We start from the raw sequence: 113,124 nt of genomic DNA on the forward strand, positions 1-113,124 counted from the left end.
TATCAACTGTTAAAGACAATGGTCAAAAGAGGTAATACACAAAAATTCATTGTCCCATAACTCTAGGAGGAGGTGGTTAAATGTGTTTTTGACAAAATCAAAGATGGATGAAACACAAAATGGCTGATGTGGAGGTTTCATAAGTTCCCAGTTAGGATCCTTAACTTTGATGAAGCACAAGAAATTTAGTTGAAATATCTGCTTTTGTGCCAGAGTAATGGGGATTTAAATGTTTTTTTAATGGTATAGCACCCCCAGGTGGCCAGATTTCATGAAACTTGGTGCATACCCTGTGTTGCTAATACCAACAAAGTGTGCCAAGTTTGATCTGCGTGAAGTTGGCACCCCAAGTATTTAAAAAGTTCGAAATGGTATTACTGTTCGTTTGTGCTACGTTGTGCCGGTTTGTGCCGTAAAAATTTTCGTTTGTGCTGCTATGGTTTTTTAGATATAACAAATTATATTGTATGTGCTGTGACGTCACCCAGCACCCCAAGCGTCTCTGAATTGCTCCAAAATGGTCTCCTTCGTTTGTGCTACGTTTGTGCCGGTTTGTGCCGTAAAAAATTTAGTTTGTGCTGCTATGGATTTGTAGATATAAACAGTGCATCTTTTGGCGATGACGTCACCCAGCACCCCAAGCTTCTCCGAATTGCTCCAAAATGGTCTCGTTCGTTTGTGCTACGTTTGTGCCGGTTTGTGCCGTAAAAAATTTCGTCTGTGCTGCTATGGATTTGTAGATATAAACATTATATTTTTGGGCGATGAGGTCACCCAGCACCCCAACCTTGTCCGAATTGCTCCTAAATGGTCACGTTAGTTTCTGCTACGTTTGTGCTGGTTTGTGCCATGATAATTTTCGTTCGTGCGGTCATGCTTTGGATAAACACTGTACTTCATGGAAAAAATTCTGTGACAACTTCCAGAATGCTGCTTTCTCCATAACGAAGAAAGTGGCTTCTACTGTGCAACGTTTTGCTGGTTGGTGCCCTGAAAAAACGTACAAGTTTTATCCACTCATAAGAAGGAACAACTGATTTTGCACAATGTAGTAGAGTAAAAAGTACGATATTTGACTTTGAAATGTAGTAAAGTGAAAGTAAAAAGTCTCCCCAAATGGAAATACTTTACTAAAGTACAGATATGCAAAAAAGCTAGTTAAGTACAGTAATTAATTACATTTACTTCGTTACTGTCCACCACTGGATATGACTCACTTCCTGTTTTGGTGTCTTCACCATGGAATTTCATTGGATGACAGCTGCCATATCGTTTGCCCTAGCAGAATTCTTTGAATAACTTTTGGTCAGAACCCTCTGTAGATGATACATACCAAATTTAGTGGTGATAGGATCAACGGTCTAGGACAAGTTTGCAAAAGTAGGTTTTTTGAAAAATTCAAAATGGTGGAAAATCCAATATGGCGGACTTTAACGCCAATGGGTGCATTCGAATCATGATGACCCAAGGATTCAGGGGAAAAAAGATCACAATTCTAGGACAAACGGTTCAAAAGTTATAAGCAAAAATGTACCTTGAAGTTTGGTCTGTTGGTGGCGCTACAGAGATGGATGGACTGACCCCAAATTTGATGCCTGGATACTTTGGACTGTCCTCTATCAATGTGCCATATTTCATAAAAATCCACGGGGTTCTATGGTCTGCCATAGACTCCCATGGGAGAAAGTATAATACAGTTTTTTACAATCATTTTCACACGTGTCTCAATACCATGTCCACTTTTTCAAAACATTTAACACATTCACCATATCAGTAGACTATGTGAACTAAACTGTGTATACCTTTGCATCGCTTTGATACAAAATGCATTCAATCACCACTTCTTCCGAAATTCATGAATACCTCTCTCAGTCAATGTTCACCACCAGAAAAATTCTGTACAACTACAGCAAATTTTGCAGACATTTAGATACTCTATTCAAAACAGTTAACTTTCAGTTCAAAACCTAACAAAATTTCAATCACTGTGGATGGAAATATGCTGCATTTTGACAGACAAATGAAACTATATGCTTGAAATAATACAGATTATTCTGATTTTAGCAGAAAGTTTATTCAGTTTTTTTGTTTGCAGCCTTGTTACCATCTATACAAAAGTGGTCATATTTGCATTTAAATGTGTATTTATATAGGCAAAATATAGAAGTAGTTGTCACTGAAGAGATTTTTCCACTATTACTGCTGTATACACTGATGAGCCAAAACATTATGACCACCTGCCTAATATGCAGTTAGTCCTCCATGTACTGCCAAAACAGCACTGACCCACTGAGGCATGGACTCTACAAGATCCCTGAAGGTGTCCTGTGGTATCTGGCACCAAAACATTAGCAGCAGATCCTTTAAGTCTTGTAAGTTGCGAGGTGGAGCCGCTGTGGATCAGACTTGTCGGTCCAGCACATCCCACAGATGCTCAATTGGATTGAGATCTGGAGAATTTGGAGGTCAGGGCAACACATTGAACAATTCCTCATGTTCCTCAAACCATTCCTGAACAATGTGTGCAGTGTGGCAGGGCACATTATCCTGCTGAAAGAGGCCACTGCCATCAGGGAATACCATTCCCATGAAGGGGTGTACCTGGTCTGCAACAATGTTTAGGTAGGTGGCACGTGTCAAATTGACGTCCACATGAATGGCCGGACCCAGGGTTTCCCAGCAGAACATTGCCCTCACACTCCCTCCACCAGCTTGTCGTCTTCCCACAGTGCATCCTGGTGCCATCAGTTACTCAGTTAAATGGTGCACACGTACACGGCCATCCATGTGATCTAAAAGAAAACGGGACTCATCGGACCAGGCGAACTTCTTTCACTGCTCCAAGGTCCAGTTCCGACGCTCGCATGCCCATTGTAGATGCTTTCGACAGTGGACTCTGACCGGTCAGCGGCTACGCAGCCCCATATGCAGCAGGGTGTGATGCACTGTGTGTTGTGACACATTCCTCCCATAATCATCATTAAAATTTTCTGTGACTTGTGCCACAGCAGACCTTCTGTCGGTTCAGACCAGACGGGATAGCCTTTGTTGCCCTCACGCATCGATGAGCCTGGGGCACCCAACACTCTGCAGCCGGTTTGTGGTTTGTCCCTCCTCAGACCACTGTCAGTAGGTACTCACCACTGCTGACCAGGAGCACCCCACAAGCCTTGTCATTTCAGAGATGCTCTGACCCAGTCGTCTGGCTATAACAATTTGGCCCTTGTCAAAGTCGCTCAGGTCTTTACTCCTGCCCATTTCTCCTGCATCCAACATGTTGATTACGAGAACTGATTGTTCGCTTACCATCTAAGCTACACAGACCTTGACATGTGCCCTTGTTTGGAGATGATCAACGTTATTCGGTTCACCTGTGAGTGGTCATAATGTTTTGGCTCATCAGTGTATGTAAGTCATGGGCTATCAGTGAGAGAAAGTGACCCAAGAATGCAACTACAGTAAATTAACCACACTTAATAGTGGTATCTACATTACTGTGACAGGTAAAACAACAGATCAAAAAGTTTGTTCTTGGTGTCATGATAGCTGCTTGGCTTCAAATATTTATGGGGCATGGGGGATTGTAGGGGTGGATAAGATATGCTAAAGATTTTTTTCTAAAGGTTCAAGGCAAGGGAGAATGTTGCAGTAGATGTGAAATTCATAAAAATTTGACTCAAAATACACCATGGATTACGGCTACAGCAGACTTCTAGTGGTAGTATTGTGTAGTTGTTTCACTTACTGCACTAGAAATGAAAAGCAGACTTTTTGTTGTACTATAGTATACCTCAGAAATTGTAGCATAGAGCTATCATGAGACATATTGCAGCATTTCAGATTTATTTGGTATTACAATATGTACGGTAAACTTGTAGTAAACAATGCAGCACTAATCTATGCAAAAACAGAGGATACGGCAACACATAATATATGCATTTTGCAATGCTTCAAGTTGTTTCTGTTCTTTAGTCCATTGTATTTTGAGTGACAAAGTAGTCTTGCTGGGAGAGAGCATTTGCCATAGTTATGGCAGCACGAGTCACTTTTGAATAAATTATGAAGTGTTTTGGTGGTTGTAGTGCATTTTACACGAAAGATTAACTGATGTGCTCATATGCATGGTTGTTAAGCACACTGTGTTAAGATTTTTGAAAAAGTGGCCATGGTATTGACCTAAGTGTGAAAACGGTTGTAAAAAACTGTAATAATAATAGTGAAAAATTCTAACAATTACAAAAGGTGCCTAGCACCTTTATTAGGTTTAGGAGATATGGCCATTTCTTTGCTATAGTGCCACCCATTCATGGAATTACACCAAACTTGATCACCTTCAGCCGTAGTACACATGTGTTTCAAAAGATCTGTTATTGTTCTTGTGCCCAAAAAGCCCCCCCCAACCAATTTAAACGACTACCACCCTATAGCCTTCACATCAGAAATAATGAAGTGCTTTGACAGGATTATGAATGACTACATCTGCTCCTCTCTGCCATGCACTCTGAACCCCCTCAGTCTGCCTACTGCCCCAACCGCTCCACTGATGATGCAGTTACTCACATACTGCACACTGCCTTATCCTACCTTGACATCGGCAGAGGGAACTATGTTAGAATGCTGTTCATTGACTACAGTTCAGCTTTTAACACTATAGTCCCCCCTTTACTGGTCAGTAAGCTTCTGGACCTTGGACTGCATAGCTCTCTGTGCAAATAGATCCTAAATTTCCTGACTGGTAGACCACAGGTGGTTAGGGTGGGCAGCCTCACTTCCACCTCTCTCACCATCAACACTGGTGCTCCTCAGGGTTGTGTCCTCAGTCCCCTGCTGTATTCTTTGTACACACATGACTGTGTGGCAAAGAGTAGGGCTGGGCGATATAGCCATCGAGATATATCGAATAGCTATTTTTAATGCAATAACAGCTATCCCTGTTATGTGGTGTTAGGTTTTGTCCCGTATTTTTTCCCCATTAGTCATACCTGATGCAGGAGCACACCTCCAAAGTTCAGTGAAATACTTCCGGGGCGGAAAAATATCACTTGTATCTATATGTTGGTTAACTTACCTGTTAGCTTTGAAAAAACACATAGCATATCTTTTTACTAGGGTTGTCAAAATAACATGTTAATTTTGATGAATTAATTATAGAAAAAATAACGCGTCACAAAATTAACGCAGATTAATCGCACTCTGTGATTCCCCTTGACTCCATACGTCACTGTGCATTCAAGCATTTATCATACCCAACTGCAGGCAAGCTAGGATCTTTTATATCATACACGGAAACGTACCCATATTTGCGCTATCGGTAAATGCGAATTAAGTTTGCATTGGTGTAATCAACGATTGCATCGGAACATCTGTAAAGCGGAGTGATACATGTGTAGTTAAAAGTGCCGGTGCTGTTATACTGAATATCAGCTCTCATGGAATGCCTCTTGTCCAATCAAATTACTTGGTCCTATCTAACTGTTGTATAAAGCACAATTTGAACACAAAATGCTTCTCACGGCAAATATTGATATATGGGATTAATTTAGATTGATTAATCACAAAGTATGTAATTAATTAGATTATTTTTTTAATCGCTTGACAGCCCTAGTTTTCACTCTTTATCTTTGTAGCCATGTATTTCTATCTACCACATGGAAGCATATAGTGCTGTTGTTGTGATATCAACATTGAATAGATACGAGAGGCATTTTTCCCCCAGAAGCATTTCACATGGCCTCGGAAAACTGGAGGTGTGCTCCTGCATCAGGTATGACTAACGGGGAAAAAATATGGGAAAAAACCTAATGCCACATACTGGGGATAGCTGTTATTGCGCTAAAAATAGCTATTTGATATAGCGCGATGGCTATATTGCCCAGCTCTAGCAAAGAGTAGCTCCAGCACCATCATAAAGCTTGCGGACGATACTGTGGTGGTGGGCCTGATCACCAACAACAATGAGAAGGCCTACCTGGAGGAGGTGGAGGACCTGACAAAATGGTGCCAGGTCAACTGCCTCTCCCCTAACGTCAGCAAAACAAAGTAGCTGGTAGTTGACTTCTGCAAGGCTCGACAGAGGAGCTACACCCCGCTGTCCATCAATGGTGCCCCAGTGGAGAGGGTGAGCAGCTTCCGATACCTCACCGTACTCATCACCGAGGACCTGACATGGACCACTCACATTACCACCCTGATGAAACAGGCACGGTAGCGTCCTCTATCACCTCAGGCTGTTAAAGAAATTCAGACTGCTAAAACATATTTTAAAAACCTTCTACTCTGGTGCCATTGAGAGCATTCTGGCAGGATGCATCACTGCCTGGTATGGGAACTGCGCTTCACAGGACCGTAAGGTCCTGCAGAGGGTGGTGCGACTAGCTGAGCACACCACAGGGTCTGTTCTAACCCCCCTCCAGGACTTGTATACCAGGTGGTGCAGCACCAGAGCCGGTAAGATAATGAAGGACCCCCATCACCCAAACCATGGACTCTTTCAGTGGCTGCGGTCAGGCAGACGCCTCCGCAACCTCAAGGCCAATACTGAGGGCTCCATAGGAGCTTCTTCCCACAGGCCATCAGAATGCTAAATGCAGCTCATACTGGAGTATAGATATATATGTGTGTGTGTGTGTGTGTGTGTGTATGTATATCTACAATCACCACCCTGTATTCTAACTGGTATCTCAGCCATTTATCCTGCAGTGTGGTATAATTCTGACCTAGCTGTTTATGTAGCTTTTACTCCTGTCTAGCTTCTTTCTTCTCTTTATAGTATATCTTCCTTAATTATGTTCTTTAAATTATTTTTTTTCTATTGTGAGTTTTGCACAGTCTGCCCTGCTGCCGACCATCATTTCACTGCTTAGTGTACATTGTACCTTGGCATACGACAAATAAAACTTTGTCCAATAGATATCAGTTCTCAAGAAAGTGTGACAGGTAATGTAAATGTTAAATAGGTTTTTACCATTGTTTAATACATGTATTATATGCAAGAATGTTTGCCATTAGAAGAACCCAAATGGTTTTTGCCATCTCAGGTCAGTGAAAGTCTAAGTCTAAGTGTCAGGATCAATGAATGTTGATCTGGGTGTAGCTGTATGGAATGGAGCAAAGTGTAGTTTTTGACTGGGGGAGTGGTGGAAAGTGAGTTTGCCATGTAATTTTCATACAGATTGCTATTTGACAAATCCAAAACAATCCTGCAAAGTTTCATGATGATAGGTCATAGTTAAGTCAGTTTAAAGGCTGCTGAATTTTGATTGGCTGATGGCGGCCATCTTGCTTGAGCTATCAACATATATGAAGTCCTTATAGACTTCATTAGGACCTTTGACCAAGACACAGCATGCAAAATTTGAACTTGATCAGGCAAGTGCTTTGGAAGTTATGACCATTTGTTTGCTATAGCGCCACCTATGGACTGCTTTCTAAACACTGTGCTCTGTCTTGAAACTGCCTTTGTTTATTCTCCTGGCTCAAACCAACTTTAATCTCATTGGTCACATACTTATCTTACTCTTTCTTTCTATCTCCTGCAATAAAGATAGAGCATGTGTGAATCAACCGAGAAGGTACTGTAGGCTTCAATAAATTAATTATACAGGTGCTTTCTGATATATGAGAGCTGTAGAAAAAGGAGAATACCGTCAGATGGCTACATTTAACGAATAGCACAAATTCTTAATCAATGGCAAAAATGGCAACCAGATATCACTGGCCATTTCTAAAAAGTTTGTATTACTCTTCAGCTTCAGCCTCTACATCATTTAACATTTGCACCAAAATGCTTACAATGCAATTATAGTTCCATGTTTTAACAATACTGGTAAATAACCTGCACTCTTAAAAGTAAGATTCCTTCAGCTGTGCAATCCACAGCTGCTAGCTCCAAGGATTCAGCTGAATATCTGCCATTCCTGCCATAGCCAGTCAATGCTAGTGACACGAAATCTGATGCATGTGCTGCCTGATTATTGTGCAATGTCTATCTTTCATCATCTCAGATTATTTTCTTGTTTCCCTTGGAGAAGCTATAAAGCCTCATCCTTAAATGTATTTATTCTTATTTCCATATCTCCTAAAATGCAGTCGTGTCCATGTAATAGAAGGTTAAAACTGATAAAACAGGGAATTGTTGAACTGAGTGAAGTATGGCTAAGGAGGGATGCTCTTAACTGAGAATGATGAATGTCAAGGACCCTGTTTGGATCCATCCTGAAATGTGCTGGCCAAGAATCGTGGATAATCTGTCTTGTCTTGTCACATGGCTGTGGATTAAAACAATAATGAATTAAACACAAACGTGTAATGAGAGCAAGAGAAACAATTAAAATACAGAGAGAGCATTCCAATAAGTGCACTGGAATATTTCACTTTACATGTGCTCTGACGAGGGCTTAGATCAAAAGACTTTCATTAAGTTATTCTAACCTATTGCATTCATTCATTTCAGCAAGACTGACGGGATTCCTTTTCAACACATCATATTTATCAGGATTTACTCAGCATCCTATTTCTGAGCCTGTATTTAAGAAATCATAATACAATATTTTGTAGGCCTACTCAAACAGGTTCTTGATCATAACAAAAATTACAATCATGTGCTGCTATTTAATGATCACTAACAAACACAATTTGTTATGAGACCTTTTTAAGCACCAAACATTTAAAATCAGTCGAACATCATGGATGACAGTGTCCACGTGAAACGGTTTCTAAAAATGTGTCCTGTACATTCATAGAGTGAAATACCGGTTTTGCAGAGTTATTTGACGCTATTGAGAGATCTGCATTTCAGGGGCTCTCTAGCGTGGATATATATTATGTTCTCTATGGTGGTACTGGCGTAGCATTTTTTTCCTGAACCTAACTTTAATACTGTTGCTAGGGGAAGAAGAACAACGTTAACTAACCATACTCCGTATAACCCAAAACCACTCGCGGGTAGGAGGCTCCTCGAGAACTAGATACGACAGACCAAGGAAGTTTCGTTTGGCGTTATCAGTTCAGGAACAGTTCTAGTAAAAAATGACACGATGCATTAACTACAACATGCAGAGGACAACGGAATCAATAAAACATAAGAGAAACGACTTTTCTGATCAGGAATAAAAATACTGGAGACATTCTGTATAAAATGGGTTTTCGATTGTAGTAGCTTGATTTGCTAAAGCAGCCGGATGGTTTAAAGTGGTTTCAAATGAAGATGCCACGAGTGATGTGGTGGAGAATGTGAGGCCTTATGTGAGGCCTAAAGCACTAGTATGCACTAAAGCACTGTTATGAATGAAAGGCATTATATTAAGTACTACAATAATAAGCATTACATGATATTGTTGATTTACTACATAAGCACTACAATTAATAAGCATTTAATGATAGTATTGATTAAAGTGCCGCTATTGGAAAAGCATTAAGTACTGTTATTAATATGCTGTGATTATGTATGATTATGGTTTTGGGTAAGGCCAGGGGTTATTCTAGGTTATAAGTATTTGAAAGTTATTGCAGGACAGTTGATATCAGAATATGCAAGCTTGAAGAAGGAACACTGCCTTCAGCATTGCCCCTCCTTGGATGTCACCCCAGAACCTTTGTGCGCTATGTTGTTGTTCCATAGTCATGCCATCCTCTCCTATTGGTTCATAGTCTACGCTTATTGTATCTTCTCTCCCTTCACTTCTCCTATTGGTTCATAGTCTACGCTTATTGTATCTTCTCTCCCTTCTCTTCTCCTATTGGTTCATAGTCTACGCTTATTGTATCTTCTCTCCCTACACTTCTCCTATTGGTTCATAGTCTACGCTTATTGTATCTTCTCTCCCTTCTCTTCTCCTATTGGTTTACGGTCTACGCTTATTGTATTTTTTTCCTCTGACTCATAGTCATGCCACCTTCGCTTATTGTATCTCCTCCACTTGACATGCCCCTACAGCATGTCAGCCTGTTTTTGCCCCTTTTAACATATGCATCCCATTTTAGTTTTATATTTTCTTTTATGAGTTATACAGCTAGAAAATAACAGCTGATTGCCTGCATTGGCCTAGCTGACATCTACTGGCAAATGCTTGCAAACTGTATGTGGATTTACTGCAATTTGTCATAGTTGCCCATCATAGTAGTGCTGAGCTAACGGCCCCCCTTTGCGGGGTTTAATTCTTCTTTGTCTTGTTCCTGTGGCCCATCTCCTGGGCCGTGTCCAGACGGGGCCTAGTTCTTACATTAACCCTTTGTTTTAAGGCCTAACCTTGTAGCTTATGGCACATAGATATCTGTGTGCCTTCTTACAGTCTGCAGCACCGCTGTCTGGCTGAGTTATTTAACCCTTTTTATTATTTAAATGTGGGCCTGGAAATAATGGTGATATTCCAGGCATATATGCTTAAAAATAAAATGAACTCTGTATTGTTTAATTATGTTTAAAAATCATATAGGTGTGGAGTGGAATTAATGGGAAATTTCAGAAGTGTTATGTTTAAGAATAATATACAATTGATGACTATGGTGTTTATGGGATTTTCTAGGCAGGGTAAATGTAACAGTTTAAAAATTAAATAATGGTGTATCAAATGGAAGATGGGGTGATCTTGAAGGAGGAGCCTGGGGGGAGTTGGAAGTTGGGGTCTGAGATAGGAGGAGTGAGAAAAGGCATAAAGGATGGATGCAGGTTGAGGGGAGGGCAGAATGCTTGCGAATGCATTGTAACCTGTTGCTCCGCGGACCAACCCGGTTTGCTGTATATGACTGATCACCATATGCAATAAACCAAAACCTTAATTACATCAGACTCTGTAAGAACTCTTATTTATTTCCAGAAGGCACCGAAGTGTGAAGGAAGGCCCTTGGTCCCTCTGGCCCAAACCTGGAGGATAGGCACCACAGTGACTAACGATATTAATTTGTCTTTGTGATCCCTAGGTGAACGCGAAGGAAAGGTGCGGAAAATGCTAAAGCGCTCACAGTTGGATCCAGCTAGTCCTATCATGTTAATGCTAAAATGTATTAAGGTAAATGTGTTGCAACATGCGACAGCTTGTACACTTGATTTAGAGAACTTGTAGAATACGATGTGAGAACTTGTAGAACCAAAATCTGAACTCGTATGTTTAAATTTTCACTTGTAGAAAAAATGTGAACTTGTATGTTGAAATTCACAAATGTGCAGATAAAATCAATTTGCACTTGTCGCTCCAGAAGTGAGAGAGCAGAGCGTGGAGCAGGGGGCGGGGGTGAACCAATCAGAAAGCGCTCTTTACTTGCTCTGCTGTTCTCTACGGAAGCGCATTGCGTTCACAAAATTAAAAAAAATTAGACACATTATTTCGTAATTATGAGGAAAGATGTCGTAATTACGAGGAAAATATCTTGTAATTACGAGATCAGGATCTTGTAATTATGAGAAAAGTTAAGATAGCCTAGTTATCATCAATCGTTGATAACCTAGGCTACAGGATAAGACAGTGGGCAATGATGGCGCTATCGCATTTAATCTGCTTTTATTTCCTTCTCGGTATGAGACACTGGGAAATATTAATGTTAGTTAATGTGGATGGCATTAATATTAATATGCCAACACTGCGCAGGCTTCTCAAGTCCGGACATTCTAAAACGCTAAAACGCTTAGTGTTCCAAAACTGCAATCAATGATCTCCACATTTCTCTCGGACATCTCTTGTCATAAACACTTACAGCTGTCAAAAAATCAAAACCGAAATCCATGGACAGGTGAGTTGTCAGATTAAATGTGGTGATGACTGATCGCTGTTTTGGGACACTACGCCACGTTAAGCCTTTTCCTTATAATGGGCGTCAATGGAGAGGAAAACGCTTAACGTGAGACAACGACCATAGTCCTAGGATTTCGGTTTTGATTTTTTGACAGGTGGAAGTTGCATCTTCAGCATTTTAGTCAATATATTCAAGGTTTTTTGTATACCATGTGTTTCTCCCCTTTCCCTGCCATGTTTTGGCCTGCACTGACACTGATCCTGGTGCTTTCCTCAAACTCTAACCTGAGTTTACTGATGATGTCTTGGACTGAGGGGGATGCAGTGGAGTCCTATGGAAATGAGTTGCCAAATGGGGGGGGCTATTCGAGGATAGGCAGAGGAAAGACCAAGGAGGCCATGAAGGGCCACACATCACAACCTACCATAAAGGCCCCATGAAGGTACACGAGAAAGTCTTCTGGTGGGGTAGGTGGTATTACATCTAATGTATAATATTTATTCACTGTCTTCTTAGAAACAGTAAAACACTAGATTGATTTCTGATGCAAGTGAGAAATTCCATCTCTTTGACATTTCTCCAACTGCAGAGAGCAGTTACTCATGCATCTTTTAATTCTGTGCCATACATGAATGTGATGTAATAAATTATTTATTTATTTATTACACTTATTTCAATGATTAGAGCCAGAGTCAGTACCAACTGATGAGGAGAGCACTCCCAGACCAGCATACAGAACCCAGCGTCTAAATTAACATCCACCATTTAGTCACTTTCTCCGTTCCTCTAAACCACAGGTGGTTTACTAAAACACACATACTGACAGTCACAACAAAGTAAATAATTAACCTGTTCAGATGAAATTTATTCATGAGCTGAATTCTTGACAAGGTTGAAAATGAAAAGACAACAATCCTTAAACATTTAACAAAGTGACAGTGGAACCAGCAGGCAGTTTTTGGGCACAGGTGAACGTTCTCCTTCACATTCCCCAGTACTAAATGGAAGGAATAAATGGTGTTCATACAGGGGGATGAGGCGTAGGGTTATTTTCCTACTCAGGTAGATTCTTCACTGGAGAATTCATAGCTTCTTCTAAGGATGCATTCATTTTCAGAGTGGTGCTGAATGAAACAACTCAGGGACATGTTAGTTCTTTATAATAAAAAAAAACACTCCTTGACCTCTGAAATGTTTTAGAGGGAGAAATTTCAAGGGCCTTTGTGTGATCTGTAGCATGTAGTTTAAATGGCTGAAGCCCTTATGTGGCAGTAATACTAAATTGAGTGTTGGTGACCTACAGTATATGACAGAAAAATCAGATTCAGTACTTTAAGTGACTGTTATAAGTTGTCTTTCACATATGGATGAGTGCATTTATGATCTTTTTTATTTGTAGCCTTGGAATAAATAACAACTTAGAGGTGTTAGCTAAATGATAGTTCTTACTTCATTTTTCATATTTCAGTGTTTTTCAGGGTTAACTACCCGTGTCTCTCCCCTATTATTTCCATTAGCCCACCCTCCTCGTGTCTTCAATGACTGTTCTGGTCACATCAGGTTCTCCTTTCCTTTGAATGTGCTTAGCCAGCCACATTCTACTTTTTTCAGCTGGAAGGCTGCTGGCTCCTAGTTTGTTATTACCCAAGGTCCAGGATCAATTTTTCTCTTTCTGCAAATGAAAAATTATTCTGTTAGTTTTTTGCCTTATGCCAGTTTTGTAGTCTAAATAGAAAGATTATTAAGTGGCTACCTTATCTGCAATTGTTGCTGTGTTCTGCATATCTTCTTCAGCCAGTGCACGTTACGTACACACAGAGCTGGGCATTTGAGAGCACCTCGTGGTGGGTGTGCTGACATCATGGGCTACCCTCAACACACAGGCAGTGTGTTGTGTTGACCGCACAGTGGCCCACCACTTCTACTGCACCGTATTCTTCATGAGCCTGAGCAGCCCCAAGCTGCCGCATGGCACAGTGACGACAGGACCATCTGGCTCTGTACGAGACAGTGCCTGACTGCGATGAGGCTGGTGGCTGGTGAGCCACTTATATGCCAGCCAGGATCTTTATGTGGGCCTGGCAGAGGAGCTCATTGGAGGGAAGGAGCGGGCCCAGTGCTCTGCTACAGCGGCTATGGCTACCCACTGTCCCAGAGCCTGCTGGTCTGTCTGCAGCTTCACCTGGACACCTACCTCGATAACATCCTGAGTGTCAAACCTGACGAGTGTAATGAAAACAGACTGGGATCCAAGTGCGGTCAATAAATTTTAATCGCTGAAGCCAAAACGAAGTCAGAGATGAAATAGGTCAGCAACGGGAAGCAGCAGTACAAAAACCAGATCCAGAACACACAAGCAAGGTCCAAAGAACAGGTAAGGGTCAAAACCAGTATTCAAACACAGAATGGCAGAGAGCAGGCTCAGTAGGGTTGTAACAAACAATACCTCACAATGAGGCAACACAAACTGAGTCCTTAAGTAGCCTGGACTTGATGGAAGAACGAGTCACAGGTGTACTTGATGAGTGGGTGAGGTGGAGCCAGGCTGATCTGGGTGTGGCTGAGCTGGCTGACTGGGAGCGGGTGTGACAACGAGTCGCTGCAGCGTTAAATCATATTTTGGCACATCCTGCACAAAGATAATTTCTTTATTTCCAGTGCAATCTCTGGTGACAGACATGGTTTGCTCCATGGAATTTTTCTTTCCTTTCTCTGTGGTCTTGACAGTGTCCCTTACTGTGAGATCTGTTCATCTGTCGGGTTGATGTTTGTCCATCCTTAACTGAATTCTGAAATTATTTGGACATTTTTTAAGTTGATCTTGTTTCCCTTTACTGATGGAGCCAAAGCAGGAACCACAAGTTAGAATGCTAAATTCCCACCCTACTCCCTGTGTGGCTGCTTATTGTTACTGTATATGACGGGTGGCTGCAGTGAGTGGCTGAAAATGTAAACCACATTGTTGTCTCTCAGAGCGGTGATACAGGAGGTCACTTATATGCATTCTCTTTACCCTCACTAGAAACCTAGCTGTCTCTGTTCTGAACACTACAATGTCTGTTATAGCCTTATAAAAAAGCACATTTTTTTAGATCAGTTCAACACTGAGGTAGTAATGAGCTACAGCCTGACTAAATAAGCTAAATGTGAGCTGTGTACAGTCTAGTCCTAGCATCTTTTGCTGTTTTGCATTGTTCTTTTATCAGACTGCTCAATGCACATTTTCAGCACTGCTCTTCAGACCTAATCACTGAATAGTCAATTCATAAATTAAGAATTAGAATTCACATTTACAGGTATGAGGGGGGGTTTCTGAGCATCATACCAGCCTAATAAAATAATAGTTAATGATCAGAGGTCTTTGACTGATGATAAAACCGGTCTGTACCTTTGGTGAAATATTGGTTGGGCTCTGGATAGCTGGTTGTTGAGTGGCTGTTTGCTGTAGTATTGTTGTGTTTTTGTGCATAGTCCAGACACTGATGATGCAATACGGAGGCAAATTTAATCCAATATAATGCCATATTGGGTCCTAAAATAAGCTCCAGTGTGGATTTAACAAAGCTTTGTGGACTGAGAAGCACCACTTGAATGCCATGAATATTGTGTTGTGTTTAATAGACCTTAAGGCGAATCTCATATCAATATTTGTTTATTTTTACCAGGAACACAACGTACAGGTAGATTTGTTAGCGTAATTATGCCCACCACCCAACAGGGTACTATGAAGTGAATTTTTGTGAAGTATGTCTCCCTTCCTGTCTCTCTGCAGGAGATGACATACCACTGCTTTGAGCTGGGGAAGAACCCTGAATGTGAGGAAAGTCCACAATTTAAAAACGCATTCACAATCCACTCCATGTCAGAACAGGGCCACATGTACTGACTGCTCCAGCGGTTCAGCCAGATTGAGCTGTGAAATCATGTGGGGTCTTTTCTACCCTTCATTTTTCACCTCATTCTTATTGCGTCGTTTCAGTCCTCTTTACAGCTTAAATCAATTGCACTTAACCAAGAATAGTTTGGCCTGGGCCTCGCCTGTTTGTCTGTGATGTTTTGTTTAGTTGTTCTCTGTAAGACAAAAATTATTTTCTTCTTCTCAGTTGGGAACAAGTGGTTGATGGTCACTGAACATGAGCTGTGTTGCAATTTTGTGAGAATTTTGTCTGTATCGTTCTTGATATTTATCCAAGCTGTCCAGCACCATTTTATTACCTGCAAATGGTAAGTTATAGAGTAGCTGTAGCATTAGGGTAGCTTTGTGCCTGAGCTGCTTGCACATGGCCATTTACTTCACCTGTCTCCAGGCCCAGATGAAGCTGTGTCGTCCAGAAACACTTTGTTGGTACCCTTGTGCCAGCCCCTGTGGGTATCTTCATCTCCTGCCTATGCTATCATAAGTCTAGCACTTACGCTACCATTGTAGACTGACAACGGAAAAACGGTGACCTCTGCCCATGACAAGACATATTGGTGTCCTGATGGTGCTGAAGTGTTTGCTCACAGATCCTCATTAGGGAAGTAACAGAGCTTCTCTCTTTCACTGGCTTCATGCTCACGTGCTGACGGTAGCACAGTAAACACAGCAGATGCTGAGGTTATCAACAAGCAACTGAAATGCAGAGAAGACTCTAACAGAATGAGAGGCCTCACTGTGTCTTCCTTTCTGAACAATATAGGAACCGGTATTCTGTCTCACTGTTCCTTTAAAACTGGGTGCAACCCCTGTGTTCCACACAGTGTCCTGCATGTGGTCTACTGTCTGCAAGAGGTTTTCAGTGGGTACAGTATTCACAAGTGGGGGGAAGGAGGAGGAATAACATCATCAGTATTTCATAAACAAACTGAAATCACAGAAATGTTAATTTTATGTAAATATACATGTTTAAGAGTCACAACAAAATTGCAAAGTGTTAAACTGTGTCTGGCCTGATGGTTAACACTTAAAAACTAGCTAATTATTGTACTATGAAGCGTCATCAAAAAGCAGTATAAATTCCATGTTTGCAGTTCATGACTGATTCTGGGGTAGTCAAGTGGCTGCCCACTGTCCCTGTTAAATAAACAAATAAATAATAATAATGATATGTTCTTATGGTCAGATATGTAACTAACTTTTTATACATGCATGTACACACACATGCTTAGCCTATTTAGCCTCTGCCCCTATGTGTGTCACCAAAGGTCCAGCATCCTGAATTATTCATATTACATAATCCAACCTTGTTGAGGGTATTTGCTGATCAGAGGCAAGAATCATCTGAAAATTGCCTCTGGTTAGTAAACGTGATTTATCCTTCCCTCCTTGTGGCCTTGAGTGGCTTGGTGTCTGGTAATACCAGTTTCACTACCTGAGAGAAGTTACACTTACCTTGTATTTCATAGTGCATAGAAGCAGCTGTAATATTCTGTGTTTATTTTCAGGATGTAGTAGAAGCCAAATGAATCTGCAGTCCAGTCCTTGATGATGTACACATGCTTTGTGTTTCTAATGTTTTTATGGGCTTTTTCATGGAATACTTAGATGTTTCCAGGAGCTTTACCCACTGATACATGTAGCAGTCTCAAATGATGGTAGGGTGTTTAGAGGTTGTCTGAAATAACATTAATCAGTATTATCATTTCAACTTGTTTTTACTAAGTTCAATGTACTGGCTAATGGGTAACTATTTCAAAGTGCCTTTACTAGGCTTTTTTAACTAAATGATTGAGAGCTTAGTCATGGAAAAAAACACCACACAGAGAGATGTGGCCAAAACTGGTTTGATTCATTTGACTTCCAAAGAAGTGGTTGTGGTGGTTATGCCTAAATGCATCCTCAGAACCAAGGGCAGGGACATTTTCACTCGCCTTCCGGGGAATGGCACTGACCTCATTGTGTCAGGTTCAGATCAACAACCTCAGTGAGCTGATGCTTGAGGGGAAGGCAGGTGCAACCTGGCCCACTGCCATTAATCCTGTCTTGCAGGCCAAGATGCACTTTGAGGTTGTCAGCTGGGAGTACATCATGGAACAGCACATCTCCATTCTCCTGCGAAGCTGTTTTCTCTAAGCGTGGCTTGAGGTGGGTGGACTGGGTGGATGTGAGCTCTGTCCTGGAGGTGGCCAAGGAGCACCTCAATAAGTGCTGTAAGCCCCAGCTACGCTTCCCTAAGCACCACCTCCTAAATGGCTGCTGCTGCTTTGACCCCACCTGTGGTCATTGCCAATCAGGTGCAGCTTCTTGTCCCTCCCCAGCAACATGGAGATCATTCCTATGCCTTATGTGACCAAGGCCACCCGTCTGCAGGTCATCCTGCCTATCACAGCGGATGAGCAGGACTATGTGGACTAACATCCTGGGCACTAGGGATGCAACAGTACATGGTATTTGGTCGAACCGTTCGGTACGCCCCCTATGGTTCAATACGCACACGTGAACCGCAGTAATACAATATGGCTGTCATTTTCCTATAATTTCCAAAACTTGCTTGTTGCGCTGTACTACACGCACGTTGTACATTCAGACCCACAGAACATCTCTGGAGCCTGTCAGAATTTCCCTGGAGCCTATCAGCGCTCTGCATGCAAATACGAGCTGGAGAACAGAGAGGAAACTAAAAACAAACATTCTCGCGTAAGGTCACACCAGTGTGATTTGCTGTTTAGCATGTATGCTAAAACTGTTGTGATTTAGGGATGAAACGGTTGCCGGTAAAATTCCCCACAATTAGTATTACCATTTCAAATTTTAATTATTAAAACCGTGGTTGATTACCGTGCTTTGAAAAACTCACTTTAAATACCGCCTAGCATCAACCAAAGTTAGCAAGTCTCCCAGACACAGGTGTGCAGACGCAGCATGCAACATGGGTTTGTTTTGCGTCAGTGAAAACATGGCGGAAGGCAGTGATAGCGCTCCAGAGATTTTTCCAACAGTATAAATTTTCATACCGTTTCATCTCTAGTGCGATTAGAGCACTAGATCGGAAAAATTCTAGCTAATTTTATCTTTGCGGGAACAGCGATTTAATGTTAAAAAATATAGCAAATGCTAACTGAAAATAATGAGAAGCTTAATAACGCTAATGAAAACATAAATCATGTAACGTAACAGTTGCACTACATAGCATAAACATAAGTTACTATGCGAAAGGGTTAAAAGTTCAATAAATGCATGATGTTTCCAAAATCAATGAGTAATCGTGTTAAATAATCATGATCTCAATATTGACCAACATAATTGTGATTATTATTTTGCCATAATCGAGCAGCCCTACTAGTCAGTCATGCTGCCATTTTTCTGAATGGAAAGTTTTATTTGTCTGTAGGCTAAATAAAGAGCTCATTGTTTAAAGGGTGATGTGTTATTATTTTCTTAAATATAAAGATACCGAAACCGTACCGTTACGTGGCCCAAAAACCGCGATACATACTGAACCGTGGGCCCACTGTACCGTTACTTCCTACAGGGCACGTATGTGATTAACGTGCTGGACGACAACATGCTGCTGCTTGACAACATGCTGCTTGCCTTTCTCTTCATCTATGACCTGTCCAACTCAATTTCAGGAAGTAACGCTGACTAAATGGTTTGGATGGCAGAGACTGTTGTTTTATATAAGTAGCTAGCTTCAATTGCGTAGTTAGCCAACTTAATGTATGTTTTACTGAACATTTGTAGTGTGCACATTTTATTCCAGGTACAGTGCATTCAGAAATTATTCAGAACTTTTTTCATATTTTTTTATGTTGCAACCTTCTGCTAAAATCATTTAAATACATTTTTTCCCTCATCAATCTACACTCAATACCCCCATAATGACAAAGCGAAAACAGGATTTTAGAAATTTTTGCAAATTTATTAAAAATAGAAATATGGAACTGAAGTATCACATTGACAAAAGTAATCAGACCCTTTCCTATGACATTGATGGGTTCCATATGAAACATACTCATTGGAATCATTGTTGGACTGGCAAAACAGTGGTTCTTTCTGCAATGTTTAATGTGATCTGGTGTTCTGGGGGATGTGCTTGGTTATAAGGGTTACTGTATAAAGCTTGCTTGTGTGCAGTTTTTCAGTCCATGACCCTGAAGGATCCTAGTCATTGTCAGAATATTGTCTCAGGCTTGCTCTCTTTATCTCAGACTCTCCCTGTCATGTAAGCTACCCAGGTGTTTTACAGCACCCAAACAAACCCAAAACATTGTGACTACAAATGTTTTATTTCATCTTCTTTACAGCCAGCAGGACACTGTCAGTACATCAAATGGAATCAAAACAGAACTGAACAAACCAATGGAAAAAAAACATTTTCCCTATCAGAAGAATGTCAGCTAGTATTTCTAATACTGCAAAGGATTGGGCTTAACACTCCAATCACAGCTGGCCACCATGGTCTTTTCCATGTAAATGAATGAAGAAACTACATATTTCTGGTCTGACTCTCTCATGTCCAACATTTTATGCACAAATGGCTACATTTAACCTACAGTACAAATGGTCACAACATGCAAACTGCGTTACTGTAGAAATATGGGCCAAAAACACAATGTTGCATAAGTCCAGTTAGCATATCATTCTTTCCCATCATACATACAAACGAGTCATTCTCAGACCCTCAAGGCTAAGAGTTTGAGCCCTTGGATCTGAAAGGTATTTGTTGTTCTTCAGTCTGCTGATAATAGACCTCACTCCAAAACCCTGGTCCTGCAGGATGTGATAAATATGAAATTCTTTTCCTGGTGGTTTCACTTTACAGATTTTTCTTGTTAAGTAAACCTTTTTACCCATCAAATGAGTGATTTATACGTATTTAGATTTTGAGGGAACTTCCTTTTAGAAATCCCCTGGTGAACATCCTTAAGACCAGAGGAGAGGACACAGTAAGTGAACAACTTGGTAACATTGTTTTAGACTAGTGACAGTAGGTCAAACAGAGTGTCAAACAAAATGTCATGTCTGAAAGGAGGCCTACATGTTTTTTTTTTTTGTAAAACAGAAATAATGTTTTTTGAACAACTGAACTAGCACAGCCAACAAGACAACACTGTGGCTATTCATAGCTGTTTTTTCCTTTTAAACACACATTAGAGTAACCAGATACTAATGTCTTCAGTGTAGGGTCATTTGGATGGACACACCTGTGGAGCCCCAACTGACTGTGACCTAAAACACTTAGGCTGACATCAGAAATTACCCAACAAGAAGACACATCCCTGGGACCACCTCACAGATTTAAACTTTGGCAAATGCTACTTTACATCCAAGCTGTCTCAACATCACAGCTGCTTCTTGTATGTTGTTTTTAGTTCTCTGGAAGAAAAGAAAAGTTTGCTACTATATTTTAAGTACAGCACAGGAGGAGATTTCTGGAGTCCCCCTGCCCCGCAGATGACAGAAGGTACTGTGCAGGATCCTGTCTCTTGCATTGTGAAGTGTGGGAATGTGGTTCCTCTGTCTGGTGCACACAGGGAGAGAGAGAGAGGCCTGTGGTGATCTAAACTCTTAAGATACTACTCTGTCCGGTAAGAGCTTGATGGTGGTGAACAACCTTTGAATTTCAGCCTGGGACTGAAATGGAAGCTCTGTGAAAGTTCTATTCCAGGGCCAGCAAAGTTGCAAGCTACACGCACTCCATTTACAGACGATGTTGAGCCACTGGCCCATCCTACAATATCTGCCCTCACAGAACCCCCATAATGCAATGGTACATGAAGGGACTATCAGTCTCCCTGACAATGCAGCACAGAGCACTGTGCCCCATTGTCACTTACTCAAAACCAAAGTATAGTATACTTATTCAATTGTCCTGATCGGCAAGAAAATATTTTATATTTTACTAGAAACACTACTTTTTTGCTTCTAGTGTTACTAGTATTCTGTATAAGTGGTAGGTCAGTCAACTCACCCCCCCGCTTGCAACTGGCAGAAATTGGGAGATGATAATTCCATAGGACTAGTTCACAATGGTCAGGGTGAGAACTCACCACTTTCCGATGATTAAAGGATTTGTACTTTTTAAAAAGTATAAAAATGTGTCCATGCGGCATGCATAGTTTTTTTTAACCCCTTATATCATTTGCACTGGTGGATTTTTGTTTTTACAATTTCACATTGCTCGGACATTTTAAAAAGTCTTAAAAACACACCTTCTACATGGTACTGTGACATCAAAGTAACGCAAATGGCTGTAGCATCCAATCAGGCACCAGCTGCAGTCAAGGCACCTCCCCTTATATACTCTTATACTCATGGACACCAGTAAAAGGTGCACAGAACTAAAAAAAGGGGGCCTACAATTGTGTCCCTTTGGTGACTGAGACAGACAATGCTTCAGGGCAGTTCAAAACACTATGTCCCCTATGTGTAGGACAACAGAAGCAGAATTCCATCCAAATTCTCATATCTGAGTCTCAATCATAGCAAAACACTGTCCCATTCCACAGAATAAACAACAAAAAGGTCCATCATGCACACCTGCAAAAGTAATATGCAGCTGTCTTCCTCAAGACATGATTTCTTCTATTTACACAAAAAAATTTTACTCGTCCCAGAGACAGGTGTAACTGGAGAGTAACAATGTCATTGTTCACAACAGTGATGCCTTGTAGATTTTATTTGTAACACTGTGTAAGGGTCCTTGTGCTGATATTTGTCTTGTGGTATTAGCCAATGACTACATAATCAGTGCCAAAATACATATGGGGCAATTTGGGACTCCAACTCTAAACTCAAACAATTTATTTCAAGAACAAATTTCATGTGGAGCAGGTGGTATTACAAGTATCATTCTACTGCTATCCTTGTTCAACAATTGCCACACCTGCAGCCACAATAACACTGTAACCATAGTGACTACATATGTGTGAGCTATTTTACCTAATGCACAGTGAGGACAATTTAAATAATTCTCAGAATTTGTCTGACATGATTGCTGATAGAATACATTCTATCTTGGACTGTCCTGGAAAGCTTTTCAACTAGCTTTCATCCATAAAGAGCTAATTCACACAATGCTGTGTTTCACATTCCTTGCTTGGCAAGTTTTTCTGTGGTTGGTCATGATACTTTCAGTGCAACTACATTCTCACTGGCAGTTAACAGGATTGTGCCTTTTTTCCTTCATATGAGCCTTCATATGAGAAACACTTTTTTTACAGTGATTCTTAAAGCATAGTTTGAAACTTTTTTGTACAGTGAATTTGACATGCACACCATATATCTTTTGAAATCCACCAAACAAAAATGCATTTCAGAAAATCTGAAATCAGACTGAAATTTGATTCATACCCTATCTGCTATCCCAAGAGTCCAGCTATCCTGACAGTAAGCATATAAACAAAAAAAGCTGGAACTGAAAGCTGTATCCTCTAGAGGATCTAAATGACACCAAACATCCTGTGTTTCCAGCTGTTGTGCAGCAATGACCCCAGTACTGCAAGCCACTAACTGCATCACAATCTCAAAATGTTCCTGTGACACAGTACTAGCGCCACAGCAATGTTAAGGGAATATAATGCTGTATTTGGGAGCCTAGCAGGAGGTGTTGATATGAATGTCAACCTGTGGGAATGGCATGTTTATATGTTTTAGGCATAGATATTTAGGCATAAAAATTAAAATCATCAGGCCACTTTACCCTCAAACTCTCAAACATAAGCAAACATATATTTAACTCCAAACCCATCAAATAAAGTCCATCTGTTGGGGAAATGTATTGGTCTTGGCCAAACATTTTTGCATTTTACAAAGAGTATATGGATTTAATATACAGCACCTGCTCTGGCTAGAGATGGACTCATACAAAAAAGGAGAAGGAGACCCTTCTGTTTAAGCAGTGCGTGTCAAGCTGCCTGGACTCCCAGGCTCCACATCCTGGTTAACATTAGATACTACATCTCGCTATTACTGCACTGCAATGCTGCACCTCTACAAACACAAGAAATCTACTCTGAGACAACTGACCAGTTCAAGCAGAAATGGAAATGGATCCACCTTCAGATGTCTGACCAAGGCTCAGCGCTGGAGTCTGAATCCATTATTTTAATCAGAGCACTTTCATCAATGCTGACTGAGAGGTATTTACAGAATGTGGCAAATGAGTAGAATTGTATTTAAATCTTCAGAATGTTTGTGAGCATGTATGTTTGGCAAGGAGAAATCCTGCTGTAGGAAGCAGCTTGCGTTTACTGGTAATGTTAAAAGTGATGTCTGTACGGTGTGATTGTGTCTGTATCTGGGCTGTGCATAACATAAAACACTATGAAGAACCTATGAAGAACCCTTCATATACATCCCATAATTTTACTATCCAGGTGTCATTCTATTGTTATTGCAAGGCTCCCTCCCCATATTCAAACCTTTGGGTAATCAATATGAGTGACAATGTTAGAGGGGAGGGGGAAAAAATGTTGACAGACGTGCTAAACACTGACAGTATGAGAACAGTAAGGGCTCATCGCTAACACAGTAGGCTGAATACTGAGAATGTGGGCTATCACTGAGGCTGAGAGCTAAAGACTGATTCTGTGGGAGCAACACTGGATCAACTCACAGGATCAACAATGACAACTGGCTCAGTTCTGCAGCTGTCACTTCCACCCCTGTCACTGTTGCAGGCTTCAGCTCCTGCATTCCGAGTCTGACCTGACGAACGCACTGGCACGCTTTGAGACGAGATTCAGAGAACAGGACGCATGAATCCGGGCCAATCCTTGTAAATCTGTACAGCATATACAGGCATCCGGTCTGATGGGTCTTGGTCTTTTTTGGCTTGGCTGGAACCGCAAGTAGGCAATATTACAAAACAAGTCGATGCACAGCTTCTTGGACTCCAGGAAGTGATGATGAGGAGTCAGAAGGAGGGAAGGGTTGCTGTCTGTCATCCTCTGGTAGAGGAAGGCAGGAGATTCCAAGCTGGAATGAGGTGCATGTGCATACATGTTTCTGTCTGTGTGTGTGTGTGTGTGGGGGGGGGGGGGGTCATGGCTTGATTCCAGCTAGATAGAAAAGTGGGCCATATATGATTGGTCATGAGTCACAGGTCACAGAGGGTGACCACATGAAATGAAAATGAAGGATAGTAGTAACAATCCAACACAGGAAGGTGTCTGACACGAACTAAACGTGGGAGGAGGACAGGAGGAAATGCATGGTAGGGGGACGGGTTTAGGTGTTGCGCACAGCCAGGGCCTGTTCCAGCTCTTGTCTTCTCTGCTGGATCTGTGGACGGGAAAGGCGGCATGAACAGTGTCTAAGGCACTGAACTGCACAGCCCTACATGGACCTGAATGAACAACATTGCAAACATTGCAAGTCCAAAATATTTTAGCTTAGAACGTGAAAAAATGTAGCCCAAACAAAATAGTTTGTAAAAATATTGTACACTCCCCAATGTACATTCCCAGAGTTTCAAGCAGATGCTGACTCCGCTCACCTTGCAGTAGAAGTATCGACTAACAGCCTCCTGGGACCAGGGCTCGTGGTAAAACTCCGCCCTGCGCTCTTCCTCTGGATTGCCAACTACATCTGTCATCACCTGCAATCAGAGAGCCCCATGAGTCCTAGCATAGGAAACCTCTCAAATGTTCCTACTATACCCATGAATTTAATAAGATGGACAGTCAATCAGATGTCCTATCATTTTGTGTGAACCAAAAGCATCCTGTTTCCATTATAGATATGGAAATGCTAAAGACATGGAAACCGCTGTCTGCACTCATTTTAGAGTTAAAGTCAGATTAGATTATTATGAACCCCAAGAAAAGACACTCACAGATACTACAGCAAGTACATGATTCATCACACCATTTCAACAATACACGCCAGTCAGGAAGTGATATAGGGCCAATATGGCATGTGTGATTGCAGCACATTTTACTCTGACTGGACCTTGTGAATCTGGTTTGTCGTGCTTCTTGTGGAATCCTACTAGCTGTAAGCTTCCTACCTTAAGGTCTCTGCTCTGGGATTTGAGCCAATCCTGGATGTAGCCCTTGGGATCCTTAGAGAAGCTGAGCATGAAGTCCCTCTGGATTTTCAGATGATTGATAGACTCTATGGTCTCGTGGATCTGGATTAAAAGCCAGTGGTGGTACATAGTCAGAGGGTCAGATCAGAGATTAAAAGAGTGTGTCTGTGTTTTTTGCTACCTGACATGAGCCTAAGGGAACCAGACAGTAGGGGAGGTTGTGTGCATTATCTTTAGATTGCAAATTTTCCACCTGAAAATGACTGAATCAGATATGATTATGCGTTGTTTCACTCAGGCAGTGATTGGCTCACCTTGTTATCCAGGGAGGCGATTTCTTGCTGATTGGCTGTGGAAAGAAGGAAGCTGCTCATCTGACTCTTCAAGGGGTCTTCTACCTCCACATCGATGTCGTAGCAGGCAGTCTTCTTCTGGTCATTGGGGTCCACACTGTTGGCAAATAACATTGGGTATAGTACTGTATCAGTAGTACTGCCTACAGGCCAACTCAGTTTAGCGATTTTAAGCAATACATCAGCTAAAAGGACTGGCTCAGATTAAAAAAGGGGACACAAATTCCTAGCAATCTGCTAGCAATTTGTTTTCTTTGAGCTAGCCAACTAAGTAAGACATACCTTTACCCTGTACCCTCATTTAAATAGGCTGCTCATTTATCAAATATTAAAATTAAGAAAAAAGTGTATTCTTCCATTCATCTTGAGTTCTGACTCAGCAGTATATTAAAGGTTACATTAATGAATTCTGAATAATCTACATGATTCTCAGTTACTGATTCAATCAATGAATAACTTAAGGGTTAAAAATAATGGTTGAGAGACAAAAATACTGCACAAAAGTCACCAGAGATTTGTTTAGGACAAAAATTGTATTTGCACTGAAAAGTGCAGACATACAAATAATTTATGGTAGTAATAATGAAGTACAAGGTCAGGGTTTACAGTGAGGGTGATGCTACAGGAAGCGTGAACCCAAGGGCCCACCTCACCTGATGATGTGGTTGATGACGATGGGGTCAGGGGGTAGCAGCAGGTTTGTGAGACGCTGGGGTATCTCAGAGAATTTGAGGCGTGGGCAGTCAAAGATCTGTGAGGGAAGGTGGGAAAGTACCCAGTCACTCCCAGACTACAGCAGAGTGAGAACGTACAGAGCTACCTGCTCTGTGACATTCAACACAGAATGTCACGGATAATTCTGTGGCATTCTTCGGCCCTCCCCACAAAGCCCACACAAGTACAAAAAAACACAGGCTTCAGAAAACACCTGTTACTCTAATCATATGGGGTGTCTTTTACACACACTTTTACTCATTTGTTTTTTCTTATATACAGAATTTTTGAGAGTGATTAAAATATTGTGTTGACAAAAAATGAGTTTCTTAAAATAAGTCTCATAAGATAATTACCCCATGGAGGGGAGTGACTGTGCTGGGAGCATAATAATGGTCCCTGTTGATGTAATCTGCTAAAAGGCAATGACCAACTCGATGATGATGATGATGATGATATTGACAGTGCAGATAATGGAGATGCGGATGATGTTCATAATGATGATTTTTTTTTTTTTGTTATGTAGAAGATGCTCTTATCCAGAGTGATTTACATAAGTTACATTTTTTAACATGTAATCCATTTATACAGCTGAATATTTACTGAGACAATTGTGGATTAAGTACCCAAGGGTAGAGCAGCAGTGCCCCAGTGGGGAATCAAACTGACAACCTTTTGTTTACAAGCCCTGCGTCTTACCACTTTGCTACACTGCTGCCCACTAACGATGAGGATGACGTTGCTGCTGACGGTGGTGGTGACTGTGATGTTTCTTATGGTAGTGGTGAAGATGATGGCGGTTGTGGTGGCGATGATGTTAGTAAAGCAGAGGGCTGAAGGGTCACTGCACCTGCTGGAAGTACTTGTCACAGTTGATGTATTCCTTGTCATGGGCGTCCTGTAGCTTGTTGGTTTTGACGTACTGCCAAAGCGCCTGGATGATGGCTGATCTGGTCTGGGTGTGGATGCCTAGAAGGCGGGCCAAGCGAGGATCCAGCTTGAACTGGGGGGGCTACAGCAGAGGAAGGGGGGGGGGTTAACAATTGCTTTCATAATAATGCACTTCTGATTCCCCCCCATTGTAACATTTGATTGATTACATTTTAGAATCCATCATGAATTGAAATTTACACCCCATTGACTTCAAATGAAAGAAATTTTTTTCCCATATGTCATGTAATCTTAAGATGCCCTGTCTAGAAAGTTTAAAGTAACATGGTGCACTAAGGCCAAGGCAAAGGGATTAGTATATGAAGAGGTGTTGTAAAGAGTTTTGCTTATACTTTTTTCATTCCTGAGTGGGCGCCATCAGTCTGGTCCTACTGACCTTCAGTGGTCCAAAACAGAGCCCCGCATGAATGTAAAGTTGACCATATTAGGAATAACAGTACCTTTGTCTAATTTGGAAATTTGGAAAGCCACAAAAGTTGATTCTATGCAAAATGCCACCAAGAATCACCATTGCACCCACTTCTTCTGCACATCAAATCCAGTCCAGGACATTAGACACCATTGTGTACCATTGAGAAGAAACAAAACTACAGCTCTTGAGCTATTTCAGGTTTAACAAGGTCTGCTCTCCTCTCCTGGAATGGATCGTTATGGTCTTCATGGACAAAAATGTGCAGAAATGTCACTGAAAGACAGACCGCCGGACTTTGTTCACAAACATCACATTCCATTATCACAGCAGCACAAGAAATTCCTCTTTTTTTCCACTATATTCTGTCTCCGCAATCAAAGAAAAATGAAATGGGGTTTGTTGCGCCCTGACCTGGTAGTCCAGCATGAGAAGCAGGGTGCAGCGCACGCTCACGTCACCCGGCCTCTTCACCTGGAAGCCATCTGTCTCCTGGGTGGTTGGGGTACGGTGCCACTGCCGGGAACACAAGCACAGGAGGCGCCACCTTAAAGGAATGATATGCAGGGGCACCCTCATCTCGGAGCCTGCTGAGACTCTCCCATTGCTACACCCTCTTCTGCGTGCTACATCTCCCATTACAGAAACGCTCAGCGAACATAACATGCTAGCTGTGCAACTGTGCAAGGATGTAATGTCAGCATAACAACTTCCATCGTGCTTTGCTACCTTACAGTTAATACTCAAAACATGTAGGCTACTGTGAAACAGTAAGCAGTGGGGAACTGAACTGGCAACCTTTCGGTTACAAATCCTGCTCTTTCAACACTGTGCTACACTGCTCATCTTTTTTGCTTCTCCAAGTTATTAATAAACTCTACTTGTACCACACTGGGAACTCTGTACATTTTGAACATAGCCTTTAAATTAGACTCCCATTCACTGAGACCAGAATTTTCGCCTCTGAACTTCTGTCCACATACTGCCTGTAAAGAACAAAAGAATGTAAGAAGTATTCATACCCTTCTTAATTATAAGGCTAACCTTGCTCAGGTGCAAGATATCCAATTTGTTGATGATCTCCACCTTTACAGGAAATAAGTGGGTCACCTGTTTTGAATGACTTCATGGGCATAAATACCTTCTCCCTCTTAACATCAAACAGTATGGCTGGATTTTCTAAGTGAGGGATATAATTGTGGAGAAGCACAAATCTGGGGAAGGATACACAAACAGTTCAAAGGCACTGAACATACCTTGGAGCTCAGTGCAGTCCATCATACAAAAGTAGAAGAAATATGGAACTACAGCCACACTGCCAAGGGTAGGCCACCCCCCAAAACTTAAGTCGACAAACAAGAATGGCACTTGTCAGAGAGGCTACTGTGATGCCAACTGTCACTCTAACTCTAGCTACAGTCAGTGGCTGCAACTGAAAATGATGTCCTTGGGTCAACAATCTCAACTACTGCACAAAAAGGGCCTTTATGGAAGAGTGGCAAGGAAGAAGCCCTTGCTGAAAAAAGCACATGCTTGCCCATAAAGGCTTTGCAATACATCACTTGGAAGATACTACAAAGTTATGGCAGAAGGTCTTGTGATCTGATGAGACTAAAGTGGAACTTTTTGGCTCAAACACTAAGCGGTATGTGTGGCGTTAAGTGCCAGGAAACACCATCCCCACAGCGAAATACACTGGTGGTAGCATGATGTTATGGGGGTGCTTTTCAGCAGCAGGGATTGGCAATCTGGTCAAGATTGATGGAAAGATGAATGTTGCACAATACATGTAAATTTTGGATAAAAACCTACTACCCTCTGTCAGAATGTGTAAACTAGAGAGGAAGATTGTGTTTCAGCAGAACAACGACCCAAACCACACTGCCAGAGAAACACTGGATTAGCTTAAAATGAAGAAAACTGATGTCCTTGAGTGGCCCAGTCAGGGACCTGACCTTATCCCCATCGAACATCTGTGGAAAGATCTCATAATTGCTGTCAATTACCGCTCCCCAACTAACCTGGTACAGCTTGAGCAATTTTGCAAGGAAGAATGGTAATATTGCTCCATCACATTGTGCAAAGTTATTAGAGACTTATCCTGACTGATGGCTAATAGTTGTGAAAGATGGTTCAAACAATTACTAAAGAAGGGGGATGAATACTTATGAATTGTTGACATTTCAGTTGACATTGTTGACATTTCAGGCATAACTGTTAATGCAAAAGGGCATCAACACAACAAAGGCAGAGAACAACAGCAGTACTATTCTCTTAAAAACAGGAATGTTCTCAATAAAAGGTAGTTTTAAAAAAACATTCACTTGTCCCCATTCCCTGTCCACCAATATCTTTGCCTCCATGGTGCCACATGAAACTTGCATGAGCTGGGAAACACCCACACAAATGCCAAGGGAATCAATTTGAATGCCTAGCACCCACCTAGACCAACCCTACAAAGCAATGCCAGATCTAGAAAGAAGCCCCCAAAAAATGTGATAATCAGCAACAAATTACTAGTGGCATCTCCCAACTTGCACGCATTTCCACATTTCATTTAAAGGGGCTTGTTCACCAATTCGCTCCTTCATTGCCTAGGCACAGCAAACCTATTTCCACCTCTCACACATAACCCATGGCAGCGAATTATTTTATTACCAAAGATAATGTAAGAACAAGGCAAGTAATTACAAAGACGTGACATTATCAGCCATGACTTCAAGAGGAGCCTATAGTGAAGCCATTACATTTGTCACACACTATGCAGCCATTGCATTGGAGCAGGCAGTGGGAGGGGAGTGATGTAGTGGCCCTTGAGTCCTGGGTAGACTTGGTGAAGGGGTCCCCCATAATTCAAGTGAAGATAGCACGTGAAGCTGTCTCTTGTCTTTTTGATACAAGTTCCCAGGTGACTATGCTCCATCTGAACATGTTCCATCAATTGTTCAGTGAACAAGGGTCTAAGCTCCAAGACCTTTCCACCTGGCTTAGCCTGAAACAGATCCCTTATACAGCCTGTATGGAAGTGGATATTGATATTGGGTCTTCATAACTTTCAAAATGTGGGGTGGTTATTGTTAAAGATTGTTGTCTTTTTCAGACATCTGGTCTCTTAGGCATGAATGTGACCCAGCGGTGCTTAGAGATCCTGTTTGAGAGAGGTGCCCTCAAGACTGAAGTACCGTTAATGCTAATTCATGTGGAAGCAGAGATTGGAAACAAGCCCTTGTCATGTGAAGACAAACCAGATTCAACAGAATCTGCCCATTCAATAATGAATTATGTGTGAGAAGCTGTTCCGTTGTGGTAGAAAATTTTCAGTGTCTTTTAGCAAAACTGAATGCCAGTCTACAATATTACTCAAACCTTCAACTCCACTCCTGTGGATGAGATTCAAGGTGTCTTCATTTTCTTAATACTTAAAAATAATACATTTTATCTAAAACTGTTGACAACGAATAGGTTTTGTTTTTCAGTTTCAGTGAACAGAGTTGACTTGTATGTAAAAACGTTTTGCTTTTGTCAATGCTAGGTGTCATGAAAGTTGAATTTCAGAGCAGGCTTATACAACACATTTATGTGAGTAAATGACCCTGACAAAATAATGGGGAACCATATCCTCAAACCTGACGCAAAGCCATCTTTCAATAACTGTGCCATGAAACCAAGAAAAAAAAAATAATCCAATTCATTAGAGGTTCAAGATAGCTCAAGTTTTAATTGCACTTGAAACCCACAATTACCTCAGATAAATCAGGCTCTTATTGTCAATTACAAGAAGGGTGGGGAATACAGTGGAGCACAAAGTAGGTGTTTCTGAGCCCATTTTCAATTGTGCATTTCAGCCTATCATACCTAACCATCCAACCACCATCACTTTCAGCCCTCTTATTGTGTTGATCTGACAGTGCATAGGAATGATCACTTTGAGATAAATTAACAGAACAGATGAAAAATGAGAGCAGTCCATGGACTGGAGAACACTGGTGTGGCTTTTCTGTGCTGGCATTGAGCATATTTCATTCCCTGTTAAATGACAACACATGCAATGTAAAAGGCATTTTAAAGTTTCAGTGATGTTGTGGGAATGCTAAGTACTGGTTGGGTTCTTATCATGCTCATACTGGTAGCTGATAGCTGACTTGCTGTCAATAATACGATTATAGTGGGGAACATTCCCCCTGAATACGGAAAAGACGTGCATTAGGATTACAATCTGAGAGAAACATGGACCTACAGCGATCTGTATACAGTGGTATTCACATACATGATCCAATTCTGGAAAGTCTGCCTATGTTAATTTATGTTATCTTGCGGTAATTTTCCTATTGTACTTATATCTCTAAATGCCATAGTGTACAATACTTCAGTTCAACTTCAGTTCATCCTTGGGCACAGAGTGCTTCCATTACAAAAACTGCCAGCTGACTCCTCACTATCCCACAGAATAAAATAAGATATTTTACAAGGGCTAATGTATCATCAGCAAACAGCACAGTACACAAAATGATGATTCTGTACCTTTGAGTGCCTTTGTTATTGCATTAAAAATGAATAGCTGTGGTAACCACCATTGACTGCCATGTGAGTGCAAAGAAGTCTGACAGTGCTTACTGTCATTGCCACATATGTCATGAATGTGTGGTCCTGCAAGGTATAGAGAATGTGAAGATACGTCACACCGTGTTACATGTTGGGACAGGGGCACCATCTTGTGAGGAATGCGCTGTGTTTAGCTGTGCCTGCTACGGTGGTTACCTGCATACCTTTTGTTTTGTTTGGCTAAAAAGTTGTTTAAATCGTTCAAATCTGATGGAGAAGGGAAGAGATGGAGAAGGGGAAAGAGAAAGAAAAGGGACCCTATCAGGAGAATTTAAATAACAATGCCAAGCAACAGTATTTGGACAAACTAATAACGATAAATAACATACATCCATATGACTTGGCAGCCTAAGACTGGATTACAGACCCTGATGCACTACCTCCACTCACATACCCGGACATTGTAAATTATCTCGTTTTTGGACTGAGTGCATACACTTTGTGTGAGTTTAAAAGTTATAAATCCCTAGAAGCTCATGAAGTTTTGCAGTGGCTAATTCACAAGCCAGCAAACTGCGAGAGCACAGTCATACTTGCAAAGGTAAGGTGACACTCCTCTTTTTGGCCCAATTATTAAACCAAACAAAATACAATACTTTCAAAAACATTCAGCGATGTGATTGTTTTATTGAGTCAGGCAGTGGGTTTGATCAGTCGCACTATCAATAAAAAAAGATCTGCTATAATCTTGGACCTCCTTCTTACTGCAGCTACCCACGCTATCCGGCGTCTTCCCATCACCTCCTCAACCTGCTTCCCTTCGTGTTTTTTCCACGTAGGAAAGGTACTCCATTGTCCAGTTTTCTCCCTGAACGATGGTGTGACCTACTCTGGAAGCTCTTGATGCAGCAGCACTAACTTACCATGGCGACGTTTTTCAGAATCACGACAGAAAATCAAAACACAGCTTCCAGCTCACGAACAGAAAGGCAGTGGGATCCTCACAAGATGGCGCGTAAACAAAATTCAACACGGCGTGACGTCAACTTCACATTCTCTGTAACAGCTTAACTTATGAATGCATTAGAATTAGCCAGTTTGGAGTGCAATAGAGGGAACCATTTTAATTGTCTTAAATAATTTTATTTTTTCACTGTCATTGTGGGCTGTTTTCTTCCTGTCATTTTATGTAGCAGACCAGCATGTCAGCAACCACCTGTTTGTGAGGTCTGACATGGCCATTCATGATGGTTTGTTGGATTTCTGGCATGTTGAGCAACTCCCTCACTCAGCATGACCATCAGTTTCCCCTTCACCGCGAGCTTATTTGAGGGCTCGTTCAATGATGGAGGTACCACACATAACCATGGGCGCATGCCTTTTCTGACCCTCACAGACCTTAAGGGTTTCAGGGTGGACTTTAGAATCAGCTCAAAGAATGGTGCACTCTCACAAGCCTCTGTTCCTCTCCCCTTTCCTAGTCTCCTACCCAAAGAGACAGCCCTAAATGAAGACACTAGCATACTGCATACAATCATTATACAGAACAATGGAACAAAAGACATCACGATACAGACATGTGGAAGGGGATGAGGACATTTAGAGAGACAGACGCATATAGAGTCAGAGAGACTGAGAGGTCTGATACTCACCTCCACCAGGTGGTTGTCAGGTCCATACAAATCTTTGTCCAGCTCAATCACAAGGCTCTTGAAGAAGGAAGAGAACTTCCTCTTCTGTTTTCCAGGCTGGAGGTGGATGGACAAAGACAGGAGTAAGTTTTCTCTTCCCCCACATGCACTTCTGTGCTCTTCCCAGCTGCACAGCACAGCACAGCCCCATGGAACCAATGTAACAATTATTTGTTCATATCAAAAGCATGATAATGTAGTGTTTTGGGCTCCAAAGAAGAAGGTACACATGGGACAGATATTGTTTCCTTTCTTAACCATCTGAAATCCATGTCAACCTAGACCACAGCAAGAATCACTGCAAAAATACCAGACTCTATAGGCATAGAACCCCTGGAACCTGAGCCACCAGTGTTGAGGGATGGACTTAAAATGCAAATGCTATCCTAATGCCCTTTCAGGCTCACTTCTGAACAGCACTGACCTTTTTTTTTTACTTTAGTGCATAGCAACAGTTTGAATTTGAGACTGCAAAATCAGTTTGGGACCGTTGTAAGGTGAATTCATTAAAACGGCTCCTAATTTCGTTGTCTGAAAACTGCATCTCTGCCATTCATTTGCTCAGAACCCATGCCTTTCAAAACCCATTACAATAACTTACTGATACAGGAGACCAACCATCACCATGCAACTATGAGGGCTTATGTCATACCAAAAGGCTGTTAGCAGTGACCAGAGGTAGATGAGAACCCCAAACGCTGTGAAAACCACACATCATAGCGTCATTAGCTACTTCCCCTAAGCTCAAACGCAAGCGCCTGCCCCTCATACAACCTCAGACATACAAAACGACAGTATGATGAGTATTACTTATTATGAGTATTACTTAAGTATGAGTCTTACTTGTGTCCCTGCTTAACAAGCCTGGCCTGCACTGCAAAACAATTCATGGTCATGCAGCGTTTTTTTTTTCCACACTGAGGAATCTCGAGGTCTTTCATACTGGAGTGCTAGCCAAACAAACAATTACACTAAGAACTGAGAAATCACTGCGGTCAAACAGACACCGCAGAGCAGCTCTGCCATCAAAGAGCTACCAATTTTCATATTTGGTTCAAAGACTAAACATGACCTCAGCTTTTAGTGTTGCATGTCTCTGTTGCCAAGAGTAGAAGCCACAAATGTTTTTGCAAAGTCTAATTTTAACACCACTGCTTTCTGCTGAACTAGCAATGCATACACATAGACATATGTTGGCTGGGACGGACAGCTAGAGACAGAGACATATAGAGACAGACAGAGGCAGAGATATAGTATATTTAAAGGCACATTTACAGGGTGGGGACTAGGGCTGTGACGGTAAAGATTTTTTCTTCTCGCGGGAATAAAGCAACAAATTACCGCAATTTAGTGGTTTACCCACCCCCCAGCGCTGCCCTCCGACCCCCACGGCAACACAAAAAGCCAACCCATGACGTTTGCACATGAACAACTGCTTTATTTTTCTGCAAAATTCTCGGGAAGGCTGATTACAACTTAGAAAGTGATTGCAAACTTACAAATATTTTACATTTTAACATTTTTACATTTAACATTTTAACATTTTAATATTTTATATTTTAATTCACATAATTCTGTAGCCTATACAATAATGGTGTCTGAAGCAGCATGAACAGGTAGGCTATATGTAGCCGCATTAAAACAGTTTTAAAATCAGTTTTCAAATCAAATGACAAATAAGAAGATGGTAAGGGAACATTAGGCTAATGGCTTTTAAACATGCAACATAATTGAACATTCATGATGTCGGTAGGCTATTTTACATTTACATTTATTTATTTAGCAGACGCTTTTTGCAGCAGCATTTATACAAGCAGTGATTGCTATCTACTACAATCACTGCTTGTATAAATGCTGCAAAAAAATCGAAATGTACTCATTCTTTATTTTACGGTCTTTTTATTTTACATGGCAAACACAGATGTGCTGAATGGCAAATTTCGTTTTAACCCTTTCGCGGGTACGGTCACACTCAGAGCCGTGTATAGAGAGAGTTTGGACAACTAGAGTGTCAACTGTTCTGCGCTATGATTGGTTCAGGGACTATCACATGACTCATGGGTGCCATGTTGTAACCTAAGTGTCATCCCAGTGCCCATTCACGATAACAGGGATGCAATATATGTATATATTTTTTTAAACATTGACTTTATATTTCACATCATCAGTTTTTTACAGTTGAAGCAGTTATGTAGCCAATTATCTGTGCCATTCTGTTGTGGTTCATTCTATTTTTAACCCTTTCACGCGTACGGTCACACTGGTGTGATTAGCCATTTAGCGCATATGCTAAAACTGGTGCGATTAGAACACTAAATGGGAGAAACTGTAGCTAATTTTAGCTTTGAGGAAACAGCGATGATTAACAACGATTTAACTCTAAAAATATAGCAAATGCTAACTGAAATCTATAAGAAACTTAATAACACAAATGAAAACATAACGAACCATATAAGGTAACATGTGCGCTACATACCATAACAAATTAGTTACATGCAAAAGGGTTAAAACAAAATTTGCCGTTCCGCATATCTGCGTTTGAGACGCCTTTCAGTAATTCAGCCAGGTAAATATCCGTGCTGGAATTACAGAAGGAAGTTCCGGTCAAACTTGATAATATGATTAATCTGCGTTAAAACATTAACACTTTAAAGTTTCCAGATTAATAGTGAAGGAGCGTTAACGGCTAAAATAAATAAATAATTGCGGTGATGCGGTAATGAGCTCAACCCCGCGATAGGCGTCTCATGGCCAGGGTATTGCGGTGATGCGATTATCGTCACAGCCCTAGTGGGGACAGACAGGAGATTGGATGCAGAAACTGGCAGACTGGTAGTTAACAATGAGGAATTAAGACAGTCTGAAGCTGACTCAAATTCACAGATACAGACAAAAAGAGACAAATGGTCTGACTTATGTCCTAACTGTAGGATTGTCAATGTGCATCTTTACAGACCACAGTAGAGACTCACATCATCTAGCAGTTTGCCCTCTACTCGTAGCTCCCATGATGCGATACTGCCATCAGAGTCATCTGCATCTGGTTTGGCAGGGTTGAAGGTGTTGGAGATGTACAGCCTCAGTTTGCGCTTTTGCTTATGACACAGACAGAGGCATGCATTCCAGTCATGAAACCGTTATTCAATTTCCTGTTAACCTTCCAGCTGCTAATAGCACTGGGTACAACAACCTGTCCAGGATCAGTTAACCCAAACATAATCGTAAATCCAGTTATAAAATGAAAAAGATTAAATTGATCTAGGGTCAGTGCTGGGGCGCTGAATATATCTGCATCCTGCTAATGTCAATTGTACTCAGCTTGTGATGTGAGGATATAGCCAGGAATACAGCTAGCCCATAATTTCAAAGGTCTCCTATGAGACCACTCTCATTTTAGTCTATAAACTATGACCCCTTTGCTACTTTTGGGTTATTGATACCTCCCAGGTGGATTTATCATAAAAGACTACTGTACATTATGGAGGCTTATAGATTCCACCTCAGTAACTTTAACACATATGAAAACTAAGATCTCCCTTGGGGTAGGGAGCCCTCTCTACTGAAATGATTTTCTGAGGGTCTCGTTCTATCAATAGCTTTCAAAGTCAAAGGTAATGGGGGGATGCAGAGGAACATAACTGAAGGTACCTTCATTGGTCTCTTCAAAGCCTCCTGAATGTCCACCCGTTTCCTCATGATGGTTTGGTCTAGTTTGCGCTCAAATGCCAGGAGGTCCATGTAGGCTTGTGACTCTGGGACCAATTCACGGATCTGATTGGACAAATACACACACAGGAAGCAGCTGTAAGATCTATAATTTCTTTTAATTGCATTTTAATTGAGTCCTTTATATTCGTTTCTCCACCTCATCTGTAATACAAGCATCTACCCAGAGAAATGCACACCAACTAGAGTTTCCAGTACTTTGGCAGGTTTTACAGCATATTATACAATTGTCATATCTGAAATATATCAACTAGCTAAAGAGAAAACTCATTATTTTAAGGACACAGCTGTAGTTGCTAAAATAACCTCAATTATTCCTTTTCAGGAAAAACACAATGGGAAAAATGGGATATTGCAGTACTGCTTCATGAGTAATGCCACTCTAAAGAGCTGGTGGTGCTGGGTAAAAACTTCCAGCTTTCTGACAAAATGGCTCTCTCCAGGAAATATAGAGCAGAATTCAATTTGACCACACATTATATATCCCCTTGTAGCTCCATGCCAAACATACAAAGCAGTGTGGGACAGCAGTTTGTTATAGTGGTTTGTGAGCTAGACTTGTAACCAGCAGGTTGCAGGTTTCCGTCCAAGGCATGACAATGCTGATACAGCCTTGAGCAAGCCACTCAGTCTGCACTACATTAGTAAGGATACAAAATACTGCTAAAATATCAACACACTTTCCAAAGACGTGACATTAGTTTGGGTCTGTTTTCTGATCTGCCATATGACACATTGCAGTTTCTGACACGAAAAACAATGAATGAGGACAATCTGCTCATAGGCTGCCCTCTGAGTGCTCTCTTGATGAGTCCACTGGGTGTACAAAACTACCGATTTGCATTATTGGACACAATGGCAAATGTGAAGACCTGACACCATTCAGGAGACAATGGAATAAATGACGATGTACTGACTGAAAAGAGGCACCAACAGCATCTCTACAATATGTGGAGTGCTCTCAGCACTCAAGAACTTTATGCTTTTGCAGCCACAGTTAGTCTCATGGGACAACCAGCTCAAGTCAGCCCTTTGACTTCTACATAGCAGTCAGTTCTGCTCATCTGTTCCTGGTCTAATGGATTTGCTTATCTTACTGGGATAGGCCACTTTTGTCCTGTGATGTGATTAGGACAGGAGCGATGAGTGATTGTGACAGTGCTGTTGGGACTCAGCAGCCACAGGTTGCTGAACTTAGCTGCTGCCTGCCGTGTGACCAAGCCCGCAGATTGGCTCAACCTGTGCCGTCACAGCCAGCAGCGACACGCCTCAGAGCCACGCAGTGACTCAGAGTCTAACGAGCATCCCATGTGGGTGAGGGACGAGCAACTGCAGCCGCGCGCGTCGGTGTGTGTGCGCGCCCGAGTGTGGCGCATGCATGAGCATGCGCCACCTCAGAGGAGAGCGGTCTGCAGCACCACTGCAGCTGTGCTCTGGCGTGGGCTCCGACCCAGCTATTCACACTGCACCCTCTCAGCTCAGCTCCCTCTCTTTTTTACCTTCTTCTCTTTCAGTACCAGACACTATGAACAGACAGACAACCCGGAGGAAAACACATTCTCTCCTTGAATAATCTGGCCGCTACCTCCAGGACCTCCGGATAAAAAAGAAAATGCCTGTGGCGGGGTAGGAGCAGGAGCTCCGGTAAAGCTCACAGCCCTCAATTGCCTGGCCCCCGAAAAAGAAATCATGAATAAACAGCAACTTTTATTTCACAATTATAGTAATAATGGCAGGACTACAAGATGTGGAAAGGTGGCTTTTGCTCCGACTTGGATGAATTTGGCACATATATACCTATAGCGACAGTCTCGCATAAAGGTAAATAGTCAGTTTACCTCTAATAATCAGTCTGTTGTAAATTAGTCTGGCAACGATCCTGTACAAAATCGGCAACATCAAGACCCCCTCCAATCCCAATGGTGTTCCAATACCCCAGAAGCCCCTTTTTAAGTCCACAATCCCCCGACACATTCAGTTCCCATCCTACCTAAAACACCTGCTACCAAATTTTAAAAAAGGATTACAGTTTTCTTCAACAGACAGACTGACAGACAGACAAACAGACAAGGAGAAATCGCAAAAAAACAAAGCAGCTCACCCTCTGAGGGAGAATCTTGTCTGCCATTTTCCTTCTCTTGGCACTATGGAGGGGGGGACAGACAGAAAGAAATAAAAAAGGAGAGCATGTTACTATGGTGACAGATAGCGGAGTACACAGGCCATCTGCTAAATTACTGGGACACATCCAGACAGTGTTCCCAGCTGTTTGTGAGTAACCAGCAGAGGCGGGGCACGTGGCGGGGATTCGAGAGAGAGAGAGAGGCAACACGGTAGGACATGCACCGTCACGCGGTGAAGCCACGCCGCTGCCCGAGACCAAAGCGTAGCCAATTTATTTTCACTTCAGCTCGAGGCTTTTTCAATTTTGATGGATTTTTGCGTACAATGGAGACTGTGCCCCCTACCTTTCCTCATCCCGTTTCCCAGCAGCTTTCCAGTTTTGCATTGCAGAGTGCTTTTTTAACCAAACCTTTCTTCTAGGCTGTCCCACTTTTCTTTTTCTACGTTTGCACTCATTCACTGTGGACCATGCCCATTCTCCTTAATTGGGCAATCCTGGCTAATTCACCAAATGTACACAGGAATACAATGTACACAGGTGATACAGCGCAGTGAACAAAAAAGTAAAAGGAGAAACATAATTAAATTAAAGAACCGTAAATAAATAAATAACTATATATATATATATGTATATATATATATATATATATATATATATATATATATATATATATATATATATATACAAATTAAGTAAGAATATATGTACAGGTTCACAGTATTTGCACAGTAAAGTAAAAATGTATGTTACATTATGCTACATATTGCACAGTCCCACACAATGTCCCATACAATGTGTGTGTGAAGTGCATGTGCGTGTGTGCATGTGTGTGTGTGTGTGTGTGTGTGTGTGTAAGGGGGGGGCTTTGGCAATGATACATGTGGGCAGTCGGGGCATGAGGTAGGAGCTAGGATGAGTTCAATCCATCAAGGAGATCAATCCATCAAGTTAAGAACAGACATTGCTTTTACCATTGTCACAATGTTCTTTTAACCAAGCTGGAGTTTTTTTGCTCTTTTTGCTCTTGAACTTTTGTTGCTGTTGCGATTAATATGGCACTGACTCTCAGTCTCTTAACCAGAAACAATTTTGAAAGTCAGAGGGATGTCAGCTATCGCCTCAAATCTGACACCTGCTTGGTAGTTTACGACAACAAACGTGCAAGACTTGTGTGTGTCACTGCAGTAAACTACTGCACAGGAAATAAGGCCTACAGATAACAGAGAGGGTGTCACCTAATCAATAAGATCCATGGGCCAGCTGAAGCAGGGCAAGCCCCTTGTGCTCCATTCTCTGTCTCCTATTCCCACATAGACTGGTGGTTTATCCTGTGATCCCCCATTTTAACCACCAGTCACTCTACCAAAAGCTCTACCAAAGTCCGACAGAGGAAGGGACCAGTGAGGTTCATATAGTATCCCTGGGGCCTCTCATGATGTTCTTTCAGTACAACTTTGAAGCTGTAAGAGCATTATATGTTAGCTGCAATGGGTGATAATCATTAAATAATGAGAGGAGGAATGGACCTTATTCCATCTGCTCTGTTTGACAGTCATCCATGTGTTTGTAATGGCCTGCAAGGCTTAACTGAATAATATATGGAGAAGCTCTTTACTCAACCAATATTAGACACATCGCTCAGAAAGCTGTGGTAATTTTGCCTCTAGCTGCTGTGGCCCAAAAGGAAAGCTCTGAATGGAACATCTGGCCTCACATCCATATTTTTTATATACCTTTCATATGTGCACATGTAATCTTTTGCATTCAAAAGCAACAGCTGTGCGTGTATCTGTGTCTATGATCTGAAGCTATGTCAAAGACAATGTTGGCTGGATGAGAAAGAGGTTGTGGACATGGGTTTAGCCAAGTGGCTCCTGAACAATGAGAAAACACAAGACACAATGATTAAGTGACCTCTCATTGCCATGGTCAGACTTACAGTGCACTTCCAGTAGAGATAAATGATCCAACAGGAGTTTTTCAGAGGATGGCACATATCTCCTTGTCCTTTGACCCATGTTCAGTCTTTCACTGGCATGTCATTATATATTTGCAGCCTGCAAAGGTTTTGCCTGGCATCATGGTCGTATGTTTCAGACTAACAACGCCCATGGATGCCTGAGTGGAATCTAATTCTGATCTGAGTAATGAATATTTGACAATTTGCAGTGGACTAGCTACAGCTGTCTGCCTTTTGACAACCACTGGCCCCACTCTCACAGCAACTGTTTTCGTATGGTTTACATTTCCAAATACCAACGTAAAGCTATATTGAACAATGGCAGCCAACAGGAAAACTATCGCCCAGACCCCAGAAACACTCACTGACTGGTCCCCAGCACTTGTGTCTGACTGGATGGAGATGTCTGAGATTGGAGTCTAGGTGGCTGTAGAGGAGGTATGTGAAATTCAACACCATTCAAAGCAGAAGAGATCTTGGGGCGTACTCACACTAGGCCCGGTTGCCTTGTACCATGCCCGAGCACGATTGTGAATTGTTGTCTGCGAGTAAAGCAGCTCCAAATTCCTCCCTCAACGTCATCTGCTAACGTTAACTATCTAGCGATAGATTTGACAAACATAGCTAGTTAGCTAACAGGCTACCTATCTGAACGATTGTTGAAGACTAGCTACTTGAACAGGTTGGCTGCTTCCTTTGTGATACTCTGATTAAGCTCCTGACAACAACAATGCTTACATCGCCACGTAAAAGGTTAGTTTTATTGCGCTTGCTAGTAATCAAGCTAATATGACGATCCACAGAGTTGTTTTTAGGTATAGATGTACATAACTAACCAATCAAATTTTGGAGGTAGCCAGCTTGTTATATTTAAGGAAGTCAGCTGGCTAATCAAATGATGGTTTAAATGAATTATTATGACTGGGCGTGTAACTAACAGATATCCAGCTAACTGCTGCTATAACGGATATATTTTTTAAATGGGGCAGTCGCATTATTGACGTCTTGTTCGAGTTCCGTGCTCGGGCACGGTTAGCGATCACACTGATGCGTACCGTGCCCGAGTCCAACTGAACCGTGCCCGAGCCCACCTCTTCAAGCGGGCCCGGGCACGGTACGGAGCGATCACACTAGTCAAACGAACTGGACTTTGGGGGTCAAACGTGCTCAGGCACGATACGGATTGCCTAGTGTGAGTACACCCTTACTCTGGAGGAGGTAGCGGCTGCATGAAATCAAATTCGTACTCACTCTTTACTGTTTAAGAGAGAACCAAGTTCACACAAAAGCAGAGCTTCCTATAAAAACCACGGCAGCACTGCAGTGGGGAAAGAGAACACATCCACAAAATGTGTTCAGGTTGTGCCTGATAACAAAAAGCAAATGCAGTATCTCTTCTAATGGGGAATTTTACAGCAGATTCAGCTATACCTCAGGTTTTACTCTACCTGCAGACTGTGCCAGGACTGGTCTCTCTCAACTCCCTAATAGGACACTCAGTGTGGCCAAAAGCTGGCCAAATCGTACATTGTTTTTATTGTAACGTGTATTTTGCATTGTTTTTCAATCACACATCCAGCATGAACCTTGTGTAAATAAAAGGTGGTATTGTAATGGAGCATATAATGAGAAAGCACAACCTTAAAACTAGCTGCACTCACTTATGGATGTGCTCATTTATACAGTTATTTTGGTTGTTCTGCTTTAGGTGCAGATGGAGAAAGAAAGGAGTGGGGAATCACAAACACCTCCTATAAATACACCTCTGCACAGGATATCGTCAGAATGTTGAAAAACATCTGTAATGTTGATTACATGTCACAATAAAGCATGAAGCCTTTGATGATGGTATACTTGCAGTTATATCACATGACTTAAACCTGTGAACTACTGTACAGCAATATTTAACACAGAGATAACAGGTTTGCCTGAAGGGGAGCACTGTTAAGGAGAAATACAATAGGAATTCTACAGGAAGCAAAACAGTATGATAGTCATGCAGTCTCAAAAACATCACTGACTCACACTGCATCACAGCAGGACATGCACACATGTGAAAGAAAGATGTGAACTCCACTACTTCACATTTGTCAAGCTAAGACCTTTTCTAGGGAAGACACTTCAAGCAAACTAACTACTGTCAAAAGGATGCATGTTCAGCAACAGTCTGATGCAACACATAAGTCCTCCCTAGCATGCTGCACGGCCTTTAGTTAAACATCACTTTGGTGACTTGTAACCCATTGAAAACTCTAAAGGAATGCTGTCCTACTAGAATTGGGAAAAGTGACCCATAAAAGCACCTCAAGCTCTGTGGTCATCAACCATACAACACAAGTTGCAGGCACCCTGTTGGGGGGGGGGGGTGCTCAAATACAAGAACTTGAGCTTTGCTGATTACCACCGCTGAGACAAAAATCAGCATTTTACAATGCATTGTGGTTAACTGCTGGCAAAAAGGACACGGAGGCATTCATGCTTGCCATTCTTGGCCACAGAATACTGAGAGGAATCCTACAGTGATCTGCCATTACGACGTCTTTTAGAGAGCATGGGATTTCAATATCTTCACCAGGTGACGGTATTTCCACTTAACACAGCAGGCGCCCAACGCCTCCAGGCCATCCCATCCTGTCATAATAGAAAGACAGGCATTTACATAACCCTAAAACACTTCTGGCCCATTTGAAGAGGTCTCTGATCCTGTGTTTCACACCTGTTGGATAATGAGGGTGTGGTTTGACATAAGCATGCTACAGCAGACCCCTAGCACATTTGTGCAGCCTGAAAGCCTACTGTGAGGGTGGGACTTAAGGATCAAAATTATTTGAAATGGTCTAAGACCATTTCTTCTCACAATCACACCTCTGTCCTTATTGCAAGCCAAACTTGTCTTGAGATGGGAGCAACCAGAAGAATTTGGAATCTCAAGTATCTTAACTACAGGTAAGGAAATTTATTCTCGTCATGCCATGCTTGGAAAACATGCACCAGCATATGTGTATAGTTAACTAATGTAGATGCAATTGGGATCTAAATAATATGGGATGTAATCTCAATAAATGGAATACAGCGGTGTCTGAATAGGTCTCCTACTACTTAGACTAATTAACGGCAAACACACACTACTTTTTATGTGACATACATTTTAAGTAATGACTATAACATGTATGTTACTTTGGTGTTGGATTAAATTGTGGTTTTTGTGTACTGTTCTCTTAATTTTCACTGGGACAGAAAGAACGTCATTTTGTTTTGTGGAACTTCATTTATAATATGGAATCTAGATAACAGTCCTTCTAGGGAAGGAGTATGCATGCCTGTAGTTTAGAAACAGACGGTGAGAGTGGGACAGTGAACAGAGCTAAGGGGAGTGCTGGGGTCAGGGTTTGGGGCAAGAATGGGGGGAAATTAAAAACACGTGATCAATCTAACATGCATCAGAACAGACTCCTACTTTGATCCAAGCGTGGTATCTGATTGGGCATCTCGCATGTCCATCTGTCTCGCTGCAATCTCATTGGCTCCAGGGAATCCCACTGGTTTCCTAAGAGTTGATGGGATTTGAAGGCTCTCCGATTAGAGATTGATGTGAAACTGAGGTGGAAAACAGGGAGTCCCAAACGTCTCTCTCAGTGGATGGGAGTGTGTTCATATATACAGTATATGACAGGAGCTGGTGGTAGGGCAACTCAAAAATTCGGTTCAGCTGCGGCTGAGCCCACTCAACTATATGCATCATTCTCCAGACACCTGCACTTGGGTAATATAGCAAATAGCCAGAGAGACAGACAGACAGACAGACCGACACATAACAAGTACAACTGGCACAACACTTAACAAGATCATGAGGCTGTATGCAGATACACATACAGTTCATGGACCAGACAGCACAGAGATGCTCATGGTGAAAGGACACCAGCAATACAACATGAGAACAAAGGGTGTTACGCACAGGGGAGCTGGGGGACGAGTGGGGTGAGAGACAGACAGATGAGAAGAGAAGGGTGTTTGAGACACAAAAATCAAAACAAAACTCAGGAATCGAACAATCATTGCACATGGACGCATTTTCTGATTGACCGATTGACCAGGCCAGAGATCGAATAATGACAGATTTTGAAAGTAAGCATTCATGTCGAAAGGACAAAAATAGGGAAAAGATTAAGTTACATGAAACCCATTTAAGGGTTCCAGCATGCACAGTTCTTAAGATGTGCAAAGCAGAGTCAAAACACCATGACAGACACAGGGATGCTGAATGGGATTATAGGAAGTTTGGTTTACCAACTCTGATACTAAGTTTGCACGTCAGAACAAAGTATGACCAAGGAAAAGGGCCAAAATATGCCACACAGTTACATCTAATACTTTTAAAAGGGTGGCAGTGTAGCATAGTGGTTAAGTGGTTAAGGAGCAGGACTCGTAACCGAAAGGTTACCGGTTCGATCCCTGCTGGGACACTGCTGCTGTACCCTTGGGCAAGGTACTTAACCCACAATTGCCTCAGTAAATATCCAGCTGTATAAATGGATAACATTGTTAAGAACTGTAACCTATGTAAGTCGCTTTGGGTCAAAGCGTCTGCTAAATGGATAAATGTAAAACAGTTTACCCTTTTAAGGCTCTCAAATTCTCCACAGGGGATAGATGCATCATTAGCAAACACAATATCATCTCCAATTTCATACATTTGCACAAAATTAATTAAAGATTAAATGACATTAGTTACTTCTAATAAGGTACTGTGTTTACAAGCACAACCACAGAATGACCACTTTTGTGGTAAGTGGCTGAACAATTGTCCACTTCTGCCACTTACAAGCCCAGGTCTGCATCTTGAGTCTCAATAAAACAGTAACTGCTGGTTATTGTATTTGACTAAGTGGGAAATGGAACTTGATTGTCCACATAAGGGGGCACACATCCACTGATAGAGGACAAGCACAAGCATGTGCTAAGGTGGCACCTGGGTCACCTGCTGCCATTGATCCGTCTTAGGTCCGCGGCCAGGGGAGGGGTGCATAGGCAAAAGTTGACATCTCACCCCACCTGTGTCAGAAGGCTTGTAGATCACTGACACTGCACTGCATTGTGAGATGGGGAGGGTAGTCTCCCAGGTAAGCGAATTGATTGCCTCAGCAAAAATCTGCTGGTCTTTCTGAGCTTTGGTTAGGGCCAGAGAAAAACAAAAGCCAGCACTGTTGTACATGTCTGTGCTCCCGCCATTTTCAAGGGTCGGTGAAAAGGCGCAAGGACTTGAGGAGAGCCGGAGGAGAGATGAATAACCAAAAGGAGTGGCCCAGCTGGTGTCAGCCTTGGCCAGAGCTCCAAGTCTGCGTTGGATGAGCTGACAAACCTCCCATGAAACAGTGCATCACCAGACCAGATCAGCTCTGTGAAGGTGTGGACCTACCATGTACTGAACAGGAGGGCATTGCGAGAGATCACTGAGACACGGTGGCTCAAGCAAGCAGACAAGTAAGAGTTGGAGAATAAGGGGGGCCAGTGGATGGACACAGAAATCAGAACATACACAGACAGACAGACGGGAAGACATAAACACGTGTCTGTATGTACAGAAACACTAAGCATGGAGAGCACAGATGGGCCAGACCCACCCCACTTACTTTCTGGCGCGGTTCTGAACGGCCTGCTGCTGCTGGGCCTGCTGGGAGGTGGCGGGGCGCTTGCGGCTGGGCTCCATCACTGGGTTGGGCATACCAGGCCGCACCGAGGGGCTCCCACCATATGGGGGACCGGGCGGACCCATGGGAGCTCCCTGGTGAGGCATCCTCGCTCCTGAGGGAATTCCTGGTCTCTGCAGAGAAGGGAGAAGAGGAGAGGATTCTGGGTAAGAAGGAGGCCTGTAGAACCATATGGTACATCAATCATCACTTTAACGAAGGCACTGATAAAAACACCTCACAGAGTGCAGCAATGAGATTTTTAAAAATTCTTTGTAAAGATCGTACTGGCACAGGATGTGGGTTGCTTTTAGTGGAGTGTTTTGGGCGATGAGCAGAGTAATGCAGTGGGAGCCACACACTTTTGGCATTGTGCTGCAGGCCACACTGCTGTCACTGAATGCAGGTGAGCACAATTCCCAAAGCTGAGGATAACAACAGACTACCGAATTATGTGCATTAACCACCATTTTTATGCAGAAATCACAATTTTGGTGCATAGAAGGTGCTAAATTGGACCTAAACAGCAGGTGAGGACAGCCTAATAGGGCGGCAGTGTAGCATAGTGGTTAAGGAGCAGGACTCGTAATCGAAAGGTTGCCGGTTCAATCCCCGCTGCTGCTGTACCCTTGGGCAAGGTACTTAACCCACAATTGCCTCAGTAAACATCCAACTGTATAAATGAATAACATAACATAACAACTATAACCTATGTAAGTCGCTTTGGATAAAAGCGTCTGCCAAATGAATAAATGTAAATGTAATAGCCTGCCTTCGTGACGGAAACATTACATTAGCAGTTTGGCTTTGCCAAGGCAGAACTCTGACTGCCTTGGCAAAGAAACAGACAGCAGGACACATGAAAACTACGATACCGATGCTTGTTGCCTGTTTCCCCCATGTAAAGTCGTGCGTAAAGCACAAAAGTCAAATGACTGTAACCAAAAATATGAAACTTGTAATATAAAACACTAATAAAAAAAGCATCTGCATGTTTTGAGACAACACATTGATGTTAAAAGTAATTTAATATTGCCCTTTGGGAATATTCTGCAGACTACACCGGACGCATAAACAGCCTGTCAAACAAGGCACAGCAGAGGGCCAATTATCTCAGACCCCCCTGCGCCAGCTGCAATGGTCTAGAAGGCCACCTGTGCAGACACGCTTAAAATGTAAAATTACGGTCATACACCCCCATGCAAAGATGCTTTTATTTAGACAAAAAGCATGTAAATGATACACACATATATAAATGAGCATTTCGGTAAGACGTTATGTGTATGAAAAGTTATATATCACTTTTTTTTTTTCAGCAGGAAACACTGTATGTGACATTGTCTCTGAATTCTTGCTGCCCCTCCCCCTTGCCACCCACCCAGTGATTCCTGAGGAACAGCTGGTGCTCCCACACCTGTGTCCATCACTCGCTTGGCAACAGCTGTTAAAAGGCCCACTGCCAGAGTAGGGACAGAGGGCAGCGACATTGCAGGGGGGATTTTGGGGCCCTCTGCTCAGCCCTCTGTTCACTGCCAGTGACATACAATGAGAGGAAGAGCTGCCATGCCCCCCAAAGGTTCTGGGCCAACATTTGAGTTTATGAAACAATACTGAGCTGAGAAAGGAGCCTACCCTTCAAAATGTATGAAGTAAAATCCACCACAAGACATTAGCACAGCGACTGTGAATTCACTTTTGGAAATAGCCAAGGGTTCTACATGGACTCTCAACTGTTGTGAAATCCAAACAAAATGAGTCAAAACACACTGTATTTGTTTTCATCCTGCAAAGCAAACACACATGTGAATGCACAAAAAATACCTGGAACCTACTGGTAACAGGGTGAATCTTATCAAGCCATGTTGGGTCATGGAATGGGGGCTTGTGAAAGAGACGCAGGGCATTTTCTGAGGTTTGTGTTTTTGAACTGAAAGACCAAGAAAGACTGCTGTTTTCCTGGCCACGGTCGCTCATGTCACAGAGTTCATGACACAGTAGCCAAACATGCTCTTTAGACTGGCAGCAAACATGTTGCCAACCTACGAGCTGCAACCAGTGGAAAGCATCCTATAGCGTAAGACTACTCACTGCTGGAACATCTCATGCATTGCACAGAGTACTGAGGGAGATCTACAGTACACACTAAACAGTATATCTACAGCCCTGCACAACACCATTGAGGATGTAAAGTGTGCTGTGAAATGACTGTCAGATTTACTGCTTTTGTAACAAACAGTGTCCTTAGATTGCAATAATGAACACAACAAACTATGCATATTGCTAAGTACATCCAAAAGTAAAATGGCGACCTATTATAACAATGGCCCTTTGTACCATTATCGGTGAGAAAGGCTGGGCACAGGTTGTGCTGTCAGTCTGTTGGCCATTGCCTAGCGGGAACAGCTGCCCTTGTCCTACCAAAGAGCCTGCTCACAGCAGCCCTGACAGAGGCACAGAGGTGGTGAAACTCTGGTTACCTTGAAAAGATCCTGGCTTTTCCCCCAGTTTCATCTCCCTATTAGAGCTGAAGAATTCACTCCGGCCGGGCAGCGGGCCAGACGGCGTCAGCCAATTGCATGCCCCGGCGAAGAAAACAGAAAAGTGGGAGGCTAATGCCGCTGCTCGGTATGAACAGAGAGATAGTGAGGGAGGCTTCATTGGTGTAGATATTGCCAATAATGAAAGGGACGTGCTTACCAAAATATGTGGGAAGTGTTTCATCATTATAACTGCAAGCCTTTGGCTTATTGTTTTTAATCGCTTCCAATTATACAAGAGTGTGAATTACATACTGAAATATCTGTTTCACAGATCCCAGTTTTGAATGAGTTTTTGTAATACCAAAGATGCCTAAACCTTATGAGAAAAACAATTTTAACTTAAAGGTGAACTGTACATCAAAAAAAAAAAAAAACCTACAATTACTTATACGTAATGAAAGAGTGCTGTGATGCTGTACTGTTGCATCAATGTAAGGGAAAAGTGTTTAATATTAATTCAGTTATCCTGACTTCAGTACACATCTACATTCTTCAGTGTGACCATATCAGACAAAAGGTCCTGCTGGGGCATGCTTGCCAGCAATACCCAGAATCCCTCCTGCTGACCCATGGTCACAGCAGCTGTTGCTTGATTCCACCTGATTTTTCCCCCCTTCCCCTCTACCCCCTTAAGGCAGTCTGAAAATACACAAATGAACATGATGTCACCCATCAAAGTTGTGATCAAGGACTGATTGGTTCCTTAGGAGCAGCTGACATTGGCCCTGTTCACACCTGGTATTAAGATGCCTCTTGAGTGATCCAATCACAAGTGGACAGCTCTAAATACGTCTGTTCACACCTGGCATTAATATGCGTCCCAACATGCTTCTCGAATGATCACTTGTGATCGAATCTCACTTCCCCGCTCTATGTGCAAATAAACACATACATCATTTCTGTTTGCAAATGTAAGTTTACGCATCATTTAAAGGTCTGCTTGAATGAATCTTGTCATGACTGTCACTATGAAACAATGTGTGTTGTATCTGTAAATAAAAACCTAGTTGACTAGCAAACTAGATTCCGTTCATCACTGAAATTAAATACCCTTAACATGGCTGCTGCTGATCTTTTGTTAAATTCTGTTTATCGTTGGAAAAAGCATAAACGCTAGATTAGAACATTTTGAACTTCACCGTATTTGTCTGGCACCTTGCCAGTATGATTGAATTAAATAGGCTAAGTAAGATATTATGTTTCCAACGTTTCTTATGTTATTCACTGCAATGAAAATGTTGTGCTTGTCATGAGCACTTCCACCTGTCAAAAAATCAAAACCGAAATCCTATGAGTATGGGCGCTTTTTTGACAGCAGATAGTGTTTATGACATGCGAGATGTCAGACAAATTTGGTGATCATTGATCGCTATTTTGGGACATTAAGCCACGTTAAGCTTTTTCCTTATAATGGGCGTCAATGGAGAGGAAAACGTAGTGAGATAACGACCATACTCCTAGGATTTCGGTCCCCTTCATGATATCGTAAATCTTGACTCCCACAATAGTCTAACATTTATTTGTAGAACTACAACACTTAATGTATTATTCATAACACCATTTCTCCATGTAATATGTTGCATTACACCTTTGGGGCTTGGAAGCATTTGAGGTAGCTTGCGAACTCTAGTTGTTGTTGTTGCCTGTTATGGCGCTTTAAAACCCTTTCGCACGTAACATATTTTTCATGCTATGTAGCACACATGGTTCGTTATGTTTTCATTAGCGTTATTTAGCTTCTGCATTTGCTATGTTTTGCTATATTTTTAATGTTAAATCGCTGTTACCTCAAAGCTAAAATTAGCTAGAATTTTTCCAATCTCGTGTTCTGATCGCACCGGTTTTATCTTACGCGCTAAACAGCTAATCACACCGGTGTGAACGCCGTCGGCGCGCGAATGAGTGCGTACTTCCGCTTAAGGAGAGGATGTCAGTTGAGTAGGCGGTCCTTCAATGTGGCATTTTTGTTCACACTGCTAGAACATTGTGGCCATATGCGGCCCAGACCACCTCCGAATGTGTGAGAGACCAGATCTCAGTGCATCCTAAATGCGTCTTTGGTGCATTCACGCCTGTACTCAGCGCTGTCCACTTGTGATCGGATCACCCAAGACGCATGTTAATACCAGGTGTCAACAGGGCCATTGTTATTCAGAGGCGCGCAAGATCCCCAGTAGGTGTTTCACGCTGCTACAATTCAATGGTGCAATCTGGGCCAAGTGTGCTGCACTTGAGGAATTCCCAGCACACCAGACGTGAATCTGGGATCTTACCCCGCTATTTCACACTGAGCGGAACCTGGAGAGAGGTAGTGGGTGATGTATAGTACATTTCAGTTACATCTTCACAACTGGTATAGCAAACTGAAGCATTGGCGTGTTAGATACTCTTTGAATTTCCTTTAGTCGCATAGAGTTAAAAGGATTGACTGTCAGATCTAGTGTGCCACTGAAGCAGCTTCCCAGTCGTAAAAACCCTTGGATCTTATGTCCTGAGATCCACACCCTCAAGCAGTTTAAGGCGGCACTGTGGGGATATATCCAGATGACCAGGCAAAGTGGCAGTGTCATTCCTCACCATGAGTGAAGCCACAGCTCACACCAAAATTGACCCGCCAAAATGTCATTCCGGCAGGCCCCTCCCCACCACCAAGCTCACATGGGGCTTACACAAACACATATGAATGGCCCACATCTGACACCACCACTCAACTGTCTCCCTGATGACAAAATCCCTCTGTGATTTCAGCATATAGCCATTTTCACACACCAAATGCTCCACACACTAACCTCCTGCGTTGTCCCTAAATGTTGGGTGAATAGAGACCTGCTCTCTATTTACAGGGCTGATCATTGGTCTCCCAAACACCTCAGCAAGAACCCTACCCTCCACTGTGGTGTGTTACCTCCTGCAGTTAATAGTTTCTTTGTGTCTCAAGGGATTATGGTGAAGAACCGGTGCTGGTCTGTTATTACTGTGTGACCTATGCACTCCACACAATGAAATTATAGAGTCCTGCTTCCACACAAACAACAGGAGGAGTGATGACTTTTTCATTAAAACTCTCTAAACCAAACAGCACAGAATGGTCATTCTGTGTAGCATGTTCAAAAGAGCTGGAACTTAAAAGGACCCTTGTACTGTTCTGTGAGTAAACAAGAACTAGAAAAAGTCTGGTTGGACTTCCAAGCATTTATTAATTAATAATGCTTTTTAAAGCATTTATGGACTATGGACCCTCCATGTACTTAAGGCATTCCAATAAATCTGACCTCCAATCTTCAGACATTATATTGATCAGATAAGATGACAATGTTGCTACAATGGTGCTGGAACATTATGTGTGGCCTGGACGAGGAAATGGGGTAACCCAAACCGGCTGTCACAGGGGCAGTGTGGCTGAAACCGCAGCAAAGTAAAGTGCAAGTGCAGGCAAAGTCAGTGTGACACTGAGGATATTCAGCCAGCTGCTGTCAACACGTCACGCCGCTAAGCTGGCGCTACATATCCTCCCAACCCCGCAGAAGTGGGCCAGGCCCCAGGGTGTTCGGTGGCAGGTGCAACTGCTGGCCACAAAGGATGGTGGGCCCCGGCTAAGAACATGTGGGCGCAGCAGGCTACAGGTGAAAGAGGCTATTCGTCTCCCAGCACCTCTCTGTACAGACCTCAGCTCTCACACAAGGTTATGCAGGAAGAGAAGGAGGAGGAGAAAGAGGCAGAGAAAAGAGGCCAGGCAAGGCCAGCCACTACTCTGTATCTCCCCATCTCAGCCACAAAGTGCTAATGAGACATCAAAATAACTTCCACCGCCGCAGGGTGTTTTTTTGTTGGCCAACAATGCTGAATTATCTTCTTCTTTTGAAAAATGCAATGACAGTTTCTTCTGCAAACATAGTCACATACACACACACACACACACACACACAAACAGGTGCAAGTCTCACATGCATAACAATGTATCTGGCTCTTGGCAAAGGACTCAGCCAAGTATAGAGGCATTGCTAGTAGGCAGATATACTGATGCTAGCCTTCTAGAATGTGCAGTCACTTTAAGGCTGAGAGCAGTTTTACCCGAAAAGGACAGGAGAAACCTCCTAGAGTGAGCCTTGCAGTATTACCTATCTGTTCTGCTCAACAGACAGAGGCTAACCTCTTACATTTTCAAGGGGAGGGGAGACTGGACACTCCATTGTGGAACTATAGGTGAGATGAGCTGATCTGCTGATCACAAGTTAGACACATAGGGCCTATCCTTTACCCATCTCTCTCAGCCAGTGGATACCCTTTCAAACAGAGTTACTATGTGTACCAACCTCTCAACTCTCACTACAATTGCCTTCATTACATGACAACTGAAAAACAACACTGAGCCTCCCATTCACTGCTGTTTACTGTTGTTGGCATCTAACCTGCAATAAAAAGAAGACAGCAGCCACTAGGCAGAGGTGAGAGGGCACTCTACATCTATGATTAACGGCCAAGAGGATGTCCAGGCCAGGGGACAAAACACCCCCACCCAATCTGAGCAAGCCCTCTCTTTGATAATCTCCAGGAGGGGCTTGCAAGAGTCCCATCCCTATGAACTTGGGGGGGGGGGGGGGGGGTGTCAAACAGCAAATGGTTCGCTAATCACTTTCGGTGTAGCATCAGCCAAGGCCTCGGCAGAGAGGGAGGACAGAGCCAAAATAACATGGGATATTGCGAAAATATGAGGCTGGAAGTAACAAGGGCCCCGTCAAGGTTAATTGGTGCATTGAGGTGGCGTGCTCGTTCCAGCCATCAATCACCTGTGCTCATTGCTTCTAACAGATCCACTGCACTGTAAATGTGAGCCAAGTATTTGGCATACTTCTTGTCTTTTCAACATTATCAACGCGGTTAATGACAGCTCCTGTCTCTCTAAATGAGAACTGTGCCTCGACATGGAGTGGCACAGATGCAGGAAACCCATGCGTTGCTCTGTCACTTTCAGGGGACTTTGAACATCGTGAGTGACAAGGACAAGACCCTCCGAGTCCAACGTAATCTCAGACACGCACCAGGTCTGCCATCTGCACAGAACATCAGTTGCTCTCCGCAGGCACAGTGAAGCTCTACAGCCCTTTGGAGAAAGCCCCCTTTGCCTTTAAATGTGGGAAACCATTTTATCAAGCTAACAACATGGATAAGAAGAAACAAAGGGGTGGCCAGGAGATAATGCCTTTGGTGTCTAAGATGCCAGTGTCTACGAATTTTCTGTCATTCAGTGGAGGGTACGCGTGAGTGTATGGACACATCAGACAGGGAAGGAATGAACGCGACCCAACCACCAAACAAATCCATCTCAGGCTTGGCCAATAAAAAAATATTTTTTTTTATTGGCTTATATACTTTCTCCCCAGAAGTCAATGGTAAACAAATTTATTTTAATAATTAAATAATTTATTTTAATAAATACCCACTGCAGCCATGGGCCCTGTCCTGTGTACTGTTCAGAAATGAAACCCAGGCCAGACATATCCCAGTAGTGACTACAGAACCACTATCAATGGAAAGTACCACTTGATCTGTTGAATACCTATCTTATCTAAAAAATGGCTTCCCAGAGGGAGGCCTGGTGGGAATATCTACTGCACAGAATCATAGAGGCTTTTACATTTAGAGCAAGCACATTTGAATTAAACACAGTTTTGGATTTACTCAGCCATCATGTGGCCACTGCACACCGTGAACTGCTGCCTCCTAAGGGCAGATCCACTCTAGTCACTCTATATCTATGATTTTGGTACTCCCTGCGCCGTTCCAGCACTATCCCCAGTCCTCTCTGACGACCAGTTGTAGCGGCCGCTTTCTTCCCTTTCTCTCTCTCTTTATTTGTTATTACAGAAGCCCACCTCCCCTACGTCCCCTCTGCTCCGTCCCTCCGTCCCTCCCTTCCTCCCCTCTGCTGTCGCTCTCTTCTTTAAAAAGAAACAGTGTGGGATTCAGGGGGCTGGAAATAACCTTCACGCAGCTTTCCCAGCCATCTCGCTCACACAGGCTACTGCTGCGCTGTCTCTCTCTCTCTCCCTCTCTCTCTCGCTTGCTCTCGTACACACACACACACACACACACACACACACACACACACAGGCATGCACACACGCAGACACACACACGCAGACACAAGGAGCCCTGTTCTCCCGACGACCAACAGCATCAACTGTACTCACCACTCCATGGACCAGGAATTCAAACAGTTTGCTCTTGGTAGCCTTGCGGGCTCCTCCAGCTGTCTCCTCTGTAGCCATCAAGAAGCCCACTTCCACCCCCCCCGCCCCCCGCCCTCTCTATCTGGCTCTTTCTTTTGTTTTCTCTCTTTTCCTTGTCTTTTTCCCCCTCAGCCTGCTTTCAACTCCCCTCCCCTAATCCACTTTCCTTCTCTTTCTGTCTGCCTCTCAGAGAGCCGTCCCTTACTATCCCTCTCTTTTGGTTCACTCTCTCTCTCTCTGTCTCTCTCTCGTGCCCTCTCTCTCTCCTTCTCTGGTTTTAATGTGCAGTGCAGCCAAGTCCCTCTCTCTGGCTCTCACACTTTTTAGTTGAGCTGCCTTTCACAAACCCTGTGTAGGGGAGGGTGGGGGTCTGACAGGGGGGTTCCGGCCGGCCCACCCGCGAGGCCCCCCACGCAGCTGTTGCATTCCATTGGTTGATAAGGGCATGCGGTCTGAGTGGCTGCTACTCCCTGCTGTTTATGTGCCCGGCCAAAGAAGTTTGCTTTATAGTTATCCATTCCCCTTTGCAGTCAGCGCTGACAAATGCACCAGGGCTGTGAGGCAGCCCAGCAGACTGTTCATTCTCAAATAGGAGCAGTGCTACTTAAAGGGGCCATGTACTTTTCCCCATTCTAGCTTTTCGGAATCTGAAATTTTACAACTGTCTTGCCATCTGTTCCACTTCCTCTCAAACTGCCAATTCTATATACATACATACCAAATAAACAAGACAACAGAAAAAAAACTGCTATTTCATACCAATATCCATGGTATAATTTTTAGCAGGTAATTGACATTTTAGCTGGTAATTGTCAGTGTGGCTATTCTTCAAATACATTTGTAGATATGCTGACAATATCCAGACAAACCAACCATAAACACTGTTTACAGACTTCAGAGCAGATGAACGAGTGTAATTAACATATGGTTCAGGTCACACGCATTTCATGTGGGAATACAAAAAGAAACGATGGTAGTCAACTATACTGGGGACTAACTGCCTTAAGCAGTACAGCCAAGTCCCCAAGCGATTTTTGTCACAGAGAAAAAAAAATGAAAAAGACCAGTGTGGGCAGCAACATTAATAACAATAAAAGCCTACAAGACACTCTATCATCACAATGACCTTAATTTTCATCTGCTATGTTGCCCATGCATGTTTGTGACATTAATGTGCTATTATTGCAACATTGTGAAGACATTTTGAGACACCTTCTAAGAATGGCACTTGTTAATTGGGTTTTCATTCTCAGAAGCCATATTGCCACATTGCCATTGTTAATCAACTGCCCCCCTTGTGCATTCTAAACCCTAGAAGTTCTCCGAACATCACCTCTTTGGGATGAAACTCAAAAAAACAATTACCATAACCCCACCCATGATGTGGGGGCCAGGAGGTGTGGAAGCTTCCTTACGACACCCTTCACTTCCTCTGTTTATGTTTCTCGGGTGTCGCTGTGAGAACTCATCCATCAAGGCCAAAAGCTATTCCTCCATGGCTCAGAGTACATTCAGTTTGCTTAACTACCTTGCCAGAGTGTTGCTGCGCCATCCAGTGATAAACCCTGGAAATCAATGGGCCTGTTTGTCCTCAGTTCCATGGTTCTGATCCACATCCCTCCACACTTCTGAGCTCCATTCACAAGAGGTGAAAGCAGGGTAAAACGGATCCTCTGTCCTCCTCCCTCCTGCCAAGGCTGGAAACTTAAATATTAATGGAAGTACTGATTTGAATGACAAAGGGGCTCTGAAGTGAAACTTGATCAAAGACGATGACCTCTTGACTGGTGTGTTGAAGCTGACCATGTTCTTGTTTTTGGGCGAGTGCCCCTTTTTAACTGCCAGTGACACAACTCGCATATCAAAATGAGCAACAACAGATGGATGGGCTACAAGACAATTCCATTTAACGGGTGTTTGATGATGGTGGGGCTTTGTTCAGCTGTGCAACTATAGAAGGGCAAGACCTGCATGCCACATTGAGAGCACTCTTACACAGCTGGGTAGGCAGTTGAGTAAAGACTGTTATTTTACACTGGTGAAGCAAACAGTGACCCAATGACACTGTGAGCTGGACAGGAGTCGCAGATGCAGAACCCTGCTGGAACGGGTGACCCAGACAGAGACAGGAAGAAGTGCCTTTGTCTTACGTCCCATCGGGTGCTGGCCTTGGGCTCTCTCCATGTGTCCCACTTAATGAAGGGAATCCCAGAAGCCCAAACCACCTCATCTTGGGAATCACAAGAGCAGCTCTCAAAAGCACTACTAAAGGCAAAATGGAGCGCTCTCACAAACCCAAGCACATGGGAACCATGAGTGTGAGGCAGCGTATCTCCAGACAAGCCCCTATCATCTCCATCATACTGGGACTGTATGCTGTCCCTCTGCCAAGCCCTCCGATGTGGGAAATTTCAGAGCCTTCAGAGTTGTGGGATAATTATGATGTTGGGCATTTCCTGAGAGATTTTGAAGGAGAAACGATTGCAAAATGTTTTTCCACACAACAGCAACTCAATGCACTCACATGCACACACACACACAAACACACATACACACACACACACACACACACATAAACTTCTGGGAATACTTCAGACACCCTGAGCAGGGCAGAAACCTTCAAACAGTAGCCATGTGATACACAGGATTCACAGACATGCATTATGCATGCACACATGTGTTGTATGCAAAGCACTCCAAAAATCCCTGATGACTCACTGAAATAAGATGAGGCAAGGAAAATCCCCAAGCCACGTGGCTTTGGAGTTCATCATCAGGAGCACCAAGATTCATCATAGATCTGAATGTTATAGTATATTCCTGATGTTGCCGTCACACTGTGATGAGCAGATAGCCCTGTTGCTATCCACTTGATTATGAGGATGGAGTCGACAATGTACCGAATCCACGTCTCTGGAAGTAACAAATAGCTCCCAAACCTCCAGCAGCTTTATAGTCTTTCTGTATAGCCTTTACAGAAAATCCAAACTGTGCTGTCATTGTAAGGAAAGATGGACATACTGGGAGGCAACAACTGTATATAGAAGCAGGAATACAAACACAGCAGCATTGTATATTGTACAGTGAAATAACACACAAATAATAATAATACACATTGTATGTTGTACAGAAAATAACACAACTAGGAAGACTTCTGCATTAAAGTACAATGTTTTAGGAGTAGTATTGTGGCATGTTGTAATGATCAGCAATAAAGGTTGCTGAGATCAAGATTGTAAGTTTTACATCTCTGCTCTACTCTAAATGTTAATTGAACAAAATGCATACATAAAAATATATATTTTGTCCTGTATTCACTCATGATTACACGGTGCTTAATGACTGAAGCCAGTGCCTTATGACTGGTAAAGTGTTTCTCACTGACTAAACTGTGACATCTGCTGGTACGACATGGGAATTCCAAGTTAGGGAAATTGACCCAGTTTGCACTTCAACTAAGTATCCACCAGAGGTCCTCCATGAATATCCACATGACCACTGCTGCCCGGCTGCACCATAGGCAGTTCTGTCCAGCAAGGCAGTCGCACCCAAACTGATAATGTTACTGGAAGTGATTAGCTTAGCCCTAAACCTCATCTTTAACACATCTTTAACCTTAACTTAGCTGAATGTGCAAAGACTTTCTGAAAGACTGTTATCTATCTAAAGACTGTTATCAGTCTTTCTGAAAGACTGTCTTCTTTCACTAAATAATTTTTATCACTCCAAGTAGTATTTCCCAAGTGTCTAGTTTAACTAGCTGATGGAAAACTTACGGAAATGTTTTCTGTCTTTACCACACATTAGAATAGGTACTAGCTAGATGACTGCTTTGATGAGGCTACCATTTTAGACAGACAAAAAGAAGATAGAATACACAACACATAGATGTCCCTCTGGTCTCTGCTTCCAGCATCAAGTCTTCTAGACTTGGTTGCACTATTTCACAAAACTGCAGAGTAATTGTGCAATACCACACAAGATCTTGAGTAGATAAAAAAGTTTCTACAACTGTTCGACAATGGCATCTTTCTCTGTTTTACAAATGTGATTTCCATCGTCCCGAACAAAATTTTATTAAAATAACAAATTAAAGAGCTGACTCATAGAAATGCATACAATACACATTTATATTTCCCTACCACCATCGTTCATAAAATGAAATGGGATAGTGAATGCACACTTCATGCATTCAGAATGAGTGAGGGCACATTCCATAACCCAGGGCTGTACTGACTTCCACTCAATTTTTAATATCACAACCTGAACAACAGTCAGGAAATCCTTGCCCTAAAGAACACCCCCCAGGCAGACAAGAGTGTCTAAAGACATGGAGCATTTTGTCTTTGTTTCTCCAATGCGATCGGTGGAAAATCACATTAGTTATGTTAAACACGGCATATTTCTGTCCATCAATGTCTGTGCTGATGTGTGGGCCAAGCTGCACTTCATCACATGCACCCGTCTGTAAATACGCCTGGGCTTTTCCAGCATGCAGGGACACCGTGGATGCAATGAGTCCTTGTTCACACTGAGTCTCTCTCACATCCTGCTCTTCATCCCTCCATTATAGAACCAGAAATAAAACAGGGCTATAATCTTTCAACACCACCTGAAAATCATGCCATCATGCATAACATGGAACTGTCTTCAACTAAACTATCTCAGATGAGAAAAAACTGGTATGTATGGCAACACCTGCCTCAAATTCCTTTATTATAATAAAAAGTGATCTAATCTAATCTGATAACCCTGTTATTATTAATAAAACGATTTGCCATGAGGCACACATATTAAAGGGTTCTGGGTGACCCTTACTTGAATGGGTATGCTTGTTAATCATGAGGAACGATTAACAGCCACTTCAGGACAGTTTAAAAGCAAGGTGTCCTCCACAATGTATTCACAGACCAATAACAACAATGAAGCTACTTATCACTTTCTGCATGAGAAGCCCAAGGTTGGACCCAGCCCAAGTTTGGCATCTATGCAGCGTGACAGCTCCAGTGGCAAGAGGGCAGAACACCTGGATGTACGGGGGACCCCCAGTTTCGACATGTCCTAGGGCACACACGCAGATGACAGCATTAATACTGCTGTCTTTTGATCAGGTGCAGTGGGAGTGATGAAGCTTGGACACTCTGACTCCTTTCTCCCCTAAAACGTTTTCCGTTTTCATAACCAAATCCAGAACTTACTTTTGAATCCTGACTTCATGGGTTGGGCAGTAGGGGGAGCCAGATACTGGTACAGTTACGGTGGCCTGCTGCTAAAAATACTACAGACACTGCTAAAAAAGTGTTTGTGTAAAAGAACATAACTGTCTGTATTTCATTCAACAGATTGCTAATATAACAATGAGCTAAGCAAGGTATGTCCCACTCGAATGATGTTTCAACTACCATCTTCTTTACAGTACATGTACCAAGGACTCATCCTATCATATACCTGAACTGAATAAAATTTGTTTTAACAGAAAACTATGCATGCAGTGGTATACTGTACTATCAGATCATATCATGAATTTTGCTTTAGCTGATGAATAGTATTACTTTGATAATATGTTGTACATTAATAACTGAATGTTACATGTATGATTGTAACTTTGAAATGAGTGTTACGAAAATGTTAAAATGGGTGTTAATGAATATTAAGAAAGCAGAAGAAACCTCTTAGTGGAGTAGCAATGTTTTAATAACAATGTTTCACACTAAAAACACTTAGCTAGCAATGTCAGTACTCCAGCCGCCTAGCTGTTGTTGTTGTGTTCCCCCCGTCTGTCAATGTGGTCCATATGCTTTTGTTTTTCCTTGTGTTCCAGCCCTGCCCCCCTCTCCGCCATGGCCCCGCCCACCTGATTTCCAGAGTGCCTCCACCTGCCTGCCTGCTCACCTGCATCCCATCGCCTCATCAGCTCAGCCCTATTTATACCATGGCCGGATGTAGAGGTGGGCAGGGGTGGGCATTGCCCACCCAAATTTTCTGGCCAGAAGCATGTGTAGGCTATATCTGTCAGAGTTGTAACGCTCATTTGGAATCCTGTAGACGAATCACTTTTTTCTGCCCCCCCAGTGTCAATATCATTGGCTAGCTCAGCGATTTCAAACTGTTCTGATTGGTTGGATGGACACTACAAAACTTGGAGACGGAAAAATTAACTGATAGTTCTACAGTGCATGGCTCTTGATTGAAGACTAGATCATAGCGACGTTTTTCTCATATGTAATGTAAAATTACATATGAAAATGAAAAGGAAAATGAAAATTTAAAATGCATATTAAAAAAGTCATTGTACATTTATTTTTTGATAGTTTTACTATTATCGGTTTTGTGTTGTGCAGTATAAGGGGCGTTTCTGGTGGGGTTTAGGACATTGGCAACACCTAATTTAGGACACAAGCACCCCTAAATAACAACAATGATAATAATAATAATAATAACTTATTATTATTATTTTCTGAAATCATTTTTGCCCTCTAACGTTAGATTTTGTGTGTAGAGACGGGACACACAGTTGCAGGTGCAAATGGCTTTATTTAAACAGGTTTATACCATGGCTTGGTTAAATACTTGTTGCTGATTGGGTGGAGGGGTGTGCATTATTCCCTTCCTCATTATTTCACTTCAGGGTGGTTAACAGCCCCTTGGCCCTCGCCATGGGGCCGCATCACACCACCCTGTCGTGGTTTATTTCCATAGAACTGCACCGGCAGTCGTGCTTTATTCCTTACTTAGAAAGTGTCTGGTTATAATTCCAAGGTGTGAATAGTGTCAAAGAACATTAGCTGACGTAGTTCGCTAGAGATTATTGCCTAATGTTTGCTTTCTGACCTAGTCTGCTTTCACAGTTGCCAGCTAAGGAGGTAACTGATGTACTTTATTATTTTAGTTAAAGTAGTCACATGTTTCTTATTCTGATAGAATTGGGCTTTATGGTATATTCACAGTACATTTGAACCATTATTATTATACACTACAATAGACCACCCAACTAATTAGGTTGCTTCTGAAGGTAACATTGTGTACCTAATTGAATTGAGGTTTGCCAAAGAGAAAGGGGTTGAATACTTTTGCAAACAGCATATTCCATTTTTCATTTTCTAAAAAAATATTTTGTGGTGTAAAACTCATGTTATTTAGGCTACTAGTAATTCATTAAATGTATTATTGTTGTAAATTAAAATATCATATATAGAAAAATATTAATGGATTAATTGTTATCCAGTGAAATGAGTGATTTAAAAGGGGGGTTGAACTGCAAGGCACTGTATGCATGTCACATTCTCATTAGGGGCTGAGCCCCCCCTAAAGGTTTGATCCTAGAATCGCCCCTGATTTAGGATAGGCTACTTAGCTAGCTAGCCAGTTCCCCTGGCTAGTTAGCTACTGCTGTCTTGAAAGAGTGGTAGCTTTAGGAATCAGAAGCTTTATAAATCTGATTTAAATAATTTCTTACCTGGCTAAATTACGTGGAGGACTTCTGTATCCTGCATAGTTACAGTCGAACAGCCAAGCAGCGATTTCTGGTTCCTATTAAACAACTTTCTGCTAATGCAGTGGCAGCTGCTCCAGCATCAAAGGCACTGGGTCCGGTGCCTTCGCATGAAGTGCCGAGTTCAAGCAGTGCATTTTCCGTGCCCACTCCACATTGACACATGGTGTTCATAGTTCATGTATATATAGTTAGTTCATAATTACTTCAGGTAGCCTGGTATTTACAGTTTTTCTCAATTGCTTTGGCTAATGATATTTAATATTTTCAAAACAACAAGTGCAAAACTCACCTTTTGAAGGTTAAGCCAAAGTAATTGAGAAAAACTGTAATAACACATCGACATTCCAACATTTTTTCTATCTAAATGATTGGCTGTAGCAGATGACCTATCATCAACAAACATTGGCAGACAAGCCATGTTCAAACACCCTCAGCAGGATGCAACATGAAGCGGGATTTGAACCAGAAACCATTCAATTCCTCTGAGATCTGAGATCTGAGATACTGCCACCCCTTATATCTTACATTTCTGTCAAGTTATAGGCTGTTGGTAGCCTATAGGCTGTACTATGCATTTTTTGATATGCTGTAAAAAGAAAATTATGCATTGGTGAATAAAAATTGCCCACCCCAAAACTATGATTGCCCCCCCAATTGGGGAAATCTAGAACCGGGCCTGATTTATACCCTGCTTGTCTCTGTCTTGTTGCTAGATTGTTCCAGTGTTTTTCCTGCTATGTACCCGCTTTATTTATTTTTATTTTTTTTGTGTCGCTGTATCGGTGTTTTACTCCTGCCCGACTTCAGACCTCATCTCTGCCTGCCACTCCTGTCTTGGTTGCCTGTACTGATTGCCCACCCGGTTCTGAACCAGCCTGTTCCCGTCCCTGATCCCCGCTCCCGGTTTATGGACTGTCTTCCCGGTTTTGACCCTGCATGTACTGCTACCTTGAGTCTGCCCAGTGATTCCTATTAAAGTCTGTGAAACCCGCACTCGTCTGGTCCACGTCTGAGTACGCACCTGCACCCTGACAAGCAACTACACCATGCAGATTATTAATGTATATCTCAACAATTCCTGAAAGGGTAAAAAACCTTCTGACCTCACGTGAGATGCACCAAGGGGGAGAAGGTCTGAGATTGTCGGAGTACCCCCTGTCGTACCCCTCGTCTCACTCAGTCTCCAAAACCAGCTACAACCAAATGGTAATGCCTCATTCAGCTGCAGGAGAGGTGGAAAGCAGCACTTCAAACCGATAAATGGTCAAAGGCAGCTGTAATCAGCTCTCAGGCCTGTGGGGGAAGCAGAGCCTAGGCCTTGAGTTTGCATTCCTGCCCAGTGGGAGAGAACGACCCTGGCTTTTGGTGTGTGTGCTTAAAAGTCCTTTTCGTGGGAGTAGTTATAAGCAGTACTCCCTCCTTCTCTGTTTGTGTGTGAGTGTGTGTGTGTGTGTGTGTGTGTGTGCGCGCATTTGTATGTGCTGGGGTGAACAGGCTGATCTTTGTCAGTGCTTTGCCAGTGCCATTCAATTGCCCATTAACCTTGTATTTGAACTCACATTTGCTACATTTAAAACACTTTCTTAAAAGACATTGTTTAATATTGTTATGAATGCTAGTGACTGTTGAGTAAACCTGCTTCTGCAAATTAATATAAAGTATAAGACTAAGCAGTCTGCATCATTCATTGTAGTGGATAGTGGCAGGGTCATGCACATGCGAGCCAGTGGAACTACCAACAGGACATACCATTTTCATAATCAGCCACAGCATTCAGCTCCTTCTCACAGTGTAATATACTTCTCACTTACAGTTCCCAGCAAGCAAATATGCAAATATGAGCCCAAGGAAATATGACAAGTGTAACCGGCTCAATCTGTACTCAATCTGTACTCTGTGACGGAGACCCACGACGACGTAGCTGCATTCGTATTTATTGCCAGTCATCTACATAAGAGTGCATGTAACAGAAAAGAAGAGGTGGAATGAACTTTTCCACCTCGATCATCACAGCGTACAGTAAAAGGGGGCGAAATCTGGATGCGCAAGGGACTTAACCCTTTGTTAGCCACACCCCCTTTTCAAGTGACCTCCCATGAATCACTAAAATCCCAAAATGCCTCAACACAGGAAGAACACCGAAACAATTCAACAAAATAAAAGCAGATAGGCGACCACAAAGAAATGAATAACTAAAAAATAGCTAATCCCAGCAACATGGATATGAAATACTAGTGAAATAATAATGTCAATATTAATCCTGCTACACAAGCAAATCTTGGAGGGCCATTCAACCATATACAGGGATGTAGAAGGCATTCTGCAAATACATTCATTACGCTATTTCCAGCCTGTCTGTCTGGGTCCATATCTCCCACTCAGAACTCAATGGGTTTACACTGGAGGTTTCCTTGATTCAACTAAACCAAAAAAAAAAAAAAACAACAGAGAACATAAACCCTTTACACAACACTAAGTCCACAGCTCAGGGACACCTCTGCTTCAATTCAACCACACAAAACTATGCCAAGCACTGCAGAACCTGTCCAGCCCCAACACGTCACACTGTAAGAGCAGAGTCATCATTGTGGTACAACAGGTACGCTTGGCATGGCATTTAATGAATGACACAAATGCCTCTCCCTAACAACAGAGCATCCATGTGTGCAATTCAATTATAAATTGACTGTTGAATACTTTATGTATGCCTGTGTATTACTTTGTAAAAATGCAATATAAGTGGTTTTAACAAAAGGATGAGAAATGTTCAGACCAAGGGGAAACTTGGGTATCACAAAACATGGCATTTACAGTTCATGCGAGATTTGTTTGCAAACATAAATAACAAGTCATTTGTTTAATATGTAAATCAAGTGCGTAATAATGCATATTGCTTGTAATAGTACCTTTGAAGCCACACTAGTAGATGCTCCAGAACATATCATGAAATAAATATTTTGCACCTTGAGCAACTTGCCAAATGCCACATAAAATGATGATTTGAGTTTGATAAGCAGTTTTGAGACATGCATATGTAGATGAAATCACATGTACATGATTACATGGAAGTGCTAGGAGAATTGATCAAAACTGGATTTTCTGTGCAGAATTGCTTTGATTACTGATTACCTGCTAAATTAAGAACTCCTAGAACACTGTGTATGTGTGTTATGTAATTTAATATAGCTGTAATTCTTGCTGTTACTGTTTCTTGTTAGGCACTGTCTATTCTGTTACATCAGATTTTAAGTACCATGTACACAACGGTATCAGACTTGGTTGTATGCTTATCTTTCCCTTTTTGTTTGCTTGATCACTAATGTGCGACTTGCTGTTCTGTACCTACAGTACCAGTCAAAAGTTTGGACTCACCTGATAATGGAAAACATTCATTCAAAGACATTTTGATCTGAAGACTTATGCTTATACGCTTGAAATGTGTTTCCTAGACAAATATAAATAGTGAGGTTGATGCCTATGTATGAATTTCTTTCCAAAAAATTTTAATCTAAACAAAATATTTTTGGCTATTTCGAAGAATCTACAACATGATCGTTTTGATTTTTTCATCACAGCATAATTCCATTTGTGTTATTTCATAGTTTTGATGGCTTTACTATTATTCTAAAATGTGGAAAATAGTAAAAAAATAAAGAACACTTCTGTGAGTGGGTGTGTCCAAACAGACTGGTACTGTATGTCCTTCTTCTTTCAGCTCATACAATATGAACTATATCAGTGTTTCTCAACCCTCTCCTGGAGGACCCCCTGCCCTGCATGTTTTAGATCTCTCCCTGCTCCAACACAGCTGATTCAAATGATCCATTTGTTATTAAGCAGCTTCAGGAGTTCATAACGAGTTGATCATTTGAATCAGCTGTAAACTGAGATGTACAGTTGTGTGATGGGGGGGGACAGCCACGCATCCTGAAGAAACTGAGCACAGTAACCTGCCAGTGAGTAGGGTCAGATGAAAGATTGATGATAGGAGGCAGCAATTCCCCACATTGTCTGGCGGGCTAATACCAGCCCTCTGAAACGAGCCATCATCAGTAACCAGTGGAGGGAGAGCAAAATGGCTGAAACATGGGAAAATGTAGGGGCATTGTGGACCAGCCAAGCAGTAAAATTCTGGATGAGCTGCAGGGGTTTGATTGCACATGCAGGGAGGGCAGCAAGGAGGTAGCTGCGTAAGTCAGGTCAGGGGAGGACCAGGGCCTGGATCAAGAGTAGGGTTGAGTAAGTAATGAAGAAGGAGAATATTCCACTGATATTGGATAGGAGTCTATACAATATCATTATAATTGGTCTAATAAGCATCTGCAGGTCCTACTGGCTGCCGTTACGCAGTCTGTGCGTGTGTAATCACTTTGGAGTGTGATCCCAAGGCTCTTGACAGTCTTGGATGGCTGAGCCTGACCGAGATACATAATAACAATGAAGGCCTGGTAGTAATCCAAAGCACTCAGAAAAGTCTCACTCTTAGTGATTAAATCACTCCAATTATTCATCTGCCCTTCCCATCTACACTATATGGACAAACGTATTCGGACACCTGACCATTACATTGTAATGACATTGTATTCAAATAAATATACTTTAATATGGAGTTGGTCCCCCTTTTGCAGCTATAACAGCTTCCACTCTTCTTGGAATGCTTTCCACAAGATTTTGGTGGGTTCCTGTGGGAATTTGTGCCCATTCATTCTGTAGAGCATCTATGAGGTCAGGCACTGATGTTGGACGAGAAGGCCTGGCTCGCAATCTCCGTTCCAGTTCATCCCAAAGGTGCTAGATGGGGTTGAGGTCAGAGCTCTGTGCGGGCCGGTCAAGTTCTTCCACACTGAACTCATCAAACCATGTCTTTATAGTCCTTGCTTTGTGCACTGGGGCACAGTCAAGTTGGAATAGAAAAGACCCTTCCCCAAACTGTTGCATAGGCAACTATAATTTCACATAAATATAAACTATAAATCATAAATAAAATTAAAGGAAAAACTCAGACAGCACAAAACATCTGTTTTTTCCACACAACTACCTAGCTAGCTAATGCAATTTAACCTGGATGTTCCATGCTGACATTTTATTTACCGCTTGACTACTTGTACAGACCTTAACAAAAACGAAGCACACAATTTCTTTCTCCTCACTCCACAGTGTATTTTTCCCTACCATCTGTCAACATTTAAATATGAATTAATTCTCCATAATTAGATATGAATAAAATGCCCTGCTAGTTTCTTCATTCAGACATAAAATATGAGCAGAACATCAGCATTTCCCCAGTGAAAAGTGAACAATATGTGTGTGTTGACTAGCTGTTGTATGAAACTATATGCATGAAGTTGAATGTCTGGCAACTTGGGCAGCCTGGTTGCTGTTGAGCTGCTGGCCAGCTGCACAAGCTGCATCATGAAATGACATCATGAAATGACATGAACTCTTATTGAATCTTTTTCAAGAAACCTTGGTGTAATCTTCAATGCCAATCTCAGCTTTGACATCATAAACTTTGTTGTTAAATGTTGCCTAAATATGATTGTCCTTGTCCTTGCACTGAGAAAATTACACATGGTTTCATTTCTTCATGTTTAGATTATTGTAATGTCCTGTTTACCTTTTATAAATGTGAAACCTTGGCTTGATTCAATCACTTCAGAATTCAGCAGCAAGGTTATTGACTAGGCCAAATTTGAGGTCATATATTACCCCAATTTTGGCTTCTCTGCACTGGCTGCCTGAGAGTACATTTTAAAATCTGACTAATCACTTCCAAGGCACTATATGGTCTGGCACCTGAATACATGGAGCTTTTAACACCATACATTGCTGAGCCCTCTTAGGTCTGCAGAAAAGGTCCTCCTAGGCCTGATAACTGTCCAGAGTCAAGGCTGAAGACAAAGGGTGATCATGCTTTCTCAGTATTGGCCCCTGGCCTCTGGAACAGCTTTCCGCTTAACAATAGGAACTTCTGGGTTGGTGTCCTCTTTTAAATTCTGTCTTAAGCTGCATTTTTACAGGCTTTTACTAATGCCTTGATATGTTTGGTCTCACCAATTTTATTACTTATTATTATGATTATTTTATGTTTTATTTCATTTATCATAATGGTTTTAATAATTTTATTATTTTGGATGCATTTGTCATTCTACACACTATATTTTTATATTCCATATTTCTTTATTATTAACTGACCCTCTGTTTTTGTGAAGCAGTTTGTAATATATGCTTGAAAAGTCTATCTAAGTATCTGTTTAACATCAGTGTATCTTTTTCACTGTATGTTTTTGATTATTATGTTCTTAGATATGTTTCTTGTAGCTGTCTTACCCTGTCTTTATGTATGTGGAATGCAACATGGGTGGAAGCCCGTGCCAAATTCACCACAGTGTGGGACAATAAAGTGAATCTTGATCTTGAAGTGCTACAGAAATAAAGATATTATTATATATGTATAACCTTATTGGTACCATCATTAAACTGCACATGGTGTGAAAGTACTTTAAGAGAAGTCATTGCTACAGCAAGAGTTGGCTTTAGTGTATTGTCTGTTGTCAAGTACTCACCCTACAATCTATCTACAGATACAATGAATACAACATAATACAAAATTGTGTAATACAGCAACATATACTAGAATATTCTATATATTTACTGTTATAAAATAGTTACTTTTCAATAAAGTAAAAGTCAAAATTAAGGGATGTAGAGGCACACAAAGTACATAGGGAAATGGTCTTAACCTTGACTGATAGTGCACACCATGACAGCAGGCCTTCCTAGGAGATCTGATAGGCATCACATGTAAGGTATAGGGTGTGCAACCTCTGCAACATACTGAATGCATGTTCTCCTATTTAATAAGCTAACGTCTAAGGTAGCAGGGGGAGCTTTAAGTGCAAGAAATACATCCACTATTTGAGACTGCGTGAGACAGTCACTCATACTGTATATTAATCTGAAGGGGGAACTCTCAGAATAATCTGTGGTGTCTTCAATTACCCGCTGCTGACTTAAAACAGAAGATGTATCCCACTGGAATGAACAGCATGCCCAGAGAGTGTGCCCATTTTGCACTTGATGGGGGCTGCCTTAGGTCAAGTGTTTCGGTAATCAGAGCAGCTGCTCCCTGTGTGACTCTGGCTGACTCTCCTGCAAATCTTGTGCTACAGTCAGCTCCTTTGGCAGACTTTAGATCTCTTCATGCTGTCATGGTTGCTACTGCTCGAGGGGCCTAATGATTGGCTTTCAGCTATGTCTCTGGAGTCTCTCTGTGTTTTCTACTATATTGTAACATCCAATGGCACTTCATTCAGGAAAGCCTTTGTCTTCAGTATTTGGAACTGAAAAGAGGGGAGGACACTCTCAGAATGTGCAATGCAATTAAATATTTATGTAAAGAAAATATTACTAAAATATTAAGACACTATACAGTACTTTGGCAAGATGGTTGAGTCTAACGCTCTAGACATCATGAAAACTTACAGTGGCAGACAAAATACTGTACATTTAACAGTCTTTCTTAGAAATCCAAAGAAGATACATGTTCTGGACTAATGTGAATGTTTCAGAATTTATCTGAAAGCCCTAACCTCAAGGTCAAATCTAAATATTAAGAACAGGTTACAAGCGCCACACTTGGCCTCCTCATACCTTAGTCCAAACTCCAAATGCTATTTAGCTGGAAGAACTGAAAACTAAAATGGCATGCTGTCTGCCTCAATGATGGGCCGTTTTGGCTGGTGATTGAAAATCAGAATTGGTTTCACCGCATGCTCCAAATCTTTCCACTATATATGCTCACCTCTTTCAAAACTGTACTCACCATTCTTTCATCAGGAATACATACATACAGTGCTTTACTGACATGACTTTGCCACTGACATGCATTTTATATTGAGCTCCTTGTGAATACGCATCCAGGAATGCAAGTAATTTCAAGAACATCACCGGCACCGACTGCTCACCAACCACATCAGCAAAGATTATTAAACAAAAGCTTTATATATTCTTGGAGTTCTTAACCTAGAAATGGACTCCAACCTCAGGGTTGTACAGCACATCAAAACAAGCAGGACTGATGGGTTGCACTGTTTTATGTCACCAACACATACATTTCTGATGCCCACAGATTTTAGAGTTGAAAGAAGAGATTAAACAGAGATGATAGCTAGATAATCAGGTAGCCATAATAAAGAAAATAAGGATAGCGCTAATCAGATAGACAAAATAATCCAGGATTTACACACCTACACACATATAGATACCATACACCTTTTTTATGGAATAGCAATGATGTCAAGGTATAAAGTACTATCAATGTACCTTTTGCAATTAAACTTGTTTCTACTATAATAAAAATGTACATTTCTGAAAGTGCCTAAGTAACATCTTATGGCAAACAAAGGCTACTGTAGCTTTAAGAGCAGGTACAGGGATTGCAAATGAACACAGTGCAGCAAGACCTGAGGCAAGTTTGCAAGCTGTGTAAGAGCAGTGAATAGGCCTCTTAGAACATGCAGTCGAGAGAAGTGTAGAAGGATTGGACAGCAAAGGACCTCTCTCCTACGTAGAGATGCATGCCCTCTGAACTGTTAACCAATGAAAGAGGGAGACAGACAGGGAGAGAGTGACAGACAGACAGACAGAGAAAGATAAAACTGCACTTGCAAGTGGCAATTTTGGCAGGAGACCCATGAGAATTGCCATTCAGACAGTTTCTTTGGTTTCACTGTACTGTGCCCCTAACAGGAAACACACACATACACGGTTTGAAAAGGGGGGGCTGCACAGACATAAAGCATACACTCTCTCCTGATGCTGGGGCAAATTTTCCTTTTTAATTACTCAGATAGCTGCTAACAAATCTCACTCCAGCATTTTGCAAGGGCCACCTCAGTTTCAGCATAGCGGCACATGCAGAAGAATTCTCCTCAGAGAAGATGGCTAGGTAAACAGTGAAAGATCCATAAACACATGTAGGAGGGCTAAGAAAGAAACTGGACAGGCAAAAAGGATGACTTCATAAATATATGTACGGTGCAAGCAAAAACACATACATAAATAGCATATTAGTATCATATATTAAAACAGACATCTGATAATGGATGGATGCATTTTGGTTCGTTCTTTCACTTCTTACAAAAAGCCTAATGTGAAACTGCAGAGTACATTTAATATGTTGGCTATTGATGGTTTATGTCATTCATACTCCAAATAAATGACATGTCTGCTTTCTGGTAATAATTACAGGACATACGACCGTTTCCAATTTTCAATTTTGCAGTATGAGAAAATGTCCTTATTGCTGGGAAAAAAACATCTTTAAGGAGAGGGTTTACAGCTGAGCTATACAGTCGATTCCTCAGTGTATCCTGTCACTGGTGAAAGGGGGCATTGTGGAGGCGACTGCAGACTAAACAGCCGCACAATGAGTTAAGTTTCCCGCCAGCTCTCTGGCTTCTGAGAGAGAGGAATGTTTCAGGAGACAAACTAGAAGGCATTTCCTGTTTTTTGTATCCATGGCAACCCATTGCTTTCATTTCCCGTTTGTGAAATACACTGTGGCCGAGGGCTGGGAGAGTTTATAAGAAACGCAGGGAGAGAGAGTTACTCTGAATAAGGAAATGTGTATAAGATGGAATGAAATAGGCTCACAATTTTATGCATTAGCTGAGCTTTGTTGCATTATCATGAATGCAAGTCCATGGCTGTCACAAATGTTTGCCACAGAACAGGACTGGATTCAACGACATTATGGCCTATCAGCAAACACAGCACACTATTGTTTAAGCATGGGGGCAGGAACTAAAAAGAACAATTCTTGAGACAGAATGTGCAAATCTCCAGTGCAAAGCTGAAAGGGGTTGGAGATTGCTAGTATACAAGAGGGAGGCATAACAGAGGGGTAACTATGAGCTCACCAATCAGGCTGTGCAAAAACATTGCCTTTAAGACAGCTTAAAGGTACACTATGTATGATTTGAACCTGATTTCAACATTTGTGAAACCATTGCATTGTTATTCTATTCACTTCTGCCCTGTGACCATATAAGCAACGTAAATGCTTATTAGGACCAGTATTCCAATAGGGTCTTGGTTTACACAACGTTGAGCGGTAGTGTATCATAGCGGTTAAGGAGCAGGACTCATGACAGAAAGGTTGCTGGTTTGATTCCCCACTGGGGCACTGCCGTCATACCCTTGGGCAAGGTACTTAATCCACAATTGCTTCAGCAAAATATCCAGCTGTATAAATGGATAACATTGTAAAAAAAAAAAAAAAAAAAAACCTAATTAATGTAATCTGAGTTTAGAGATCAACTTGGTTTTCCTCTGAAAGTTGGGGTATCCCTCAAAAAGACTGGACGTCACCAGGATGCAGAGGCACAGAGAGAACAAAGCATAGGGACATTTTATAGCTAGGTATTTCTTATCCCCAAATGTTGCTGTTGGTTATTCATTCCTCATTCATTCATTCATTACTCCTTTATGAATACATTCCTCAATCAAACCTTTAGGTGGGAATGGTGTTGTCCCAGATGTCATTTCAGTCATTCACATATTTTCACCTACATTAGTTAGCTAGATAGACAGTTAAAATGTAAGGGTATAAATTCAATCTGAAATAACTCAAGGTAGCTAAATAGGTACCAAGTAGTACATATCTCAAAATATAAAATAAAAATATGGCACTGTCATTTTTTCCTTTTAATTTTGAGGAACCCAAAATATCAATTTTGCATCAATTGTTATATGTTACTATGACATGAAGTGAGACCATGGAGTGACCATAAGGCCCCATGTGTGACAGTCAGATGTAACAGTTCATACAATGACCAGATTTGGCATTTTGCATCCCTGTGGGAAGGGGTGCAACTGATGCACTTTCAATAATTTTGGCTCATCTGCACCTTCATAAAGACTGACTCAGAGCACTGGTCTGGCATCCAGCAGGATAATGCATGTGTGGAAAATCCCATTGTGGCAAGTCAGTGTCCTGCCCATAATCATTGTCCCTAAGAATCAACACTTTTCATTAACTTATCTGTTTAGTATCAGAACTGATTAAACTGATGATAAATTTACATAAGACACATTACAAATGAGTATGTCACTGTTAAGATTGCTTATTTGTGAGTCTAAAAATAAGATACAAGGTATGTGCCTCTGTGTATTACTACCTTGCATTCTGCAAGTCTAAACAATTTTTTTTTTTTATATAATTTTGTTATAAGCATCATACAGAAGTCTCCAGTGAGTTTCTGAAGAGCAGGGACTACATGAAACTCCCATTTATGAGTGTGAATGATGAAACCCAGATTAATGACTGAATGATTCTGCACTTGCTAACACATGCAGGTTAATTAATAACATTAATTAAATGCACTTTATGCTATGTAGGGCTCTCCAACATGGAAATTGATCAGACTGATTTAAACTGAGAATATCCTGGCTTGTACAGTATGAGCAACAGTACAGTGGGATTGCTCACACTCAATTCAATTGATTGCCAGTTAGTGATTACTTGAGCAGGCATCTACTGTTGACCATTTGCCATCGGAATCCTAATCACAAGGACAGGACCCAATGAATCCATTTGCCATTTTTCAGCACTTCTTTGTCTGGACTTGATGTTCTGCACATTTGACTGACCTGCTTTCAAGCTGATGCTCTATACATTTGACCCAACAGCATTGTATCAAAAAAGGAATACCACAGTATGACCTACAATCACCTCTTGCTCATTTGCTTTCAGACAGCCAGGAGATTGATTTCCCGTCACTGTCCAATCAGAGACCCTCTCAAACACTGAGCCCAACCACTCCACAGAGCCTCTATATCTCCCAGCTCTTCACAGCACCACGATGACTATGTGCAACCAACTGGCCACGAACGTTTAGCCGCACACAGTCACAGGTGGACAAGTTGAAGAAGGGACAGAATGAGGCCATCTTGGAGAAAAACCTGTACATCAGTGCTTGTTCTGATGGGCTGCTATGGACAATGGAAAACATAAATAATGTAGGAAATGACAGCAAATGACATGATGGCAATAAAGACATTCACCATTTTTTGGCTTTTTAAACATCTTGTTACAAGGGGATGTGTTGTGGGGCAGGGTAAGGGCAATTAATTTAATATCAGATGGTTCTACACTCACATTCTGGATAATGTGTTGCAGCTGAACTTGCAGCGCAACCTATCTACAACAAGTTTGAGCATTTTCACAAAATCCTGATACTTCATTTGTCTCAGTCTGTTTTGTTGGGGAGCTTTTACTGGGTGCTTAATTGATTAATCTGTTCTGAACTAACGCCATGAATGAGTAGATTTTTCAGTATGCTGGAAGTAAAATATTTAGCTGAAAATGTTTTAAAAACTCCACACATGCAAGAGTGATACCACACTGGTTAATTACCTATTTGTTTGAACAAGATATGTGCATGCTGTATAGCTAATGTTGATAATCTTGGTAGCTTCCATGTGTGATACTTCTTTAAATTATCTTACTGTATTTATTGACTTATTCTTTCCTTCAGATAGAGACTGCAGGAGAAAGGTGATGTATTTTCTTTGGTATTTTAAAGGTATGTAGAACACTTACTCATAAAAGGGCTTAAACGAGCTGATTAGCCATTTAATCCATTAAATCTCAAAACGGTTGTGTTTTCTTTATCAATGACAGTGCATTTGTGAAGTATCACAAAATATATATAACACACACATATGTATGCATGTATAGTATCAATCTAAGATTTTGACACACCTACTCATAGAAGGGTTTTTCTTTATTGTAGTGACCTTTAATGCACTGACAAAAAATGTTAAATCTTATGTTTTAGATTCTTTGAAGTAGCCAAAAATATGTTTTAATTAGTTTTTTGGGAAAGAAACATATATATATATATATATATATATATATATATATATATATACATCAACTTCACAAATTTAGAAACAAATTTCAAGGATTTATGCATTTAAGTCTTTTAAATCAAAATGTCTTTGAATAAATGTTTCCTGTTATCCTGACTTTTGACTGGTCATTTCTGGCATGGTGGGAATACAAATGACCCATGTTCAGTTTCACCAAAGAGTAGATATTTGAATATTTCTGTAAGAAATACTTGCAGCTGACCCAAAAGTAAAAAAAAAAAAAAAAAAAACTAACAGACAGACCATGACATTGTTCTTCCAAATTTATCATGTCAGAAAATCTATATCCAAGCCCAGTTCACACAAAAAGGCTTCAGACTGTGGCATGTTGGATTTTCCTGACCAACAAAGCAAGGCCTTTCTGTTTTTGCCGCCAGAAAATTCCTCACCCACCAAATAAGGAAGTGCTCCATTGTCTGCCTTTCCCTGCGCGGAATCACAAATACAAAAGCTGCAGACTGCTCAATAGAATGACCTCACATTTTGGGGGGTTCATTATTTTCCCTAGGTTTGACTGTGTGAGGACTGTACATTCATTTCGGTATCTGGGCACATAGATTTTCATAGGGAATGTATCCTCTCAGGAAACAAAATTAAAATGCTTTGCTTTCTTGATACATTACTAAGTCAAAATGAACTATAAAAAATCTAGAATTTTGGTTGAGACACTGGTCTCACTGGTCTTAGGGCATTCCTGTTTAAACTCTAAGAAAGGCACTTTATTTTACAGGCTCCTATGCTCCTGTAAATTACAGTTGTAGAATGAGATACTGAATATGTAAAGTAAGTAAAAGATTTGTGAATTGCCTTGGATGTGTGAGATAATAAATAATGTTAAGTAGAACACATTTGGTGATCTACTGGCTGTTGGGAAACTTCAGTATCATATACTACTGGTTGAACATGATATACAACACTATTGGTTGACAATGAAATTTTCACTCAAACTGTCAGTAGTCCTGCCTCCTAGTTGTTGTGTTCGTGTTTTTTCCCCTCCGTCATTCTGGTCCATGTGCTTGCGTTTACTGTTTTTCCCTGTGTCCCAGCCTTGCCCCGCTCTCCACCCTGTCCCCGCCCACCTCTTTACCTCATCGTCTCCACCTGCCTGCCTACCCACCTGCTTCCCATCACCTCGTCAGCTCAGCCCTATATCTTCCCTGCTTATCTCTGTCCCGTTGCTAGTTTGTTGCAGTGTTTTCGTGCCTGTTTCGTCCCCGCCGTTTTTTTCTGCCTGAGGATAACCGTTTTCGACCCTGCCTGTGCCCCGACCTTGTTCCTGCCTGCCGCCTTGCCCCAATTGCCTGATTGCCTGTCTGCCTGGTTCCTGACCCTGCCTACTCCTGTTCCTGACCCTGGTTTTGCCCTCGGATTGCCTTCCTGGTCTCGACCCTGCCTGTTTTGAATCGCGATTTCGTCTGATGATTATAATAAACCCGTTTGAAACTCGAAGCTCCCGTGGTCTGCATCTGAGTCTGTGCCTGAGTCGTGACACAAATATTGCATTCTCATACAGAGTTGGTAGAGATTCAAGCACTTCAAAATGAGAAGGATAGCCTCCTTTTAAAATGCTGATTTTTCAGAACCTGTTTTTACATTTACGTTTACATTTATTCATTTTGTAGACACTTTTATCCAAAGCAACTTACAAGTGAGGCAGAGTAAAACATGTTTGTTGCATGTAACATGGTGGCATTACCTATGTGTCCTTATGTTCTTTGATATGAAATCACTTGGTACCACTTTACCTGAAGTACCGATGAAGCACTGGCTTGGCTAAATAATGCCCATGACTCTTGCTACAAACAAACATAAGAAAGATGCATGCATACATAAGACCCCCATTCTTGATTCTTCTGGATCTTTCTGCAGCCTTTGCTTAAGTGGACCACACTCACTTCTGTATAGCCTAGCTACGTTAAGGATCACTGACACCACTTTTCTTTGGATTCAATCTGTGGTTTGTTTAGACCCCACAGCCAGTCTACCTGTGGCTCTGTACTCTGCCCCTTCCTCTTCTCTCTTTACTCATAGAATCAATCTCTTGGCTCTGTCATCTCCTCCCCTGGCTTTTCATACCACTTCTATGCTGATGACATTCAACATTTCCTGTCTTTTCTGTCATCTGACAAACAGTTCTCGGCACACATCCCAGCTTGCCTGAAGGACATTTCATAGTGAATGGTGGGCCACCACCTTGAACTCAACCTGGCTTATATCCCCTCCAGATCCTCCCCATTTCAATACTTTCCCCTCAGCCTAGGCATGATATTTCAGCAACAGCACTCCTACTGTCAGAAGCCTTGGGGTAATGCTTGACAACCAACTGCCCTTCTCATCACGGCGGTGAGTTGGACATTCAGATTCTTTTTACACACCATCTGAAAGATCTACCCATCTTTCAGATGGTGAAAGATCTACCCAATCCCTACCCCCAACACCTGCTACTTGTATTATTTGCTGCTTATGTTACAGTATCAAGATGTTACGGATACTGTCACTGTGTAATATTTGGAAGTGTATGTACTTGGCTTCCCTTAGTTTTCTAGACTGTCTAATTTCAGGTTAGCACATGTTAACTTGTGGTAATGCTTGATTGGTGTTGTGTTCACACTCGCTGGTCTGGGAGTGCTGTTAGCCTGGTTGCTGTTGCTTATTTAACTTCACCCGATACAGTTCTGTCCTCTTGTGCTGAAAGTCGCTCAGAATAAGACAGTCTGCTGAATGAATGCAACGTAATAATGTGCAAACTAAACAATGCACAACTGAATAGTCAAAAGTCTAGACTAGTACACAGAATTATTTCTTACTTATCATAAAAGAGTGCTATAAGAATCTTCCAATATTTAAGGGCATTTATGACACTGAATATGGTACATTAGTAACTGTTACACATTTAGACACATTTAAATAAAAAGAGATCAACTGCTGGTGATCATGTGATCAAATTGGCACACGTTTTCATCACAACAGATCAATAACAGGTTCAGGAATGTTACAGGTTAAAAGTCTTTTCAAGCTTATAAGCCTCCACTACACTGACTGAATGAAAGACTGGCTATAGCACTCACAAGTAAGCTTTGGTAGAGTCTATTACGATGACAAACCATTCCTACCAGCCCACTTCATAATTGCATTGCAGTAGGATCCTCCATCCCCACACTACCTGTAAGCCTCTGGCAGAATCAGAATTTTAGACAGAATAATGGACAGCAGGAACTTTTCAAAGGGACACCATTCAAATACAAGAGCACTCCATCAATTGACACTGGTCTGTCAGATGTGAGCGCGACTATGTACGTCCTAACTTCATCCTTCACAACAACAAACCCACTGATTCACCCACACATCAGGTGCCTTTTTTGTGAACTTGTACTGAATCCAGGAGACTACATCATTTCATGTTGTTATGTAACTATCCCCATGACAAGACCAAGCATAAAAGTTCATGGTGTGCTCTAAGCTTTTCCGTTTACAGTATTTTTCATCCATTGCTGGTATTCATTAACTCAGGCATATCACGGAAGCAAAAAACTAAGCAGAAATTCATAGCCTGCAACACACACATTTGCCCACCACAAACCCTCTGCTGCTCACTACTTTACAGCCAACAGTTAAGATAGCATCACAATTAGTAATTCACAAAAAGTATAGCACACATGGGTCAAAAAGTATAGCACATAATCAGCACAGTACAATTTTGGTGTTCTTTTTTAGGACTCAAATGCAAATGTAAATGATTACAAGATCTCCCAGTTGTGTTAGCACTCTACTAGTGCTCTTTTTACTAGCAAAATCAAATAAATTCCATACAGTACTAGACATAACAGTCTTGTCCAGAAAACCTGAGGTAAAGTTCACTGGAGTCCATCTCTAAGTGGTCTGGCCTCATCAGCCATCAGAATTAAAAGTCTTGTACAGCTCCTTTGCAGGCTAAATCTGCACAAATCTGCTATACCTCATTCTAAATGAATATGACCGTATCCTGCATTCTTTTGACATTTCAGTTATTTTTAAATAAAAAGGAGAAACAAAGAAGTAGAAAAGAAAGCACAAATGGTGCTAGTTATGATATTTATTATTTATTATTGTATGACCACACAAAGCTGTCTGATTATCCATAGGAAACCGCAAAAGGGCCCTACCTCTGGGTGCTGTACAGATATATGGTATGCCCAGCTAACACATAAGGTGGCTTCAGATATATAGCCGAGATACATACCGGTGTTGAGTCTGTTGCTCTCTCTTTTCTTAGTCCTCCCTTAATTATTTCTTCCCCAGTTCTATACCTGAATTGTTCTCTGCTTTGTTTTCTCTATGGCATAAACTGCACATTCTATTCCCTTCATTTCCTCCCCCATTCTTTACCCTTCTGCATACCTAGCCTTTGACCCATCCACCTGCGGGCAGTGAGTGTGACCGTCTGACCTGCCCTGTGGGGTTGCTCCCGCTGCATTAAGAATGGTAAGTTATGTGTCACGTCTCTGCCCGGCAGGTTTGATGCTCTGCACAGTGGAGTGGTGGTGGTGGGTATGTGCAGAGTGTCTTTGCTTTTCACTCACCCCCAACACATCTGTTACAGCTTCCAGGCAGTGGTGAAAGAGCCGCTACTCACTACAGCATTCAAAATGTGACAGGGTGCAGCTCAGGTCTTTGACTACTAATGCAACAAAGTTACAGTACCAGTCAAATGTTTGGACACACCTACCCACAGAAGGGTTTTTCTTTATTTTTGACTATTTTCCATATTTTAGAATAATAGTAAAGACATCAAAACTATAAAATAACAAAAGGAATAGGAAATAAATATCATACACAGGCATCAGCTTCACTATTTATATTTGTCTAAGAAACTATTTTTAAGCATTTAAGCATAAATCCTCGGATCAAAATGTCATTGAATGCATGTTTCCCATTATCTATTCAAAACTTGTCCACATTTCACTGGTACTGAATATTTCTTCCCTGACAGTTTTGAAAAGAGCAGGCGATGGGAAATTTTTTTTTTATTTATGCCCACAGGCAGTTTGTTCTCCAGACGAGAGGATGAGGGTGCCATCCAATCACAGGGCTCAGCAAGCTACTGTGCACCATGCAACGGGTCAGGAGAGTCTGAAATGTGAGGACATTCTCTCCCATCATCGCCATCACATAACAGGCCTCCAGATATAAAGATATTACACATGGCCAACAAACATCATTGGCAAGTTGCTGGAAATACTGGAAAATGCCTTCAGATCATTCACTAGTAAAAGACCGTATTTCCATCCATACAATCATGTAGTTCCACCATAAGAATTGACACACAAATATTTTTAAAGCTCTCTTCATTAAATATAGTAAATGTTCTCTGGTGGCTCCAGGCGAAACACTTTATGTTTTTAATTAATATAAAAACATTAATTTCTTTGTACTTCTAAAGCACATTTTCAATAAAAAACCTTCCTATGTTATGGTAAAGACTGATTAATGAGTAGCAAATGATCATGACAATATATTTAAAAGAAACTCATTTATAAAACTGTACAATGTGTACAATGAATAAATTGTGAGATGAAATGAACAAACTTATATAACCAAGAAGCAAACTTACAGGAAAAGTAAGAAAACTAAATAATTAATTAGAATTAAAAATATGCTTAAAAGTAATTATTACTGTCATAAGGCTGGTGTGATGTGTCTTTGTGCTGACACTCTGTGGTGACTGCTTTCCCTCTCTCACTTCCATTCATCATGGGATAGCTTGTCATAGCAATGGCCAAGTGTGTCAAATCTCTGCTGCCAGTGCACAGCGTCCCTACTGCCAAAACCCCTGCAAGGCTCCCGCTGAGCCAACACATGGACACTGGGAGCCCTCGGGTCTCAGGCTGGCAGCCAATGAAATTTGTAGGTTTGGCTTCAGGAGGTTTGCCGTGCCAATCTCACTGATGTGTGGGCATGTGCACTAGCAAATTAGCAGGGAATTGAAGGACCCCTTAGAGGTGAAGGGCACAGACCTACTGACACATGGTAATCAGCCTCAGCTTCTAATTCATCCACAAGCAGGACGCTAACCAATTCTAGCAAAATGAGTCCTGTCTAGATATACCCTGCTGCTAGGCTACTTCAACTGAGCTCAGGTGTTGCAGGGGTGGCACTAATCAGTGAAAACTGCACTCTGCCTCTAAACTCACTAGTGAAGGGAAACAAGGAAAGCCTTAAAGAGTTCACACAGAGGAGAAACAATGTGAGGAAGATGACACTAAAGCTGTGGTCCGAACCCTGAACGCATGAGTACTTAATGGCAAGGCAAGGCCATCATCTGGCAGCATTCACTGCATGTCTGAGTTTCTGAAGACCAGCGCTGCTCACTTTGGAGCAGTTGAAAAGCCTTAGAAAGACAGGCTGAAGCAAATGCTCTACTCTCCACCATTCCGTAAAGAAACTGCTGCCAGTAGCCATCTCACAATTGCAGTGGGACAGAAGCAACATCAACTGTAGTCAGTACATTTCCTTTTAATCAACATGCAAATGAAAGGCGTTTTACTTACAGGGATATAAGGAGTCTGCAAAACTCATGATGCCAGCTGTCCACAGAGACAATGTTTGGGGTACCCACTCAAGTTATCAAATGCATATGCGAATCGCTGTATTGACAATTGTGTGCGTGACAATGTTCACTGCTCATGTGAGTGCATCTGGCTGGTCGCAACAGGGGAAAATTACTAATACCACTATGATCTGGTAGAGGAGAGTGAAAAAGTGAGTTTGACAAGTATGAAATAGTTATAAGCACAGTTTTGCTAGGTGATAATTCTAGCACTGGAGAGCATGGAGACGAAAATTGGGAGCTCCCTCTGCACAAAAGCCAACTGTAACTCATCAATATGTCAGTTTGATGATGAGTTCAGTTAGAGATAATTAGATCAAGGCTATTTTAGAGAAAACATAATAGATGACAGAAAGGTGCAAAATAATTTCCATCCACTGTCAGAGATGATTATACCAAGGCTGGCAGAGAAGCTACTAGGTTTTGCCAAGTACATCAACAGTGGAAAAAAATAAAAGTTTATGATATCGAGCAGCATGAACACATTTTAATGTTGAGTAAATGAGTGAATAAGGTTGTCAATACAAAAAAAGTAACTCAATAATCCTAATACATACACCATAAAAGTTGTGTATTTTCCTTTGTATATATGATACTTTATAAGTCAACACATTTTTGGAGTGTTATTGCATGGATATTAAATGTTTTTCTTTCGTCTGAATGGAAACTAAGTGTAAGCAGGATTGGAGTGGCATGTATATAGGCAGAAAAACCTCTGGAGCATAGTTCTTTCCCTTTAATTTCTTCACAACCATTTTGCTCACTAAGGAGACATGGGAAGGTGGCCAACTATTTTTGAGTCTTCCATAAGATTTAAAAAAACAGTTCAAAGCTCACCAAAACTGATTAACTACTATTAGTCAAACTCTTGCATAAGGACATGAATAATTTTTTTAAATCTGAAAGATCGTTCTTCAAGTGAGACAAATATAAGTCCAGGGTAGCATCGCTGACTAACTATGTAAATAAGATAGTCAGCAAGCTAGGTTATTATAGGTGGTATGTATTGCATTTTAATACTTTTTACACTTGTTCATATGATGGAACCATTGTCTTCACACATACATTTAATTAATATTTTTTCCCTATGTCACCACTGACAAATTTATCGAAATCATCACGAAGCTACAATTCAATTTTATTTAGCTGCAGTGAATTGAGATTGAGCTGTCGCTGCTTTGTTGGATAAAGCCAATCAAAAAGAACAGCACTGCTCATATAAGGGTGTCCTTCTAGGAGCTTCTGTGCATCTGTACAGAAGCAAAATTGCTGTTAGCGCATTCCAAACATCCCTGCTCCCATAAACACCACAGTACTGCAGTACATCTTCAAGTTTTCAACAAAGGCCTGTCATGCTGGGGTGCTATTTTGGAGGGTGAAGCACAAATTATGCTCCAATTGGAGATTATCTCTGTATGGAGAAGATCGATCTGTTAAAATCAATCATACCAATCATGTTTGGGGAGTTGAGCCCACATGTCATTCAAGATTACAGAGCAGCCAGTCTCTGACTTGAACAGACATGTTGATGAAGTAATTTGGTTAACAGATATAGGACTAAGACTAGAAAAAGAATTCAAACTGGATTTGGTAAGAAACATCACAAATTGCCGAGTTAGCAGAGGGGTAGATTAACACTATATGCTATCAACAGTGTAGGTTAATTAAACTATAATTTAGGAAAATGTGAAAAATCTGATCGGCTCATCTAGGAGCAGTGGACAGCCTTGTAATTATGATGCGCTTGCATTTGATCCTACAAATACATTACTTACAGTCTCAAATGAACTGATTTACTTACAAACTCAGAATCAAATTTTCATCTTTTGAGAAATTTGTATCTTTGCTCTATAACACTTAAACCAGTTTAGTTTGTGTATGAATGGCTTGGATGTAAACAGCCAATGTCACTTAAAAAGACTAAAACACTATAAATGTGATCTTCATCACATGATTTTCAGTTAGGAGGAATGAAAACAAAGATCTACATAACCTACATTAAAAATTTTGAAATGTTTTGTACTTCTACAAAAACATGTCTCAACAATCATTTAATGGTAACATCGTACTTTCACTGTTTATGCTCATTTATAGAACATTACTAAACCTTGAATATCCTAAAAAAAATTATCCCATAACAACTCTTGTTAGTTATGTAACTACTTCACAATTTTTTATCACAAATTACTTAGTACATGTTAAACATCAATATTGATGGTGCAAGAGATTTACATCTTAATACAGCTTATAAATTCATTATCTAGCTAAAATAGAACTGAAATACTGAGCTGAAGAACAATTCAAATAAATACACTTATAGAGCTGTCCTACTGTAACATGACTAAAAAATATTAAGTAATTGATGGAACAATTTATTTGTTATTTTTAAATGTATTAAGCAATGACTGATAGCGTCGTTAGGTCTGATCATTCGGGGCTGTAGCCCCGAATATTTTCGCCCTGAAAAAGGAGATGTTTATAACAAAACAACAGACAGGCTGTGTAACTGCAGAACTTGACTTGCAGCGTCCGAAGGTGTGATAATAATTATTTATTATAAAGGTAGATATAACCTCCCCAACCTACCGATGCCGATCTCCCTTCAAAAAAAAAAAAGACAAGACGAGCCCCAGCCAAACTTGACTTGATCTTTTCAATAACTAGAAACGCCCCTGACTGGTAGCATAAGCATGTATTAGACATAACAGCCTAAGTGATGCAGGCCTTTTAATTTATCCAACAATAAAACTTACCACTTACTTACTTACCACAGATAATCTATCTGCCACATTTCACTGTCGCCTTGGTGATCATGGTAAAGCAGACTTTTGAATAATACAAACTGATCCATGCAAAACGACATGTTTCATCTGAAAGTCTCAAGCAGACAACAACCAACATATTAATATTTCTATAAAGTTTGAAGGGGCACATTAGTGTTCTTACAGACACCAGATGCACTTGTAACTGCTCTTTACTTACAAATTATAATGACTGTAGAATAATTCGATATAGTCAATTAATGCAGGTAGAATATATCTGGTATATATCTACCTTGCGCCTGTAATGATCACGCTGACCGAAAATACAGTAGCATGTGTCATCGTTACTAGTGTGAGACGATGCTACACAAATACTAAATCGGTACGCAGTGCAGCGGATGCGGTACTTAAAACAGTATGTTATACGCGAGTAAATTATCCTCCAGTGTTTCCGTGTCATGTACTAAAATTAATAAATCGGAAATATAAGTTGATCAATCCTCAGTTTCACCGCCTGTCAAAAGGGGTAGGCGGTGCAATCTCCCTGGGGCAGGGAGATGCTGTCAACCCTTTATTCCTCCCATTACTCGTCAAGTGTCTATGTTTTTCACCAGTCAAGGTTAACAAGCCCCCCGTGTCTGAAGCGTTACACAGAAGACGAGGAGGGTGGAAGGAAGAAAGGAGGAGGGGGGAGTCTAGGGGTTAAGAGGGAAAAGAGGTGGATGATGGCAGGAACGTTACTGCTGTAAAAAAAAAAAAAAAAAACATGCTGCAAAGCCCAATAAAAATTAAAATGTACAAATTTCCCAGTATATTTTTCAATTTTACATTTTACGTTTAAACTGCTGTGCACATTATTAAAATGTACACCGTACACAGGTAGGTGTAGTAATTTGGCTCCAATATAACTTATTCACCATCCTTTGCTGTTTCGTTGCGTACTCCACACGGATAAACTAGACTCAACCGGAAAACTCCCCTGCCTACTATTCTGGCTGGCAGTCAGCCTGGCGGTGCCAAGGTGGGCCGGGCTGCGCAGCATGGACTTCTAATGGTGGACAGAAAAATAATTTGCAATGCAGAGACGAAAATGATATTACCGGAGACATGGACATTAAAGCTGAGAACTGATGTCGCCGCACAACTCCTACCTTTCTCTCCATCGCTGCAATGCAGTCTGCTCTCTCGAGCCTGTTGCAACGAAAAAATAATATAGTCTCTGTCCGGCGCTCTAGTTCTGAACTTCCTCACGGCTCCAGACTGCGATTCTCTCACACTCCCCGCTGGGTGTTAGTATATGGGTAGGGGGTGGCTGGCGGCTCAGAAGGGGCTGAGTCTAGAGGATGGAGCCGGGTCTGGTGAAACTTAGAGCGGCTGAGAAAGGGGCGCAGGCGCGGGCGCTGCTAGAGAGAGGATCAAATGAAAAGAAGGTTTAGGAGGGAGCGTCGTCAAATTACCCCCTGGACAGTAAGCACTTCAAAAATGAAAATACCTAACGAAAGATTGTGGCAGGGGAGTTTTTTTCGGTATATTGTCGATGAAACGAAGCTGAAAGAAAGTGAAAGTCTTTTAGGGCTTCTTAGCGTAAAGGACATCAAGAACAATAAGGGGTTGTGTGAAAAGTATCTAGAGGAAACAGTTTTCATGAGGTCGGTCAGACACTGCCCTTCCTCAGCACCTGGACTTTTCCATGTAGACTGAAGCATCTGATACTGAAAAGCAGATACTAAAATGAAACCGTTACGGAGAGCTCAAAGAATCATCCATCATGAAAATTTCTGTCTGTATCATCCAGCAATATTTGGAATCTTTCCTCTAAAAAAATATCCCCCTCGATGCACGTGAACAGGCATGCAGGCTGTACCCTAAATTTCCGAAAATAAATAAATAAATAAATCACACAGGCAAAGTTACACAGAATAATTTGGGAAATATCAGATAGGTTTGTTTTGGAATTGTGACTGTCCAGTTTTTGAGAGGTAGCGTAGAAAAAAAAATGTTATGTGTTGGGTTCAGTTTTGTGTAAATAATTTTAATAACAGACCAGGGGCGATTCTAGGATCAGACCTTTAGGGGGCTAAAGAGAATGTGACATGCATACAGTACCTTGCAAAAGTGTTCAACCCCCCTGCCAAATCACTCATTTCACTGGATAACAATTAATCCATTAATATTTTTCTATATATTTTAATTTACAACAATAATACTTTTAATGAATTACCAGTAAGTAACATGAGTTTTACACCACAAAATATTTTTCTTGCTCTCTGTCTCTTTCTGCCGACTCCACCCTGCTCTCTCTCCTTCTCTCCCTCTTTGTGTTGTCAACCTAAAGGCAAACATAACAACCAAACAGACTTTATAATCTAACAAAAGGTATAATTTGATCCATATCAATTTATAACATTATTCTAATTGAATATTGGGTTGCTGTGAGCAATGCAGTGAGGTAATGTCATTTTGACCTTACTCTCTCACCTTGAACCTGGCTGTTTTCTTAAAAATAAATAAATAAATAATCGTATATCCATTTATGGAAAAGCAGACATTTCCAATGAGTCAGGGTTTGTTCCAATGCTTCAATTCACTGTCCATAAATGTAATGTAAATATACCATAAAGCCCAATTCTAACACCGACTACTTTAACTAAAACAATAAAGTGCATCAGTTAGCTCCTTAGCTGGCAACTGTGCAAGCAGACTAGCTCAGAAAGCTAACATTAGCTGATAATCTCTAGCGACCACCACCTAAAGCTTAACCTGGCTAAAACTGAGATGCTTTTCATCCCATCCAAGTCCTCCCTGTTTCAAGACCTCTCCCTCAGTTTAGACTCTACAAGCCTTATCACCAATAGCACTGTCAAAAGCCTTGGCATAATGCTTGATAGCCGACCATCTTTCCTCTGTCAAGTTTCAATGGTGAGTTGAGCATACAGATTCTTCTTGTAAAACATCCGAACACAACACAACACAGCTCCTAGTTCAAGCCCTAGTTCTGTCATGCCCGGACTACTGTAACTCACTCTTTGCTGTCTTCCTTCCTGTGCCATCAAACTCCTACAACTAATTCAGAATGCAGCTGCACAACTTGTCTATAGTCTCCCTAAACATAGTCAAGTTGCTCCCCTCCTCACTTCACTTCATTGGCTTCCAGTTATCACTCGCAAGTTCAAAACCTTAGTGCTGGCACACAGGACAGTGAATGGGACAGCCCACTCATACCCATGATTGAAAGACTATATTCCATCAAGATTGCTATGCTCTGTGACTATGGAGCAACTGACTGTCCCGTCCCGATGGGGTCACTCCTCTCAGATATGATCCACGTCTGTACTGGTTCTTCAGTGGTGGAATGAACAGGTCACGACAGCAGAATCACTGGCCATATTATGACGCAGATTGAAGACCCTCTTCTTCAGACTGCATCTTCGTTCCACCTCAATCCCTGCCCCCTTCCACCTGCTACCTCTAGTACTTGCTGTTTATTTTATGTGTAGTATTGTGCAGACTTATGAAACCAAGACATTCAAAAGTTTTAATTTTTAATACTTTTTTGAAAAACTGAGGCATCTGATATTTTCTTAGACATTGTTGGTTGCTATGTGTAAATAAAGCTAAAAAGGTTTCACTTGTCTTGATTTCAGCCTTAAAGACACCAAAAACAAGACATTTTTGAATTTTTGCATGTACACTTTGTAGGTCCACTGTATGGCTAAGGTAACATGGATTTGGGACACAGGATTGGATGTTTTCATTTGCAGAAAGGCCTTCTTTCCAGTTTGTTCCCATGTAGACCACCTTACAGCCTACATATTTATATTACCACCACCTTCATAAATTGCTAGCTGTTGATGACAGGTCTGTTTATTCGTTTTTTTTTTTTTTTTTGCCTTTTCAATTTAGAGATCATATGCCTTGAAATTGTGTGAATATATTGAATATGCTGGGGACTAAAAACCTTTCAGTCATTTTGGACAGGGAAGTCGGAAAAAGTTGCTGAAACTGCTTAATGACACATTGACAGTTTTTGAGAAGTGTCAATGTGTTCTAAATAAACTAATAGAGAGACATGATTATGGAAAGGCCTTCTTTCCTTAATTGTCAAAGGGACAGTTTCATCTCAAAACAATTAAACTGTTTTCAGTATGGGAACCTGCCAAGTGTGTGATAGAAATTTGTTGTAGTTGATGCAGTCCTTCAACTGTCCCATGTGGTCTGGTGAAAAACAATGAGAGGGAGAGTAAGGACCAAATTCATAACATCATTCTGTTTGTTGCTCTTTATCTGGCTTTGAACTGCAGCTTTTTGACTCAAACCACAGAAACACCCATTCATTCACAAAACTATTGCTTTCCAAGATTACAAAGAGTTTTTATAACGTGTAAATAATGAGGCTCAAAATAAAAGGAAAATCTTTGTTCGTAACTCTTTCACAAATATACCCATCTCCCGAGGAAAATCATTAGACATGAACTGTCACACAATTGCACCTGTCACCCATGAAACAACATATTATATTGAAGAACACAAACAATTCATTGAAAACGCATGCCTTTATTAGGAAATCAGATTCATTCACAATGTAACTGTAAACCGTAATTCATTTGAAAAGCTTTTTCTGGAAGGAATACATTAAATGGTAATGCTATTTTCCATACAAGCTGGGTGTAGGAACTCATTGGCGAAATCTTCAAAGTGGGATCTTCTCAATGTCCCTCAGCTTCTTGTGGAAGTTCTCAATGGGCTTCCCCAAATTTGGATCATATACGACTTCCTCAGGGAAGTGTCCAAGGGGCACCTGGGAGGAGAGAGGGGGCCACTGTGACTGAGGGCAGTTTGAACAGGAGAGTTTTATCTAAATCCAAAACACAATGCAAAGGTTACGTGAAGCCATAATCTTAATGAAGCGTCATAATCCACAGATCCTACAATAACCTGTTTTGTTGTTATTCATATTTTTGCTTTTTCCCCAATTTCACTTAGCTTTAGTTGTAACCAGTTATTCATTTAATCTCATCACTACCGCAAGGACAACCACTGGGAGTGTAGAGTAAGGCACATAAAATCCTCTGATACACACACATACATGCCTGTATGACTTTTTTCACACTAATCCCAAAGTGCACCCGGGGGCAAACACCATCAGAAGATAGGCACATCATCCTGAGGATGTAAGTAACAAATGCCCAGCTGAGTTCCATCATGCCAAGAACAGAGCAAAGAGCGGGATCCTAGCCAACCTACCTGCTTCTGTCAAAAGCAGAACAAATCCAATATTCTCTGACAATGCCGGCTCCCATTCACTGATGGCAATTGATCCATTGAAGAAGAAAGCATGTTTCTGTCAACTCCACAAATTTCTTGAGCATATCAGGATTTTTGATTCCAAACAAGTTTGTAGTTTGGATGCAGAAACTTGCAAAACTTCTAAGCAAAGAAAATGTTAAGTCTTAACATTCTAAAATAGTATGAAACATAACATTCATCACAGCTTGACCAGATGGCAAGTGTCTGCATTGTTATCTAACAGGGGTCAAAGCAATGCCAGCTGACCCTGAATAAGCTTGTGTCACTCTACAACTAGAAGGCTTCTGCTAGGCACTGATTCTCAACAGCAGCTCTGGTATCAGTTTTAAAGTTTGAGACCCAAAACTATTCAAAGATGAAGTAGAGTCATGCCATTAGGCCATTCATGAGTATTGTCACGCTGATATCCATATGTTCATAAACAGTGTACAAAATACCCGGTGGCATTCGGGGGGGTCCCCCCTACCCATACCTGCCAACTTTTAGGTTTCAAAATACGGGAGATTTTCTCAGTACATTCTCAGTACATATTAAATTAATTATAGCCCGACAGACGACAGTTGTGTCTGTCAGGCTTTAAGGGATAGCAAATAAATAAGTAAATAAATAATTGTATGTAGTGTGTGGATTGTATGTGTAGATTGTGCTTCTTAGATGATCTGGCAACTTGGGTGATGTCAGACAAACATACAAATCGTATGGATCCGTGTATGACGATTATTCATAATAAAGTTTGCCATGCAAATAACGGGAGTTTCCCAGGAGAAACAACAAAATGGGAGGACGCTGGGAGATGGCCTTGAAATATGGGAGAAACCCAGGAAAAACGGGAGTGTTGGCAGGTACGCCCCTACCTAGTGCTCCAGTGTTATGCTGAAGTCTTACACAGACTCAATATGCAATATACAAGATTTCATGGATGCAAGCCAAGGCAATCAACTAGGCTATACACGCTTTGCACACACATCACCAAGTCATACATCGTTAACATGACTTATCAATTTGAAAAACAATGTGCTTAGTGCCTAACAGAAATAAATGTCATTGTTTTATTCACCGAAGTCTTGTCACTGAATCATTGGATGAAGAATGTGCTTTATTTTATGAAAGCCTGCACACGTCTTTTGACCACAACTTTTGAATCATTGCAATGAAAAGCAAATATACGGAAGCCGAAAACCTATGAAAGCTTGTTTTCTCAAGATAATGAGATAATTATGGAGAACTCGAAAATGAGTGTCTGGTTCATTTGATCAGCGTTTCCCAAATCTCTCCTGGAGGACCCCTTGTCCTGCATGTTTTAGATCTCTCCCTGCGCCAACACAACTGATTTAAATGATCAGTTTGTTATTAAGCAGCTTCAGGAGTTAATAATGAGCTAATCATTTGAATCAGCTGTGTTGGAGCAGGAGCAGAAAGACACAATGCAATTTCTGCCTGTGTTAGACCTTGACCGAAGTAGGCTGCAGTCTGATGCGTTGATCAATAATGGGTACTCCTGACATTTTCAGCTTAAATCAGTTGCTACAGTTGTCAAGATGCCATCTATGCATGCTGGCATGGCACTCCTGATCTCTGATAAACATTATAAGTAATAAGAGGAAACGACCTTTGGTTTTCTCGTGATAACGAAATAATGAACTCATTATCACAAGAAAAGGAGCTTTGTTATCTCGAGATAATGAGATAAATTAACCCCTTATCTCGAGAAAACGAGCTTTGTTTTCTCGACATAACAAAATAATTAACTCTTGATCTCGAGATAACGGCATTAAAAAAAAATAATTGCAAGCACTCCCGTTCTCAGCTTCCATAGGTTCTCAGCTTCCGTACAAATTATTTTGTTTATTTTTCATACAAAGTAGGATGTAATGTCAGCCATATGTTGGAGACAATGCAGAAATTTGCTGTGATTTCAAAACCAGATTATTCGACAACGCTTTGTCGCACAGAGAAACAACTAGTAGGCCTATCATCGGAAAGGGTATGTTCTGCTGTTTATTTTGATATGCAGTACATCGTAAAGCGATAGGGACTTCACGAATTATTAAACTGAGAAGCAGGAGTGTGAAAATGGGTGAAGAAATTAGTAAATATATTACTTTGCAGAAGTTTGATCTGTCTTCATAACGTGATTACTTTGGTATGTATGTACAAATATGTGACTAGCATCATTACAAAGCTCCGGTTCCGCTCTTTCTTGTGATGTGTTCCATATCTATGCAATGACGAGTTCATGAGTAATTCAAACAAGAGTAACGGGTGTGGACGCAGAGCTATATGCAGATGTAACTGTGATTAAATTTGATGTAAATTCAAAATTATTTTTCTCGGCAACACTTTGTCGCATACACGAGCAACTAGCATTGTTAGCGATAAATAGCCTACTTTGTGAGCAATTCAACCAAGACGAAGTGATGTGAATTTGGACGCAGGCTGCATCTGTTGGGCTTTAAGGGTTAAGAGACATTTTTAGTGACAATTGCAAGTGACAAATAATTTTTCCAGAGACCCCCCAAAATTTTGCTGTCAAGGCTTTCAGGGGGTCTCAAGTGTCAATCAAGGGGTCTCGGACCCCCCCAGACCCCCTGTATTTCCCACCCTGTTCATAAAGTCCTCTGACACCTAGCTGAGGAGGCAGGTCACTTTCATAGTATCAAGGTTGGTGTAAATGCCTGGGAGGGAATCCATGATGTTCGTCTCACTCACCTTCTTTTTTGTAGGTGGAGCTTTTCTCATTGGGGGCGTCCATACATACATGTCCTACTGTTTAATGATACAAGGTGAAGTCCTATAATTTCTCAATGACTTGAGAACACAAAGAAGTTGATATGATTTTTCAGGTTAGTGAAACTATTATCCCAGTGTGGTACCTCTGTGGTGAGCATAGTCCAATTACTGACGCTTTCACTTCAGGCCTCAAGGCAATAAAAACAAAAAATTTTGACACTTTCTAGATCCACTGTATATACATAACCAATGAATGGAAATTCTTTAAACTGATGCAAAATAGTAAAAGAAGTTAAAATTTTCTTACTTCTGATCTGACATCTCTAGCATCTTGAACCAAAAATGAAGAGGCTGAATATACAATATGCTCCATAAATATATATTGAAAGTACACTGCTAGTTTAAGTAGTTGTCAAATACCATCCATGTGTTCACTTAAATTAGTGTAAAGCAATAGTACTGTAGCCCAAACACATTGTGTTTTTTAAATCTCAATCATCGCTGCATGTAAAATCCATTATTTTTTCATACCATATATAAATAAAAAAATAAAGAAAGGAATAAATTCCAGGAATGAACCAGGAATAAATTCACTCACTTTACCTGATTCTGAAGTCCTGTCAATTACTGATAACAGCATCAGGAACATATGGATCTTGCTGAGGGTGCAACATGGATTTAATGGGGAAAAAACCTTTCTGAAACTATATAGAAACTTGACTATTTTCATCATTCTCATTAGTGTCAGTATCACAAATCACAAAACAAAGTATAAATCACTTATCTGCCATGTTAGGAAACAGTAAATTTGCACCTGTATTGGCAGATAGATGTTAAGACAACACATACACTATATGGACAAAAGTATTTGGCCACACCTGTTTTTCAGGGTTTGGGCTAGGCCCCTTATCTCCAGTGAAGGGCAATCTTAATGCTTCAGCATACCAAGACATTTTGGACAATGCTATGCTTCCAACTTTGTGGCAACAGTTTGGGGAAGGCCCTTTTCTATTCCAACATGTCTGTGCCCCAGTGCACAAAGCAAGGACTATAAAGACATGGTTTGATGAGTTCGGTGTGGAAGAACTTGACTGGCCCGCTCAGAGCCCTGACATCCACCCCATCGACCACCTTTGGGATGAACTGGAACAGGCCTTCTCGTCCAACATCAGTGCCTGACCTCATAAATGCTCTACAGAATGAATGGGCACAAATTCCCACAGAAACACTCCAAAATCTTGTGGAAAGCCTTCCAAGAAGAGTGGAAGCTGTTATAGCTGCAAAAGGGGGACAAACTCCATATTAAAGTATATGTATTTGAATACAATGTCATTACAATATAATGGTCAGGCGCCCGAATACATTTGTCTATATAGTGTATTTTACAATAGCTGTATTAAATCTCCAGCCACAAAATGTCTTAATAACCCTCATAATAATGTGCATCAAGACTTCATCACTAAAAAATATCTTTCTTATCCTTCATGTTGGCATGTTTAATTGACACCACAAACTCAATTTAGGAGTACAATAAAACATTGAAATAAGCAGCTGTAGTTCATGGGCTGTTTATTTATTTCACTTCTTTTATTCTTCTTTAATTTCCTTACATGTGCTACAAGCAATGTGAAGCACTGTAAGCAATTAAATAATTAGAACATAAACAATTATAATTACAATTAACACAAACAGACTGACAGTATGTGTACTTAAATATAGACTGAGAATCTGCACAACATCCCATATTCCAGTTGATCTATTAGAAAAAAGTACAATGAGGATACCTCATAAACATCTTATGGAAATACATAGCAAAGATAAATTCAATTTATTGCCTCTACAAGGGATGGTATACCCTACAAGTATAAAATTAGATGTAACAGTTTTTCCTGTGATCAACTTTGCAGTGTCACCAGGTATTTTGGAATTTGTCCTCACAAATCTTAATGAGATTAAGTTAAACATCATTCCAAAGAAAATGTGATCCATTGTTTGAGAGTTATGATGAAGAGAAAAACAAAGCAGATTTACATCAGGGCAGGCAATTCAAAGTGTGGGAGTGAAGAGAAACTGCTGCTAAGTAAATTCAACTTATTCTTCTTTAACCATGACTTTTACATTTGAAGTACCATCTAATGCACTTGGAGCAAGATACATATGCTGAGGCATGTATGTCTTGGATTTACCAACATTACATCAATTACATCATTCCTACAGTAATCATCTGAGTCTTAACTTAGTCTCAGGTAGTCTATTCACTCAAAAGCACAGCACATGGAACCAATAAAGAATAAGGAACCAATCACAAATGGTATCACTTCATAAACAAGAGTGCATAGATGTCTGGAACACAGGGCCTTTATTGTGGCTGGTCACGCATTATGTATGGTGATGTGAAACACAGTGCATGAAGTCCAAGGAGGGTTACACTAAACATTGAGTAGAACCCCAAGGCACCTGTTTATCTGGTTGTATGCAGCACTGCTAGAGAGGGGGAGGCTGAAAAATGCAGATGACATTGACATTAATGCAACATTGACACATTAATTTAAACAAACTTTATTTAAACAGAGACAAAAACTACTGAGACTTAATTTTTTGAATGACTGATGCCTTCATCAGGAGAACATAAACATGACAAAAGACCTGAATGCACCTTACCTCTTCCCCTGCAGCTGAACTTCCCAATGGTGTGGAAGGCCATTTCTAGGGGGCTGTCCTGAGTATCACCAAAATGCACAGACCTCACAGGCAGAGCATCCCTGTCTGTGAGGAAACCCTCATCACTCCTCCAGATGTGATCATTGCTGTCACAGTTGCACAGAAGGCCCGGAGTGTCACATGTACCTGTCCACACACACACACACACACACACACACACACATGTTGAAAGTAAATTTCAATATTACTAGTGTTACTCCTGGGTTTCTAAGGGGGAAGTAAAATGGAAGAGGAAAGATCATTTGATGCTGTTTAATGATTAAAGCTGACCTTTTGGCAGATGTTTACAATAAGAAAGAATCTAATGGATGCAAAGGACAGCACGTGCATATGATGTGGGTCATGAGACACAATGTTAATATAATGTGATACAACAGCTTATGAAGCAAAAGAGAAGCTGAAAAATGCCATGACCGCACTTCAGTATGTAATAAGTATAAATGATGTAACAGAATAATAACGTAAAATAATATAAAAATTGTATTTTGTGGCATTATGGCCTCTTTCCTCCTTTCTGGAGCAAAAAGGAGTATGTTTAAGTAGGTGATATTATTGTCTGAACTTGTACTGCGCACTGTTGCCTTTTATACACACCTGTCATTCCACAAGCACAACTCCCACTGTTGCTCTTTGATCCACCCCAGTCCAGCCTCTTCTGCCCTGCCCAGGTCACCCACCAGCCCCAACCCGACTCCACAAAGCGTGTGTGGCGACAGTCAACCTGCATGACAAACACCTCTGCAGTGAAGAAGCAGTGTGGCTTGGTGGTAATGAGCAGGGCTTTGTTTCCCCCACTGGGCCACTGCCATTGTCTGTCTGGACAGAGGTTAGTATTACAATACAAACTGCCATAAAAAAGGATAAGCGTTCAACTAAGATGACTGAGCCCAATGCCAAGGTAACATCTGCAAGATAACATGCACATTTACGCTGTGAGGAACCAATTAGGCGTGTAGATGCCGGTACATCACTGGGGTTATCAAGTGAACACCCTCCCTTCACTGGTGTTTCAAGTTAGGCCCACAACACTTCGGGAACAGCTAGTTCTGGCGTCCCACCACCCCTCTCCATACCTGCTCTCATCACCTATGTTGCCCACCTCCACCACTGAACAGCTAACTGTGTAATGGAAAAAGACTGATTACCTAGGTGGCTTACTGCGTACTCATTTCTGAGCAACCACACACCGCTAATAGAGCACGCTAACTTCGACAACTGGTAGCAGAGCATGCTAACTACGTTAATTTCCACATTGACTCGAACAACAACCTCCCAGCTACTGAAGGGCACCAACAGGCACTCCCTAGCGTCCTTACACTTATCCTACCAAATACTCCCCACTATTAAAGCATGTTGACTTTACACCAACACAACACAAACACTAGCGTCCTTACTGCTGACCTTATATCCTTTACTGCCTGACATAAACTCTGCCCCCAAATTCCTAACTCTCTAAACAGCGTCATGGTCGATCGCACTACAAAACCTCTACCACAGACCTCTGTCGGATGAACGCTTACTCTCCATCCATGCTGCTCATCCTCTGCTGCTAAATCTATGTATATAAGCTTTTTCCTTTCGTAAGCCACTAACATTACATTACATGCATTTAGCAGACGCTCTTATCCAGAGCGACTTCCAACACAACAGATCATAAGTGTATCCATTCAAGTTAAATGAGCAACAGTGTCAGACCAAGGGAGCTAGTTTGGAATTTGACATGATTTAGTTAGGTCTAGGTCTTACATCAGATTAATAAAACATGCATAAATACCCAATTTCATCTAACCCTCATTCATATAATGAAGAATCCCCACTGTTCTTGAATTACATGCTCACGCACGTTAACTGCAGTCAGCATAATTAAAACACCAAAAAAATCCAAGTTATGGCCGATGCTGTTTCCCACATTTATAGATGTAACTAATTCTCAAAGAATACAAGAAAAAAAAAATACATTTAGCAGTATTATGAGAAACCTGTATGTAAATAGACATAAACAACGAGACCCCCCAAAACAATTTGTATTAGTATTGTATTTACAGGTGTACTTGCTGTTTGATGCTGTTTTTACAGCTATTTCAAGATGTGCGGAGTACGCACTAGGTGGCACTAAATCTGATAAATCTGATTTTGTAAAGAGTTTGCAGAAGAAAGGTTCTAGAAAATGTTAGTGTAGCACGACTACTTGTTGACATTGTAATATCCTGTCTTTCAAAAAAATTTGCAGAAGTAAGCCCAAAAAAACCATACACGCTTGTTCTTCTTCAAGTGACCACTACGACCACTGCATTATGCTACCGAACAGCATCTGGTGGTCCGGTTACATCACGGCACAAAATCATACTTCTCTATGCTTTCTAGCCCATAACATCTTTTCTAAATTACTGAACCTGTTCAGTGTCATTTAACCCCCCGCTATGCCATCTACCTAAGCTTTTAACTGGCTTCTCCATTACAGACAGGATTTCTTCCTCATCTGCATGAAATTTCTTTATTACCTTCCCTATATCCGATGAAATACTCAGTGACTTATTCGTCTTTATCTTCATTTGGGATGATCATTCAGCTTCACCAGTAACCTTCTTGTGTAAACTCCCCTCATAGTCACCAAAGTCATATCACCCATATAAATCCTAATCGGAGGGAGGTGCAGCCCACCTTGCCATCTCTCTCCTCCTACAACCCACTGTGATGTTCTAACCACTACCTCCATTGCCATTGTAAATGCTAATGGGGAAATAGTACACCCTGCCATAATCTCTATCTCTAGTCTCTGCCATGTTGTTGTGAAGTCTACAGTACTAAAACAAATTCAGACATCCTAAAAATATGCTTTCGCCAAGCTCACTATCGCTCTTGGAACTCAAAAGTGTCAAAAAAAGTCAAAAGTACTCCAAAAAAGACTATGTGGTGGTGAACTAAACACATTTGCCAGGTCCAAAAATACTACACTCAAATCTCTTCTTTCCCGCTTGGCTGTCTGAATCTGGTGCCATATTACACTCATATGTTCTACACAACCTGCATACAGAACGTCTACATAACCTCCTATATTTGATCAAATACTGCGTGTTCAGCAATAACATAGGCATAATATGAACAATAATGATGTGTGTTAAATTATATACACTGCTCAAAAAATTAAGGGAACACTCAATCATCACAGGATAACACCCAGTCAGTTAAACTTCTAAGATATCAACCTGTCCAGTTAGGAAGCATAAGTGATTGTGAATCAAATTCACCTGCTTTGGTGTAAATGAAAGCGACAACAGGTGGACAGGAGAGGCAACAGCAAGACAACCCCCAAAAAGGGAATGGTTTTGCAGGTGGTGGCCACAGACAATTTCTCTCTCCTGATCCTTCCTGACTGATTTTTCCCAAGTTTTGCATTTTGCTAGTGCTCTTGTCACTCCTGGTAGCATGAGGCGGTACCTGCAGCCCATTCAGGTTGCACAGGTAGTTCAGCTCCTCCAGGATGGCACATCCATACGTGCCGTCGCAAGAAGGTTTGCTGTATCTCCCAGCAGTTTCCAGAGTGTGGAGGAGATACCAGGAGACAGGCCATTACACGAGGAGAGCTGGACAGGGCTGTAGAAGGGCAACAACCCAGCAGCAGAAGGACCGGTATCTGCTCCTTTGTGTGAGGAGGAACAGGAAGAGCACTGCCAGAGCCCTACAAAATGACCAGCGGGCTACTCATGTGCATGTTTCTGACCAAACTGTCAGAAACAAACTCCATGAGGGTGGCATGTGGGCCCGACATCCTCTAGTGCATGGTTTCTCAACCAGTGGGTCGCGACCCACTAGTGGGTCACAGATCATTCTATAGGGGGCCGCAAGACTTTCTCTGGTGTGTTTTAACCGAGTGCGATGTGAAATTTACGAGCGACGCGAATACATGAAAAGTCAATGGCAGGAGGCGAATGGGCAGAGTTTGCGGCGAAACTGCGAGCGACACAAAATGGGTGAAATGAGCGTTCGCTTGAGTTAAATACATGTTCGACTCGAGCGAAATTTTCACCTGGCGAAAGCCAATCACCTTCAAGTAGGGTTAAAGCCACGCCCATTTTCCAGAAATCTCAAATCAAACATGTTAGCAGCGTGGTGTATTCAAAAATGCTTGGCGCGAAATTCGCTTGTTCATTTTTCAGGCAAGCAATCAAACCTGCGCGAGGAAAGCGAAGCTGAGTACAAATGGCCCACTGCCCCAGGAGTCTAGAACTGGGGAATGCCGGCGCAGCCCGAAAGTGCACTTCATAAAAGGCTCATTGCGATATTTGGGCGACAGTATAGTCGAATCGTATTTTCAAATGTCGTATGTCGCCCTTTCCCCAATTCCACCGTGCCTGGATATCATTTCAGAGCGGCAGCCTCAAGTGTCACATTACCGGGAGTAAAAAAAAAAAAAAAAAATCAGTTTGCCTCATAGTCTGCCTAATGATTGAAAATGTTTGTATGTTTTCATGAAATTAATTATAATAAGCATATACTGTATATTAGCCTAGGTCTAAAGAGGCATTTCAGTTATTTATTTCTTTATTTCTCCCCTTAGTGGGTCGTGGATGACTGGCATACAAAAATAGTGGGTCGCAGTAGGCAAAAGGTTGAGAAACCCTGCTCTAGTGGGACCTGCGCTCACAGCCCAGCATTGTGCAGCTCGATTGGCATTTTCCAGAGAACACCAGAATTGGCAGCTTCGTCATTGGCGCCCTGTTCTCTTCACAGATGAGAGCAGGTTCACACTGAGCACATGTGACAGACGTGAAAGAGTCTGGAGACGCTGTGGCGAACGTTATGCTGCCTGCAACATCATCCAGCATGACCGGTTTGGTGGTGGGTCAGTGATGGTCTGGGGAGGCATATCCTTGGAGGGTCGCACAAACGTCCACGTGCTAGCCAATGGTACCCTGACTGCTGTTAGGTACCGGGATGAAATCCTCAAACCCATTATCAGACCTTACGCTGGTGCAGTGGGCCCTGGGTTCCTCCTGGTGCAGGACAATGCCCGGCCTCATGTGGCCAGAGTGTGTAGGCAGTTCTTGGATGACAAAGGCATTGATTACATTGACTGGCCCTCACGCTCCCCAGACCTGAATCCAATTGAGAACCTCTGGGACATTATGTATCGGTGCATCCGACGCTGCCAAGTAGCACCACAGACTGTCCAGGAGCTCACTGATGCCCTGGTCCAGGTCTGGGAGGAGATCCCCCAGGACAGCATCCACCGTCTCATCAGGAGCATGCCCAGACGTTGTTGGGAGTGCATACAGGCACTGTTGTCATGATGAAATTTACGCAAGTTGGATCAGCCTGTGATTTTAATTTTTCACTTTGATTTTCGGTGTGGTTTTGAATCCATTTTGAAAGGGTTGATGAGTCTGGTTTCTATTGACCATTCTTACATCATTTTGTTCTCAACGAATTATACAATAAAGATTTTCGACTTGAATATTTCATTCATCGAGATCCACTGTGTGATTTAAGTGTTCCCTTAATTTTTTTGAGCAGTGTATTTTGTTACAAAACAGCAAAATAATACTAACATTGGGATCCAGAGCTATGGAGGTTGCACAGTACATATGACAATTTATGATGGCTCATAACTAACCAAGATTGATTTTAAGGTTAGTTTTTCACAATATGGCTCACCTTTAAAATGGCCAACAGAATATACAGTTTCTCTCTGATTAAACGAAGCAAGAACTGCCCTCACAGAGACTTAGTGACTGTGTAATAGTAACACATGTGGCGGATAATCAGGGGCATTTTGTGTAAAAACTCTGAAGTGCAAAATGCACTTTGTGTGCCCTTTAAAGAAATTTATGGTTCCTTATCAAATCTTAACAATTTACTTCATCAAACAAAACTGGACAAAATGCATGCTGGTGTAACAGGGGATACAGGAGCTGCGGAGACTGGATATGGTCCTGCAAGACGTCAGCAAACCTTTCACATGAGCTTGAGGGACAGAGGAGAGAACGCTAGGGTTCTGGCAGCTCACAGCAGCCAGTACATGGAAAAACATGAATGAGTTTGTTTGCCATCATTGACAATATGGCAAACAAATTAAGCTTAATTTACTTCAGCAATGATACTTTTAAACTTACTGACACCAAACCTTTCAAGATAACTAATAACCATAACCTATGACATCGCCAATGCCATATACAGTGACACACTGTATGTCATGAGTTTCTTTTTCCAACAGCTTCTAGATTATCTTCTAAACTGAAATTCTCCAAACATACTTTATCAGAGACCCATAGAACATACATACCCAGAATATACTGGAACATGTAATTTATTATAGCTGTTTGAGTCTGTATCCTGCAGCATGCTGTGTAAAAGGGGTTCCCTCACCTTGACATGCTGCTGGCAGGAAGCGGAGGTCTGGGCCAGGGCATGGAGCTGTAGGAGCTCGGCCTCGTAGCGCAGCTCTCTGCTGTAGCAACCTGGCTCCTCGCACGAGGACACACGCTCCCGCCCCTCACCGTCGTGACCCACCACTGTGATACCTGCGTCAGGGAGACAGTCTCTTTCATCAAACATCAATATTGTGCCACTGTCACTCCTGCCAGTCTGTATGGGGTGACGATTTTGTCAAAGGTCACTGCGTCCCCAAGAGCTCCGGCATCATGGATGAGGAATTTTCAATGCACTTTATTATGAAAAATATATAATGAGACCTGATGAAAATGTTTGGAAATTTGGAACTGCCTGCCATAGGACAGCCAGCTTTGTGATCAATGTGAAAAAAATGTTTAGTTAAACAACCCAAATTTTATTGTTTTAGACACAAACTTCTGCTTTTTACAGAAAAACATTGGTTGAGTAGCATTCGAGTGGCAGAACAAAGAACTACTCAATATATGTATGGAAAAACCCCTGTGGCAACAGTGATTTGGTAATTTTGGAAGTTTTTTTATGTGGTCTTACCAGTCAAAGGGTCAGAGGTCATGTCGCAGTACACCTCAAAGTGGGAGACTCCGTGTCCCACCCCATCTGGATCGATGACATAGCGGCCTGAATGGATTATACCAGTGTCCTTTAAAGCAGCACAGGACTCCAGGACTGGTTTACTGTACTCTGCAGGACAAAGATATGAAATACACTTAAAAATAATTCATATTTTAATTTAGTTATGGACATTGCCTGGGCTACAACATTGTAGTTCAAACAGCCACAGCAAATTGCACTGGGACCTTAAATTAATTATCATGAATCATGTTGTTTTTATTTTATTTGATAAAGGATTGTATAAAGCACTTTAAATACAGTTGAATAACTTAGCTAAAGACTTTTCTAAATTAATTATGAGAATAACATTGTTCAAATATAAACATACACTTAACCCTTTATTTGGAACTGCACTTTGAAGAATCAACCACTTACAAAAATAAATTCGTCCAGCACAAATGTGGTTATAATAAATTAGGTGCCCCTTATTTCATAATGCGTCAGTTTACAGTGATGATGCTACAGAATGATATGCTACAAGTATCATCATAAATACTATAGTGTATTCCTATATTGGTTGTATTGGTTGTATTAAAATGTGCTTTGTAATAAGAATACAAAGTATAAGAGTCTCAGTATATCTTTTAATTTGGACTTTGAATATCATCCATGAATATCATCCATTATAGTGACACTCATATTACATTCTCATCATCAACCCCATTTTGCTTCAGTCAAACAAAAATCAATATTCCCCTTCATAGTCCCTTTTTGGATGTTATTTGATTCTTTTTTTGGGTCCATGGTCTTACTGTGCCCCCTGCATCTCAGTGATCCGATTGTGTGGAAGGCCATCTCCAAGGGAGCATCTCGTGTGTCTCCAAACCTCACCTCCCTCACTGGAAGTAAGGCCATGTCCAAAAGGAAGCCTTCATCTGACCGCCATACCTCGTCATTGGCGTCACAGTTACAAGTTGACAGTCCAAGGTCACAGTCACCTTCAAAAGCACAGGTTTGGAGTAGCAATATAAAACTGTCAACTTCACAGCTTGAATCTCTTTTTCCCAGCTAGCCATTACAGAAACATTTCAAAGTGCCAGTTTCAAGATGTAGCCTACTGGTAGGTATAGTTATCTGCTTTTTGTGTAATCCCCTGTAAATTCTTGAGTGTGTGTGTATGTATGCATGTAGCACCTATCAGTAAGAGAATTCTAATACAGTGCGGTATAACTCTACATGTAAGTTCTACAAGTGCAACATGACAATGTAAATGTAATGCTATATGTACTCATCTTGTATGTCACTCTGGATAAAAGCACCTGCTAAAAGTGCCAAAATGTAAATGTAACTCAGTTCATCATTTATATATCATACATAACACATAGTTACAGACAGTGTGATGTAAGTTTGTTGCCCTCAAGTCCCAAGAATAACTTCACAGCAGAAAGAAAGAAGTGGTCATGTTTTTTGTAGATTGTGCTCATCAGCAGAGACAGTAAAATGAGGGCAGCATCTAATGTGTAGCATATATGGTCCAAAAGAGAAGAGAGGCAAAGGGAACCTCATGACTTAATGCATTATACTTAAATTCAAGTAACTAGCAATCACAATTGAAGATTTAAAATGCATCCTGATCTCAACAAATTCAATGTGATAATCTGAGGCCTGAATGTAAATCTAAACTGTGCCAGTTTTTATCCAGGATGTCTTTGTTCAGCAGGTGCAGTCACCTCTTTCTCCACAAGCACATCTTCTGCTTCCTGTAGCAGCTCCACCCCAGGAGTCCACCCTTTGCCCATCCCAGGAAGTCCACCAACCCCACTGCGCACCCAGGAAGCGAGTGTGCCGACACTCCAGCTGTATACAAGACAGCATATACTATTTCCCACAATCCTCTCATCAGCGGAGGCACATAAATCACATATCACAGCTCCCCATATTGTATTGCTCAAGTGTCAAGCTGTCAAATTACATTATATTAATTACAAGTGCACAACCCTCATGTTCTGACTTAGAGTCAGGCAGCTCACTAGGGCTTACACAGCACCTTAAAACTGAATGGTTAATGTATACATACACTTACTTTAACTTTCTGAGAGCACCAGAGTGAGGCATGGATCAATGCCCTGAGCTGCTGCAGTGATGCATGCTGGTACACAAACTCCCTGGAATAGCAGCCTGCCTCCTCACATGGCCCCACTCGAACCCGCGACTCTGAGTCATGGCTCACCACCGTCACACCTGGGGAGCCAATGGCAGACTCACACAGAGGTACTGCATACAACCTCCTTCTCAGACACAAGCAGCAAACCCGCTAACACAAAACATTCTCACATGCGATTTGGTAGGATTGTCACATTACTACAAATTCAGACCTATTTTTCAAGGTTTTAAACCATCACACACATTCCTATCAGATTACATAGTTAATTAGAAATAATACAAGAATAATCATACACAGTACATAACTGATTCATGGTCCTGCTGTAATATAATTGGAGATCTAGGACAGGAAGTTCAGAATGTGTAATTATCTTGGTGGGGGTGTAGAGGTTTGTATGAGTTGCCATAGCTCTTTCTTGCATGTCATGCAAGAAAAATGCAAAGTAGCCACTCAATTGGGACTTAAAGAGAATAATAAACTTAATAAGAACATACGATCATAAGACATTTAATAACAAGGATGACCAGTACATACAGTGGAGGAAATACAATAATAAGAACAAAAATGTTTATAAACAAATAGTTTTGCCATTTTGCCTGCAGTCTACAGTATATCCAGCAGTATGCAGCAGTTTTCGCACATGAACTCCGGACAAATTTGTGGAGAATCAGGTCTGGAAATTGGCTGGAATTTCCCTTTCACACATGTAGCACACAACAGGAGATTGTCTGTGACAGATGTGTTCTCACATTTTGGAAATATTCCGGTTGGTTTGGGCGCGGGGCGGCGCCTAGGTAGAGCGTCCAGGAGACAGGACATGACGCAAAAAGTACGCTGCAGAAATGACGAGTTCACAAAAAGTATTCTAGAGTTTAAGTATTTTCAGGTTTTTTCTTTTCGGTGTCTTACCTTTTGGTGGTACGGGCACATAATGTGGCACACAGGAGGAGAAGGTGAACATAGCTATTGTAGCCTACTTTTGGGTAGCCTATAAAAAATATCACACATAGCCATCCAAATGATGCTACCGGTACACATAATTTATTATTAATTATTAGGGGTGCAGCGGATCACAAAACTCACGGTTTGGATCGTATCATGGTTTCTGAGTCACGGATCGGATCATTTTTCGGATCAGCGAAAAAAAGGACACAAATATAACTTTGCTTTCCATTTATTACTTAAAGAACACTTAAAGCAAGGAACTTTTGCCCATGGTCTGAAATGAAAACAACATTCAAGCTGTCCAATAAAATCTTAAAATAAAATATTCAATACTGAACTGTTGAGTGCTTGTTCTGCTGTTCTTAGGCTGTATCCGAAATCGCTCCCTATTCACTATATAGTGCATATATATACATTTTACACTTGATCGTTGGACTTAACTGCCAGCTAGCTAGCTAACGTTAGTTTCAACTAATTTGAACAGATGAAGCTGGGTGCTAGTTCTTTATGTTAACTAGTAATAGCTAGGTAGGTAGCGGTATTATCTAGCTAGCAGGTTAATGTAAGTTGCAACTAGCTAGTCACTTAGCTAGCTAGCTGGCACAGTTAGACACAAAGATATTCATACAAATGTTCGAATAAACTTGTAAACATAAAACTATATCCAGAAAATGATTATATTTATTGTAAGACTGTGAGTGAGTGACCAAGTGAGCAATTTCAGAAGCAGCCTTTATCTTCTCAATGCTTCTGCTAAGTAAGGTTGCTGGTTTTTAAAATGGCGCTTGTATCTTTTCACTGCAACTCTGCATCGAGATTTAGGGAATTATTACTTTAAAAAGTAACAGCGGCAGTAAAACTGTAACTGGGGGGGGGGGGGGGTTCGCATGGATCACGGATCAACTACGGTCCGTTACACCACTATTAATTATACATTTATTATAACAGGAAGGTAAGTTTTTCTTGTTCGCTATGTAATGTTAGGTCACCAGTTCACCTATCTCATACCTATCACTATTAGCTACAGCTTAGCTAGCTACGAACCAGATAATAAACTACAAACCAGTGTTATTAATCATCGTAAGAAACTAGTTTTGGCAGTATAGTTATAGCTAACTATCTCTTTAACGATCATTGGACTCAAAATAACATGTATTTGGACGTATCCGCAATATCAACAAAAGAGTGGAAGGAAATATACAGGCAAGCAGAACAGAGTACGAAGCAGATGTGTTATTCTAACGGTTTCGCTTCAGTCGCATGATATAAACGTCATCAACACGCCCACTCGCTCGCTGTGAACTCTCCGGCAAATTACCTGCTCTATTCACACACGGGCTCACTCCGACATGAGACGGACGTTGTACTAGGGAGCTGGCAGAACGAAGTCCGTCTCATGTCCAGTCCTACTGATTCGGACATTTGCGTTCTCACATACAGCTCCTTCGGCTAATGGCTAGATAATTCCAGCTTTCAGTGCATGTCTGAAAGGAGCTTGTGAAGCCTGCTTCTGAACAGGGAGTCTTTGCTTCCACTGTGAATCCTGGTAAGCTGTTCTGTGCATTAATAACATACTACATAATAATAACACAATATGAATGCTTTCTAGTGGAATGTACACTACATCTGCTTTTTACCTATAGAACTCGTAACACATGCTAATACGGCACATACTAAACATGAATCAGTAAGACTATTCTAGCAACAAGTATTTTTTACACTTTCTACATGTACATGTGGTAAATAACTACAATAAGATGCCTTTAATTCTTTATTAAAGGATCAATCTTTAGTCAATTTGTTGACAGCATGTGTTGTCATGCATTAAAGAACTCACCAGTTTGCATCCCTAGAAAGCACACTCAAGTAGGGTAGTTTGTAACTGTAAGTAATCAGTGTGAATCAACTGTTGTGTCTGCTTAGGAAATTAATAAAAATAAATCAATGAATAAATGAATAAATGCAGCAGACATACCGGCTCCTGGGTGGGAGTCCATGTCACAGTGGACAGGGAATGGCTTTTGCCCCTGCCCAGCCCCATCAGGGTCAATGATGTATGTCCCAGACTCATGGACTCCAGAGTCCCTCAGTACTGAGCAGGACTCTGCAACTGTGTAACACACACACACAAACACACAGAGTTACGGCAGCAGCACGGCACCAATGTGTGTCAGGTAATTAAATCATCACCACAGGGTAGCTTAAGGAAAACCACTGAACGAGTAACATTATCCCCAGTAGAATAAATAGGTTCCAGACTTCTTGTAAATAACAAGTATTAAGCATACCCTGTTACATGTAATTTTAAGATATGCAGTTATCCATTAAATACCAAAGCTAGCTTATCAGCATACATTGTTATATAAAAAAGGGTAAATCAACACAACTGTTGAAGAAGCCAAAGTAATCAAGTTCTATTGAAGTGAGGCTATATGGGAAAGAATTTTGTTATACTCCTCACCCTTACATCTTACAGATCTCAGGGGCCGCAGTGTGGCATAATTAAGGAGCAGGACTCGTAACCGAAAGGTTGCCAGTATGATTCCCCATGGGGGCACTGCTGCCGTACCCTTGGGCAAGCTAATTAACCCACAATTTCCTCAGTAAATATCTAGCTGTATAAATGGATAACATTGTAAAAACTTGTAATTGATTAAGTCGCTCTAGATAAGAGTGTCTGCTAAAGGCCAGTAATGTAATGCAATCATAACTCAGCCTTAGACTAAAATACAAACATGTCCTGAATTAGCTTGTGAGAGAGTTTCTCCTGCACGCTCTCCTCTCACCTTGGCAGTGGACAGCGGCTCGCTCAGCAGAGCTGCATGCCCCTTCCCTCCTGATCTCACACTGGTCTAGCGATCGCTCATCACCACGGCACTTCACAAATGACACAGACACCGGCAAGTCACCCACATTCTCCAGGATCCTGAAACTCCCAGCAGGAATCCAGTCAAGGAAATAGTCATGTTGTCAAGAAAGGTTTAACACTGAGAGATGGTCATCTCACACAAACTCTGCTTGAAGGCAACTTTTTACTCTTCCCCATGTGTGGTGTATATTCTCTGAAGCTTTGATGAATTAACATTTTTTTAGGCCATGCTGTATTGAAATTGGTAAGTCATCATACAGTCATTAATAGAAGATCACATAGAATCAATTGTTCTGTTTATAACCATGATTATATTCTGTATGATCAAAGAGAGAGCAGATTACAGTCTAGTTCCTGATACTGTGGTAAAGTGGTTATCTTTTCATTTTACTTATGAAGTAAGATTATGGCAGTGTTATTGTAACTGACCTATGATCACAGGGGCAATATGTAATTGAACATGATTGATTAAAGAGGTCAGAGGCGAGTGGTTTTGGAATTACCTTGCAGAGACTGCAGTTCCCATGAAGCCAAGCTGGCGACAGACCACCAAGGCCTCATTGTTTCCCCAATGCTTAGCACACACTCCACCCTTGACCCCCTCTATATCCACTTCCACTAGTCCTCCAAACTGGTTCATACCACCTCTCAGTTGAACATGCCCAGTTAGTGCTGAGGAGATAAGAAACAGAAAATGACACTAAAATGACACTCGCTTTGACTTGCACATAATTTTGCCACATATGAGCAAGGTTGTTGGGTCTCTCCTACAGGCAACACTGAGTGGATTCCTTAGAATGATGTGTATCCACAAACCAAGTTAAAACCAAGAATTTTGTGTTTTCTGTTGGAGGGCAAAGCCACTTTGGAGGACAGAATATGTTCCACTGGGAGAAAGTAATTAACTATTAGTGCATCTGGTGACTTTGAGGGCTACGAATTCCTTATTCACAAATTTGTTACAGTCTGTGAACCCTCACTGGCGTATCAGAGAGGAATGGATATACCTGCTGGTGATTTAACAGTGTGAAAGTGGGCAGAGAACCCATCTAGCTCCACGGAGGAGTCAGACCTCATCTGGACAGTCATAGTGTTGGATGACGATCTGAGTGGGGGTGGCAAATCTGAGCCACAAAACCTAAGGCAGGGACAAAAGAAAAACTGTGTCAGAGGCAGAATGATCCCTGTGATTTTGTCAGTTTTATAGATGTTACCTCTACGCTTTGTAACAACAGAATATTCTGAATGATATTCTAATTTCTGAATGAAATTCTGGAGGGGGGTACCTAGGGGGATACTTGTACCTGCCCATCTCCTGTTTCTCTGAAGCCTGGCCATCAAACACAGTGATATAATCATATTGGCAGCCCCTATGCTCCTCCAGAACCATGGAGTGAAAGGTAAGCTGGACCAGGTGACCTTGGGGGGTGGAAATGACCCAGATGCAGTCCATGTTGCTGAGGTAGGCCTGGGGAAAGCCTGGACTCTGGAACTCCCCCTCTTCTCCCTCCAGTAAACCTCCACAGCTCACTGGGACGACAAACAACTCGTCAGAGCCAGACTTTCCATGATACAATCAGTCACTGGCTATCTGATGTAAATAAAGCCATGCAGACTACACATTATAGCTGTGCGTAAAATGTTTCAATAAAGAAAAAGGTAATATTTTGTAAATTTCAATTTTCAAGTATGTTAGGAGAGAAAATACACCACTAACCACCTCAGAATATGTAAATCTATAAAACTTGGATGGTCTACAGGAGAACAGCACCAGTGGGTCAGACAGAGGAATATTCAGCAATTTTTAAAATATTTTTATAATGAACACATAAAAAGAGCTTCCCTGTGGTAATCCTGACCCACATCTGAAAGATGAAATGCTGCTTACTTGTGGTTGTTGTTTCAGGTGTTCGTCTTGTACTTCCAATGGTAAAATCCAGTAAAGGTAATGTCGTAGTGGTGGCCATCAGTTCACTTGTGGTCTTCAATGATTTATTGTGTTGTAACTGTGTAGTTGTGGTTTGAGGTATGTTTTGGCTATGTTCCTCTGACAAATAAGTGGACCTAATTGTGGCAGTAGTTTCAGTATGGCGCATTGCTCCCTGTACATTATCCATTGTCATATGCCATGTTGGTCCTGGAGTATGTGCAACGCTGCCCTGTGCTGGAGTAACAAATGAGGGAATGTAACCCTCATTAGCAAAGGTTGCATGGTAAAGATTTGGGGTCACTCTCTGTGTTTGAATGAGCTTTAATGGTGAGTGTGTGGCACTGGAGGTTGATGTCAAAGAGGGCACAGTCTCAGTTGGTGCTGTGTGTTCATCCCACAATGGTTGCACAGCCACAGATGAAGTATTCTGTGTCATATTTACATCAACATGTGACTGGTTCAAAGATGCAGCTGTCCTGTTTCGGGTTTCATTCAGTGTTTGAAACAAATGACTTGTCTGGATTTTATCAATTTCCTGGATAGAAAGGGTTGGCACTACAGTGGTGTCTATCGAGGGCAACCCCTCCTCAACATGTGAAACACTCACATTGATCCCCATCTTATTAAGAACTCTCTGGGTGTCAGTACTTGACACTTCCACAGAAAAGACAGTCCCCTGTTCATGTCCTTGTTCCTCCTCCTGGATAACAAATTGATCAACTGCATTGGACCTATTCACAGGTAATGCTGAGGACACATTTGCATTTTGATAAGAGACCGTAACAGTCAATTTAGTAGTGTCCTCATGTGTGAAGGCAGCCATCAAAGGGCTGAATAGGTTTTGTCTCAATGTGATGTCCTCTGGAGAGTTAATGGTGGGAGAGGTGATAATGGCAGGCAATTCATCACTGTTTATTGGGTCATCTTCTGTGTTTTCAGATTTCTCAGCGCTATTACATTTCTCATGACTTTCAGATTTAACTTTGCCCGGTTTAGAACCAACCTCCATAGTTTCTTTTAGGTGGATGCTATTGTTTGCCTGTGATGAATTACCACTCAGTGAAGGTACGGAGTCGAGTGGAGGGTGTGCTTTGTCAAAGGAC

General features: G+C 41.4%; 1 protein-coding gene, 1 long non-coding RNA gene and 1 pseudogene across 4 annotated transcripts; 1 reads left to right on the forward strand and 2 right to left on the reverse strand.

Moving 5' to 3' along the window:
• Positions 1 to 12,163: 12,163 nt before the first annotated feature.
• Positions 12,164 to 18,061, forward strand: LOC118773737 (annotated as a pseudogene).
• A 6,618-nt stretch (positions 18,062 to 24,679) lies between these two features.
• Positions 24,680 to 87,779, reverse strand: smarcd3b (SWI/SNF related, matrix associated, actin dependent regulator of chromatin, subfamily d, member 3b). Of its 3 annotated transcripts, XM_036521018.1 has the most exons (14): positions 56,572 to 56,658; positions 47,784 to 47,974; positions 45,611 to 45,700; positions 40,170 to 40,212; positions 37,991 to 38,113; positions 37,315 to 37,437; positions 34,304 to 34,399; positions 28,524 to 28,625; positions 27,600 to 27,761; positions 26,689 to 26,786; positions 25,997 to 26,132; positions 25,662 to 25,784; positions 25,149 to 25,250; positions 24,680 to 24,934 (listed from the first exon to the last, which is right to left on the reverse strand). In XM_036521018.1, the coding sequence occupies exons 1-14, from the start codon at positions 56,647 to 56,649 to the stop codon at positions 24,881 to 24,883; spliced, it is 1,521 nt and encodes a 506-aa protein (XP_036376911.1). In that variant the 5' UTR covers positions 56,650 to 56,658; the 3' UTR covers positions 24,680 to 24,880. The 3 variants fall into 3 exon arrangements, with proteins under 3 accessions (XP_036376911.1, XP_036376910.1, XP_036376909.1); XM_036521017.1 differs by lacking the exons at positions 45,611 to 45,700; positions 56,572 to 56,658 and adding an exon at positions 87,544 to 87,779; XM_036521016.1 differs by lacking the exon at positions 45,611 to 45,700.
• A 16,385-nt stretch (positions 87,780 to 104,164) lies between these two features.
• On the reverse strand, positions 104,165 to 105,901 carry LOC118769279. The gene is made up of 3 exons (XR_005004476.1): positions 105,844 to 105,901; positions 104,926 to 105,111; positions 104,165 to 104,242 (listed from the first exon to the last, which is right to left on the reverse strand). It is a non-coding gene; the product is annotated as an uncharacterized LOC118769279 (long non-coding RNA).
• Positions 105,902 to 113,124: the final 7,223 nt, after the last annotated feature.

The sequence above is a fragment of the Megalops cyprinoides genome, chromosome 2, assembly GCF_013368585.1.
Source record: "Megalops cyprinoides isolate fMegCyp1 chromosome 2, fMegCyp1.pri, whole genome shotgun sequence".
Taxonomy (NCBI): domain Eukaryota; kingdom Metazoa; phylum Chordata; class Actinopteri; order Elopiformes; family Megalopidae; genus Megalops; species Megalops cyprinoides.

Coding starts and splice junctions, on each gene's coding strand:
- smarcd3b (XM_036521018.1), bottom strand. CDS start 56,649: ATGGCTACAGAGGAGACAGCTGGAGGAGCCCGCAAGGCTACCAAGAGC. Junction 38,114..40,169: donor ACAAGATTCTCCCTCAGAGG/GTGAGCTGCTTT, acceptor TTGTCCAATCAG/ATCCGTGAATTGGTCCCAGA. Junction 25,785..25,996: donor TCGCCTCCCTGGATAACAAG/GTGAGCCAATCA, acceptor CTTTTAATCCAG/ATCCACGAGACCATAGAGTC.